This window comes from Leucoraja erinacea, chromosome 23 (genome assembly GCF_028641065.1).
Source record: "Leucoraja erinacea ecotype New England chromosome 23, Leri_hhj_1, whole genome shotgun sequence".
NCBI lineage: Eukaryota > Metazoa > Chordata > Chondrichthyes > Rajiformes > Rajidae > Leucoraja > Leucoraja erinaceus.
In genome coordinates, this window is record NC_073399.1 from 27,632,321 (window position 1) to 27,735,661 (window position 103,341).

General features: G+C 45.1%; 1 protein-coding gene across 1 annotated transcript; it reads right to left on the reverse strand.

The window, feature by feature from the left end:
• Window positions 1-3,697: 3,697 nt before the first annotated feature.
• On the reverse strand, window positions 3,698-92,604 carry fasn (fatty acid synthase). The gene is made up of 43 exons (XM_055654173.1): window positions 92,448-92,604; window positions 80,864-81,006; window positions 78,169-78,321; window positions 76,276-76,449; window positions 74,073-74,273; window positions 73,449-73,571; window positions 71,309-71,424; window positions 69,949-70,083; window positions 68,058-68,517; window positions 64,593-64,780; window positions 64,310-64,499; window positions 61,363-61,457; window positions 59,298-59,432; window positions 57,977-58,180; window positions 56,217-56,332; window positions 54,755-54,930; window positions 54,427-54,618; window positions 53,446-53,526; window positions 50,109-50,294; window positions 49,125-49,307; window positions 47,657-47,860; window positions 45,928-46,241; window positions 41,619-42,002; window positions 39,325-39,489; window positions 37,667-37,785; window positions 35,143-35,297; window positions 33,378-33,581; window positions 30,865-31,015; window positions 29,148-29,326; window positions 27,855-27,974; window positions 26,110-26,232; window positions 25,348-25,571; window positions 20,178-20,379; window positions 19,355-19,506; window positions 19,002-19,093; window positions 18,304-18,455; window positions 15,667-15,912; window positions 12,686-12,874; window positions 11,142-11,366; window positions 9,285-9,505; window positions 7,590-7,688; window positions 5,974-6,225; window positions 3,698-5,288 (listed from the first exon to the last, which is right to left on the reverse strand). Exons 2-43 carry the CDS (start codon window positions 80,988-80,990, stop codon window positions 5,151-5,153), a joined length of 7,545 nt encoding a protein of 2,514 aa, XP_055510148.1. The 5' UTR covers window positions 80,991-81,006; window positions 92,448-92,604; the 3' UTR covers window positions 3,698-5,150.
• Between the last annotated feature and the right edge of the window lie 10,737 nt (window positions 92,605-103,341).

Sequence of the window (103,341 nt, forward strand, 5' to 3'; positions counted from 1 at the left end):
GCCTCAACTACCCTCTGTGGCAGAGAGTTCCAGAGATTCACCACTCTCTGTTGCCTGATCAGCCTCCTGCACTTCCTTGCTACAGCTCTCCAAAATAACCCCCCTCCCCTCCTGGAGAATGGAGGATGTTTCTTGTGAAAGCAGATGTCAATGAAGTATTTAAGAAGGAACTGTTTAAGAAGTTTATTTATTCATGTGTGTGTATATTTATATCATGGTATATGGACACACTTATCTGTTTTGTAGTCAATGCCTCCTATGTTCTGTGCTGAAGCAAAGCAAGAATGTCATTGTCCTATGACAATAAACTCACTTGAAATTGAACTGCAGATGCTGGAAAATCGAAGGTAGACAAAAATGCCGGAGAAACTCAGCAGGTGCAGCAGCATCTATGGAGCGAAGGAAATAGGCAATGTTTCGGGCCCGAAACGTTGCCTATTCCTATTTCCTTCGCTGCTGCACACGCTCAATGGTACTTGATGGTCCATTGTTTCTCCAACAATTTTTATCAATGAAGTACATAGACTGCCAGCCATCACTGACGAAGGGGTGGAAGATTGCAACCTTCACGTGGTCCGCCCTGTTTTGACTAATGCAATCAACTTGATGTGCACAAACTGATGATCAAATAGAACAAGTTATCCAACAACTTTAGGCTGTGCCCGCCACACAAAAGAAGATCACTGATGAACATGGGACAGTACAGACAGGACAGGCCTTTTCGGCCCACAATGTCTGTGCCGACTATGATGCCAAGACCAACTCTGATCTGCCTGCACACAATCCATATCCCTCCATAATCCAAGTGCCTATCCAAAGATCAATTAAGTATGGTTCCACCACCACCACCCCTCTCCTTTTCTCCCTGACAGTCCCTTCTTCTTTGCTCTCGAGCTCACCCCCTTCCCTGCCTCCCTCCTCTCCCACACTCCCCTGGGCACAGCAGGCACCTCTCATGATGGACAGGTCCGTTTCCAAGAGATTGTGATGCAGAATGCAGCATTTACTGTCTTACAACACTGTTTTGCACTTTAAAAATGGGTCATTTTTTGTGTCAATTCCCTTTACACTACAAATTTATAACCCTAATCCCAGATAGTTCCCATTACACTACTTTCCCAGTTAATCCAATTTCCCCATAATAACACTGCAGCACTAATGGAAGGAATGGACAGTTTTCATTCCGAGTCAGAACCCTTCTTCACTCGGAACCCTTCTTCACCCCCCTACACATCAACGGCGAGTGTGTGGAGAGGGTCAACACCTTCCGGTTTCTCGGCGTCCATATCGCTGCTGATATCTCCTGGACAGACAACACGACAGCGGTCATCAAGAAGGCTCAGCAGCGGCTACACTTCCTGAGGGTCCTCAGGAAGCACAACCTGGACTCTAACCTGCTGCTGACCTTCTACCGCTCATCCATCTGCTGACATACTGCATTACAGCATGGTATGGCAGCTGCACCATGGCAGACAGGGAGAGGCTTCAGAGGGTAACTAGGACAGCGCAGAAGATCATTGGTTGCCCTCTCCCCTCCCTGATGGATATCTACACCTCCAGCTGCCTTAGCAGGACAAAGAATATCATCAAAGACAGCTCCCATCCTGCGTTTGGACTGTTCGACCTGCTGCCCTCTGGAAGGCGCTATAGGTGCATCAAATCCAGGACAAATAGACTCAGGAATAGTTGCTTTCCGAAAATTATAACTACTCTTAATTCAAATTCACACATGCACTGACTTCACAGCCCAACACCCAGACTTCCATCTGTATATATGTATATAGCGCCGCAGAATTGTGCACCTATCCCCCCCCCCTTCTCCCTTCTGTTTTTGTTTTTCTGTTTCTTGTTTTTTGTACTAAATTATATGTATGCACTGAGTACGAGCAGCTTTTAATTTCATTGTACATGTATAGTGACAATAAATGGCATATCTATATCTATCTAATTGGCAATCAGTCTGAAGAAGGGTCCCGAACCGAAACGTTTGTCCATTCCATCCACAGATGCTGTCTGACCCATTGAGTTCCTCCAGCACTTTGTGTTTAGTTCTTTGGTTGTTTCCAGAGTTTACTGTTCCCAGGTGCCATCCTGTGAGAACTTTGAATTTGTCATTGCAACTACCTTTCCATTCTAGATTGGAGTTTCCCATTGTACACAAAGAGTAAATCCATTATTCTCACTTTGCCAGAAGCGAAGAAATCAGAACTAAAGTCACCAGGGGATGTGTTAGAGCTGTGGACTGACAAGACTTCAGGTCCTCATGGACCCAGTTGTAGGGTGGCTCAGGAGTTGAGTCTACGTTTAGTTTATTGTCTCATGTACCAAGGTACAGTGAAAAGCTTTTGTTTCGAGCTAACCAGTCAGCAGAAAGACAATACATGATTACAATTGAGTCATCCACATAGTACAGATAGGACATCGGAGATGATTGATGTATTGGGTTACTATTGTGCAAGCTTCCCCATCTTTGGAGAAGGTTGCAAAATAATAAATGAGGGATTGATGCAGGAACCTCAACTTTTCATAGTTTATAATAAATTTAAAAAATGGACAAAGGAACAAACCTTTTTTTGATGCTGCAGACAGGTAAGAGAGCAAGTTGTCAAGATATAAAGAAACGCCAAAGGGATTATGGAAATACAAGAAACTGCAGAAGCTGGAATCTTGAGCAAGACGCAAAGTGCTGGCGGAACTCGTCAGGTCAGCCAGCATATGCGGAGGGGATGAACCGATGACGTTTTTTGGGTCAGGACCCTTCTTTAGACTCTAGAATCTCAGTCTCAGAGTCTTAAGATGGGTCCTAGCCAAAAACGTCATCTGTCCATTTTCTTCACAGATGCTACCTGACCCGCACCGTCCCTCCAGCACTACTTGTTTTTCTGCTGCTTCAGTTTGCAGACTGAGCTGCTGAGTATTTCTGTCTTTACTTCAGACTTCCAAAACTAAAGTATTTTCCCCTTGGAATTCTGTTTTATTTAATCATCATCAAGTTGTGGGAGCCTGTTTATATATTTTAAATTGTCACTTTCCCTGGCTGTACTAAATGTAACAATCTCAAGTAGTTTTGAAAGTGATGCAAGTTTGTTCCATCTCCAACTTCTAGGCATAAAGTCGTTGAAAAAAAGTCAAGTCAAGTCAAGTTTATTTATCACATACACATACGAGATGTGCAGTGAAATGAAAGTGGCAAAAAGTTCCATTCTATACACTTTGGAGTTCAACTTCCTGAAGGCTTAAGTTAGCCTTGTACATGGCTTTATGTACATGGGTAAGAACTCTCACAAGTTGAGTCTAAATTTCAGGCTGGTGACATGGTTATTTTACAAATTGCAGTAAATCTGACCAATGTTGGGACATGGTGTTGTTCAGAAAATCATTACAAAAAATACAATTAAATCTGATCAAAAGGAAGAAACATAGATGGCTGGCTAAAATCTGCAACAGTAGTTTAAATTGAAGTGAACTGGTTTTATTTGATGGTTGATAATACAAATTGCAACGCCTTACCTAGAATACTTGTTAAAACTACAGTATTCTTTGCTTGAATAAAAATTAATAATTAGTCAAATTTAATTTACATTCATTTCAGTAGTCAATGGTAGTTAACCTATAGGCAGAGGCTGAATACTCTGATTTAGCTAACTAAGATACTCCTACAACCCACCTCTGTTCTAGAAAAATAAAATGTACGCAATTTTCAGATATTGATTTTTATTAAAACATAAAATACAAGACATGAACATGGCCCAGAATAGCTGTTTCACAAAACAAAGAAAAAATATAGTAAGCCACAAGATACAAGAAACAAATTCAATGACTTTTGCACATGACTGTTCGAACAGCAGGACTGGCCAATGTCCATAAATGCACAGAAAGTTTTGTCCCCTCCATGTCACACTAATTGTCACATTAGCTGAGAAAGCATGATCCATAGAGTCGCTCTATATGTTTGACCTTTTTAAGAATTATCTCAACTATGTTCTGCGGGGAGAAAATTGGCCCTGACAACACATGCACCCAATGCATGCCAAATAGCTCCATTTATAACGGACGTACTATTGGGATTCAGTCACTGTCCATGTGAAATGCTCCGTTCCTGGTCTAGAATTAGAGGCACCTTTGTGCAAGCTTACTTTGGCAGAGGGGTTTACTGCACAATCAGTGGGTTAGACAGACAGCGCTTCATAAATATCCGCTAATCACCCAATGAGTTGTGGAGCAGTCAGAAAATAACTTGCAGGGGCAGGGTGCTAAATGAGGAGTTTGAGAGGGTAAGTGTGTGAAAATAGGAGGAAGTGTTTTCTGCTTTCTTCCTTATAGCTGTGGTCGTTCTGCTTTGCACAGGCTAATTGTTTCATGGCAGCAGCACTTGTTTCAGTGAAACATTTTTGGCTGGCTTACATGGTTTGCAATTTCCAGCCTTTAAAACCTCCCTTGGCCTACAGTGCTGTTGAGTCGGAGAAATGGGATTTGCTACAGATGCCAGTTTCTGTTGTAAAGGGACAGCATTGGCAACTTCCGTTTGATCAGAATGAATAGCCTCAGTTACCGCTTGTTCCGAACAGAAGCTTTCTCCAATCCAGACAAGCAAGACGAACGGATGAGAAGTCCCAAGTCCTGCACTCATTACATTCACATTTGCAATCATGGACAACTAATTATTCCAGATCATTCTGGTTTGTAGCCTTACTGTATTTTAATGCCAACCTTCACACTGAAAAAAAACTCAACCTTTATTTTATTCCACAGACAAAACACAATTTATAATTTTTCCCCCAAACTGTAAACATTACTTCCATAAAAAATACAGAGGAATGGGTCATGCTTGTGACAGTTTCCACGTTACATTATTGTTTAACGAGCTATCCCACTGGACAAATTGAAACCTGAAGCATCATTGGTTTCCATTTCCTCACAGATAAAGAACATCTCAGAAATAGGTCAGTCAGAGTTTCGTCTTTGTCCATTTTGGTCCAGCCACGTTCCAGTGTTTCTATTAAGCACTATATTTACTGCTTGGAGTTTCAACTAAGCCACACAAAATTACAGCTTTTGCAGAAATTTGTGAAAGGAATCGGCAGCTGTACAGTCTATTCAGGCAGGCAGCGGAAGCCACTGTTGGGCTGACAGGGGGTCGGTCCCGTCGCTCAGCCTTCCCGTGCAGCCACGCGAGGCTCGGTCAGGGTATTGTGGATGATGCTGACAACAGAATCCACCGACGCTCCCTTCAGGAAAGTCCAGTGGTCTCCTTCGATGACGTGAATTAGGACCTTCCCATCACAGACCTGTGCAAGAGTGGAACAATCGATCACATTCATCTCGTTTCCCCACAGAGATACGGGAGAGGAAACGGCGGTGGGGTGAGAGGAAGAGTCAGACTGGCGGGAACTTGCAACTGACCCATTGTAAGGGTGCAGAGAAGATTCATGAGGACGTTGCCAGGACTGAGCTACAGGGAGAGGCTCAGCAAGCTCGGACGCAGGAGGATAGGATGGAGCGAGAGAGAGCGAGAGAGAGAAAGGAAGGAAGCGGCTGTTTCGGGACCTCCAAGCGTCCACCCGTCCCGATGTCGGAATTTCGTGCATCACGACGAGAGGGCCTGTACATCGGGCCGTCCGCAGCGGTGACTGCGGAGGGTTCATGGCCCCGACCACGGATGAACAAAGGAGGAGGACTGACTGAACGTTATTGCCTTCCACCACAGTGAAGAATGTTGATACCACTGTGGTGGATGTTCATGTTACATTCTATCGTGTATTGTGCTCTTTTTGATAGTGTGGCTGCATGGCAAATCAAATTCCACTGTTACCTTAATTGGTGCATGTGGCAATAAATGTGAACTTGAACTTGAAGACAGAAAGAAATAGGAAAAAAGTAAAGAAAGGAAATAAAGAAAAAGAGAAAAGAAAGGCAGGGAGAAAGAAAGGGAGACAGATAGAAAATGGTGTCCAACAGTTGCCATTGTCTCACCTGTGAAAGCTGGTAATCTCCACCCAGACCCTCCTGCAACTCATGGGTCATCTTTGCTCGCAGCAGGGTGATATTACCACCAAACTTTGATGCAGGGACATACTCATCTGCTGCTTTAAGCTTGTAGTAGAAGGCAGTAGCTGCAAAGCTGAGTGTGTTACGGTTAATGCCCTTGTGGTTTGTGGTGATCATATCGACCACCGCATCGACTCTTGCTTGCAAGTTCTCCAGGGGCAGCAACTTCTCGAAGAGCTGTGGAAAGCCAAATGTCAAACAGTTAATGCTCCACCAACTGCATCACACATAGTTGCACAGAAACTCCCATGTGGGAGTGATTCAGTAGTTCAATGAGAAGCAGGTTGGAATCTTTCTTTGGTCTGAAGGGTCCCACCCAAAACGCTTTACCTCCCCCCTCAACTCCATTCAAGGACCCAAGCAGTCGTTCCAGGTGCGACAGAGGTTCACCTGCATCTCCTCCAACCTCATCTATTGCATCCGCTGCTCTAGATGTCAGCTGATCTACATCGGTGAGACCAAGCGTAGGCTTGGCGATCGTTTCGCCGAACACCTCAGCTCGGTCCGCATTAACCAACCTGACCTCCCAGTGGCTCAGTACTTCAACTCCCCCTCCCATTCTGTATCCGACCTCTCTGTTCTGGGCCTCCTCCATGGCCAGAGTGAGCAACACCGAACCTCATATTCCGCTTGGGGAGTCTGCATCCTGGTGGCATGAACATTGAATTCTCACAATTCTGTTAGCCTTGCTGTCCTCTTTCTAGCTTTCCCTCAGCCCTCGGGCTCCTCCTCCTCCTCCTTTTTCCTTTCTTCTCCCCACCCCCCCCCCACCCCCCATCAGTCTGAAGAAGGGTTTCGGCCCAAAATGTTGCCTAGTTCCCTCGCTCCATAAATGCTGCTGCACCCGCTGAGTTTCTCCAGCATTTTTGTGTACCACCCGAAACATCGTCTGTCCATTCTCTCCACAGATGCTGCCTGATCCACCGAGTTCTTCCTCCAGCATTGTGTGTTTTAACCCAACAATTTTGAATGTTTCAGTGTCACCATGGACAGGGTACAATCAGTTACGCCGAGGGATCCCTTTCCTAGGACCTCCACACAACTTCTACCTACTTCCACTGTTCTTCAACCCTGCAGATAGCAGGAGCATCCCTGCCATACATACAACTTCTAAACATATGGTGCTTAGTTCATGGCCAAATTTATTACAATAAAACCATTGCTGAAAATTTGATCCACTTTGTTTATGGCACCAATTTAAAAACAAAATGTCAGGCATTAGGGGGAGAAGGCAGGAGAATGGGGTTGAGAGGGAAAGATAGATCAGCCATGATAAAATGGGCAAGTAAACATAATGGGCTAATTCTTCTCCTAGAACTTAAGAAAATGCTAGCCAAACTCGAGGGAATATCGTAATTAAGTTGTAATCATTTCCGCATCTTTAATAGGAGGCCTTTTCTCCCCTTGTTTAGATACCAATGACCAGATGTAACCAGATGGCCTTCATGCTGGAATCGCGGTGAAGATGTTTTTTGTCCTCATGGTTGAATTCATGAACGATTTATTAATCTTATTTTCCTGGCCGGTTTCACTGAGCTTACCTTGTTGTGCTCTGCATTGGTGAACTGTCCGACAAATGCACACATTGCTTTGGTTTCTGCTTCAGCATCATTGCCAGTGGTCAGCTTTGCTTTGTAACTCTGGAAGTACACGGAAAGAGGAATGTTAGCGCTGATTTTGGAGCAGTCAGCAGGGTCAAAATTTCTAGGAGTCGATATTTCTTTGTAAGATTTCATTGGAGGGGGTCAAATAATAAGTAGTTTTTAAATTATGGAAACTTTTTTTGACCTGGCCGGTGAAGCTACTTCCATTCATGAAGTGGGCTAAGACCTTGTTAGTTTTTACAATTCTAATACTGAAAGAAGGTATTTTCATGAGAAATGAGCAGAGCATTCTCCATCATTAGTTAAGAGGCTCAAATGACCCCCTTCAATTAGGATCTGTGAAGAAGCAGCACGACAGATAAACAATGGGGTAAAGAACAGATCTACACCAAAAGAAAAGTGAAGTGGGACGTACTGCAGAAGATGGGGATATACAGCAGGCCGCTCAGCTAAGGAAAGACGGGGAATATAACTCAGTCGATGAATCAGGGAACACTATTTGTATGACACGGACCAAAGTGGTTATAATGTAATTTAGGTGGGGAACTGGGGAACCATTTAAAAGTTACTTTGGAAATTTACTAGCAGCAACATAAAAGGCCATCTTGGGGTGGGAAAAAAGAGAAAATAAATAAATGAGTCTAGGAAAGAGACACGGGTTTTCCTTATAGTACCACTGTCTGTCGCTCACTAACCCAGGTTGTCAGTTTGACTGCGAGTTGTCATTGAAAGTGACAAACAACCTCTTGAATTAACACGTGCAATGAAAATATTTAAAACTGTAACTTACAGCCTTTTGTATTTTTAGCTTGCAGTAACAAACATAAACATGGCTATTTAAACGATTAAAAACGATATTTTTAAACCATTTAAAAAATAAATCTGCCAGGAATATTGCGGGTCTAAAACGCTCTAGCCCTAATCACCTTTTTTTAAAAACAATTGCCAGGTGGTTTTTAATAACACAAATATCGTGCTCCAGCTGAAGTGGGGCAGGAACAATGCAGCTCACGGAAACCCAGGTTGGATCCTGACATTGGGTGTGGTCTGTGTGGAGTTTGCACGTTCTTCCTGTGACCATGTGGGCTTCCTATGGTTTCCTCCCACATCCCAAAGACGTGCGGGGGTTGTAGGTTAATTGCCTCTAGTGTGTAGGGGGGAGTGGATGAGAAAGTGGAATAACATTGAACTACTGTGACTGGGTGATCGATGGTTGCTGTGGACTCTGAGACAAAGGGCCTGTTTCCATGCTGCATCTTTCAATTCAATCAAAAGAAAAATGACCTCCATTTGTCCTTTATCAAAATCTTAAGCTGGCAGATGGGGAGGATTTCTGGAAATGTTAAAAAGGGTAAAGAGCAAGAGATGGGTATGAGAGAGAGCCAATCTGCTGAGATTCAAGCTCTGAAGCTGCAACTACCACCCAGGGTGGTGCTGGAGGCAGGCACGAAAGTGGCATTTAAGAGACTTTTGGATGGGTATATGGGGAAAGAGGAACATGGATCTCATGCAGGCAGATCAGAGATGGGCTTGGCATCATGATTGGCACAGACATTTTGGCCGACGGGCCTGTACCCGCGTTGTACTGTTCTACGTTCCACAGAGTAGCTTCCTAGCTGGAGAGTTTGTTACCTGTGTGTACGCTGCCACGTACGAGTGGGAGCCATCCAGCAGGATGAGGCAGTCTACAGGCCGTGGCATGCTGGCCGCTGCTTGGAGCTGGTTGCAAATTTCAAACGCTACGCAGGCGCCGAAGGAGTAACCAGCGATTCTGTACGGCCCCTCGGGCTGAACCTGCTTAATGCAGCCAAGATAATAGGAAGCCAGGCTGGGAATACTGTCCAGGGGGGCAGCTGCAAACAAACACAGACATCTATCATCCATCCACATAAACATCAATGGGCACATATTAATCTGTCTTGCCCCCACAAATTGCCAGCACAATGTCCAATTTCCCAAAACAATCAGGAAGAGCTGGAAAGATTGAGAAGATTTACCAGGATGTTGCCAGATGTTGCTCGGGGCCCAAGCTGTATAAAATCATGAGGAATAGGTATTGGTGAATACAGTCTTTTCCCCCCAGGGTTGGGGTATTCGAGAACTAGGGGGCATAGGTTTAAGGTCAGAGGGGAAAATTGTAATAGAAACCAGAGTAACATGGTAAATGGAATGAGCTGCCAGAAGAAATAGTTGAGGCAGGTACTATAACAATGTTTAAAAGATGTTTGGACACGTAAATGGATAGGAAAGGTGTATAAGGGATAGGAGCCAGGCGTGGGCAAATGGGACTCGCTTGGATGTGGCATCTTGGTGGGCATGAATGAGTTGGGTCGAAGGGCCTGATTCCATCATGTACACCTGATTAATCCTCTACTCTATTCTTTTTGAATGAGGGCAGGATTGGAGAATTTGACAGAGATAGTCTGCTGCAACAAAGGAAGATACATCTGTTAGACCAGAGTGATCTCCAGGGAAGTGGGGCAGCTGTATCATCATCACACTGCTATCGGAAATACAATGTATTTAAGCGACAAAAGCTCCCATGTAACTTTTTTTATGTACGCTCAAAATGCAACTGGTTGCAGTGTGATCAGTGTGGACAGTTCGGCCCACACGAGTGACAATTTACAGAAGCCAAGTACCCTGGAAACCGCCACGTCTTTGGAATATGGAAGGAAACCGGAGCACCTGGAGAAAACCCACACGGTCACGTGGAGGATGTACAAACTCCGTATAGGTAGCACCCATAGTTAGGCCAAATCCGGGTCTCTGGCGCTGTAAGGCAGCCGCTCTACCGCTGCGCCACTGTGCTGCCCTAATAGTTAGCAGTGTGACACGGCTCAGTATTTCCGCCAGATTCAGCAGAGGTTTGGAGCCTTCTGCAAGTGTGCTTACCATTAGTCATTGCTACTTTTGTATTCGGATCTTGTTTAAAATTATCATAAATAATGGTGTGAAAGGAATAACAAACAAGATATATATACAACAACAAAGTGCTGGAGTAATCAACCGGCCAGGCAAAATTCAGGAAGAAAGCTGGAAAAGGGGACTTTTTCTCCACTACTCCGTCAATCTGAAGAAGGGTCCAACCCAAAATATTTCCCTCCATACACGCTGCCTGACCCGCTGAGTTCCTCCAGCAGTAATGTTCTATGCTCAACATTCCAGTGTCTGTAGCTCCTTTATGAATGGGGATTTAGTTCCCCTTTCTTCGAGGATCGACTGGAGGTTCCGCTGTCACCTCTGCGGGTCGCCCTCGGTGAACGTTTTCAAGGACCTTTCTTCAAGGACCGAAAAAATGGCCGCTATCCGGTGCTTTTCGTTATTTGGAGACACAAGGAGCTCCTTGTGTCTCCAATATATTTTACTGTAGCTATAGGTGTAGAAACACTTGTTAGAATCAGGACATTTTGATAATATATTTAGCGGAATATTCCCAAGGAAGTTTGGAAGTTTAAAACAAAACGCAAGGCCTGTTCACGTCTTCACCTTGTGTGCACTGTAGACCGTAGCAGGGAATGCTGACTTTGGACGCGAGACTCTTAAACGCTTCAACCGACCCCTCGATCGGATGGACAAAGAAGAGAGGCCTCTCGTTGCTCTGCACGTTATTCAGGTGGGCGATGGTTGAACCTTCGGGATTGACAAGTAGAACGTCGAGGTCCAGCTCTTTCAGCTGTGAGTCTATGGGTGTCAGGGGAGCGGGCTTTGTCTCTGCACAAAATATAAGAACATATTCATTACCCGGAGCAAGGGTACGTGCATTTTAAATGGCACTTTAATTTATGACAGAAGATAATAGCATTTTCAAATATTACAACTGGAATAAAATTAGACTTGTCGTGGAATAATCAGTCGATTCGGTGGTACTTTGGGATGGGGAACTGCAAGATGGAGATTTGCGAGACCACCCATCAAACAGCCCCTTTGGATTTCAAAACCAATAACTTGAAAAATGTATGGAGTGCATATGTTAATTCTGGTTTTAAAAAAGGAGGAAAGAAAGCGCCCTAGATTCATGGCCGGCATCGGCAAGGCGGGCCGAAGGGCCTGCTTCTGTGCTGTATGGTTCTATGACCTTTAATGCGTTCATAATAAAGGGGTAGGCCAATGTGCAAATGAGAGATTTCTCTCTCTTCCTTCCCCCCACCCCACCCCCATCTTTCACATGCAACCATTCAGATGTCAGGCCGGTTTCAAGCTTTGGTTGCACCAGGCATGTTGGGAAAATAACAAATATGCACAGAATGGAAAGAGCTAGGGATAATGCTAATCTGAAATGCTCTCTCCAGGAAAAAGGTGTGAAGTCGAGGTCAAAAAGCAAAAATCTAAGTGCAGGAGGAACTCAGCGGGTCAGGCCGCTTCTGTGGAAGGAGCAGATAGATGAGGTTTCAGGTTGAGACCCGAAACGTTAACTCTGCATGTCCTCCAAAGATGCTGCCTGACCCGCTGAGTTCCTCGAGCACTTTGTGTTTTGTTTGAGAATCTAGCAAAATGCAAGTTAGTGTGTCCCAATTCTAACACAACTGACTCTTTGAAGGACATACAAGGAGTTACTCCGTCACTGTGACTTTTTTTTACTGTGTGAAGACTGGGATTAACAAAATGCTTGATGGTAAGTGTTAAAGGATTTGTAGACAAAGCAGGTAAACAGAGCTGAGGTTACAGATCAAGGATAGACATAAAATGCTGGAGTATCTCAGCGGGGCAGGCAGCATCTCTGGAGAAACATCACCTATTCCTTTTTTCCCCAGAAATGCTGCTGGTCCCACAGAGTTACTCTAGCATTTTGTGTCTATCCACAGTGTAAATCAGCATCTGCAGTTCATTCGTACATTGATGTACAGATCAGATATCCATCTTAGATTCTGGCTGATGTTATTGTGTGACTGTCCATGGGTTTGGACATCTGCAAACCTGTCCAAACTGATTTAACGTCTAATTCTGGCAACACCTACGCTTCAGGTAAAATCACAACCACACCTTGGGTGTGAAGTCTTATTAAAACAGCAGAGAGAAATTCAAGTTCCCACCTCCTGTGCTGCTCGATTTATCCACCAGTTCACGCAGTTTGTTGATGGTGAGTTGCCGGATCTCTCTCATCGTCATGACGATTTCATAGTCTCTCTCAAGCGTTTGCCGTACTTCCACAGCCATCAGGGAGTCAAGGCCCAGGTCAGCGAGAGTTGAGTCCGGGTTCAAACCGTTAACATCACGTGCACCTAGGGGGGGGGGGGGGGGGGGCAAAGGAGGAGAATCATCACTCGACAGATCAAGACCAACAACTGTGGTTACACGTTGCAAAATCATTGGCTGTGTAACACGGCAGGCTTTCAGGTACGGTTATGTCCATGTGAACAGCGAGTAGATACGTGCATGAGAAAACTTGTCGAGCTTGTACCACGCCTGGACTGTCAGTTATTATTAACCTACAATGACCTCGTGAGAGGAATGTGTATAAAATGATGAGCGGAATAGATCGGGTAGACACACTGAGTCTCCTGCCCAGAGTGGGGGAAATCAAGAATCAGAGGCATAGGTTTAAGGTGAAGCGGGAGAAAAGATGTCATAGGAATCAAAGGGGTAACATTTTCAAGCAAAATGGGCAGTAGGTGTATGGAACGAGCTGCCGGAGGAGGTTGTTGAGGCAGAGACTATCGCAACGTTTAAGAGGCAATTAGACAGGTATATGGATAGGACAGGTTTAGAGGGATATGGGCCAAATGCAGGCAGGTGTGATGTGTAGATGGGACATGTTGGTCGGTGTGGGCAAGTTGGGCCGAAAGGTCTGTTTCCACGCGATACATCTCGAATACCCAAGTTTAGGTTGTAATAAATTCTTTATAACCAAGTTACTGCATTAGGTCACGACATTTGTAACAACGTTGGACTTGAATCATACAAAAAAGCGCTGGAAACATCTCTTGTATTGCGCAGTATAGTCTACTATTCTTACACTCGTGTACTTTAGTATGATTGTGGCTATGTAGTTTTACTGAACTGTATGCAAAAGAGGAATTTCACTGGACCCAGGTACATGCGACAAGGCACCATTAAACATTCATACCAAGGCTTTAATAAAAGTAATAAATAACTTGCTTATTGTTTAATCTTTTCATTAAAAGCTTGGTTCTACGTGTTTGTTTAGCTTGTTTACTGTTGTCAGGTGTCACGAGGTACAGTGAAAAGCTTTGTTTTGCAATGGTATCCAGTCAAATTAGAATCAAAATTAGATCAGACTGTGTACTTAAACATTGCCTCTGATTATCCAGATTCCTGAACAGCATCTTCCCCTCGGTTAATCCAACCCATCTGAACAGTCCCCTCATAAACTAGGGTGCAGTCCAAATCTTCCAATCTACCTCATGGCCGATGTCATAAGGTCATAAGGAATAGTAGAATTTGGTCATAGACACAAGATGCTGGAGTAACTCAGCGGGACAGGCAGCATCTCTGGAGAGAAGGAATGGGTGATGCTTCGGGTCGAGCTGATAAGTCATGCATTCCTTCTCTCCAGAGATGCTGCCTGTCCAGCTGAGTTACTCCACCATTTTGTGTCTACCTTCAATTTAAACCAGCATCTAAAATTCTTTCCTACACAGTAGAATTAGGCGATTCGGCCTATTAAGTCTATTCCGCCATTCAATCATGCCTGATCTAACTCTACCTCCTAACCCCATTCTCCTGCCTTCTCTCCATAACCTCTAGCACCTGTATTAATCACAAATCTATCTATCTTTGCCTTAAAAATATCCGACAGCCTCCACAGCCTTCTATGGCAAAGAATTCCACACATTCACCACCCTCTGACTAAAGAAATTTCTCCTCATCTCATTCCTAAAAGAACATCCTTTAATTCTTAGGCTATGACCTCTAGTCCTAGACTCTCCCACTAGTGGAAACATCCTCTCTACATCCACCCTATCCAAGCCTTTCACTGTTCTGTTTGTTTCAATGCCGGCCCCCCTCATTCTTCTAAACTCCAGCGAGTACAAGCGGAGTGCCGGCAAACGCTCACCATAGGTTAACCCACTCATTCCTGGAATCATCATTATTGTAAACCTCCTCTGGACCCTCTCCAGAGCCAGCACATCCTTCTTCAGATAGGGTGCCCAAAATTGCTCACAAATGTAGCCCTTAGTAGCACATTATGGAGCCTCTACATTACATCCCTGTTTTTGTTTACGATGTCTGATGTTGTCTCTGTGACAATAAATTCTGCACTCTGGTATTTTTCCCTTTGTGTGACCGGTCTATGGGATTGTTGTAGACATGTATCGTATGATTTGACTGGATAGCATGTAAATAAAAGCTTTCCCCCCACTTCAGTCTTGGTACGCCAGTGCTCAATGATGCATTTAATCTAGAGTATCTGAGCCAACAGACCCAGGACTCAATCCCAGTCTGTGTTGGACAGGTCCCTCCATACTCCTGCTGTATTATTCAGACACAACTCTAGATGTGAATGCACCAGCGATTTATTTCAGAAACCATCATCAGCTGCCTTGTAGAGTAAGCTTCCAGGGTTAGGATTCATTGTTTTGCAAAGCAACACAACTACATTCACGGCATGAATATCTTTATTTTAAAAACACACCAAGTTAAAGTAACCTGATAATATTGGACCAGTGTAATAGGCAGCACAGTGGAGCAACTGATAGAGCTGCTACCACACAGAGCTAGAGACCCAGGTTTGAACCTAACCCTAGAAGCTCTCTATGTGGATTTTGTACATTGCCTCTGTGACCACATGGGCTACCCCTGGATGCTCCGCTTTCCTCCCACATCCCAAAGACATGTGGGTTTGTAAGTTAATTGGCCTCTATAAATTGCCCCTCGTGTATAGAGAGTGGATGCGAAACTGGAATAACATAGAATTAGTGTGAATAGGTGATAGAATGTCAGCATGACTCAGATTCTCCATTAATTAAACAAACATTAAAATGACCAACATCATTGATCAGAGCAATAAGATCCGTGAAAACCGTTCCGTGACCCGACTTGCACAACTTACCGAGTATGTGAGCGACAGCCTCAATGAGGTCCCGCTGCCCGCTACCATCGGCCTTCAGGACCACTGTCTTCTGCGCAAGGACAAAGCTGCTCATGACTGGATGAGACTGATTCAGGAACTGGTCCAGAACTTCTAAACACGAGCCGATCTTCTGCGGCAATGTCCCACTGATTACCGTGTCATTGTCACCCATCATTTCCAAGATGATGCCCACGTCTCCAATGGCACCCCACTGTATGGCTAGACCTAAGACACAAATAGAAAGACTACAGTGAACTGTACTCCAATATCCTCAGATAACTCGCAATGTTTTGTTTTTCTACCTTTTAATTACTGCACTAATTTCTCATTTTAGTGTCTTCAGTTTTGAGTGGCACGGCGGTAGAATTGCTGCCTTACAGCGCCAGTGACCTGGATTCGATCCTGACTATTGGTGCTGTCTGTGTGGAGTTTATACATTCTCCTTGTGAGCACGTGGGCTTTCTCCAGCTTTCCTCCCACACTCTAAAGAATTACAGCTTTGCAGATGAATTGACTTCTGCAAATTGTAAATTGTCCCCAGTGTGTAAGATCGTGGTAGTGTACGGCAGGCACGTGCCGTGAGTAAAAACTCAAGATAGGCAGTCAGTTGGCTTTTTAAAAACAACTTAAACCGCGCATGCGCAGGTTGTTCTCTCCGTAGAAATAAAAAATAAATGTAAAGACAGTAACAATTCAAGAGTTCCGTTCACAGCGTGTGGAGAGTAAAGTTGGGGTAAAGTTGCGGGGAGGGCAGGAATGTTGAGAAGGAGGGGGTCGGGGATAATGCCAGTAACTCACTCACTCACTCACCGCTGCTGCGGCGCTCCAGGCGCGAAGCCACCGCATTGTGGCCGGGGATAGAAGCAGCTCGGGTAGTTGCGAGTGGCTGCCGGGACCCGGCAGCAGAACTGGCCGCCACTTCAGGGCCTTCTGCCGGCCCGCTCACCTCTGGCAGTGCTCTCCGTCTGAACACCTCTCACCTGCTCACCTGCCGCTCGCCGACTTCGCTCATGTCAGCCGCTTCCCGGGCGGCAGGAGAGAGGTTTTTAAACGGAGAGCTGCCAGAGGTGAGCGGGGGCCGGCAGAAGGCGCTGAGGTGGCGGCCGGTTCTGCTGTCCGGCCCAGCGGCCACTCACAGCCACCCGAGCTACTTCTCCCCCTGGCCTCAATATGGTGGCATTGCACGCCTCCATTCAAGGAGCGTCGCAAATGGCATGATCCCGACCCCCTCCTTCACAACACTCCTGCCCTCCCCGCAACTTTACCCCGGGCCAGACTCCCCAAACGCTGTGAAAGGAACTCCCTCACCCTGGAAAATACGTTATTTAAAAACGTATACCACCAAGAAATGTACTTCCCACATTATCGGTACACAAACTCCATTCTTCTCTCTTTGTTTCCCAAGATACACTTCAGAGAATGGCAATCCATATTTGAATAAACCGGCAAGAAGCCAGCGCTGCGCATGCGCAGTACAGCAAAGGCAGAATTTCAGCTGCCTTCAGCCCCGCTTGAAATTGACGGCTTGAAGTAGCGCTGACGCCACGTGGGCTGCAGACCTTCAAGGGTTACAAGCGCTGCGGTTGAAAGGACGGAGAATTATGCCTAGCGATGAGATCGATCTCTTAGATAGGCATAATTCTCCCATGCTTTTACTATTTATATTTAGTAATTACCATGTTATAATTTTAGTCAGGGTAGGCAGTGCCCACCCTGACGGCACGTGCCTGGTGTACGGGATGATCACTGGTTGGCGAGGACTCAGTGGTCCGAAGGGCCTATTTCCACACTGTAACTCCAAAGTCTAAAAGTTAAATGCACAAAATTCACTTGGATATATCGCTTGTCCCTTTGTTCCTAACCTCTGATGTTATAAAAGGAGAAATAAAAATGCATCTGACATGTTGTGGTGTTATTGGATAAATATGTTTTTGTAAATGTTGCCATATTGTAAAGATATTTAAAGAAAAGTGACCAAGTCACTCAATCCATTCACCAAACGTTACGGAACTGTAGTCTGTATAATTATGTTTAGAACTTAAGTGTAGATATATAATCAGAATTTGATTCAGCAGGAATAGTTTTGGATGTTTTCCCCAACCTGGGGAACATGGACAGCATGGATAAGTTGGGCCGAAGAGCCTGTTTCCATGCAGTGCAACTCTACGAATTTGCAGGTTTTGCTGTTTCACGATACACAGGGCACCTCTCTTCACCACAATCTGTTCACCAATAATGTTTAACCCATGCCATTAAACGCTTCTTATTTCAGCTAAAATTCCAATATATATATCTAACGCATCAGAAGAGTGTTAATTTAAAACTTTCAGTTGGGGACATTAGAAACAAGGAACGACAGATGCTGGTTTATACCAAAGATAGACACAAAGTGCTGGAATAACTCAGCGGGTCAAGGCAGCAACTCTGGAGAAAAAGGATGGGTGACATTTCGGGTCGGGACCCTTTGTCAGACTTGACCCGACTAGAAACAGCACTCATTCTTTATCTCCAAAGACGCTGCCTGACCTGCTGAGTTACTCCAGCACTTTGTGTCGATCAGCTGGGGAATTCTCTCCCGACTAGAGGCCAATGACTTGCTTGCAACGAGACACGTACCTGCTAGCCCGTCGCGACACCGCTGCTCACAGATACGCTCCATGGCAGAATTGGCAAAGCCGTAGTTACTCTGGCCAGCAACTCCGTAACCACAGCTCACAGAGGAGAAGACAACAAAATAATCCAGGGCCGAGCACTTCTCCCGACTGACCCTGAAAGAAATAAACGCAACTCAATGTTACCGACTGCAACAAAGGTCAGGTTCACCGAGGTTAAAGCAGGACAACATTTAGTGCAGCTTTGACCAAGCCCACTGTGTGTTTAAAATCAAACAATCTTATCTTTCGACTTTAGAGATACAGCGCAGAAACAGGCTCTTCAGCCCACCAAGTCCACACTGATCAGCGATCGCCCCATACTAACACTACCCTACACACTAGGGACAATTTAGAATTTTACCAAATCCAATTAGCCTGCTAACCCGTAGGACTGTGGGAACAAACCAGAGCACCCGGAGAAACCCCACATGGTTACGGGGAGAACACACCAACCCTGCACAGACAACGCCCATAGTCAGGATCCAACCCGGGTCTCTGGCGCTGTAAAGCAGCAATTCTACTGCTGCGCCACTGCGCCAACCTTAACTAAAAACTGCTGGAGGAACTCAACAGATTAGGCAGCATCTGTGGAAGGAAATCGACAGACAACATTGCTGGGCAGGATCCTTCTTCAGACATTTTCAGCAGGTACGAACTAACCTGTCCAGGTGAATGGTGCCGTCGTACTTTGGCCGATTGACAGCCTGGAAGAGGTCAGGGGTCAAGTTTTCCAACAGGCCATCTTTTAAAACCTGCAGCAAAAACATAATTTCCAAATTAGAATTCTTCAGATAAGACAAGTGTTGAGCAAAATGCCTCCATTGCAAACTCTCGGTTCGGCAGATGTTACAGAACGTAGACCAGTACAGCACAAGGACAGGCCCTTCAGCCCACAATGTCTGTGCTAAACGTGATGCCAAGAATGTCACTTATCGACCTGCAAATAATCCGTATCCCTCCATTCCCTGCATATCCAGAAGTGGTTTAAATGCCACCATCGTATCTGAACTCACCATGGCCAGATGGAAGATGCCTCCAACAGGGGCAAGAGCAGAGGCCTCGGCAATGAGATCCTGTGTCCCCTCCATGGAGCAAACATCGCTGGTGGAAACAAGGACATCCACACCCATTTCCTTCCACTCACGCACCCGCTTAGCTTGGTACCCTGTAACGGAGAGGGGAATGTCAACAGAGGAAGGAGCGGTGCCGTGCAACATGCGTTTACACAACTGGGCACAATTGCACTGAAAATCCTCTAATTCCCCCAAAGTTATTATGTCCCCCACGGACAAATGATGGAGAGCAGCAAATTTAATTTCCCATAACTGACCACGAATAGTCCAATGCTAATTCAGAAGAAACTTCACTGTGTCACTGGGGCCACACAGTGGTGCAGCAGGTGGAACTGCTGCCTCACAACAGCAGAGAGCAGAATTCAATCCTGACCTCGAGTGTGGGCAGGTGGGACTCGTGGACAGGGGGCATCTGGTCAACACAGACGAGTTGGGTCGAAGGGAGATACAAAATGCTGGAGTAACTCAGCGGGACAGACAGCATCTCTGGAGAGAAGGAATGGGTGACATTTCGGGTGGAGACCCTTCTTCAGGGTCTGTTTCCGTGTTGTTTGAATAGGACTTTTGATTTAACAAGCAAATTGGAATATTACACCTCCCTCTTTCTCCATCGCCAGGGATGTATATGTTAGTAGTCGCGAGAACAGATTTCATTAAATTAACTGCTAGCTACTTGGAAATCACTGACTTGCCCTACACCTCCGGCATAGTTGGATCCTCAGGGTTCAGTCGGACCAGGCAAACAGCAGGTTAAATGATTTACCATTGCGTATGCCAGAGCGGGAGGTCAGCACCAGTTTCTGTGCACCCCTCTCAATCAGCCAGTTTGCCAGCTCCAGACCAAAGCCGCCCAGACCTCCAGTGATGATGTACGACTTAGTGGCCGGACATGAGGTACGTGGCACTGCGGCGATGGACAGCTGATCGGAGCACTCAGTGGGAGACTTGCCTTCCTCTTCACGAACCTGTTTGGAAAGACATAGTGGCATTTGTCAAATCAATTATTCCAAACTGAAAAGCTTTTTCATTTAAGAGACAACCACATTTCTATTTATCTTTAATCTCACGGGGTCACAACCTGAAACGTTATCGATCTGTTCCCTCCCCAGACTCTGTCTGACCTGCTGAGTTCCTCCAGCATTTTGTTTTTGCTCAAGTCTCCAGCATCCACAGTTCCTGGATGGTACAGGCAAGGATGGTACATTTCCTTCCTTGGAGGAAAGTAGTGTACAAAGTGGGTCTGTATTATAACCCAGTTATATCACCGTCACTCGGACTGGTACTAGCTTGAATTTAAATACCCCACTAGTGATAAGATTCATGTCAGGTACCTCAATCAGGAGGCAGCTGTTCACTCCAACTCAGCCAGATAGATAGCAAAAAACAAAGACGCAAGAAACTGCAGATGCTAGAATCTAGAGTTAAAAAAAAGCAAAATCAGCTGCATCAATGCTGCCTCACAGCACCAGAGACCCAGGTTCAATCCTGACCTCGGGTGCTGTTTGTATGGAATTTGCACATTCTCCGTGACAGCATTGGTTTTGTCCGGGTGCTCCGGTTTCCTCCCAGATCCCAAAGATTTGCGGGTTTGTAGGTTAATTGGTGCCTGTAAATTGCCCCTTAGTGTATAGGGAGTGGATGAAAAGGTGGGATAACATAGAACTAGTGTGGATGGGTGATCGACGGTCAGAGTGGACTCGGTGGGCCGAAGGGCCTGTTTCCATGCTGTATCTCTAAACTAAACTAAAGGCAGCAATTCAAGTTGAGACCAAACAAATGCTGCACTGATATTGTGGAACTGTGGAAGATTCCCACAAGGCACAAGTTAGTTCACTATGTATGTGCCACATTTTTGAGAGAAATCCAAATCCAACCCCCCACACTCTGCCTGTTCTTGCTCAGGTTTAAATATTTACTCTGCTTTTCCCTGCAAACTACAATGGGTTATCTCAGCCACACCCTAGGCAAAGCCACTCCACTACATGCCCAGGTGAAAACTCTCACCGTACTCCGTTTAAAATGAATGATTCCTCACCCAGAATTCCAGCTGGAAAATATACCATCAATGTGAAACACTGTCTGCTTGCTTCCCACTCCCTCTCAGATGCTGCCCAAACTGAGGAACATTTCCAGCATCCATCTTTTTCTAAGGTTTTCAAATAGTTTCCTTGTTTACCCGTACCAAAATCTTATTTCTTTCAAATGTCAGAGAGTCCTAGAGCTGTACGACACGGAAACAGGCCCTTCGGACAGCTACTCCAAGTTGGCAAACCGAGCTCGGACCATTTGTCCCACAATCCTCTAAACCCTTCCTATCCACATATCTGTTTCCAATCTATATTACTAAAAGTCAGTTCTTGACCGGTTTTGGTGATCTGTGCTGCGATTTCCGAGAGAATGCCGCCACCTACTGCCGTCATTTTTGGCCACCTCGCTCAGAACCCCCCTCCGCCGTATGTGTGCCAAGGATTTTTCCAGTCGATGAAAAATGAAAGAGATATTAATGATTTTACAAAATTCCCCATTCTCTCTGCTGCCCCCGCTGGCGGCAGGGGGGAGGGGTGGTGTGCCTCATTCAGTATCTTCAAGATGGAGGAAGGCAGAGGGTCACGTTTCTCTGAGTTGTGAATAACACTGAACACATGTATACTCAAATGTAAGTGTCCTTAGTGGTTCTAAAACACTTGCAGAATATGTCTATTGGTTCAAAAATGTTTGCAAAAAGTGTCTCTTTTGGTTCTACAATGCTTGCAGAATGTGCTTCTAAAATGTTTTTAGGTTCTCCCCCCCCCCCTCCTCTCCTCTCCCCCCCCCCCCCCCCTCCTTCCCCCCCCCCCCCCCCCCCATCCCCCCCCCTCTCACCCCTCCCCCCCCCCCCCCCCCCCCCCCCCCCCTCCTTTCCCCCCCCCCCCCTCCTCCTCCCCCCTCTTTCTTCTCCCCCCCTCCTATAGGCCAGTTCATTGGCTATATATAAGAGGGAGTTAGATGTGGCCCTTGTGGCTAAGGGGATCAGAGGGTATGGAGACAAGGCAGGTACGGGATACTGAGTTGGATGATCAGCCCTGATCATATTGAATGGCGGTGCAGGCTCGAAGGGCCGAATGGCCTACTCCTGCACCTAATTTCTATGTTTACATCCCCTCCCCCACCATTCCTCCCCTAAACCACCCTCCCCTCCACCCCCCTCCCCCTCTCTCTCATCCTCCTCCATCTCCATCTAAACCCCCTCCCTCCCTGCCTCCCCTCCTTCCCCCCTCACCCCCCTCACCCCACCATCCCTCTTCTCCTCCTCTCCACCCCTCATCCCTCTTGCCCCTCTCTGTGTCTCTGTCTCTCTCTCTGCCCCTTCTCTCTCTGCCCTCATTCTCTACCCCCACCCCGCCTCTCTAGGTGTGACTGCAAGTTGGGGGCTATACGTCAGTAGATAAGTAGATAGGGTGTTTATGGGGTAAAAGGAGCAAATTAATAATATTAATATAATATCAAGGGGGGTAATTAGCGTGAGTGCGGGGCGGGGGGGGGGTCCCCCAACCGCACGTTGGGGGAACAGACCCAACGGGTCTGCACTTGGTCTAGTATCTTTTAAAAACCATAATTGTATCTGCTTCCATAACTTCCCCTGGCAGCTCGTTCCAGATATGGACTATCCCTAGAGTGAAAAAGTTGCCCCTGAGGCCCCTCTTAAATCTCTCACCTTTCACCTTTAACTGATGCTCTCAAATATCCTCTCCACTGGGAATCAGAGTGTGGGAATCATTCACTGTGTGCATGCATTTCCTGATCTCGTACATCGCTGTAAGATCACCTCAGCCTCCTATTCCCCCATTCTGTTTGAAGTTTGGTGCTTTCAGCCCTCAATTCTTAGTCCTTCCCCAATATGTGTGGAGCTTAATAATTCAGCATCAACAGAGAGGTGAAGTCCAGAAGTACTCGGTGTCTGACAGACCTACCTGGTTCAGATGTTTCCCATGTAGATTTCACTACAACTTACAAATGTCTGTGACTATCGTCCAACTAAATCTACCACAAAAAAGCAACAAAATACTAGAGGAACTCAGCGGGTCAGGCAGCACCTCTGGAGAATAAGGCGAGGTGACATTTCGGGTTGGGACCCCTCTTCAGACTATCAATCTTAAAACTACCTCAAGATTGAGATGGATTTAGCAACCAGCGCTCTCAATAAATGAGATTACTATCTATGGGTAAAATGCATTCAGGTTAACTTAACCTATACACATTTATGAGTGGATTTTGTCTGTTGCACCACTGCTCTTTTGGTTCTTCATCAAAATAAAGATTCACCACTAATGTGATGCATTTTCTTATTTTGCACCAATTGAAATTTAGTTCCTGGATTAATCTAAAGTTTCTGCTAGATGCATGTCAAAAGGCAGTTACTATACGCTGCTGGAGAAAGCTGCAAAGAATATTGGCAAACAGTCCTCAATTCACTTGCTTCACAAACTCATTTATCTGAATTTGGGCATAGTTTTAGTTCACACCTTATACTTCATCACATAACTAGTTTGGTCAGTTCTTATGTGGAATCAAGGAGTTGCAGATATTGGTTAACCAAACAAAGACACAAGGTGCTGGAGTATCTCAGCGGGTTAGGCAGCATCTCTGGAGAAGATGGATTGGTGACTTTGCTGATCGGGACCCCTTCTTCACCCACCGTGAAGCCAGTTCTTGACTGTAAAGCTACAATTCAACTATAATTGTAATATATTATGTGACAACTGGTGTGTGGGGGCACGACGAGCCAGCTGCCCTGCCAGCAGCGTGTTAGTTTTTTCTACTTTTTTGGGTTTTTCTTTTTACTGTCCCAATGTGTGTTTTTAATGTTTCTCTGTGTGTCTTGTGTGGGGGGTGGTGTGGGGAGGTAAGGGGGAAACCGCTTTGGTCACCTCCTCCACGGAGAGGCGACTTTTTGCATGTCGCCTCCCTCGCGGCCTAACACAAAGGATCAGTGCGGCCTTTCCCGGAGACGCGCCCAGGGCTTCAGCAGCAGGCGCAGCGTAGACTTTTTCATCGCCGAGCGGGCGAGCTCTCGCCGGGGGTCGCCAGAAGGGAGTGCTCCGATCGCTGGCCCGCGGCAGCCTGAAGCCGCGGTCTGTGGAGCTTCCAGCAGGAGCTGCGTCCGGAGCCTGGGATCCCTGGAGAAGAGCTCCGACCGCCGGCCCTGCGGTCTGCCATGCTTATAACTGTGGCGCGGCAGAGACTTTAGATCTTCGACCACCAGCCTACACCATCTTGAAGCCGGCAAGGTCTCCGGTATGGAAACACCGATTGAGGACTTACCTTGCCTGCTCATCTGGCCGGCGGCAGCAGCGACTGCGGAGGGTTGTGGGCCCGACCACGGGGGAGGACTGACTAAACTTTGTGCCTTCCACCATTGTGATGAATGCTGTGGTGGATGTGTGTGTCAAACTCCCATTGTACATTGTGTGTTCTTTTTCATTGTACCGCTGCTGGCAAATTCATTTCACTGCACTTCATTGTGTATGTGATGAATAAATCTGACGACTTGATAATGGAGACACAAGAGGCTGCAGATGCTGGACTCTTGAACAAAAGGTGAGAGGAGACGAGAAGGGCAAGTTTTTACCCACACACACTGTTGTGGGTTATTTGAACGTGCTGCCAGGGGTGGTGGCAGATAGGAGGCAGTGGCATTCAAGAGGCTTTTGGACAGGCACATGGGTATGCAGGGAATGGAGGGATATGGATTACGTGCAGCAGAAGAAACTAGTTTATCATGGGATTATGTCTAGCACAGACCCTGTGGACCGAAGGGCTTGTTCCTGTTCTGTACTGTGCCATGTTCTAAACTGCTGGAGGACATCAGTGGGTCAGGCAGCATCTACCCGACCCTCGAGTTCCTCCAGCACTTTGTTTTTTTGTGTTGTGACAAACTGTTTCTACAACCTCACCTTCAAAACTACTTTCCCGATGTGTTTGCCCTGAGCCATGAACCTGAACGCGGATTCCACGTCATCGCGTTCAAACCAGGTGATCTTCAGCGGTTTCACCACCCCGCTGTGAATACCATCCTTCAGGAGCTGGGACACTTCCTCCCACTCACTGTTCCCTTCTTCAAACAGGGCATCGAGCAGGATCCCGTGGAATGTGATGTTCTTCAGGAAGACAGCCATCCCTGAAAACAATGCAGGTGCAGCTTGAGTGCATGTTTCATGCTAAAACCTCACGCACAGAAAAGTGTTTTGGAAATCACTTTCATCATGCATTAAAATAATATGAATTTACACAGAGAAAACGGGTAACTTTTTGTTACAGATGAAAACAATCTGGAGACACAAGGAACTGCAGATGCTGGAATTATGCCAAACACAAAGTGCTGGTGGAACTTAGAGGGTCAAGCAGCATCTTTGGAGGGAATAGACATGCGGCGTTACAGTCGGGACTGATGGAGCAGGGGGGAGAAAGCTGGAACAGAGAGAGATGGGGGGGGGCAAACAAAGACTGTGAGTGATAGGTGGACAACGGTGGGGTGATGGGCAGATTGGTGGAGTTAGCAGCAAAGGTTAGAGATGAAAAGGAGACAAAAGGGTGCAAGATAAGGAGAGGAGGAGTTGAATGTAATGCTGGAGGGAGGGTGATGGGTGGAAGAGGACAGGGACAGGAATCAAAATAATCCACTGATCCCCAGTTCCATTTGACCCCGGCGTGCTTACCAAGTGGATTGTTATTGGAAAGGTCGTATTTGCCGATCTCCAGGAAGCGGCCATGCCGGGCCAAGCAGCGTATGCTGGCCTGTAGCTTCTCTTCAGCCAACGAGTTCAGCACCAGGTCCACTCCTGCAGGCAATTGCATCACACGGGGTTAAATGAGCCAGATAGGCCCTGGAAACTATTAGTTCTATTCAGTCAATACTTTGGTAAGGATGCCCAGGAACTCCCTACAGCACATATTATTGTATAACATGCAAGGCCACCTCAAACCAGTCATGGCACATGGTAGCGCTAAACAGTAGATCAGAAGTTAGAGGTGTAGCCATTGACCTTTCTTGTGTATAATTCTCATCACCCAAGTGTGGCATCAAGAAGTGGAAGGGGTTGATATGACATACAAACGGAAGAGATTGCAGTTACATTTTGAGCAAAAAAACAAGCTCCAGTACAGGCAAATGATGTTCAACATTGTAGAACAAAGGCTTTAGATCCTGTGCTTTGGGAGGAGTTTAAGGGATACAAGCAAAAATGCTTATTCTGATTACTGATCCACTTCAGACCCTCATCTGGACTGTAAAATGATGAGGAAAACATAATTAATTCCTGAAACTTAAATAAGGTTTCTCCAAGCAGCCATCTGCATCCAAGAGAATAAATGAGGATAGATTAGGGATATTGAGGAACCTCCTCTCTTTTCATCTTTCCCCTTTCAGTGCAGGAGAGACAGACTAAATGATGAGGTACTTACTACCCAGTGGAATTAAGCATTACTCTGTCTGGATCCAAGAAGCAGGCTAAATTATAAACTACTGTAGAATATAATTAAACACATCTATTACAACAGATTATAGACACTCATAGTCTCGATCCAAAATATTCTAAATGTAAATGTTAGATTTTTCCATTTCTTCTTGGCCATTCAAAAAGGTATTTGAATGGCCCAAAGCAGCCCACTAAGCACTGTGTAGGCTAATACGCTGAACAATCCTTCCTCAATTGAGAGATGCTGATGAGCTTTCTGACCAGTGATACCTGAACCATGTCCATAACTCTGTGAAAGTGGTAACACGAGTAGAAAGAGTGGTAGAGAAGGCACATGGTGTGCTTGTCATCAAAGGTCAGGGCATTGAGTATGAGAGTCAGGACGTCACGATGCAGCTTTATAGGACTTTGGTCATAAAAGGTCCTTGCACCATGAGTATTGTGTGCAGTCTGGTCACCTCGTGATAGGATGGGGGAGGTTTTGGAACGGGTGTACAGGAGGTTTACCAGAATGATGCCTGATTACAGGGGCACTTGCTGCAGGGAGAGGGACAGACTTGGATCGCTTTCTCTGAAATGCCAGAGGTTGAGGAGAGACCCAATAAAAGTATATACAATGATGTGAGGCATAGATAGGGTAGATAGTCAGAACCTTTTTTATAAGGATGGAAATATCCAGTTTTAGATGGCATAGGTTTAAGCTGAGAGGGGCTGTTTAAAAGGAGGTGTGTGGGGCAAGTATTCTTTACATAGAGAGTGGTGGGTGTCTGGAACATGCTGCCACGGGTACTGATGGAGGCAGGTATGATAGTGGATATGCAGGGAATGGAGGGATATGGATTATGTTGCAGGCCATTAAGTGTTGGTTTTGGCAACATGTTCGGCACAGACATTGCGGGCTGAAGGGACTGTCCTTGTGCTGCACCATTCTACGATGGACAACTTGTCTCTCGGTTCCTGGATGTTAAACCATGGAAAGAACGCACCTTTGCCACCAGTTACCCGCAGTATATGCTGCTCAAAGGTCGTGTCCCGAGAGTTTGCAAACGACTCCTCGTTCAGCTGTGGAAATCTCTGCTGTAGGTAGATCCGCTTCTCCGTGGACCCTGAGGGGGAACAATGGGCAAATTAGCAACAACATCCAGAGCCAACACTCCTCACATAATTAAAGCCCTTGGAATTATTTTTTAACCGATTCTATTCATCAGCAAATTCCACAATCAGAAAAAGGTGCGTCTCCATATTTAATGTAGATATCCATTTAATTAATGTACACAAATCCATTTATTACAATGCGTTCTTTGGCAGCCAAGCGTAAACACTGGAAACATTACATTTTGTTCCCACCTGCAAAGCTGACGAACAACAAATGCAGCAAGCCAACACATTATAATCACACATCCAGACATTATTAAATTGCAATTCATAAGATCTCTCTCAAAATGTGTTGTTATGGATGCACTAAGCCAAGGATTCACTTTAAGTAGCGAATAGGGAAGCTAATTTAATTGAGATGCAGATTGAGCACAAATGGAAAGGATTCATTAAATTAGCAGAGTGGTTAAATGCTACATGACAAAAATAAGTTAATTGAAAGCAGGCTTATGAGTTGAGGGAAAATTGAAGAGCAGTGGGTCTGGAACTTAATTGTTAGAGGGGAGAGGCAGGAAAGCAGAAACCTTTACACTTTAACGAGAATGTTGCCAGGACTCAAGGACTTGGGCTATAAGGACAGGCCGAGCAGGTTAGGGCTTTATTCCTTGCAGCGCTTACAGAGGTGTGCACAATCACGAGGGGAATAGGTAAGATGAATGCACAAAGTCTCTTTCCCAGGTCAAGTTTAAGGTGGGTCCATACAAGAGGGGATAGATTTAATAGGAACCTGAGGGGCAACTCTTTCACACAGAGGCTGGTGGGTTATGGAACAAGTTGCCAGAGGAGGTAGTTGAGGCTGGTACTATCACAACATTTAGAAGACATTTCCCATCTAAGCTAGTCCCATTTGGTCCATATCCCATGGATAGGTAGATGGATAGGAAAGGCTTAGAGGGCCAAATGGGACTATCTTAGAAGGGGAATTCTGCCTTATCAAGTCTACTATCAAATCTCTTGACCCTGTAAGAGTATGGATGTTGGGCTGAAGGGCCTGTTGCCGTGCTGTGTGACAAGATGTGAAGAACCATTGGGAGTGGAGTTCTAATTTGGGATGGCATGGATACAATGGGCCGAATTGCTTCTCCGATCCATAATAACAAATAGTTTATCAAAATGTCACTTACCGACTGTGGCAAACACACGACATCCCATGCTGAGGGCGATAGAAATGGCAGCCTGGCCCACACCCCCTGACCCCGAGTGGATAAGCACACTGTCGTTCTTCTTCATTCTGCCTCGCACCACCAGAGCGTAGTATGCGGTCGAATAAACCACTGGGACTGAAGCAGCCTCCTCCAACGTCCTGAATAAAGAGCAAAACGTTAACCAGCTAGCCATCTAACTTTAAATACTCTAAAAACCAACTACCCCAATCTTGGAGCACTTCTGGTTAACATTCAGCCCTGCAACTGCATGTACAGCACCAATAAAACTCAGCTAGAATTCACACATTTAGTGCAACTTTCAGTCTAATTTAGAGATTTGCCAACATAGAAACCGGCCCTTTGGCCCACCAACACCAACTCCACACCGACCATCGATCACCCGTTCACACTCGTTCTTTGTTATCCCACTTTTGCAACCACTCCCGACGAACTAAGGGCAAATTTATACAGGGCCAATTAACTTACAAACCTGTAGGTCTTTGGGATGTGGGAGGAAACCCACATGGTCACAAAGAGAACGTGCAAACTCCACAAAGACAGCACCCAACGTCGGGATCAAACCTGGGTCTCTGGTGCTGCGAGGCAGTGGCTTTACCAGCTGTGCCACCCATACAATTACGAATTGACAGTTATGAATTACTTGCAGGACTTGCCCATCAAGTCAAGTTTCAAGTCAAGTCAAGTTTATCGTCACATACACATACGAGATGTGCAGTGAAATGAAAATCTCGCCTTAAAAGTGAGACTATTTTCGTTACCACTTTGCTCTGCACTGATGCACTAAGTTAGCCTCAGTGGCTCTGACCGAGTCTCAGGGTCCAAAGCTGACACTGAATGCAGGGAGATGCTCAGCATGGCCATGTGATCAGTTCAGCACAACCCTGGCAAAGCACAGCCACCTTGTCCTGCTGTTTCAACTCACACACACTAATCCTGGCGATAACAGTCATGGTGGACAGATATACACTTTAATAATCAGAGGTATAAAAGGAGCAGGAGAGAGATCTACATTGTAGACTAATCCAAGAACATAAGGGGACACAAAGTGCTGGAGTAACTCAGCAGGTCAGACAGGATCTCTGGTGACATTTCAGGTCGGGACCTGAAGACGGGGCTGCCTGCCCAGCCGAGTTACACCAGCATTCTGTGTCCTTTAGTGCATTCACCAGCATTTGCTGTTCTTTGGTTCAACTAATCCAAACACATTGTGCTTTGTCACCAATCACTGCACAATTAAAATAATTCATGCAATTTGTGCACCTTAAGCACTCAATAAATAAATCTCAAATGGTTTATCTGTGTAAATTGCTGGAGGAACTCAGCAGGTCGGGCAGCATCTGTGGAGGGAAATGGGCAGGCGACGTCACAAGTTAGGATCCTTATCTAAAGAATGGTCGTGACCCAACATGTTTTCTGTCCATTCCCCTCCCAGATGCTGCCTGACCCACGTGTTCCTCCAGCACTTTGCATTTTTATTCTTGTTTGACTTTCTTGTATACAATTTAGACATTCACCTACTTGACTCAATCTACCTCACTAACTAGCACGAATAAAAAGGACTTGAGAGTTTCTGATCTTCCTTTCCAACACGGAGCCGAAACATTGTGTTATTAAACCAACAAAAACTCTGACCGCGCCAGCAAGCTTAACATTGCGAAATGGAACCTAGTCATACCAGTTTTCTGGGACTTCCCACAAAAATCGGGTGTCACAGTTCACAAAGGTGGACAGTCCATTGGCAGGGAGCAGTCCCATCACCCGCCTGTCACTGGGGTCCCGCCCTGAAAACTCCATCCCCAACATGCAGTGTTGGAGAGCCATGTCACCTGGGAAACAAGACAAAGAGATTAATCGCAGGAACCGTACAGTACAGAACAGGCCCTTCGGCCCACCTTACCTGTGCCAGCCATGATGGCAAATTAAACTAATCCCACCTGTCTGTTCGTGTACCCGTCCAAATACTTTTTGTTTTAACTGTGCAATCATATTTACTTTCCCACCTTCCCTGGCAGCATGCTCCATTCTGTGTGGAAAACGTGTTTCGTCGACATAGTACAGCACAGCGCAGCAACAGGCCCTTCGGCCCATAATGTCTGTGCTGAACATTGTGCCAAATTAAACTCATCTCCTCTGCCTGCACGTGATCCAGATTCCTCTTTTGGTTGCATATCAATGTGCCAGTCTAATCCAGTCCATGGATAAATCAGACCAATTCATAACGAGTTGGTCTCCATTCGTCGTTTTTTTGGAATCATATGGTGCAACACAATTGTAAAAAATAACTGTTTCAGGACTGGACGAGGGTTGGTCAAGATTATAAATAATGATCTCCTTTTCTTTTCACTATTTTCTCTCTCAACTTTCTTCATTTTCTTTCTTCACACACTATATATTTCACATCTTTCTATCCTTTACTATCTAACTTCTTTTTCTTATTCTCATCTTTTTTAAATGAAAAAAAAAATTAAAAAAATTAAAATAAAAAAAATCAATGTGCCAGTCTAAAAACCTCTTAAATCGCACTTGTCCCCGCCACCACCTCTGGCAACACGTTCCAGGCACGCACCATCTCTGGGTGGACAACATGCCCAGTGAATTCACGTTAAAATTCCTCCTCTCACCTTTAAACCTATCACCTCAATGTGCGACATTTCCACCCTGGGAAAGAGGCTGACTCTCTATCCTATCTCTGTCGGTCATCATTTTATACAATTCCATCAGGTTGCCCCTCATCCCCTGAAGTCCAAGAGAAAACGATCCAAGTTTGTCCAAGGTTTCCTTGCAGCCAATACTCACGTCCCGAAAACTGTAATGTGGTGACTGAACTGCACACAATTCACCAAATATGGCCCAACCAATTTTCTTTTAATAAAGCTACAACATGAATAACTTTCCACAAGTTATTGTGGAAAAACATTTGCATTACAATGTGGCATTCCCTTCCACAGAGGGCAGTGGAGGCCAAGTCACTGGATGGATTTAAGAGAGAGTTAGATAGAGCTCTAGGGGCTAGTGGAATCAAGGGATATGGGGAGAAGGCGGGCACGGGTTATTGATTGGGGACGATCAGCCATGATCATAATGAATGGCGGTGCTGGCTCGAAGGGCCGAGTGGCCTCCTCCTGCACCTGTTTTCTATGTTTCTATTCCTCTCCCTGCGGTTACATTAAGCATTATATTCTCTAGCTCAACCACATGATTTATTTTCATCATTGGCACCACCAAGGTTTGGAATTTGAGGTGGAAAGGATCATTAATGTACACGGGTCACTGACGTCATAGTGGTTTGCCGAGTTACTCCAGCATTTTGTGTCCTTTGTTGCTGCTATCATTTACTCAGTGGTACTTAGTACTTCTCCGTGGATTGTCACCTTGTCATGGTGGAGAAGCTTGTGTGGACCCGAGATCCTGAGTGCGATGGCTTCTGGAGCTAATCTCCTGGTAGGGCCACCCATGGCGGTACGGTCGAGGGGGGGCGGGGGTCTCTGTCAAAGAGCAATCCAACCAAGACCTCAACGTTGGAACAGGCGGAGGATGATGGGTGACCTTAGTGGAGCATCACAACGGCTAGGAAAGCGGATGAAGGCTGCAGCAGAAAAGGGTCTCCGGTCATCTTGGACTCCATGCCATTGGATCCTGACCCAGATCTGTCAAGGACCATGGGGTGGCTGTCTGTGCACCAGTCTCCCCACGTTAAACAAAGTCACGCACAGGCGTCCTCCATATAGGGAATAGCATTATGGTCAGCTATGACCGAAGGGGGCCTAAGAATTTACTCAGTAAGGTAGCTGATGGGCAGGATGGAGCCACTGAGGGTGAAGGAACACTGACCAGTAACCTTCAATTTGTTTTCCTCTCCATAGATGCTACTTGACCTGCTGAATATTTTTAAGATGGAGATTGATAGATTTTTGATTAGTGTGATTAGTGTGGGCATCAGAGACAACGAAATGCATCAGTGGTTATATGGAGAAGGCAGGAGAATGGGGTTGAGGAAAAGATAGATCATCCATGATTGAATGACAGAGTAGACTTGATGGACCAAACGACCCGATTCTGCTCCTACAGCTTCTGAACATTGTTGGTATTTTATGCTTTATTTCTATAACCCCCCCATGGGCACATTGTGGACATACTCTTGCGTCCACAATGTGAGACAAACACATCTCATTATACCAGACGGCCTACCAGGAATGGCATCAGGCGGGAGCTTGCCAGTGGCCAGCATGATGTCGCGGAAGTTGAGGGAAGCGTAGTAGACTTTGCACAGCTGTAGATGCGGCTCCCCGCCACTGAAGTGCTGCAGAGGTGACAGGATCCAGCAGAGCGAGGACAGGTCCCCTCGGGTCAGCACATTCACATAGGCAAACTCCGTCTGCTCCTTGTTTTGGTCTGCAAACGGCAAAGCACCACGTTTCACACCACTAGGCACAAGCAAGATGCTGCAATCTCCAGCAAAAAACACCAAGCAATGGAATATTTGACAACATATTTTACACTCATTTCTAATTAATCTTACACTACAAGTACAATAATGTATAATTAAATTGTTATTGACTGTTACTGTAGAACTGTATGCAAAACAAGAATATCACTGTACCTAGGTACATGTGACAATAAAATACAATTGAACACGTGTAGCACAGAGGGACTGGTGCAAGAACTTGCCATATCATTCATACAGATCAACAGAAACAGGCCCTTCTACCCAACTCGTCCATGCCAATCAAGATGCCCCACCTACGCTAGTCCCGATTGCCCACGTTTGACCTATATCCATCTAAACCTTTCCCATGCACGTACTTGTACAAATGTCTTTTAAATGTACAGTGGTGCAGCTGGTAGAGCCGTTGCCTCACAGCGTCAGAGACCTGGGTTCGATCCTGACCTCGGGTGCTGCCCGTGTGGAGTTTGCATATTCTCCCCTTGACCCTGTGGGTTTCCTTTGCGTGCTCTGGTTTCTTCCCACACCCCAAAAACGTGTGGGTTTCTAGATTTATTTGTCTCTGTAGTGTGCCCCAAGTGTGTAGGGAGTGGATGCCAAAGTGAGGCAATCCGCATGAACTTGGTGGACCAAAGGGCCTGTTTCCATGCTGTATCTGTAAACTAAACAAAACACCCAATATCACTGCTGATATTCAGAATTTCCTCTTTTATTTCTCATAATTATGCAGCCTTTGGCGTGGTAGACCACAGCATGACTTCTGCTCTCCACCATTACTTACAGAGCCAGTTTCTTTCCATACCATGGTTGGACCCGAATGGAAACACATGAAGACCATTGTGAACAAAGACCTAGTTCAGTTGCAGCCCGAGGATTACATAGAAACATAGAAATTAGGTGCAGGAGTAGGCCATTCGGCCCTTCGAGCCTGCACCGCCATTCAATATGATCATGGCTGATCATCCAACTCAGTATCCCGTACCTGCCTTCTCTCCATACCCTCTGGTCCCCTTAGCCACAAGGGCCACATCCAACTCCTTCTTAAATATAGCCAATGAACTGGCCTCAACTACCCTCTGTGGCAGAGAGTTCCAGAGACTCACCACAAGTTTTTCTCATCTTGGTTTTAAAGGATTTCCCCCATTATCCTTAAGCTGTGACCCCTTGTCCTGGACTTCCCCAACATCGGGAACAATCTTCCTGCATCTAGCCTGTCCAACCCCTTAAGAATTGTGTAAGTTTCTATAAGATCCCCTCTCAATCTCCTAAATTCTAGAGAGTATAAACCAAGTCTATCCAGTCTTTCTTCATTACCTGCAGCAACCACTCTTCCCACACAAGCTCCAGTATCTCTCCAATGTAGGTTTGATCTTTTCTGCCAGCTGCCCTCTGCAACATGACCCGAGAATGGTTTTGATATCCTTGCTAATCACACCCAGTTGTAACTCACAAATACATCTCGACCCTTGTATATGACCGTGATAACAGCATCAATACCATGAGCAATACCTTGTGGTACGGAGGTGTGCCGGAAGCTGCCCCAGCGACCGTCTCGATAAACGTTCATCATCAGGTCTTGATCCACAATGGTCTTCATCTCCTTTCCATTCGGGTCCAGCGATGGTACAGATGAGGAGGAGATGAGATTGGTTACAAACGCACACCTGAAAAAAATAAATGGCAACATCTTTTAAACTATCCATCCCTGGAGCCTCAGACAAGTGTAACGTTAAACATGAAATAGACAAGTTGCTGGTAATTAAAACCACAGGTTAGATAAACCCAAATTCCAGAAAATATCTCAAATATTTGCCTCTGATAAATTGTTGTTTTTTGTACCGTTCAATTTATTGGAGAAAAGGATAATGATAAGGGACAGGCAGCATCTCTGGAGAGAAGGTCTCCCCTTCTGAATGCCAAGGACTTTCATCCATCACTTCACTGTCTATAGATGTTTATAAATGTACCGTGCGTTTATAATATTAATACCGCCCCATCGTAACTCCATTTGTTGAAGCATGTACCCAGATTCTTCTTATTGGACGTTATTGGCACTTTTGCATAGTAGCCTCTTACTTTTCCCTCTGGTGGTATAGACTCGTTATAATTCTCCTTTTATTCCAACATTTTGTGTCTCTGTCATAAGTCCAAAAAGAAAGCAGCAACTTCCAGCTCTAGCAGGATAGGATTGCCTTCATCTGGGTTTGATCCTTTGCTACTCAGTTTAAATTACACACTTCCTCACTACCTCATGGAAAGAATCACAGAGCTACCGACACCACCAGCTTTCTAATAAACCCAACCGATGCCACGAAGCAGCATAGCCTGCCTTTCAGAGGGACTGAGAGCTGCTATGTAAATGTTAATTTCATTTTAAATAGTGACCTTATTTACGAAACATGTTTCTCTAGGTGCTAAGTATAGGCAAATGTCCCAGTCATTCCTTCCTAGGATACAGCCCAAAACCTCATGCCTTTCCAGCAACACTGGCCTCTTTTAGCCTAAATAAACCAACTGTTTAGATTTTTAGTTGTATAGAAGCTGAATGATTCTTCTGACAAACAGCCGTGCAAAGCACAGAACAGTGGTGTCATTGTACCCATGTCACATGTAATGAAGAGAGCGTACACTCCCACTGCGGTTATACCTCACCTCGCTCCAGAACACGGCTCATCTATTCTCAGAAACATTCTGGAACACACCAACTAAACATTCTGGCAAATAATTTGCCAAAAGAGCATTGACATTTTGTTTTTTTAAATGTCAATGTTATTTTGAAGAGCATAATCAAAATGTATCGAATGTATAACCAATCCAAGTCCGAGAGTTTTATGAAGGTAGACAAGTGCTGGAGAAACTCAGCGGGTACAGCAGCATCTATGGAGCGAAGGAAATAGGCAACGTTTCAGGCCGACACCCTTCTTCAGACTTCTTCAGGGTTTCGGCCCGAAACGTTGCCCATTTCCTTCGCTCCATAGATGCTGCTGCACCCGCTGAGTTTCTCCAGCACTTTTGTCTACCTTCGATTTTCGAGCATCTGCAGTTCCTTCTTAAACTCCAAGAGTTTTACTATGAGGGATAGAATTAGGATTTACAAGGAGGGATTAGAATTTCTATTAGCAGAGAATAAAACATCACAGAATCGTGTTGCATATCACTTATTGTTGAAAGTCTGACTAGTGGACGAACCCTTCCAGTTTATTTCACTTCACTTTGGCGAGTTTGTTGTGATGGATTGATCACAGTTGGAAACAAACCATGGTTATTCTCTATTGCAGGCAGAAACATACATGTAGAACATGCCAAGGATTATATGGAAGTTGGCACAGGTGGGCATCAGTGGAACAGTATCAGACCAGGGACACAAGGAAGTGCAGCTGCTGGAATATTGAGCAAAACACAAAATGTGTTTCACAGCATCTGTGAAAGGAATGGACAGACAACATTTGATTCGGAGGTAGACAAAAATGCTGGAGAAACTCAGCGGGTGCAGCAGCATCTATGGAGCGAAGGAAATGGGCAACGTTTCGGGCCGAAACCCTTCTTCAGACTTATGGAGGGTGGGGGAGTGCGGGGAGAAGAAAGGAAAAAGGAGGAGGAGCCCGAGGGCTGAGGGAGAGCTTGGATGGGGAGGAGACAGCAAGGGCTAACGGAATTGGGAGAATTCAATGTTTATACCAGCAGGGTGCAGACTGCCCAAGCGGAATATGAGGTGCTGTTCCTCCAATTTACGGTGTTGCTCACTTTGGCCATGGAGGAGGCCCAGGACAGAGAGGTCGGATACGGAATGGGAGGGGGAGTTGAAGTGCTGAGCCACCGGGAGGTCAGGTTGGTTAATGCGGAGGTGTTCGGCAAAAAGATCGCCAAGCCTACGCTTGGTCTCACCGATGAAGATCAGCTGACATCTCGATTTTCCAGCATCTGCAGTTCATTCTTAAACATTTGAGTCGGGACCTTTCTTCAGACTGAAGAAGGGCCCCAATCAGGATTCGATACCAGTTTCCCTGCCCTTTGATAATGGATAACAGCTCACCTTATTCTGTGCCCTCGAGGCTCTTGACGAAGACAATTTACCATCCCAACAATCCCAGAATTGCCGCAGTTGGAGACAGCGAGCCAGACTGGTTCCTCTGAAGAGTTCGCCAAGATATTCTGGAAGTAAAGAAAAGAAAGTGAAGGGTAACCTTTTCCACATGGTGGGTGGTGGGGCTAAAGTTGCCAAAAGAGGTAGTTGAGGTCAGCACAATAATAACATTCAAAAGACATTTGGATAGGTACATGAATAGAAAAGATTTAGAGGGATATGGGCCAAAAGGGTCTAGCTAAGATGGAGCAACTTGGTTGACGTGGACCAGTCGGGGTGAAAGGCCCATTTCCATGCTATATGATTCTAATTTAGTTTACCAATACAGTGTGGAAACAGTCTCTTTGGCCCACCAAGTCCGTGCCGACCAGCAATCACCCACACACTAACTACTTCTGTAAATTGCCCCTTCATACTATTTACAGAAGCCAATTAACCGACAAACCCACATATGTTTAGAATGTGACAATGAACATGACAACAATTTACAAGATTGAGAGGGGAATAGAAACTTCTGCTTAAGGGTTGGAAGGCTAGATGCAGGAAGATTGTTCCCGAGTTAGGGGAATACAGGACCCTCACAGCTTAAGGATAAGGCAGAAATCTTTAGCTTGAGAAGAACTTTTTTCACACAAAGAGTGGTGAATCTCTGGAACTCTCTGCCACAGAGGGTAGTTGAGGCCAGTTCATTGGCTATATTTAAGAGGCAGTTAGATGTGGCCCTTGTGGCTAAGGGGATCAGGGGGTATTACGGGGATACTGAATGATCAGCCATATCATATTGAATGGCGGTGCAGGCTCGAAGGGCCGAATTACTCCTGAATAATTTCTATGTTTCAATGTTAATGTCAAGGAAAATGATCTTCTGCAGAGAAAGGGACATACAGCAGGGAATACAACCCTCACCACTATGGCAGAATATCTAGCTTGAGCCACACAAACGTGGTGAATTGCCGTGTTAGAGTTGGTATGGTTTACCGGCACCTCCAAAAAGTTAAAAACTAGATTTCAAAAATTTTAGAATATTTATTACAATAAGATCATTAAAGTATTAAAAAAAAAATGAATGTAGTCAGACCCTTAAGACGCTTATCGAGCAACAATGCATTATAGACACCAATAGCAAGGAACAAAATGCGTACTGACAGATTCTTGTCTACAAAAACCCCCCACAAGTACTGGATACAATATCTATGAAAGTTTGTGGAGACTGGGGCGAGGGAAAAGAGAACCAGTTTGTGACAGGAGGGAGATCAGGAGGAACTGTGTGACACAAGCAGTGATGATGGAACCAGCGAAAAGATGGTAAAAGTGAGGTAGTATTAAACTAGCGTAGTATTAAAGAGAGAAAATGCTTGAAACCCGATACAAGCCAAGAAAGATTAATTATCTGAATACATTGTGGGGGTTTGGAAAGCCTTAAAGCATCTAGTCAGAGGATGGTAAACAAAAATGCTGGAGAAACTCAGCGGGTGAGGCAACATTATGGAGCGAAGGAATAGGTGACGTTTCGGGTCAAGACATCACCTTCTTCAGCCAGAGGATGGGGTGCTGTGTCCCTCTCTTGCGATCGCCAGTCACAAAATACTGAGAGGTATTTTACTCACTTTCAGAGGCTCAATCCAGCTGAAGTCTGTTGAATGGGCAGTGAGGAACACAGGATTCTTTGGTTCAGACTTTTTGCGACCCAAAAGCATGATGGAGCCATAGAAAGACTTCTTGCTGCTGACTATGTCCAGCGATGCTTGGTGAAATATCTCTTCCCACTCACTCTGAAAGGGAAAGCAAAGACACCTTAAATGACAACGATGATGTGATCACCCAAATCAACTGCAGGAAACAAGGGCTGCATAGGACTGCAGGAAACAAGGGCCAGGCATTTCATTCCAAGTTTTCAAACTCAGTGACCAAGCATGGAAATCTGGTTTAGAAAAACCCTTAACTTCAACCTTTTTAAATATCTAGTTTACATTCTACATTGGAGTTCCAGTTAACTCTACAAGTTCCTTTTTTTGAGTGGACTGGGCTCGATTTACTGTGTTCATCTTGGAAGCGACCAAGCCATCGCTTGCCCATGTTTCCTGCCGTTTTAGGGTCATAAGGAATAGGAGTATAATTAGGCCGTTCGATCCCATCAAGTCTACTCTGCCAGTCAATCATGGCTGATCTATCTCTCCCTCCTAACAGCATTCCTATGCCTTCTCCCCATAACCTGACACCTGTACTAATCAAGAATCTATCTCTGCCTTAAAAATATCCACTAACTTTGTCTCTACAACTTTCTGTGGCAAAGAATTCCACAGATTCACCACCCTCTGACTAAAGAAATTTCACCTCATCTCCTTCCTAAAAGAACATCCTTTAATTCGGAGGCTTTGACCTCTAGACTCTCCCACTAATGGAAACATCCTCTCCACATCCACTATCCAAGCCTTTCACTATTCTGTATGTTTCAATCAGGCCTCCCCTCATTCTTCTAAACTCCAGCAAGAACAGGCCCAGTGCTGACAAACGCTCATCATAGGTTAACCAACTTAATTTAGCAATGTAATATACAAAAACACCTGCTTGTAGTCACTGACCAAGGATACTCTCATAACTTTGCTAAGCTGGTCATGATATCTCAAACTGCAAGCAGTTTAGCATTCCCCCACCGTATCAGAAAGTATTAAACTGTGTAGCAATGCAACAAAGCCTATTATCAGTTCATATTAGTGAATGTGAAGAGCAAATCAGTGCATGTTGTAAATTAAAATTAAATACATCAAATGGAAAAGAAATGCCCAAATTATCATGCAGTCTTTTCAATTAAACTAACCATACTGTAGAGAACACCGTTCATAAAGAGTTTTATTTGTAGAAACAAAAATCCCGAGCAGTTGCTTTGCTAGGGACACATTTCTAGACATTACACAGACTTTCAAACCTTGAGGATATTTCTCTACATTTTTAAAAAAAGCATAGAATTACAAGCACAAAATGTAAACAGAAATATAAATAAGCATCCTTTCATACTCAGAATATATTGTTAATATTTCATGTAATTCTTCACATGATATTGGCAAAAGTGCTCAATAACAGATCTGCGGGGGGGAAATAACATTATCTAGTAGATACGAGGAACTGCAGATGCTAGTTTGCCAAAAAAAAGACAAAGTACTGGTGTAACTCCGCAGGTCAGATTGCATGTGCAGGAAGGAACTGCAGATGCTGGTTTACACTGAAAATGCTGGAGTAACTCAGCGGGTCAGGCAGCATCACTGGAGAAAAGGAGTAGGTGACATTTCAGGTCGCAGCCCTTCTTCAGAAAGCATATCTGGAGAATTATGTATAGTTGACATTTCAGGTCATTTTAGTCTGAAGAAGGGTTCCGACCTCAAATGTCACCTAGCCACGTTCTACAGAGAAGCTGCCCGACCCACCGAGTTACTCCAGCACTTTGTGTCCTTTTTAGTCACCATTATGTATTTGGTAAGGTAGCTGATGAGGAGGATGGAGCCTCTGAATAAATTGTTCTTCAAGTGTTTTATTTAAACAAGTTGATTAAAGCACAAGAATTGGTGTAAATAACTCGCATTTCCACTATGGAACTGTGTGAAGAAAATCGTGTGATGGTTTTAAATGGAGCATAAAGTAGCAGGAAACTTGGGCAACATGTTCACCCACAGTAACATTCAATTTGTTTTGCTGTCCGTAGATGCTACCTGACCTGCTGAATGTTTTGGGCATTTTCCGATTGATTTCAATGACCTCCATGTGCAGTATTTAGCTCTGCATCCGTGTGTGTGTGTGTGTGTGTGTGTGTGTGTGTGTGTGTGTGTGTGTGTGTGTGTGTGTGTGTGTGTGTGTGTGTGTGTGTGTGTGTGTGTGCGCGCGTGGTTCTCACAAGACACAAGCTCACCTGCATCAGGAGCCCTCGCGATTGTTTGGGGTCCTTGCCCGTCAGGAACGCGATCGTCTCTCCGAGAACATCCCCCCTCAGGAGTGTGTGCAGCAGCAGGAAGCCACCACCTTTGACGGCGGCTGCCATGTTGGAGACGACAGTCTGGGGGTCGTCAAAGAGGAAGGAGGAGCTGTTGCAGGCGACTAACTGGGCATTGGTCAGGCTCGCCGGGGCCGGATTGGCGGGATCCCACTGCTCAACGGACATGCCCATGTCCTGGAGCTGGCTGGCTGACACGAAGTCAGGGTTCATATCCGTGGAGATGTAATCCAGGTTGATCACTGGCTGATTGTTCATCAATGGAACAATGCGAGAGTACAGGTTCCCATCGGCTGCTGAAACCTAAAAGATGGCCCAGAGAACAAAATAAAAGTCAGAATAGCACTAATTAAATATTAACATAGTGACAAGTAAAAACATTAATGACAATGCAGATCTCAGAGAAAGAGAGCAAGGTGATCTCTTGGGACAAGCATAAAGCACACGAGATCAAAGCCCAGACCAACGAGGAGAGAAGGCGTTTAAGAAGGAACTGCAGATGCTGGAAAATCGAAGGTAGACAAAAATGCTGGAGAAACTCAGCGGGTGCAGCAGCATCTATGGAGCAAAGGAAATAGGCAACGTTTCGGGCCAAAACCCTTCTTCTCTCCTGTACCGAGGAGAGAAGGCACCTGGAAATGACTCTCTCCCACCGTGCAGCCACAGAGCAGCCGGCAAAGCCATCCTCATCTATCCTGGGCCTCTGGTCAGCATCCTTTCTGCTCAGCCTGATAGAATCCCACTGTTCAGGTTTACATGCAATGAATGGGGATAGGAGCAAACCTCCAGGAAGGGGATAATTCTCCTGCTTTGCTTTTTAATTGGATCTGATCCTTGCACCCCATTTATTGCAATGCTTGAGCTGTGCAGATCCCAAAAATGACCCCTATTTGTAGGAAGAATGGTCTTTAATTTCAAATATCAAAATCGAAGGCAAGCTGGAGAAGCACGTGACCCAACACATCGGGAACATGGACCCTGCACCGTGTGAAGCAGGCCTGGATTTGATTCAATGAGCATTCTATGACTCAGATAACTCTGTTTGATCAAGCTGCTTGTGTTTGTAGAGCTGGGTTGAAGTGGCACAACTCAGCAAAAGGCACTGATAACCACTCGCAACACAACTGTATTAGTTTGTCATGGGACTGTGAATAAAAAGGGCCTTCGGACATCAATAAAATCTAAGCATGTGGGACGAGTGTACATGTACACATACACATGGAGGGGGCACATTCAAAGTGACATTTGCATGAAATGCATGTGCAGGGAATGGAGTGATATGGATCACGTGCAGGAAGTGGAGATTAGTTTGTCTTGGCATCATGTTCAGCCCTGGCATGGCGGGCTGAAGGACCCGTTCCTGCGCTGTATTGTTCTATGTTCTATGTTCCTACCTTTGTTCTGTACTTGAGGTTTTACCTGGTGGAAAAGGGGGAAGGAGGCTAGTAAAATTCAGTTGATTTGATCAGCTTCCCAATCTCCCGTCCACACAGCCCCTAGTATCATGGTGTATGTGGATTGAACCTGCAAAACTCCTGTATTGCTTTAAATTCATTAAAATCAATGTAGGACTTTTGGTCGATTGGTCCAAACTCTTTGAAGCTTTGATCTGGCCTTGTGTCGTGGATTCCACTGCCTTCCCGATCTCGGCCTGTCCTCACAACCCTGCCACTCACAAATCTTGGCAGACGGCAGCATCTTGTGCTACTCAAACTTTCCAAACCCCAACGGCCCAGCAACAGTGTACTGAGCATTACTGTCAGGTGCCTCGTGGTGTTGGCGGAGGCCACACAGCAGCCGGGCGAGCGAGCGAGCACAGCCTGTAGCAGCTGCACGGAGTGGCGGTGGAAGGTGCCGACGGTATTGGGCTGGGCCAGGCCGAGCCCTACTTCATCGGTACAGTGCTGCCAGGACACTGGCCCTTAGAGTAAGAAAATAAGAAATAGCACATCGCCTTGGGTCAAAGTTGGCATTTTCGGAGACTTGGAAGTTGCAAGATGGCACCGGAACGTGGTGACCCTCTGCGTGCAGTTCCAGAAGAGGAGCTATTGTAATCATGTATGGTGCAATTTGATTTGATAGTATGCAGAACAAGCTTTTCACCATGTCTCTGTACATACCACTGTAATAAACCAAAACCTTCAAAATCCAAAACCTAAGTAGGCGACACTTTGCCTGCCTGTCCAAAAAGGGGATGTGCCATCATCCAATACAATTGTTCCACTCAACTCTATTCCAACTGTGAAGTCATCAGGATATACAAGTGATACAAACAATGTTCTCTTTAATCTTCTTTATTATAATCTGCATTCTGGTATTTTTCTCTTTGCACTACCTGTTGTCTGGCTTGGTTGTACTCATGTATAGTATGATCGGATTTAATTTCTGCAGCTCATTCCATCACACAGACCAGACTCTCCATGATTGACCCCATCTAATTTCACGCTGCCTCGAGAAAGCAGCCAACATAATCTAGGATCTTTTCCGCAATGGCCATTCCTTCTTCTCTCCGCTCCCGTCTGGCAGAAGGTACAGAAGCTTGAATGCACGCACCACCAGACTGGATCAGCATGTTCCCCACTGTTATCAGACCACTGCAGAGGGTGGTGAAAACTGCCCAACGCATCACCAGTTCCTCACTCCCCTCCACTGAGTCTGTCCAAAGCAAGCGATGTCTGCATCGTCAAGGACTGCTCTCACCCCTGCCAGACTGTTTACCCTCCTCCCATCTGGGAGGCGCTACAGTTCTCTCCGTTGCAGGACCAGCAGGTCCCGGAGCAGCTTCTTCCTTGCGGCTGCTACACTACTTAATTCTGCACCCCCCCCCCCCCCCCCCCCCCCCCCCCCAGAAAAAAAAATGCACTACCACTACTACTGAACATATATATATATTTTACTGTTCATTATTCTATGTTCGCTCTTCTGGGTGAGATGCTAACTGCATTTTGTTGTCTCTGTACTGTACACTGCACAATGACAATAAAGATTGAATCTCAATCCGAATGATCCTTCCATAAGTGCCTCTATTCTCCAACCTACCTCATTACAGACATTGGATTTTCTCTCTGGAATTGTGACAATACAATGCCTAGAAATATATTCTCCACTGGAATCTTTCTCTTTCCTCTAACTGTTGTACTTGTGCTTGGTTTGAATACAATATTTGGCAGAAAAACACACAAACAAAGCTTTTCACTGAATCTCAGTATACGGTGACAATAAAGGGCCTGTCCCACTTAGGCAATATTTTCGGCGACTGCCACAGTCGTAGCAGGTCGCCGATAAAATGGTGACTGGACTCCCCCTACGACAATGTCTAGGCCAACCTAGACCTAGTCAACATCCAGCTGTGACAAGCTACCGACAACCGGCGACCCAAATGTCGCGACTTAGGACGTCCACCTACGACAACCGGTCAACCTACGTCCACCCGCGACGAGCAACGACCCTGTCGGCGACAACTGAAGACAATTCAGTCACCGGTTGACTAAGGTTGTCGCCAATGGAATTCACCGAGGTCATCACCCGGCGACAACCTATGACATCATCTTCAACAGGAGAAGAGACAACGTCAGGCCCACTGTCGCCAAAAGGTTTTGAACATTTTAAATTCCAGTGGCGACAAGTAAAAAGTTACGGTAGTCGAGGAGACAACTCACGACAATACAGGAGTCACCCGGCGACCATGTGGTGACAGCTTATTTCCCGGCTGTTACCGAATAAATTCCCCTAAATGGGACAGGTCCTTAACAAACCAATTCCATTATTGTCCACTAGATACAATACGCAAGTCAATTGGTCTGGTACATCCAACTCATTCTAGGCCCAACCACTTTCTTCAAGTCTATTCCAAATCCTTGGGAACATGTGGCCATAAAAAGAGCAATTTGAGCAAAATCCTTTTGGAGACACAAGTAACCACAGATGCTGGTTTACAGGAAAAAAAATCCAAAGTGCTGGAGGCACTCAGCTGTGCATGGTTAGGCAACGCTTCGGATCGGGAACCTTCAGATTGATGTAGTAGTGGGGAGAAAGCTGGAAAAGATGCGGGGCAAGGCATAGCCTGGCAAACAATAGGTGGATACAGGTGAGAGAGGAGATTGGCAGATGGGTGGAATAAGTGACAAAGACTAGAGATGAAATGGAGACAAAAGAGTGTCAGATAAGGTGAGAAGAGGTGCGAAATGTGAATGCATTTAGTTAGCTTGAGCAGGGAGATCACCAATACCTCTACAATCTTCATCTTCTTGTTGATGGTGTTTTCCAGGGAGATATCCAGGCAAGCTTTCAATGCCGCACTCTCCAGTAGCCCATTCAACAATTCATCTTCAAGGAGACAAGTTTTCTCCCTCTCCACTGTCTGCTGCAGCTCAGACCACAGGTTCCCGTTCAGGTCGAGTCCGCACAGCACACTGAGCATGTGATTAAGTCCTTTCTCCGAGCCTGTGGGGGCAGCAGAGGTGGGAGTAGTGGCTGGGAGTCCCGAGAAAGAGAGCTTGAGACCGTGATGGGACAACTTATCCTGCAGTGTCTGCACGAAACCTGAGGTAGAGAGAAGGGAACAAAAATACCACAGGCTTAGAAGAGGTGGAGAAATCGATTTATAGTACACTGCAGCAATTATTATATTATTGAAGATGGCACCCAAGCTGGGCAGTTCTCTACATCCTGGTCCCAGAAGTCGATCTGCAATCATTAATTACAATCGCTCCACTCTTTTAATCGTCAACTCCAAAAAAAAAAATCCCCTTTGTCCTGTATCTGTGCACTGTGGATGGCTCGACTGTGATCATGTATTGTCTTTCCGCTGACTGGTTAGCACCCAACAATAAAAGCTTTTCACTGTACCTCGGTACACGTGACAATAAACCAAACTGTAATGCAATGATACAGCACACAACGAGTTCCCAGAGAGTTAACTCATGAAGTGTTCATCAGAAGAAGCATCAAGTGATGGTCTAGCACATGGACGGGAAACAGCCCCAGAGCAAAACAAAGGCGGAAGAAGGGTCTCGACCCAAAGCATCATCTGTCCATATCTTCCACAGATGCCGCCTGACCCGCGATACCCGCCAGAAAACTGCTTCATGTACATTGTTCCTTGTGCTGAGAGATCAGTCACACAGGAGCATTTTATTTTCACAGAGTAATGCAGAGTCCAAGTGGCAAGTTGGATGAGAAGTATTAACGAGCAAAGAAGTGTGTGAAGAATTGTAAATAGTGGAACATTACAGCTCTTCCCCACGTCAGGATAAAGCCCTGCCCCAAGTACCATTTCTAACCCCAACAGTCCAGAGAGTTAGATAGAGCTCTAGGGGCTAGTGGAATCAAGGGATATGGGGAGAAGGCAGGCACGGCTTATTGATAGGGGACGATCAGCCATGATCACAATGAATGGCGGTGCTGGCTCGAAGGGCCGAATGGCCTCCTCCTGCACCTATTTTCTATGCTTCTAAACATTGGAAATGTGGCCACCCAACAATACATTTAAACAAAAAAAAGTAGGCCAACCAAAGGCAACATGGGGTTAAACCAGAGTTCAACAACTATCTGTACACTGTGGACGGATTGATTGTAATCATGTCTAGTTTTTCCTGCTGACTGGTTAACATGTAACAAAAAAATGGCACCGTACTGTGATACACATGATGATAAACTAAACCAAACCGGACAGGGCTTTTTGTTTTAGACAAAAAGGTGCTAGAATGCATATCACAATTCACACAGCTTGATTGTAATCATGCAATGTCTTTCCACTGACTGGCTAGCATGCAACAAAAGCTTTTCGCTGGAACTCAGTACACGTGACAATAATAAACTAAACTAAACCAAGTCATGTTCATAACCGGAAGGTCTTGTAGAGTTAATGTAGCACCGAATGACAATGCCGATGAAATTTCTACACAGAAACTAGACTAGAAACCAAGTTGAAAAAAAAAAAATCAAAAAAATCTCACCTTTGCAGTGGGCCAGGCAGGAGCGTAGTTTCTCACTGCCGCCCAGACAGTCGCTCTCGGTGTACGGGCTGAAGCGGAACTCGTGCAGAAGCGGCAGGCCCTGCTGTTGCTGCCGGCGTGGGGCGATGGTGGCGTGCAGCCCACTGATCCGCACCCCTCCCGCCACTACATCGTCTAGGCAGCGACTCACAACCACATCCGCAGCTGCAGGGGAACACGCACAAGGACGGGATCAGCAACACAAACATTTCACCTGGTGTGTAGCGAGCCGATCTCCACACTGGCTGCAAAGTGATGACTTAGCACAATTATTGAATAAGTGCAAGTTATATATGTGATCTCAAAAGTAGACATGTGATGAATACACTTGTATTCAAGGCAATAATTTTACAGACCAAGTTGAAAAGTGTTAGTTGCTTGGCATCAATCTGTCAGATGCAAATTTAAAGTTTTAAAAGCAATTAATTAAATCGCAGCACAGTGGCGCCGCTGGTAGAGCCGCCATCTCACAGCACCAGAAACCCAAGTTAGATCCTGACCTCAGGTGCCATCTGTGTGCTGTTATCCTGTGACTGCTTGGGTTCCCTCCGGATGTTCCGGTTTCCTCCCACATCCCAAAGATGTGCAGGTTTGTAAGTTAATTGACCCTCTGTAAATTGCCCCTAGTGTGTAGGGAGTGGACACAAAAGTAGGGGTACTGTAGAACTAGTGTGAATGGGCGATCTATGGTCAGCGTGGACTCGGTGAGCCGAAGGGCCTGTTTCCATGCTGTATCTCTGAGCTGAATTAAACCTTTGTAAATCTTGCAATTTTACTCAGAATATCCAAAAGTTGCATTTATGTTTACATACAAAGAAAAAGCACAAAGATAATCACTGATTTTGCTTTGCAAACATAAACTAATTGGGCACTCTCATCAATTATCTGTAAACTGAAGACAAAGCATCCTGAAATGAGTATTTAGGAGCAAAGAAATACGCTCATAACTTGCCGGTGATAATTCGAGATGAAATGAGGACTGTTTGATAAATTATAGCATAAGTGCTCCAGCATATCGAATACTTTTAGAAGACGATGCCATTATATTGCATTTCTTCCATTGCTACCAATGACAAAAGTAGCGTTGGTTCCATTCAACTCCCCATATGGAATCTTGGGTTTTGGAAAGTCAGTCAAACTGAATAGTCCCCCCTAGGATGCAGTCCCAATCCTCCAACCTACCTCATCGTGAACTCTGGACTTTTTGCTCAGTAACAGTAAAACTCTAGCACTGTAACACTACATTCTCCACTTTGGTATTTATTTTTTTCTCTTTGCACTACGTGTCGTACTTGTGTCTGGTTGATTGCACCCACATATGGGATGATGCATAGTGGATAGTGCACACAGTTTTACACTGTATCTTGGTACACATGACAACAATAAACCAATGCCAAATATCAAGATTTATCACAGGAACCATTGTCACCTTTCCTCTCGCTGTCCTTGTATAGTTGGACCGTCTCCTCGTGAAGCTGTGGGTCAATGCAGATGGAACGGATGCGAGTTGGCACCCTCAGGCTCCGCCCAGATAGTCCAACCACAACCATCTGTAACATGGTATCCAAAAACGTCACCCAGTTTCCAGACCACAGCAACTTTCCTTTGTCCCCTGCAAATAGAATCCAACAAAATGATGTGCTTACGTCAAAGAGGTTTCCTCACTTAGAAGCGTTCAGAGAGTGGTAGACATTTCCAAGTCCATCAGAGTGGTAGACATTGCCTGGTCCATTACAGGTACTGACCTCCCTGCCATCAATGGTGCTGCCTCAAAGAGGCAGTCAATGTCAAAGACCCACACCACCCTGCCCACGCTCTCATCTCGCTCCTGCCACTGGGAAGGTTATACAGGAGCGTGGAAACTGTGACCACGAGGTTCAAGAACGGTTTCTTACCAGAAATTGTCAGGCTCTTGAACGTTGCAAAACACTATGGTTCAATGGTGCTATATTTCCCACATATGCAACTGCGCAGTGAAATTCCCTTTGCATTTATTAGACATGCAGGAGCTGCCATTTTTGGCACTATTATTTAAAGACCGGTCGGCCACATGCTTGATGTACTGGAACAGTTCCCACATACCGATGTCCCTCTCCTCTCCCCAACCGGCCATCTCTCGTGCCCCGGCGCACCTCCTGCAGCTCTTGAACGAGCCGGAGGCATCATCGCAGCTTCTATGATCTTCTTTGGACTGTGTCTTTGGTTGCATGATGTGTTGCGATTTGCACTATAATGGGTATCGAGTACTACCGATTATTATATTATTGTGTATATATATCGGTGTGTTATTGTATTTATGGGCCTTAAGCTGCAACAAGTAAGAATTTCATTGCTCTGTTGCCTGCACATGATAATTAAACACTTTCAACTCATTTTAGTACTTTCAAAACTAAAGGCTTAATTTAGCATTTACCAGCATTATTAGATTCCAAGATTCCTTGGAAGTTTTTTCCATATTCATATCCTCGTAGACGCAGTTCTTTGTAAATGTCTTTGGCAGACAGGCGGAACTCGGTCTCGGTATCTGCAAGCTTGGAGCTGGTGTTTATCTGCTTCTTAAACTCATCCAGGGCAGTTTCTTCCAAAATGGACACTTTTCCTGCAATTAGTATTACATGCAAATAAAATTAGCCTCCTATGAAAATTGAGTAATACTGAATAACATGCAAATATTTTTCAATGGCATAACCACTTGTTAAAGAGATCCATGATGATCAGTGACAACTCTATAAAAGGTCTTTTCTTATTACAGAAAAAATATACACATGAACAAATGCATCGTTTCACAGACAACAATTTATCTTGCAAAATGAGGCATGAAGTGTAATTGTTTTTTCCATGATACCCATTCCAGTTTTTGGAGTCATCGGTAATTTTAAAATGTTGCTCAATCACACCATTTCCTGTTTTTAAAGCCTAAATAAACACCTCAATGAGTAGTGAAGGAGGCATCAGTACACTTGCCTTCATTGGGAAGGGGTTTGGTACAAAAGTTGGGACATCATGATGCAGTTGTACAAGTCGTCAGTGAGGCCACACTAATGCCCCTGTCCCACTTAGGAAACCTGAACGGAAACCTCTGGAGACTTTGCGCCCCACCCGAGATTTCCGTGCGGTTCCCGGAGGTCGCAGGTAGTGGAAGCAGGTAGGGAGACTGACAAAAACCTCCGGGAACCGCACGGAAACCTTGGGTGGGGCACAACGTCTCCAGAGGTTTCTGTTCAGGTTTCCTAAGTGGGACATGGGCATTAGAGTACTGTGTGCAGTTCCGGTTGCCCAGCTATGGGAAGGATGGCATTAAGATAAAAAGGTTGCAGAAGAGATTCACCATGATGTTACCTGGGCTTGAGTTACAGGGAGAGTTGGATAGGCTGGGACTTTTCTCTTTGGTGTGTTAAGGTGCACAAGATCACAAGGGGCATAGAAACATAGAAAATAGGTGCAGGAGGAGGCCATTTGGCCCTTCGAGCCAGCACCGCCATTCATTGTGATCATGGCTGATCGTTCCCAATCAATAACCCGTGCCTGCCTTCTCCCCATATCCCTTGATTCCACTAGCCCCTAGAGCTCTATCTAACTTTCTCTTAAATCCATCCAGTGATTTGGCCTCCACTGCCCTCTGTGGCAGGGAATTCCACTAATTCACAACTCTCTGGGTGAAAATGTTTTTTCTCACCTCAGTCTTAAATGTCCTCCCCTTTATTCTCAGACTGTGGCCCCTGGTTCTGGACTCGCCCAACATTGGGAACATTTGTCCAGTCCTTTTATAAGTTTCTATAAGATCCTCCTCATCCTTCTAAACTCCAGTGAAAACAAGCCTAGTCTTTTCAATCTTTCCTCGTATGACAGTCCCGCCATCCCAGGGATCAATCTCGTGAACCTACGCTGCACTGCCTCAACCACAAGGATGTCCTTCCTCAAATTAGGAGACCAAAACTGTACACAATACTCCAGATGTGGTCTTACCAGAGCCCTATACAACTGCAGAAGAACCTCTCTACTCCTATACTGAAATCCTCTTGTTATGAAGGCCAACATTCCATTAGCTTTCTTCACTGCCTGCTGTACCTGCACGCCAACTTTCAGTGACCGGTGTACAAGGACGCCCAGGTCTCACTGTACCTCCCCCTTACCTAACCTAACCCCATTGAGATAATAATCTGTCTCCATGTTTTTGCCACCAAAGTGGACAACCTCACATTTATCTATATTATACTGCATCTGCCACGCATCTGCCCACTCACTCAACCTGCCCAGGTCACCCTGCAACCTCCTAACATCCTCTTCACAGTTCACACTGCCACCCAGCTTTGTGTCATCCGCAAACTTGCTAATGTTGCTTCTAATTCCCTCTTCCAAATCATTAATACATATGGTAAACAGCTGCGGCCCCAACACCGAGCCTTGTGGCACTCCACTCGCCACTGCCTGCCATTCTGAAAAGGACCCGTTCACCCCTACTCTTTGCTTCCTGTCTGCCAACCAATTTTCTATCCACGTCAACACCCTACCGCCAATACCATGTGCTCTAATTTTAGTCACCAGTCTCCCGTGCAGGTCCTTATCAAAGGACTAATCCTTTTACTGCTATCCAAATGCCTCATTATTACCTCTTTAATAATTGACTCCAGCATCTTTCCCACCACCAAAGTCAGGCTTACTGGTCTGTAATTCCCCGTTTTTTCGCTCGCTCCTTTCTTGAAAATTGGGATAACATTAGCTATCCTCCAAACCACAGGAACTGATCCTGAATCTATTGAACATTGGAAAATGATCACCAATGCATCCACTATTTTTAGAGCCACCTCCCTGAGGACCCTGGGATGCAGACCATCAGGCCCAGGGGATTTATCATCCTTCAGTCCCATTAGCCTACCCAATACTATTTCTCGCCTAATGAAAATTTATTTCAGTTCCTCGACTCCCTTAGATCCTCCAGTACTTCTGGGAGATTGTTTGTGCCTTCCTTAGTGAAGACTTTTTTCCAGGGTAGAGGATTCGAAAACTATTGCCTTTTTTTAGGCAATTTTTTAAAAATTATATATATATATATATGGGCAAAACTACTTTTTCCACTCAGAGACAAGTCCATAGTGGAATGCTGCCAGTGGGAACTATAGAAGCTGATATAATGAAGAATTACATCGGACATTTGGACAGATATAAGGATAGGAAGGCTTTTGAGGGGAAATGGGTCAAATGCAGGGAGATTGGACCACTCTAGTAGGTCAGCATGGACAAGGTGGGCCGAAGGGCTTGTTTCTATATAGGTCTACGGCTTTATGAAAATAAGCAGTTATCACACCATAAAAGAAGATCCAAAACAACCTGGCACCAAGAACGTCTAGAGTGGTAAAGTCTCTGCTATAGACTTAAGAGATATGTTTGAGACTGGAAAAGTGTTTCACCGAATGAGTGAATGCATGTTGCCCTTTCAAAATGCACACACCTAGGATCAGTGCTGATTTAGAAGACAAACGCACATTAATAAATATACGTGTCACAAAACTGGAATATGAAATTGTGACGTTTAACTTCAGTGAGGTGCGGGTATGTCATACTGTAAAATAAAAGCACTGCCCCAAATGGAGCAAAGCAGATATGCTCATATTAGCAGGAGTCTACATTTTCATAGAAAATTTGCTGACAATGTTTGTATTTACTGGAAGTATTTGTACTTCAATATGAACTTTGCAGTTATGATAAAAAAAATCAAATTCAAAGAAAGCTTCAAGATTAATGTGGCTTACCGCTAACAGCCAGGTTGCTGTTCTCCGAAATTTCGAATCTATTTGATGCTGGCATCAGCCGAACTTCAAGCTGTACAGAACCTTAATTAACAGGAGTAACAGGTTTCAAGAGATATGGTCAACAGAATAACAACATGATAATTCTAGCAGTTCACAAAACAAAAATATAAAATACATGGCATTTGAGCAGAACAAATACAAGATATTCTTCTGCTCTAAATTGTAAGAAATCCCCTCCAGTTTTGATGTTAGAAATCAGATATCTTTCCAACAATTGGTGTGTACTTAGTAACAAGTGTTACCAAAATGAGATAATACAACCCAGAAGCATCTCTCCTCTCAATGACTTTACTTTCGCTGCTAATATAAAAATAGATTTTTTTCCCCCCCAATTACAAATAAGGATGTCATTAAGTTGGTACTGAAGAGATTCACCAGGATTTTGCCTGGGCTTGTGTTCTAGGGAGAGGCTGAATAGACTGGACTTTTCTATTTGGAGCATGGGAGGCTGAGTGGTGACCTATTTTGTGCAATGCAAGGATTAGAACAGTCTTTACAGCTGGAGCAGAGTTGTCTATGTTGAGCAGGTGGCTCGCTTGGAAAGACAATTACCCTTCGGGAAATAAATCCGCACTCTTGGAAGAACCAGTAAACCAAGCGACCTCAGATCACACGGCCTCAATGAACATTGCCGCTTCACCTTAAACCTATGTCCTCTGGTTCTCGATTCCCCTACTCTGGGAAAGAGTGTGCGTCTACCCGAACTATTCCTCTCATGATTTTGTACACCTCTGTAAGCTCACCGCTCCTCCTGTGCTCCAGGGATTAGGGCCCTGGCCTGCTCAATCTCCCTACAGCTCAGGCACTCGAGTTCTTTGTGTGAAGGGTTTCCATGCCAATGTCTTGGGGAAACTGAGCAGGCCAGTCAGCACCTGAGGCAGAGACGGACAGATGTTTCGGGTTGCTACTCTTCTTCGGTACCTGTTTTTGGCAGAATTGTTGCTCTGTGTAGGACAACATCTTCAAACATCACTGGCGTCTGATGCATTACAGCGCCGCTTGTCCTTAGCAAAGCTCGCCAGGCCAGGAGCAGGTAACCGGTAGCTGGATACAGCACTCTCCCATCGATACAGTGATCAGCAATGTAGCTGTCAGCAGACTCGGGGTTCATATCTGTGGGACACAAATCTAAAGGTCAAAAGACTATCCAATTTTTAAAGATTCATTTCCCAAATTCCCAAAACGTTGAGTTGCCTCTAGTGCAGTACATGCGTTTGCCCCGTAGACTTCTAACAATGCAGCGACTCACCAACGTTAAACACAATGGCCGATCCCGAACCTCCTGAACCGGACGAGTAGTCCTCGGTCTTGGGTACGTCCCAGATTTGGCTGTGGTCCCACACGATGCTCGGAGAAATTAAGGAAGTTCCAGCGGGGATGGGGTACTCCACTGGTGGGTACAACTTGTTGGAGTCCAGGTTCACTCTGTCATTACCAGATAGCAAATGAATATTTCGTTATTTTGTGTTTCTTCGTTCAAGTTTGCATTTATTGTCACATACACCAATTAAGGTGCAGTGATATTTGAGTTAACATACAGCCATACTGTGAAATGCAACAATACACACAGCCACATCAAATAACATTTAACATAAACATCCACCACAGTGGAATCCACATTCCTCACTGTGATGGAAGGTAATAAAGTTCAACCATCCTCCACCTTTGTTCCCCCGTGGTCGGGGCTGTGGAACCCTCCACAGTCGCTGCTGCCAACGGTCCAATGACCGAAGCCCTCGCGTCAGGATGATGTCAACTCTGGTGTCGGGTCGGATCGGAACATGGAACTCACGAGTCGGTCTCTTCTTACCGGAGACCGCGGGCTTCACTATTGCTATATTACCTCATTAATTTCTTGCTCTAGCAACACAATAGAGCAGGGACCAAACTGGACCGGATTTACATGGCCGGTTCGCTATTAGAGCCACACAACACAGACTCTTCGGCCAAATTCACCTATGAAGACCAAGAAGTCCCATCTACGCTAGTCCCACCCGTCTGTGTTGAACCCATGTACTTCTCAAGCTTTCCATAGATCCAAGATGGCACTAAATCCAATCACATATTACAATCACTCCACACTTTAAAATCTCCACTCCTACAGCAACACTTCTTACTTTATCGGTACACTGCGAATGGCTCGATTGCAAACATGTATTTGTCCTTCCACTGACTGGTTAGCACGCAACAAAGGCTTTTCACTGTACCTCGGTACATGTGACAATAAACAAAACTAAAACATCCATGTGTGGGAAAGGACTGCAGATGCTGGTTTAACAAAATGCTGGAGTAACTCAACGGGACAGGCAGCATCCCTGGAGAGAAGGGAAGGGTGATGTTTGGGGTCGAGACCGCTCTTCAGACGGATGTCAAGGGAGGGGACGGGACAGAGATACAATGTAGTCAGAGACAGTAAGACTGGTGGGAGAACTGAGAATGGGGAGGGGATGGAGAAAGAGGGAAGGCAAGGGCTTTCATGTACCTGTCCAAATGTTGGATAGAGATACGTAGGCCTCAAGAAAGTATCGCCATCAACACCAGAATAAATCAGTTGGACCACTTGGACTGTTTATGGGTGGCAGGTTCTGAAAGTACTTGTGATCAGCTTGGACGCTAGCCCATAGGACCATTTCTTGTATCTCTCTACGACTCCTCCGTATTGGATCACGAGCAAGATTCAAATCCCATTCCCCTGAAGTTCTACCACTTACCCACTTGCATAGATCTTGCCGATGTGCGAGAGGAAATATTCGATGTTGTTGCTGTGGCCGCGCTTCATCAGCGGCAGGATCAGGCACGACTGCTTCAGACTGCGTTTCAGAATAGCCTGAAATAAGCACAAACTATTCAGCGGGTGGCACAGGGTTGAATGGGTAGAACATTATGTTGGAGCCGATGAGCTATCAGGCAAAGCCCCCCCTAATACCTTGCCCCATAAGCAAGCATAGTTCAAAAATATCAAGTCTTGCTTTTGTGTTTGTGAATTGTCAAAATAACGATTCATGTGTGTTTTAAGGAGAATATCGCAGATCAGGTGGCAATATGTTTTTAGTGTTACTAAGCCACGTCCTCAGAAAAACAAGAATATGCGGTAAGCAGGGTTGCCAAGTTTTGTCAGAGCATTTCAGTATTCTAGTACCTGAAAAATCAGTATTTTGCTGAGGAAATCAGTATTTTTACATGGTGCCATTTTGCTGGAAAAAAAATGTTACCATGTAAGAGTACAAGAATGCATAACTTTGCTACCAATTGACATGTCTTCTACGCACCTTACTTGACAGTGCATTCATTGCCATGTATACTGCTGTTTGAACGGCTGCTTCCTGCTTTTAGCACCAGATGATGTAGAAGCCATTTTGGAAGCCTCCCTCTCCCTCACTCCCTCTCCTCTCCCCCTCCCTCTTTCTCCCCCTCCCTCTCTTCTCCCCCTCCCTCCCCCTTTCCCTCCCAGCCTCACTCTCTCTTCATTCCCTTTTTTTCTCCCTCCCTTATTCCCTTCCTCTCTCCCACGTTTCCTATCCTCTCCATCTCTCCACCCCTCCCCCCTTGAGCCCACCCACCGTACTGTAAAATCAAGGCCAATCCCAATGTAACTGCAATCCCACTGGTAACCTTTCACCACTAGGCTTATCCAGAATTCTACCACTGCCTGAAAAATAATCAAAGGCTCAAGGAGAATTCCAAAGACATTGTTATACGAGAATTTTCCTGAACAGTCTGTGACCCATAGCGCTGTGGCCATAGCGCTATGTTTTAAAGCCCATGGCGCTCCAGCCGGTAGTGCAATTTTTAGAACCCATAGCGCTGTAGCCGACAGCTCTTCATTTAAATTCCCACGCGTTAAACTGACAGCGCTCTGTTTAAACCTGGAGCGGGACAGACAGCAACTCTGGAGAGAAGGAATGGGTGACGTTTCTGGTCGTCGAGACCCTTCTTCAGACTGAACTGAACTCCGTATTTAAAATCCGTATTTAACAACACAAAATTGAACATCCAGATTCCAATTGCATTTTCGTACAAAATACGGAAAATCTGTACTACTTGGCAGCTCTGGGTAAGGGATCAACTATCAGTAGATATTAAAATGGGCCGCCGAGACCAAAGAGGGACCCTCGGGACTCTGAGTACTTTTGTAACTTTGTCAGCACCAGGTACGTGGCGACTCTTTGTGTAATTTGTGCATTGCATGCAAAAATAAAGAATTTCACTTTACCTAGGAGAATAAAGTATCATTGAAGACAACAAATAAAGCTTTAACAACACAAAGCTACGGTAAATTCATCATAAATTCATCAAACACCACAACAGCCATTTTTGAGACAGATGTGTACAATACAGGGAAAAGGAGAACATTACTCCTGACAAGATGTAGATGGATTCACCAAGCAAACTTATTTTTGTCTCAGCCATAACACAGTGGGAGCTTTCACAAAGTCAATTGTACATGGAGTCTGCAACGAAAGGTGGGTACCTGAAGCAGGGCATGAGCCGAAATCTCGATCACAACAGCATTACTTGGGATGTGTTGCAGTCCTTCCTGAAACAGAACTGGGCTGACCAGATTGTTGACGTGGTACTCTGCAGACGAGTGCTTGGCGAGCTCACTGTCCCATTTGGCCTGTGGGATCGATGTACTGATCCAGCGTGCACTACGAGCTTTGGGCACTTTTATAACCTGACAAGCAAAATGTGGATACGGAGAGGTGGCAAAGGAAGGCATGCAGAGGAAGAGGAGGCACATAATCAGTACATATTATAATGGACACTCATTATCCAAAACACTTGCTGCAAAATAAAGCCCAAAGGATAATTAAGGACACATCCGATAAACACAAAGTGCTAGAGTACCTCTGTGGCTCAGACAGCAGATGTCTGAAGAAGGGTCCCAACCAGAAACTTCACCTATGCATGTTCTCCAGAGATATTGCCAAACCCTATGAGTTACTCCAGCACTGTGTGTTTTTTTTTTTTTAAACTGGTATCTGTGGTTTCTTTTCACGTTTTCACGAGATGCAGCGCTGAAACAGGCCCTTCGGCCCAACGAATCCACACTGATCAGCGATCACCCTGTCCACTAGATCCATCCTACATGCTAGAAAATATTTACAATTTTTACTGAAGCCAATTAACCTACAAACCTGTATGTCTTTGGAATGTGGAAGGAAATGGGAGAATCCCGAGAAAACCCATGGAGGTCACAGGGCGAACAAATGGCATTGGCCATGATTGAAATGCGAATAGACGTGATGGGCCGAATGGCCTAATTCTACTCCTATCACTGATGAAGATACACACAGCACCCGTAATCAGGATCGAACCCAGGTCTCTGGCACTCTGGCAAGTCTACCGTCGCTCCACTGCATTCTTGTTTCTACATCTTAAATCATCTGATTGAAAAACAACATTGTTTTATTAACAATTATTGTAGCTCCTCGACTCTTTTCAACTCTGTTTAGTTCATCGTCACCGATTCTGGCTCTAACCCAAACCTAAAGGAAATAACAACCATGGATTTATACGCCAATATTGACACATACTCCTCTATTCATTCTGCTCCCCCGATCCAACATGCCAACGCATACCGTACCGTCTTGCATGGAATTCAAGGGTTTCCTGGAGTCATAGATACATAGAAAATAGGTGCAGGAGTAGGCCATTCGGCCCTTTTGAGCCTGCACCGCCATTCAATATGATCATGGCTGATCATCCAAGTCTGTCCACCACTTACTGCATAGCATTCAACTCTTGAGGAAAAACCCTCAGAGATTTAGCTTACAAGATACTGCCCATACCTGCTGCAGAGCATTAAGAAGAGTCGGTGCAATGGAAGCCATGTAGTAAGAATGGAAAGCAACTCCTGCGCTCCGAACCTCTTTGGCGAAGACTCCTTCCACCTTCAACGTAGCCACAAACTTACTGACAGCTTCCTGACATGGGAACAATGATCACAAGTTAGGACCTTCACCTCTATACACATCCTAGCATCAATAACATTCATTTCATATTCTCGCTTTTCAAATATTTTGCCAATTTTATTTTTAACTTACACTTTTGACCAGGAATAAATTGATAGCAATCTCCATTTAATTTCTAAGAAGGAACTGCCGATGCTGGTTTAAACCAAAGAAAGACTGTTGCCCCTATTAAAAATCAATATATTTTCAGTCAAATTCTTGAGAGATTAAATGGGCTCAAAAAGCAGGAGCAACTCAGTTGGTCAGACAGCATCTCTGGAGAAAAGGAATAGGTGACGTTTTGGGTTGAGACCCTTCTTCAGACTGAAGAAGTCTCTCGACCCGAAGTGTTACCTATCCCTTTTCTACATAGAAGTAGTCCGACCCACTGAGTTGCTCCTGCTTTTTGAGCCCATTTAATCTCTCAAGAATTTGACTGAAAATATATTGATTTTTAATAGGGGCAACATGTGCCCTTGTCTATGTAAATATAACCGGATCTTCAGAACCAACTAAATTTACATGAGATTGATCAAACTCTTCAGGAAAGTATTTAGATTAGAACTGAACTGAAACGTGCAAAACAAAGTGATTTCATGGAAAGAGCGATGCTCCTCAATCTGTAGCAAGTTTCTAAAATGGCACCATCTATATAATTAATGTCATCTTGACCACTTCCTGCCTGCGCTGTATATTGATTTTAGAAAAAACACTACCATATATCGCTATAAAAATTTGGCCATCTTACTCACAGTCCTCTGCTGAGCAGGCCCCAAGAATTTTTCCCATCGATGAAAAATAAAAAAGTTATGAGTGTTTAAAAAAAACCTGGAGATCCTCTCGCCTGTCAATCACTGCAATGAAGGTAACGCCCCTTCCGGGTGGGAGGCAGGACTATAAAACCCCGGATGCCTGGACGTGACTCAGTGTGGGTGTGGCACTGTGGGTGTGGCACTGTGTGTGTGTGTGTGTGTGTGTGTGTGTGTGTGTGTGTGTGTGTGTGTGTGTGTGTGTGTGTGTGTGTGTGTGTGTGTGTGTGTGTGTGTGTGTGTAGCTGCCAGCCCAATAATCCATTCATCCCACAATATCCATACTTACCCTCTGGAAACCAATCCCTTCAGCCCGCAACACCATGCTAGCACTCCAGAAAGCTCCCCCCTCCCCACTGGCCAGCAATATTGGAATTGGTGAAGAGGTGGAATATTGCATTGGAGGACCAGCCCTCCCGTGTGAAGCTGGGACCCAACAGGTCCCACTTAGTCTAGTCACAAATAATTGTGTAGAATGTTCTCCACATTCTCGCTTTATTATAACTTTTATATGATTAAATCAGACAACTCATTAAAAACATTAAGATAGACACAAAGTCCGGAGTAACAGCGGGTTATGCAGCATCCCTGGAGAAAAAGAATGGTTGACATTTGTATAGTCTGAAGAAGGGTCATGACCCAAAAAGTCATCCAGCCATTTTCTTCAGAGATGCTGCCTGACCCGCTGAGTTACTCCAGCAATGTGTCTATCTTTGGTATAAACCAGCACCTGCATTAAAATAATTAACTTTTCGTGCATTTATTCATCCATGGAATCTCGTCATTTGCATATTTTAATTCTTGCCCAAATATTTGCTTAAGCAGTTTGATCAATCTAATTTAAAACCAGTCAGTATTGAAGATCAACATCAATTTACCAGAACAAGGGGCCATTTTTGCTCCCATTACAAATAAGACAATTTTCCAAAGTTCCTTAGTTTTTGTTTTGCTTTAATATTTAATGCAAACCTAACGATGTTATTTTACACTGCTCCCTCAACTTGACATTTGAGCCAAATCCAGAGATTGATTGAGCCCGACACATGTGCACAGGACATTTCTAGGTTGTTGCGGGGTCTTGTCTCGTTTCCTACCTGTGGCCCAGAGATGGTGACTGTATCTTCGGCATTGTGACAGGCAGGAACTACTCCTTCAGGACACTGCGCCTTGCACTCCTCCCATGTTAATCCTGTCACACAACAAAACTTTGCAGTGACGTTTAAAAAACAAAACAAAAAAACCCCCACATCCCTAACACAAGTTTACGGCCCTTTAGGGCAGCACCGTGGCGCAGTGCTAGAGCTGCTGCCTAACGGCGCCAGAGACCCGGTTAGATTCCGACTACTGTTACTGTCTGTACAGCGTTGTACCTTCTCCCTGTGACTGCGTGGGTTTTCTCTAGGTGCTCCGGTTTCCTCCCACACTCCATAGGCATATACGTTAAGTGGCTTCGGTTAAAAGCAAAAAAAGTAAATTGTCCCTAGTGTATCGGATAGTGCTCGTGTATGGGGCGATTGCTGGTCGACGTGGACTCGGTGGGCTGAGGGACCGGTGTCTGTCCTGTATCTCTCACGTCTTACACCTTAGTTATTGTAGAGATACAGATGTCACACCATCGATCACCCGTTCACACTAGTTCTATGTTATTCCACTTTCACATCCACTCCCTGCACACTGTTTAGGGGGCTGTTTACGGAGGCCAATTAACCTGCAAACCTGCACAGCTTTGCAATGCGGAACCCACACTGTCACAGGGAAAACGTCTAAAATCCACAGGCAGCACCCGATGTCAGGGTCAAACCTGGGTCTCTGGCGCTGTGAGGTCTGACTTTGTTAATTTACAATAAGATGGGGCATTTCCGATGTGATTTACAATCATTTAATTTCTGTTAAATGATGACCAGTTGTCCCACTTTGGGCTTTATTTAATTAGAGTCAAGAGTCATCCATGACCAAATGTTTGTCAAAAACAGCACGCGGTCAATTAAATCATCAAATACTGTGAACCCTTTAGTAATCCCTACACATTCAGCCTAGGTTGCAATTGTGACTGGACCACTGTCAATAGGAATTGAGCAAGAGCCAGCCTTGGCAGTAAATGGAGCCATTGACCTTGCAGCTGTTGTTGCAGTATCCCCTGATCAAGGCATATTCCCACTGGGAACCTATCCTTGTATAGTTCCTTCGAGGTACTAAATCTGCTTTGCGCAATTTTGCTTGTGCCCGTATCAGATAGCACTAATGAACACATCAGTCCCACCAGGGAGGTCCAGTATCGACAACCACTGATGGACAGAGATAAGGGAATGATCCCATCCAGATTAAACTCACCTCAAAGCTGACACAGTCACCCCATTTAAAGTTTAAGAATAAGGAGTAAGCCATTTAGAACGTAGACGAGGAAACACTTTTTCTCACAGAGAGTGGTGACTCTGCCTCAGAGGGCAGTGGAGGCAGGTTCTCTGGATGCTTTCAAGAGAGAGCTAGATAGGGCTCTTAAAAATAGCACAGTCAGGGGATATGGGGAAAAGGCAGGAACGGGGTACTGATTGGGGATGATCAGCCATGATCACATTGAATGGCGGTGCTGGCTCGAAGGTTCTTGGTTTCTTGGTCCTTGGTCCAAAATATTCCCAATGGAATTTAAACTGGAGATGGTGAAGGGAGGGCTTAAGCCAGAAAGGGTTATTGGGAAGAAAGAGCTGAATGGCCTACTCCTGCACCTATAGTCTGTCTATCGTCTACTGTCTAAAGTAATAATTTAATTTATGCTCTGAGCAGTTAAGTGGTGGGTGCCTGGATCACACTTGCTGGGCGTGGTGGTCGAGGCAGATACATTTGGATATGCAAGGAGTGGAGGGATATGGGTTATGTGCAGATGGTCTTGGCATCATGTTCAGCACCGACATTGTGGGCTGAAGGGCCTGTTCTTGTGTTCGATGTTCACTCTTGTGCGAGCAGCCGAGAGGAGGAACAGTGCGGGATATCTTTTTTATAAAATCACACTGGAATCACTATACCACTCAGAGTCCCTCTCACACCCCTCTCCAGGCCACTGTTGCCCGCTGGTCGATACAACTATATCACTGAGGTTTACCCACACAGTCAACACAAGGAACTGCAGATGCTGGGGTCTTGAGAAAAACACAAAGCGCTGGAGTAACTCAGGCAACACCTGTGGACAGTCAATGCTTCAGGTTGGGAACCTTCTTCAAACTCAAGTCTGAAGGGTCCCAACTCAAAATGTTGTCTGTACATTTCCTCCACAGATACTGCCTGACCCACTAAGTTGCTCCAGCACCTTGTGCTTTGGCCACGCAGTCACTGAGATTGCCTTAACAATAGTAACAGGAGGCGTTTAACATTAATAGGAGTCATAGCAAATCTCATCTAACCTTAAACCAACATCTCCGATTCCTCTGCTCCTTGGTGTCCACTGGACAATACTCAGGACCAAACTGCTTACAGGCACTTCTCTGTTTGATGGAATACAAAGCCTCCTGTGCCAATCCCCAGCCAAGATCAGTGACTGGACCATGGCTGTTCCATCTATGCTTCACACTGCCTCAGCAAGGCCAGCCGCATAATCAAGGACGAGTCTCATCCCGGCCACTCCCTCTTCTCCCCACTCCCATCAGGCAAGAGGCACAGAAGCATGAAAATGCACACCTCCAGATTCAGGGACAGTTTCTTCCCAGCTGTTATCAGGCAACTGAACCCCCCTATCACCAACTAGAGAGCGGTCCTGACCTCCCATCTACCTCATTGGAGACCCTCAGACCATCTTTAATCGGACTGGACTGGACTTTATGTTGGACTAAATGTCATTCCCTTTATCCTGCATCTGTACACTGTGGATGACTTGATTCTAATCATGTATAGTCTTTCCGCTATGGCACGCAACAGAAAACTTTTCACTGTACCTCGGTACACATGACGGTAATAAACTAAATCAAACAAGAGACGCTCCTGATCTCCACCTTCAGTGTGGATAAACTTGTACAGATTTTAAACAGCTTTGTGGTGCAATCAGTCACTCACCAACAGCAGCCATGGCCCCTGGGGGTAGCTTGGCTTCCTTGATACATCGCCCTCTCCAATACGCAGCTAATAGGGCTTCTTCATGTGTCAGTGATTCATCAGCATACCCACAGGCCAGCTCACCCACAGAGTGCCCGACAATACCATCTGGTCGTAGACCCATAGCGTTCAACATGTCGATCTGAGCCACCTGCAGATAAAACCATGAGAACGTGAAGCCAACCTAGTGATTTTGTTTTGTTTTGAAGGCTTGCTTCCTTCAGACCATTAGAGAGTTCCTTACTTGAATGGCGGTGAGGGCTACAAAGGCGTGCACCGTGTCATCAAACGTTTTCTCGTCTGTGTTCATGAGGAGTTCGGACACTTTCAATCCCGTCTTTTCCAGTGCTTTGTCGGAACGGAGAATGGATTCACGGAATATATCCAGTTTCATAAGGGTGCGACCCATGCCAATCCACTGAGCTCCCATACCTGAGGGAACAGTAGAATCATCAGCCAGCAGTAATCGGCACATGTGAAATGCGATCCTTTATGGTTCCTTATTAAAGTTATAAGCTCATACAGCATGGATCAGGCCCTTTGGCCCAATTCATCCATACTGTCCCATCTAAGCTAGTCTCATTTATCCATGTTTGCCCAATATCCTTCTAAACCTTCCCCATCCATGTACCCATACAAATGCTTTTAAAAAATGTTATCCTTGTACTTGCCTCCATTACTTTAAAGTTCAGAAATTATACAGTATGGAGACAGGCCCTTCGGCCCACTGGCCCGTTCCAACCAAGATCCCCATCCAATCTAGTCCCATTTGTCTGTTTAGTCCAAATCCATTAATGTACCTGTCCAAATGTCTTTTAAATGTTGTTATAGTACCTGCCTCAACCACCTCCTCTGGCAGCTTAGTTCCATACTTCCACCACCCTCTGTGCAAACATTTCCCCTCGAGTTCCTATTTAATCGCTCCCCCCTAGGCTTCAATCTATGTCCTCTGGTTCTGGATTTCCCTATTCTGGGGAAAAGACACTGCATTCACCTCATCTATTTCCCTCATGTTACATTATCACGCTAGATTCTGGTCGAATCTGGGAGAGGGTCTGGGGAGGTGAAGGTTGAGGTAAAAGGTTTCACTAATCAAAGAATAGTCAGTAGAATAGAACCCAGTAAAGATCCCTATCCAGGAAGATTCAGATTCAGATTCAGATTCAATTTTAATTGTCATTGTCAGTGTACAGTACAGAGACAACGAAATGCATTTAGCATCTCCCTTGAAGAGCGACATAGCAAACGATTTGAATTAAAAAAAAATAATAAGTGTCCGGGGGGGGGGGTGGGCAGTTTGGCAGTCCCCGAGGTACGTTGTTGAGTAGAGGGACAGCCGCCGGAAAGAAGCTGTTCCTCGACCTGGGGATTGGCAGTCACCGAGGTACCAGCCGCCGGAAAGAATGGTAGGAGGGTAGGAGGGTAAACAGTCCATGGTTGGGGTGAGAGCAGTCCTTGGCGATGCTGAGCGCCCTCCGCAGACAGCGCTTGCTTTGGACAGACTCAATGGAGGGGAGCGTGGAACCGGTGATGCGTTGGGCAATTTTCACCACCCTCTGCAATGCCTTCCGGTCGGAGACAGAGCAGTTGCCATACCATACTGTGATGCAGTTGGTAAGGATGCTCTCGATGGTGCAGCGGTAGAAGTTCACCAGGATCTGAGGAGACAGATGGACCTTCTTCAGTCTCCTCAGGAAGAAGAGACGCTGATGAGCCTTCTTGATCAGAGTAGAGGTATTGTGGGTCCAAGAGAGGTCATCGGAGATGTTGACTCCCAGGAACCTGAAGCTAGAAACACGTTCCACCTCCGTCCCGTTAATGTGGATGGGGGTGTGCGTGCCGCCTCTGGACTTCCTGAAGTCTACAATGAGCTCCTTGGTCTTCTTGGAGTTAAGGGCCAGGTTGTTGTCAGCGCACCATGCTGCTAAGTGCTGGACCTCCTCCCTGTAGGCCAGCTCATCGTTGTTGCTGATGAGGCCAATCACCGTTGTATCATCTGCATACTTAATGATGGTGTTAGTACCATGTACAGGTGTGCAGTCATAGGTGAAGAGGGAGTAGAGGAGGGGGCTCAGCACACAGCCCTGAGGAACGCCGGTGTTCAGGGTGAGGGTTGAAGAGGTGTGCTTGTCTAACCTCACAGACTGGGGTCTGTTGGTTAGAAAGTCCAGTATCCAGTTGCAGAGGGAGGGGTCGATGCCCAGGTTACCGAGTTTGGTGATCAGTTTTGATGGTATAATGGTGTTGAATGCTGAGCTGTAATCGATGAACAGCATTCTTACATAAGTGTCTCTGTTGTCAAGGTGGGAGAGGGCGGAGTGAAGTGCCGTTGAGATGGCATCCTCCGTACTCCTGTTCTTGTGGTAGGCAAACTGATAGGGATCCAGTGTGGGGGGTAGGCAGCTTTTGAGGTGTGCCAGGACCAGCCTCTCGAAGCACTTGGTGATGATGGGGGTAAGTGCAACTGGGCGGAAGTCGTTGAGGCTTGCCGCAGTGGAGTGTTTTGGCACTGGCACGATGGAGGTGGCTTTAAGGCAAGTGGGGACAACTGCTTGGGCAAGTGACAGGTTGAAGATGTCAGTCCAGACGTCTGTCAGCTGCGCAGCACAGGCACTGAGCACGCGCCCGGGGATGCCGTCAGGGCCAGCAGCCTTACGTGCATTAGTCCTACTCAGTGCCACGTACACGTCGTAGGGGGTGAGTGTGAGGGGTTGGTGATCGGCAGGTAGCACAGCCTTGATGGCTGTCTCTAGATTGTCCCTGTCGCTCCTTCAGGAAGCAACCATAACCCACTCTTTTGCCTCCTGTATAAAGTTACATAATTTCTGGAGGGGAATTTTTGACATTTTTTCTAAAATACTTAAAATAAAATTGGATCCCAACACAGAATTGATTACTCTAGGTACGTCAGAAGCCTGTTCTGAGCCAACATTATTTCAAAGACGTTTCCATAACTATGGCCTGATAACGGTGAAAAAACTAATACTTAAATTTTGGAAACACACATCAGTCCCTACTGTGAAGATGTGGATTACAAACATGTCCGAGACACTACATTTGGAAAATATTAGGCTTGTCTTGGCAGAAAAACCAGAGCAATTTTACCGAATTCTTATAAGGATAGTACGGTGCAACACAATTTCGGATGTAAATCTGATTCTGGGTTGGGTGAGGAGGGCGGGCGGGGGGGGGGGGGTGGGACGAGGGGCAGGTATATCTTCACTTTTTTCCTTTTTTCTTTTTTTCCTTTTTCTTTTTCTCTCTTATATCTTTATTCACACTTTGGCCACACTACTTTGGTAGTCTAGGGGTCTTATCTTTTCACTTTTTCCCTCTTGTTCTTTCTGTCATTTTTAGGTTAAAAGGTTAAAATTGAAGCGGTACAATAATTGTATAATTTTACATGCCGAATGTTTTATTCTTGTACAAATGCTTCTAAAAAATTTTTTTTTTAATTATTTTTATTAAATCCTTATCCATGTACATGGACAGGAAAGGCTTAGAAGGATATGGGCCAAACACAGCAGGTGGGACTAGCGTAGATGGGGGTGCCTTGGTGGGCCAGCACGAGTTGGGGCGAAGGTCCAGCGGCTGCACTGAGTGATTGTATGAAACCTACACTTTGTGGAATGTGCTGGTGATCCTTATCAATGTCAGTACTGTGATCATCAGTGTCGACTTTATTCTCTGGAGTTTTAAAGGCACCCACCTGAGCAGATGTACCACACTGGCCGTCCAGCAGACTGGACTTGCTGGACCTCTTTGACATCACTCTCAGTGCCCACCAGCCTGTAACCTCTGTAAGGCATTGCGGCGGGCGGCATGGTGGAGATATCGTTGATCATACTCAGCAAGTTGACGTCGTGGCCGTGCCGCCGGGTCTGGTCAAGCAGAGCTTCCACCGCTTCAGGCGAGCGGCCGCAGGCTTGCGCCAAGCGCGGCAGGGCCAAGGGAACCGGAGGGCGGGCTCTCTTCGCATTGGGACGCAAGATGACGTGGACGTTGGAACCGCCAAACCCAAAGGAATTCATGCCCACGATTCCGCCGGTCACGGGGATGGGTTCGGTCACGACGCGGATGCACCCATTCTGCAGAGCAGGGACGTCGGGGTTGGGAGTTTTGTAGTGAATGTTGGGAGCCCATAAACCATGCTCCAGAGAGAGCACAACCTGTCGGAAGAATGGAAAATTAAAATTAACCTCAGCATCTAAGAGTCTGCAAAGTGGTTCAGTGGGAATGGTCCATCTTTTCACCCAGGGTAGAGGATTCTAAAACTAGAGGGCACAATCTTACAGTGAGAGATTAAAAATTTAAGAGCGACCTCAAAGATATCTCATAAAATAAGGCACTGCTCATCCATACAAACCAACTTTTTTTAAACGCTCTGATTTTCCACATGCTGCGCTATAGTATGGTCCATGCCACCCATAAGGGCAGCACAGTGGCACAGTGGGCAGAGCCACTGCCTCACAGCACCAGAGACCCAGGTTCAATCCCGTCCTCGGGTGCACTCTGGGACCACGTGGGTTTCCTCCGGGTGCTCTGGTTTCCTACCACATCCCAGAGATGTGCGGGTTTGTAGGTTAATTGGCTCTGTAAACTGCCCCCTAGTGTGCAGAGAGTGGATGAGAAGTGGGATAATGTAGAACTAGTACGAACTGGTGATTCATGGACAACATGGACTCAGTGGGCTGAAGGGCCTGTTTCGATGCTGCACTTTCAATCAAATCTCAATTAAAATTTAAGCTCCATTTCTCAACAAAATTTTACCATCAATACACTCAATGATGGAAACACTTTAACTTGAAATATAACCAAACTCTAAATAAAGTCTAAATAATTAAATGTTTAAAATCATTCCCTAATGCTGTCCATTTAAGAAACAATTGCAGATGCTGGAAAAATCGCAGGTAGACAAAAAATGCTGGAGAAACTCAGCGGGTGAGGCAGCATCTATGGGGAGAAGGAAAAGGCGACGTTTCGGATCGAGTCCCTTCTTTAGACTGATGTCGGGGTGTAGGGGGAGCGGGGTGGAAAATGAAAGGAAGAGGCGGAGATGGTAGGCTTATTCCTTCTCTCCATAGATGCTGCCTCACCCGCTGAGTATCTCCAGCATGTTTCTTATGCTATCCAATAGCTAAGCATGTTTAGTAAACAAACATGTCGCATTACAAGTGCGTACCATCACATAAAGCACTGCTTGTCCAGACAGCCCATGACATTCTACAAGTTGTGTGGCAGAGTTGCTGCCTTACAGCGCCGGTGATCCGGAGTGCTATATATACACACAGAGTTTGTACCTTCTCCCCGTGACCCGTGTAGGTTTTCTCCGAGATCTTCGGTTTCCTCCCACACTCCAAAGACGTACAGGTTTGTAGGTTAATTAGCTTGGTATAAGTGTAAATTGTCTAGTGTGTGTGTGTGTGTGGAGGATAGTGTTAGTGTGCGGGGATCGCTGGTCGGTGCAGACGCAGTGGGGGCGATGGGCCTGTTCCCGGGCTGTATCTCTAACCTAAAGTTCTCATTTACCGCACGTTTTAGCATCATAAACCCAATTCCCCCATCACAAACACTGCAAAGAGAGAAGACCAGACACTTGCCTTTGCTAACGCGGCTAATCCCGATGCAGGCTCCGGGTGGCCCATGTTGGACTTTGTTGATCCCAGCAGCAAAGGCTTGCGGTCAAATTGACAGAAGACATTCGCAATTCCGTTCAGTTCCTGCGGGTCTCCGACCTGTACACACAACATGCAGAGAGGATTCACTACAACATTGCCAGGATTCGAGAGTGAGCTATAGAGAAAGGTTGGGCAGGCTAGAACTTTATTCCTTGGAGCACAAGAGGATGTGGGATGATCTCATAGAGGCGTATAAAATCATGAAGGGCAATAGATGGGCAGAATGCACAAAGTCTTTTACCCAGAGTGGGGGAATCAAGAATCAGAGGACATAGGTTTATGGTGAGGGGCGAAAGATTTGATCGGAACCCAAGGAGCAACTTTTTTTATATTAAGGGTAGTAGGTATATGGACCGAGCTGCCAGTGGAGATAGTTGAGGCAGGTACAATCACAGCATTTAAAAAACATTGGGACATGTACATGGATTGGATAGGTTAGAGGGATCTTGGCTAAACGCAGGCGGGACCAGTGTAGATGGGGCATGCAAGTCGGGGTAAGCAAGTTGGACTGAAGGGCCCGTTTCTGTTCTGCATGTGTGCATAACATTGGATGATCAACCATCAATATTGGTATATCTTCTGCCTTCCTTTATTAGTCCGCCTTCCATAGAGTTCACAGGAAGGATGTCACTCAGTTGGAAAGGGTACAGAAGAGATTCACCAGAATGTAACTTGGGCTTGCGTTACAGGGGAAGGTTGGGTAGTCCATGCCAGGAATGAGCTGCCAGAGGAAGCTGTAGGAGCAGATACAATTACAACTTTTAAAAGACATTCGGACAGGAAGGATTTGAAGGGCAATGGGCCAACTTGGAACAGCATGGACAAGTGGGCCAAAGGTCCTGCGTCCATGCTGTACAGTCTTAAGTGATGGTACACCTAGGAAATTGGCTTCTTACAATGCCTGCAAGTAGTGGAGTGTGGCTATCCAGCATCCACTGAGGCAGACGCTTCTCTGGTCACTCCTGGAGCCTTTGCTGCCGTTGCATTTAGACGCATCTCCGTTTTACTATATTTGCTACGCATGCCCTGCCATTGTCTGAAATGCTTTAGGTTCAACTGAAACATTCCTCAGGCATGGCATTGTTCCATAACCTATCCAACCTTACCCCAGGCGGGGCCTCCAGAAACCTGTGCAAATTGCATGAGAAACAGTGTCACTTTGAATATTGCTTGCATATGCAGGAGCCAAGGAGACATTTGCTGCATGGTGTGGTGCGGTGTGGGGTGTGGTGTGGTGCGGTGTGGTGTGGTGCGGCGTGGAGCAGACAGCGCACTGACAGACCTTGGTTCCCGTGCCATGTGCCTCGAGGTACTCCACGGCAGCTGGAGAGATGCCCGCTTCCTCGTACACCGCGTTCATTAACCTCTGCTGCATTTCTCCCGAGGGGAATGTGATACCTGGAGGTGGAAACCATAGGAACAGGGTTAAACCGGTCGACAACAAGGTGTTATTGTGGGTGAATGCCTCACGGTCTGTACCAGGTCTCGTCAACTCAACGCTCAACAACATGCCCTATAAATAGAACGCACACCTGTGTGCCGTGGCTTGTAACGATTGCCTCCCGAACTTCTCTGCTGAATAATAACAAAATCCCAGGTGAATCTTAGCTGAAGAAAGCGGGATGTAAAGGCTGCCCCACCATGACACGGAACCGATGGGACCAAACGCTGCCCCTCACTGTCCTCACATGGAGCTGGCCAGACGCACAGTGGCTGGTCACACTGGCTCATCCGCTGCCTCTCGCAAATGATGTTAGATCGAAGCAGACAAACATTTAGACATTTAATGGACTCTGATAGACAGAATGGGCTGGAGTAACTCAGCGGGTCAGGCACCATCTCTGGGGGAAATGAATAGGCGACATTTTGGGTCAAGACCCTTCTCAGACTGGGAACTCAGCAGGATCGTTCAACGCCCCTCATTTCAACCTGAGATTGCTAGTTTAGTTTAGTTTATTATTGTCATGTGTATATGGGTGCAGTGAATAGCTAACCCCTATCAAGGATTTATATCCCTCCTAATTCAGCAAAGGCACATTAGTGTGCCTAGGTTAAATAAGTACATTTTTGTAGCCCCTGACTTTGTTAAACCATTCCCAATTTCCAGTTTTACTGTAACCTCGTCTATTTATTTATTTATTTAAAAAAAGAAAAGAAGAAAAAAGAAAAGAAAAAAAGATTTATTTGAAGCAGTGTACAAAACTGCAGCATACGACATAATACATTTATTGTACAGCTTCAATTTTAATTTTTAGCTAAGATGAAATAGAAGAGAGAAAAAGCAAGAGAGAAAATGAAAGAGAAAGCAAATGTGTAAGAATAGAATCCCTAGACTAGCAAATAAATGTAGTCGAAGAGTGGGTGAGTAAAACTAAAGAGAAAAACGTAAAGAAATAAAAAGACAAAAACAGAAAGAAAAACACAAAGTGTTGATATACCTGCTTCATATCTCCCCACCCATCCACCCAACCCGTAAATCGGTTTAATTCCAAAGTTGTGTTGCACCAGACTATCCTTGTAATGAATCAAATCCAACTTTACTGTAACTTAACAATAAAAGACCTGACCAATTATGTGCAAACCCAAGTTAATTTTACTTGGGCCACAAAATTAAACAATGAAACTGCCCAAACTATTTATTTTCTGTGAATGTTTCATTGTTTAAACATTCTGCATCTCCAGGAAAGAAACTAAGACAGTCTAATAGAATTCCCTACATGGTTCAGAGGCCTTTGAGATTCAATATTAAAGACACATTGGGTTATTTGCATTGTGTAGCTCAACAACAAAGGCACATGAACACCAGCTTATGGGCATGTGAGGGTATATATTACCAGCGGGTTACATGAGCTGTTGTTAAACATAGAAATCAATCCAGTGAAAATGGGTCAAGAAGTATTCTAGGAGGGATATCTCGAACAGATTAAGAGATATTTTAGTCGGGCTTTCCTGAACGTGTTTATGTAATGCACATTTACCTGTTGCGTTACAGCGTGACCAGGTTTCAGACGATTGCAACTCATTACGAATTATTTTTCTATTACTGCATCAGGAGCTTTGTCATGAAAATCATCTTCTCAGCACCAGCCTACATTTATTTACAAAATGCACCCAGACTTTGCTGGCTGCACCACAGTTTATTTTGCATCAGGAATGTTATGGTGTCTTTTGCTGTCGCAAGTATTAAATTTAAAATGTTGTTTTTAAATTGAGTGTAGAACTGAGGCATGAAAACCAAACTAACAATTCCGGACTTTGAATTGGAGTCTGGGCTGTCACATGCACTCATTACAACATTTTTAACCTACCTGAAATTTTGCTCTCTCTCTCTTCCCCCCCCCCCCCCCCCCCCAACAAAATTATATAATGAAAAGGATTTAAGGAATGAAATAATTAACGAAAAGGAATGAAAATAAAAATACCTTGTTCTTTGTAACCATCAGTATTGCTTCCTGCATTAACTACCGATGCATAAAGTCGTTTGGCTGCTGATTTCTTCATCAACAGAACAACCACAGATGCTTCAGATCGACAGTAACCGTTACCTGAGAATACAAGACAATGCCACGCATTTTGTCATGGATGCTTTTCAGAAAAAAAAAAAAAAAAAAAAAAAAAATCAGTGAAAATAAATTAGGTGGTTTGCCAAAATAATGACTTTGTTGCCCAGGTTTGCTTAATAATGCAGAATGTTAAACAGATTTGGCAAATGCAAGGCAATTAACTAGATAAATAAACTAGCTTGTTGGGAAGGTCATCCCTTCTTGGCAGGTGGCAAGATCACTTGGCTCAAAGCCAACGATCTAAAGATGTGAGGCATCTTCTACAGTGCCATCTCAGGTCACCCTTGCTGTATAGAAAGCAAGTGTAAATATTAAATACTATAGACAAAAATAATTTAAATAGTTACAGACTTGTACAGCATGAAATAGGCCCTTTGACCAACCTGAGCAAGATGGCATACTGAGCTGGTGAAGAGCTTTAAACATACATTTCATGTCTTTGCCCCAAAGATAAAATCATACAGAAACAAGGTGGTTTCTTACCCGAGGCATCGAAGGACTTGCAGGATCCATCAGGGCTGAGCATGCCCAGCTTCATGAACTGTACCGATGTGTGGGGTTTCAGCAGCAGGTTGACTCCACCAACGATGGCGGAATCGCACTGACCGTGGCGTATTGCCTGGAAGGCGTTTTCCAGCGCCAGCAGGCTGGACGAGCAGGCAGTGTCGATGGAAGAGCTGGGACCTAACATCCAGAGGAGAAGCAAGTCATTGATGGAACTCCTGTGTGGTGGACAAGAGGGAACAGACTGCCTGACATAGCCACAGGCGGGCCACTCTTTCATCACCCCTGGCACCACCTTCCAGGCACCCACCAAGCAGAGTAAAAAAATAAAAATAAAAACTTGCCCTGCAAATCTCCTTTGAACTTTGTCCCTTTCACCTTAAAGCTATATCCTCTAGTCGACGGCATTTCAATCCGGGGAGGAAGGGTTCCGCCTGTCTACCCTAACTATGGCTTGAAATCGCTGCTGTTCTTATCTGCCTTTCATGTATCCCTGTCACCTCTCTCAAACTGTGAAACTGGAGCAAACCAACTCAGTAGAAAAGATTATAAAAACAGAGGATGACTAATGGGAAATGATGCATCGGATTACAGGGAGATCGATAATCTCATTGCATGGTGCCAGAACTATAATCGTGGTCTCAATGTCAGCAAGACAAAGGAGCTAATTGTTGACTTCAGGAGGGGAAAGCTGAGTATCCACAAACCCATTTTCATCAACAGGATGGCAGTGTAGACTCAACAACTTCAAGCTCCAGGGCCTGCATATCTGTTGTGGGCCAAACCCATTGATGCAATCACGAAAAAAGCGCATCAACGTCACTACTTCCTCCGAAGATGGAGGACATTTGATAAGTCACCGAATACTCCATTAAACTTCTACATGTGCACAGTACAGCGCATACTGATTGGTTGCATCACAGTCTGGTTTGGCTACATGAATACCCAGGAATGAAGAGAGTGGTGGGCTCCATCACTGATACTGGCCTCCCCACTACCAAAGGGAGTCACAGAAGGAGCTGCCTCAAAAAGGCAGCCCGCAACATCAAAGACCCACACCACCCTGGCCACGCTCTCATCTCACTGCTACCATCGGGAAGAAGGTACGGGAGCCTGGGAACTGTGACCCACAGGTCCAGGAACAGCTTCTTCCCAGCAACCATCAGGCTCGAACCTCAACACTAACCTCAGCAACCATGATCTTCTATGGATGGTGTCTTTGGTTGGACTGTGCTTGGGTTTTTCAGTATTATGGTTACGTGGTATTATTTATTAATTTATTATAGTACATTTATCTGTGAGATATTTGAAGGCCTTATTAAATACCTGTGGGATATTAAAGGGGATATTAAAGGCCTGTTAATGCTGCAGCAAGTAAGAACTGCGTTGTTCTATTGCCGGTGCATATGACAATGAAACACTCTGGACTCAAGTGTGGTTCGCTTTGCTGGAAACCTTTCATACCTTAGTTATCTACCTCATAAAACTGAGCACATCAAACAGAATTGAATGAATGATAAGCAATGATGGAAGAAATTCTGGAAATAAGAAAAATGAATAGTTATCCCAAGAACATATACATTGGGGAAGCAAGGTGGGAAAAGAGGCCAACATAGTGAAGGAAACTTAAGGATGCCAGGAGAGTCAATAAATAGATTTATCATATTTTCAGATCCCACAGCATAATTAAAGTTGAAATAAACATTGCAGGTTGTAAATCAGGCTAAGGGCAATGAAGCTAATCCTGAGAAAATATATATTTTCAAACAAATAAGAGGAATATTTTAAAATTAATTAAGAGGAAAGTTAAAGGTTACTCAGAGAGAGTGAGCAAGGATGAATGATTGAAAGAAACATTGATAACTGATCAATTATTTCAAGAATGTAATACCACGAGTAACCATTGAAACACAGAATATAAGAGACAGGATGCTGCGAATCTCTGAAACACTCTGGTTTCTATCAGAGCGTTTCACACGGTGTAATGTTAAGGCCTTGAATAAACTAACTTGCGAATTTCACCACTGCTCTATAAAATGTCTGTTCCTATGAGCCATAATTAAGAGGACAACTGGGCCTCACGTGAAAGGGTACAGGTTAAACACAAAATTCCCCCCCAACAGACACAGTTTAATTTCCCCTGAAATAATTCAATCAAACTTTTAATTTGAAGTTTCCTCACCTTTTAAATCGAAGAAGTAGGAGATCCTGTTTGCAAACATGGCGTGCTGGCACCCGGTCATGCTGTACCCCAGCAGCTCCTCCGGGTCTCTGCTGAAGGCTTCCGCCGCTTCAGAGCCACTCACTCCAATCCATACTCCAGTGTTGCTCCCCCGCAGTGAGCTGGGGTTTATCCCTGTGGGACAGATGCAAACAATCCAGCTCACCTGGACATGCTCCAAACAAAGGAAGGACACGCAGAGACGCACACAGACAGACAGAGGCAGACACACATACGCACACAGACATACACACAGACCAGCCAAACTCGTTCATGCCACATCTAACCTAGCTCCATTTGCGCATAACCCTTTAAACCTTTCCTATCCATGTACCCGTCCAAATCTACATAATTAAAAGTCTCATCTTGACCACTTCCTGTCTGCGCTGTATATTGATTTTAGAAAAAACCTTACCCTGTATCGTTGTAAATTTTGTCCATCTTACTCACAGTCCTCCTCCGCTGAGCCAGCCCCGAGGATTCTACCCATCGATGAAAAACGCTCCGGGTTTCCAGAGAGTCGGACCTGTACTCTCTCTCTCTCTCTCTATTCCAGGGCTATCTCCGCTTTTTGCAGCCCACTCACTCGCCTGGCTCACCACCACCTCTCCCCTCCCCCTCCTATCTCCCCACCTTGTCTCTCCCCTACCCCTCCTCCTCTCTCCCCTCTATCTCTCTTCCCTCTACTCTCTCCTCCTACCCCCCTACCCCTATTTGCCCCCTCCTCTCTCCCCCGTTCCCCTCCCCCCCCCCCCCCCCCCAACCCCTCCCTCCCACAGCCCCCCCCCCAACCCCTCCCCTCAGTTTCCTGTGTGTGTGTGGGGCTGCAGCCCCCACCCCCACCCCCCACATGGTTAGTGTGTGTGGGATGCTGCAGCCCCCACCCCCCACCCCCGCCCATCCACGCGTTAAGGGGACGGGACCTAACAGGTCCCCCTTGGTCTAGTGTCTTTGAAATCTTGCTATTGGACCTGCCTCAACTACCTCCTCTGGCAGCTCACTCCATATACCCACCACCCGATGTGACAATGTTGCTCCACAGGTTACTATTAAATATTTCCCTTCGCATCTTAAAGCTAGGCCCTCTAGTTCTCGATTCCCCTACCATGGGTAAAAAAAAAAAACGTGCATTCACCCTATCCATCTACTTTGTGATTTAGTACACATCTGTAAGATCACCCCACAGCCTCCTGCTCTGAGGAATGAAGTCAAATGAACATTTTCATTGCACCAGTGTGGAATGCATAAATGCCAGTAATGCAACGGAATCGCAACAGGACAAATGCTACATCTTGCTGCAAGTTGGTTTCAAGGTATAAATCAGTCTCTCACTGCAAAGCACGAGTTCTAGATGTTCCCGATGTTGGGGGGAGTCCAGAACCAGGGGCCACAGTTTAAGAAGGGGTCAGCCATTGTGAAAGGAGATGAGGAAAAACGTTTTCACCCAGAGAGTTGTGAATCTGTGGAATTCGCTGCCTCAGAAGGCAGTGGAGGCCAATTCTTTGGATGCTTTCAAGAGAGAGTTAGATAGAGCTCATAAAGATAGTGGTGTCAGGGGATATGGTGAGAAGGCAGGAACGGGGTACTGAATATGGATGATCAGCCATGATCACTGTGAATGGCGGTGTTATCTCGAAGGGCCGAATGGCCTACTCCTACACCTATTGTCTGCCCTACTTCGGGCTTAGCAACAGGATGAGATCAGTTTCTGATGACTGTCACTATAAAAGTGACAAACCACGTGTGTTGATGGGTGCTGTTTAAGTGTTGTTATTGTATCTGCCTCAACTCCCTCCTCTGGTACATATGCAGCCACCGAAGACATTCTTCATCGAACATTACAGGGATACCTACCTCCATCTACAATTGCCTCATAGGTGGTCTCCAGTAGGACCCGGAGCTGGGGGTCCATGGTGTGCGCTTGCTTGGGGTGGACACCAAAGAAGGAAGCATCAAACTTGCTGATATCCTTCAGTTTGCCATTTCTGTGAGGGAGCCCATATAATCCTGGTGAGAAAAGTCACGTTAAAATCATTTGCTGATAACTGCACAGTGTAGTGTTGGCAAGGTCGCTGGGATAGACATTAAACCCGTCAGCTGGCAGTTGCTTGTAATAAAATCCATGCCATGCCTCAACGAAATGCAGGGAGTTATCACAGCTCTCGTCAGTCTATCCCACAAACAATGCAATTATTTTTTAATGGGTTCTTATCATTGACTTATTGCTGTTCATGGAAATGATGGGATCAGAGTTATACAGCAAAGAAACTGACCCTCTCGCCCACCATATCAATGAAAGGAATGAATACCCATCACGGCCATGCTGGCTCTTGTACACCAAGAATGGAATGGCTCGTGCAGAACTGGTGTAGAAAGGCCAGCATGGCCTTGATGGGCCAAAGGCCCACTGACTACACCAACAACAATCTACACCAACTGCATTTGACCTGTATTTTTTGATGCTGTGCCTATTTAAAATGTGTTCAAATAAGTTTTAAACATAGTAATTATCAACTCCGTTGCTATTACACACTTCAGAATACTCTGATAGTTATGAAGTACTTTGAGACGATTTTGACAACAAAAAATTTAATTAGTGCCTTTCCAGCCAAACAATTTTTTTTTTTTTTTAATTGAACATTAGAGCAAGAGCAGTATGACATAGGAACAAGCCCTATGGCCCACAATGTCCAAGCCGAACATAACACCACATAAATTAATCTAATTTGCCAACACAAGATCGATATCCCTCCATATCCTTAGCACCACCATCATCTCTGCACCACCACCACAGGCAGCATATTCCAGGCACTCACCACTGAGTGGAAAAACTTTTAAAACTTTGGTCAGTCATGTCCTTAAAATATACCATCTCTCCTGCCAATTGGGCCGTGGGAACTTAAAGCATCTACATGAACCTTTGTCAAGAAACCTTTGGCTGGATATTGATTAAATGCCTCATTCAAGAGGCATCACCTTCAACAATGCACTCAAAGTCTTGGCAAAGTTTACAACTCCAAAGAGTGCTGGCCTGCATGAAAGTGTGTTACAAAAGTTGCCAAACAGACATGCATTGTTATAATAACTAGAAAGTCAATTGTTTCTTCAAAATAGAGGAATATTTTGAGACCTCTAAGGCTCCATTCAGACTATAATTTAAATTATTGGGAAGGCACAAATATTTCACCGCTGCAGTTCAGAATGTGTCTGTGATTTGATTCTTGAACATAAATATATATTCAAAAAGATTTGCGAAAGGACATAGCGAAAGGATTTGAGTATAGGAGCAGGGAGGTTCTGCTGCAGTTGTACAGGGGCTTGGTGAGACCACACCTGGAGTATTGTGCACAGTTTTGGTCTCCTAATCTGAGGAAATCCATTCTTGCCATAGAGGGAGTACAGAGAAGGTTCACCAGACTGATTCCTGGGATGGCAGGAATTTCATATGAACACAGACTGGATAGACTTGGTTTGTACTCTCTAGAATTTAGAAGATTGAGGGGGGATCTAATAGAAACTTACAAAATTCTTAAGGGGTTGGACACGCTAGATGCAGGAAGATTGTTCCCGATGTTAGGGAAGTCCAGGACAAGGGGTCACAGCTTAAGGATAAGGGGGAAGTCTTTTAGGACAGAGATGAGGAAAAAAAAATTCACACAGAGAGTGGTGAATCTCTGGAACTCTCTGCCACAGAAGGTAGTTGAGGCCAGTTCATTGGCTATATTTAAGAGTGAGTTAGATGTGGCCCTTGTGGCTAAAGGGATCATGGGGTATGGAGAGAAGGCAGGTACAGGATACAGAGTTGGATGATCAGCCATGATCATATTGAATGGCGGTGCAGGCTCGAAGGGCCGAATGGCCTACTCCTGCACCTATTTTCTATGTTTCAATGTTTCTATTCCTGCTCACGGCTTATACTGCAATTTAAAGGTGTGGATCTAAACAATTTATACTGCTGTTACAAGAACTTTCCCCTCTCTGACTGCAGAACCCATTATTCAAAAATTGCTGGAACAAGAATCAATATTTTATTTTAAAGCAAATTATTCTGCAGCTTAAGGATAAACAGCCTTCTCAACCATCAAAAATCATTATTTATATTAATCTCTGACATTCTGCTCCCTTATTTATGTTTTAATATTATTAATACAATATTGGACGAGTATAACATCCCACCAAAGCACACGGTTGAACAAAATTCACCAAGAGGCACTGAACCAGGAATTACACAGTTGCTGTGTAAGAAGGAACAGCAGATGCTGGTTTAAAGATAGACACAAAAAGCTGGAGTAACTCAGCCCGACAGGCAGCATCCCTGGAGAGAAGGAATGGGTGACATTTCTGAAGAAGAAGGGTCTCCACCCGAAACTTCACCCATTCCTTCTCTCCAGAGATGCTTCCCTGTCCCACTGAGTGACTCCAGCTTTAGTATGTCTATTACACAGCAGCGGTCTGCCCTGAGAACATGCTTCCTGCATCTTCTACAACAGCCATTACACACATGAGTGAGAGGGATGAAGATCACAGTTTCCATTCCCTCATTACCCACCTGGTTTCCACCGCCTGTCATCATCTGTCACCATGTCAATGCCGTTGACGAGGTTATTCCAAAACTCCTGCAGGTTGTCAGACTCCGGCAGCCTCCCGGCGATGCCTGCTATCACTATTTCCTCCATTCTGCTTCTTCTCAACCTGCAACCAAAGACATTAAGAAAGAATGAACAAGATGGGGGCACTTGGGTCAGCATGGAAGAGTTGGGCCAAAGAGTCTGCTTCCATGCTGCATGGCTCTCTGCCTAACCAGGCACTTGTGCAAGAACATGAGGAACTGTACTTCACATTCCACAGAACAACGGCAAGAACATTGCATTCCCCAATTCAAGATAACTGCTAACTCATTCTCATATACACTATGGTGTGTACATACACACACACACATATTTCCCCCCTTACCCTCCATCACACTTGTTTCTTCTCCACCAGTCCTCCCACTCGATCCCCTTCCTTCTCTCTTTCCCCCCCCCACCCCCAAAACCACAGGATACACCTTAAAAGATGTTATCACGGATAAAGCATTCATGGGCACCAGTTTCTGAAACATCTAAATTTGTACGTCTATCTTTGCAAATGTAAATGATATATGCTAAACATAAAAGAAAAATGATTATATAACATTAAAACATACACCCCGACTGCTAAATATCCTCAAGTGTATCCAATCCTTTAGAGGATTGAAATTATTTATTGAGAAACTCAAAATCTCGCTGTTTGTGTATAATTTACTGTATTTGCCATTTGTAATTATGAATGAAAATAGCATCTGAAATGATGAATTACACGTCAGTTCTTAATCATCTACCAAAGTACACAGCAACATTTAGCTGCAGTGGTTTTCAATTTCCAACATTGCATCAGGCAGAATCAGGTGCACATGTGCCAAAGACTGATTTGCAAAGCAGTTTGCCGACCAGCAATCCCTGTGCACTAACATTATCCTACACACTAGGGACAATTTACAATTTTTACTGAAGCCAATTAACCTACAAACCTGTACTTCTGTGGCGTGTCGGAGGAAACCGGAGCACCCGGAGAAAACCCACACTTCATGGGAGAATGTTACAGACGGCACCCATAGTTAGGATCAAATCCGGGTCTCTGGCTATAAAGGCAGCAACTTTACCGCTGCGACAATGTGCCGCCCACTATTTAAACCCCTAGTAGATTCTGAACCAACTTTAAATAACCTAACTTATCTTTTATGTCCATTAATGATCTAAGATTGAATTTTGGCATACTTATAAACTGCTTTGCAAATCATTCTTTGGCATATGTGCACCTGATTCTGACTGATGCAACATTGGAAATTGAGATGAAACAAATGGAGCACCAGTCCCTTCTGCAAGATAACATCCTTGGATTGAAAAAGCTGGATACATTTATTCCTCTTCATGGCATGGCTCCTCTGAACCTCCCTGTGTCTCAATAATACCTTGATACCAACAGTTTCTTTAACAAACCAACATCAAACTCTGGGACACAAAATACTGGAGTAACTCAGCGGGCCAGGCAGCATCTCTGGAGAACATGGATGGGTGACATTTTGGGTCTGGACCCTTCTTCATGTGGATAAATGTGAGGTTATCCACTTTGGTACCAAAAACAGGAAGGCACGATATTATCTAAATGGCGTCAAGTTGGGAAAAGTGGAAGTACAACAGGATCTGGGGGTCCTTGTTCATCAATGAAAGTAAGCATGCAGGTACAGCAGGCAGTGTAGAAAGCAAATGGCATATTGGCTTTCATGATAAGAGTAGAGGAGCAGAGATCCTTCTGCAGTTGTATAGGGCCCTAGTGAGACCACACCTGGAGCATTGTATGCAGTCTTGGTCCCCTAATTTGAGGAAGGACATTATTGCTATTGAGGGAGTGCAGCATAGGTTTACAAGGTTAATTCCCGGGATGGCGGGACTGCCATATGCTGAGAGAATGGAGCGGCTGGGCTTGTACACTCTGGAGTTTAGAAGGATGAGAGGGAATCTTATTGAAACATATAAGGTTATTAAGGGCTTGGACAGGCTAGAGGCAGGAAACATACTCCTGATGTTGGGGGAGTCCAGGACCAGGGGTCACTGGTTTGAGAATAAGGGGTAAGCCATTTAGAATGGAGATGAGGAAACACTTTTTCGCACAGAGAGTTGTGAGTCTGTGGCATTCTCTGCTTCAGAGGGCGGTGGAGGCCGGTTCTTTGGATACTTTCAAGAGAGAGCTAGATAGGGCTCTTAATAATAGCAGAGTCAGGAGATATGGGAAGAAGGCAGGAATGGGGTACTGATTGTGGATGATCAGCCATGATCGTATTGAATGGCGGTGCTGGCTCGAAGGGCCAAATGGCCTACTCCAGCACCTATTGTCTATTATCTATTCAGTTCAGATCCAAAATGTCACATATCCACGCTCGCCAGAGATGCTGCACTTAATGTTTCCAAGAAGAATGTGTGAAGAAGAGTTTCGGCCCAAAACGTTGCCTATCTCCATCGCTCCATAGATGCTGCTGCACCCGCTGAGTTTCTCCAGCATTTTTGTGTACCTGCACTTAATGTTCTAGTTTGTAAACCAGCATCTGCAGTGTCTTGTTTCTACAGCCAAACTCAGGGAGCTGGGTCACTGCTCCTCACTACGCAACTGGAGCCTAGATCTCTTCATCAGTAGACCTCCATCAATGGAGATTGCCAACAACACCTCCTCGAGAATTGAACTGGTTTGCATGTAGGAGCCCTTGGCTACTTCCGCCTTCCATGTCCCAGCCCCTATTGTTGCCCACCTGACTACATTCACCCTGCCTCACCTGCATCCACCCATCACAGATCAACTCTCACCCCAGCCTCCTCACCTCTTTATACGAGCTATCTCCTCCTCACTCCAGCAGTTCAGAGAAACGGTCTCAACCCAAAACATTGTCTGTTTGTTTCCATCCAGAGGCGCTGTCTAACCCACTGAGTTCCTCCAGCCGTTGGCTTTTTGCTCCAGATTCCAGCATCAGCAGTTTTTTTTGTGTCTCATTGGTAAAAATTAGCAGCAAGGGTAACATCAACTAACTCGGCACGGACAAGGGACTGAACCTTTCATTATGCGGACTCCAATACATCAGTGAGATATTATCCCAAGTCATAGTCATGGAGTTGTACAGCACAGAACATGCCCTTCAACCAACTTGTCCACATTCTGGGCTAGTCCCTTTCGCCTGTATTTGGCCCACAGCATTCCTTCCTATCCAGAACCTGTCCAAGTACAGACAGTGATTTGTTATTGTTAACTGCAAAATAACTTCCATGTTCCATTTAGCTCAAAGTTTCCTTAACAGAGGTAGATCTAAAATAAAGTCTCATCACCTCTACCCGCCCCACAAAATGCTACGATTCATAAAACTAGACTAAAAGAAAGAAAAATTGCAAGATTGAGAATGAAACAGAGGAGAGCGGGCGACTCGAAGCTTCCCTTCAGTCTTGCTCTGAAGACTTGCATCAGATACTGTCGCAGACATACCACAGCATCCGTATCTCTGTGGGGACCAACTGTAGCACTACCTTCTTAAATGTTACACATTAGGGTCACAGACGATACAAAACCAGCATTAACCAGGAGACACGCTCAGAAACACCTTGCATTTTCATTGCCCCGCTCCATACCGTTTACATTCTGTTTCAGTGACACCATACAGAAAATCATAATGATTAGCAAAACTTTTCTAATAGAGAATAAACGCCATCCAGCTTGTTATTTTTGCCCATCTCCAAGGGGCGATCCATGGCCATTTTAACTATTTCCTTTTGGTGATTAGTATTTCATCTGTTCTCTTCCCCACTCAGACAATACATTCAGAGTCATAACAACGAACAGCATCGACATGAGGTTTCTCATCATCTTGCTTCTGGTTGTTTAGACAATGTGTTAGATTAATATGTATCAGTTTAAAAGGCCTGCATAATATGATCAATATTGGAGATTTATGGTGAAGTTATTTCACTTTTGTCTTTTCAACTCTGGCCTTTGCTCAACCATCTACCAATCAAACCTCTCTCACCAGTATCCATCCATCACTTGCCTGGTTTTGTCCCACCCCCACCTCTTCCAGTTTTCTCTTCCCACCACAATCAGCCTGAAGATGTGTCCTGGCCCAAAACCTCATGCCCTCCACAGATAACTCCTTCATGTCATTCCAGCAGTTTGTGTTCTTTTTCTAAAAGATAAGATAATTCTTTGTTGTCTCCCTACTGAAATCCCACTCTATTTTTTGGTCCTCTCTCTCTCTGCTCAAAGTTGGGCTGAGGTTCTACAGCACCGGCAACCTGCTCTGCTCAGAAAACAAGTTGTTGTTAGATTTGGTCGGCCATTCGTAACATCAACAGAGGCACAGCGTAAGAATTTATCTATTACCATTCCAGTCACATCCAACACCTCCTGTTGTTAGCCGACTGTCCCAGGTGTGCTCTCTCTGCTGAGACAGTTGGATTAGTTTAATCTACTGCTTTATCACTGATTACTTGCTGGCAGAATGCCAAGAGCACCCTGAGACAGCATCTTCACAGAATGTTCCCAGCATGTCCATGATCATCGACCTTCACTACCCACAGGCCAGCGACTCGAGACAGGAACTACAGAGCACCATCCATGAAGAAGAATGGTCTCGACCCAGAAACGCCACCGCCTGTCCCGCTGAGTTACTCCACCTTTTTGTGTCTAGCCTCCGTTATGGCTTGGTTGACAAACTTCACGTTAAGTGTAGCTTAATAAAATTACGAATAGGTTTAATGAGGATTATTGAACAATGGATTTATCTTAAACAGGCCAATGCATTGTTACTTTGTACCTATTTTAAATCCTCTATCTGCAAAATAACACTACTGAGATTTTCTTTTTAAATATAGGAAAATCATAAAAGGTAAATTAATAAGACATTGCAAATCAAAGAATGAAATGCCACCCAGACCCTGATATTATGGGTCTGCCTCTAAGGTACTTTCGGCAATTTTAGATCATAGAACGGTACAGCATAGAAGCAGGCCCTTCGGCCCACAATGTCCGTGCTAGACTCCTCGACCTGTACATGACCCATATCCCTCCATATCTTGCATATCGTTTTTTTTTTAAAGTTTAGATTAGAAATACAGCGCTCACCGAGTCCGAGCTAACCAGTGACCCCCTTATGCGAGCACTATCCGACACACTAAGGACAATTTACAATTTTTTAACCAAAGCCAAATTAACCTACAAACCTATACGTCTTTGTAGGAAACCCGAGCACCCGGAGAAAACCCACTCAGTCTCAGGGAGAGGGTACAAGCTTCATACAAACACCACCCGTAGTTAGGATCAATCCCAGTCTGTGGCACAGCAAAGCAGCAACTCTACCGCTGCACCACTGTGCCGCCCTTCAATATCTATGCGTCTATCTAAATGCTCCATAGCCCCTGGCAGCACATTCCACTAACCACTGTCTGCAACAAAAAAACATGCCACACATCCTCTTTGAACTTTGCCCCTCTCACCTTAAAGCTCAGCCCTCTAGATTGTAACATTTTACCCAGGGGAAAAGGGTTCTGACAGTCCACCCTATCTATGCCCATCATCATTTTATACCCATCTTTTGCATCTCCCCTCAACCTTGGACTTCTCTTGCCCATTAAGTCATTACCACAAATGAAAAACAAAATATGATTTCCCATCATGTAGACGGCACAGTGCACTTGCAGCGCCAGAGACCCTGGTTCAATCCTGACCTCCGTCGCTGTCTGTGGGGAGTTTGCATGTTCTCCCTTTGACAGTGCGGGTTTCCTCCGGGTGCACCGCTTTCCTCTCACTTCCCAAAGACATGCGGGTTTGTAGATTAATTGGGCTCTGTAAATTGCCTCTAGTGTGCGGGGAATGGATGAGAAAGTGGGATAGCATAGAGCTAGTGTAAGCATAGAAACATAGAAATTAGGTGCAGGAGTAGGCCATTCGGCCCTTCGAGCCTGCACCGCCATTCAATATGATCATGGCTGATCATCCATCTCAGTATCCCGTACCTGCCTCCTTCCATACCCCCCTGATCCCCTTAGCCACAAGGGCCACATCTAACTCCCTCTTAAATATAGCCAATGGGCCTCAACTACCCTCTGTGGCAGAGAGTTCCAGAGATTCACCACTTTGTCTCAGGCTGACCCCTTGTCCTGGAACGGGCGATCGATGGTCAGCATGGATTTGTGGGCTGAAGGGCCTGTTTCCACGCTGTATCTTTCAATCAATCATTTTGCCATTGGCTCCTTCGACAAAGAATTAAATGAAAATGGATCCATTTAAAAGACCTGTGTTACATGATCAATACATGTTGTGCATATTGCTTGTAAAAACTCTCTTCTAAAGAGAGCAAACATTGCAAGAATATTAACAACTCTCTTTGAAGCGACTGCTCTGGAAGTCAGAGCTGAGCAGTGACATAAATGAAGCAATGGTCGATGGAGAGAAAGCTTGGCTTTCACCTTCCCTGTACTCCCATTACTGACTGCATCAGTAACAAATCGTGCAATGTCCTTCACTGCGGCCCCAGCTCCTGCTGCATTCTAATGTCATTGCATTCTACATAATTAGACTGAATTGTGCTTTGATTCCAGACTCACTGAAACCATTCAGAGGAACTTTTCCTGGCTCTTACTAACTGTCTGTTGTGTGTGGAGAGAGATCACCAGTGTTCACAAAACCCTGAGCTGAGCATTTCTATTGTATTGCAAATGCAGTCTGTCACCCTCATATTTAAAGGTTCTCAAAGCTTTTCTTACTGCAAATGCAACACAATGAACGTTCAGTATTATGTTGCAGTTCTTTACTACACATTCAGTTTTATGCTGGGCTTTTTTAGGTAAAGCAGAAAGCTTTGCTCTAAATCATTGAAGAGCTGCTATTTAAAATCCACATCCTGATCAAGATTCCTCTGCTAAGTGTTGATACTGCAGATACAATGCAAAACTGTAAATCATTGTGTAACCAATACAATCCCAACATTCTTTGCTCAAAAGGATTATGCAAGACTGAAGGGAATGTCATCCACAGTGGATTACATATAAATTCCCATTCCCTGAAGGAATGGGAAGAGTTTCCTGCACTGCTCTTATTGCTGTAACAATTTTGATATTCTTTGACTTCTTATCTCTGTGGTATCGCATGGATCCAAGTTCATTTTGGCCCCAGCCTGAAATGTGCCGGTAAATGTATCTATTAAAGAACACTTCTTAATGACACCGATTTAAATATTGTGACTTTCACAGCCGAAACCAATTTTAGATTTTACTGCCAAGTACATATCAGAACACAGAACAATGAAGCCCATGAACAGGCCATTCGGCCCACAATGTCTGTGCTGGACAGGATGCCAAGATCAATTCTTATCTGCGTGCACATGTTCCCTCCATATCCATGTCTCTACCCAAATGCCATGGCAGCATAGGGGTACAGTGGTAGAGTTGCTGCCTTACAGCACCAGAGACCCAGGTTCGATCCTGACTACGTCTGTACGGAGTTTGTACGTTCTCCCCGTGATCTCCGTTGGTTTTCTCCGAGATCTTCGGTTTCCTCCCACATTCCAAAGACGTATAGGTTTGTAGGTTAATTGGCTTGCTATAAATGTAAAATTATCCCTTAACGTGCGGGTATCACTGGTCGGTGCCAAAGAGCCTGTTTCCGTGCTGTATCTCTAAAACTAAAAAAAACTAAAATCACTATCGTATCAACCTCCACCACAAGCCCAGCAACTCCATCCAGGCATCCGCTACTCTCTGTGTAAAGAACTTGCCCCGTACATTTCCTTTAAACTTTACCCATCTCACCTTAAAGTTAATTCCTTTAGCATTCAATATTTCCTTGCTGGGAAAAAACTTCTGACCGACAACCATTTCTATGCCTCTCATAATTTTATGTACTTCTATCCGGTCTCCCAGCGATCGCTGGCATTCTTTCCGTTAACCTTGGTCTCTCTAGATACTGGTTCTGAATCTATGATCTCAAAGTGCCCTATGTATCTCTCTCTCCATGGCACATTACAGCACCTCGCTCCACCTTACATTCCACACATATACAATGGAGTTCCAGGAGTCAGGCACAGTGGCACAGCTGGTTGAGTCGCTGCCACACAGCACCAGAGGGCCAGGTTTGATCCCAACCTCGGGTGCTGTCTGCGCCCAAGATGCGGTGTTCCATACTAGGACATCCGAGATGTCTTCATTCTTTAGGGAACGGGGGTTCCCCTCTCCCATCATAGATGATCCCTTCACTCCTGCCTCCTTGGTACCCCACAGCTCTGCTCTTGCTGCAGCTCGTCGCAACAGAGACACTTGCAGCCCAGTGGTATGAATATTAATTCCTCTCACTTCAGGTAGCCCCATATAGAGCATTCTCTCTCTCTCTATATATATATATATATATCCCTCCCCCATCCAAGTCACACTGGCTTCTCATTTTCACCCTATAAAGCTAACAATGACCTGTTACCTTCATCATCTTTGCCATTATGCATACCTTTCATTCAGCGTCACCAATTCCTTCTCTCCAGCTGCCTGTCCCACCGAGTTACTCCAGCTTTTTGTGTCTATGTTCGGTTTAAACCTGCATCTACAGTTCCTTCTTACACGTTTCTCTCACTACATTCCTGGAAACAGCAGATCAAAAATGATCACCAATCCCCCTTCCTCTCCAGACTGCGCACGTTAAGTTGTAAACACCACAGCCTCATGTTCATGTTGACTTCTTGCTTCTAACCAAAATAGCCTGTAGCATGAAGCATTTACTCATTCCCCTAGCTCTGTTAATCCTAGCTCCTCTGTCCATTTCTGGACTATACATTGTCCCTGTCACATACATTGCATTTTCAATGGTCTTGCTCAACTGCTCCCTTGTATCTACATCATGGTTGTGGTAGAACGATGACTTCCTTACTCACCCCATTTGCTTCTAGGGTACAATCCAAAACATTTCTCATTCATGGCACTTCTCTCCAGAGTGTAGCTCACACATTGGGCTTTGACCACGTCAAGATCTACCCTACCCTAGCAGCCAATTCTTTCCAATCATCGCAAAGGTAAAAGGAAGCTCCTGACTCCTAAACACATCTACAAACCACACTCCACCAACAACACGTTTTCATCTCCAGGGTAGTGATCATCAACTGAAGAAGTTCAGATACTGCTCCCTCCGTCTCTACATCAGAACTCCCTGGATCACCTCCTTTCCAGCTTCCTCTGCCCAAGTTGAACTAATTCACAACATCACTGCAGCCTTGACACCAGTCTCACTTAAACTCACATTGTGGAGGAGCCATCTTGGGGAATGTCTACTAACCAGCACCGTCCGTTTAATTCATTTTTAAAAAAAAAGTTTTTAGTAAGTCTTGTTCTTCGTCTGTTGGAGAAATGGACTTTTTAATCTGGGGGGTAGTGGATAATTATACTTCTAGGTCCCTACCTGGTCGGTGAGACAGCTTTTTCTCCGGGCTGCCACGTCGACCCGTCCTCGTGGCCTACCAGCGGGCGTGGAGCGCCATTTCGTGGCGGGGACCGCCCAGCACCTCGGCTTCAGTGGCGGCACAGCGCTGGAGCGCTATCGCGGAGCGGGCGATGCCTTGCCTGAGTCGCCGCGCTGGAGCTCCGGTGAGCTGTGACCGCCGAGATCAACACCTCCAGGCTGCGGAGCGGAGCGGGCGGCGCCGACTCAAACATCGGGAACCTGGGAGCTCCAACCCGGCGCGGCCTTGTCGGCTTTGGAAGCCGCGGTCCCCAGCTAGGAAGCGGCCGTTCCAGGTGGCCCAGCCGCTGAGAGGACTCTCCCGACGCCGGGGCAACACCACCCGGCCAGAACGGCCAGGAACATCGGGCCTCCATACAGGCAATAGCGGTGGCCTCAATAGGCCTGACTTTGGGTGTACTGGGGATGGGGACTGGACATTGTGCCTTCCCCCACAGTGGTATCCACTGTGCGGGGATGATTTTTTTGTGTGTAAGTAAACATGTTAGTCTGTGTCCAAGATGGCTGTCGGAAGGGAGAGTGGACGCTGGCGTGCTTTAGCTGCCGCTGCTCTCTCTTCACATTGTGTGTTTTGATTTTTTGTCTTTGGAGCGATTTCTGTCTTTAATTTGTGTATTGGTGATGTCCTTATTATTCTTTTTACTCCGACTATATGTTTTTTTCTCTTCTGTTAATTTCTGTAAGGTGTCCTTGAGACTTTGAAAGGCGCCCGAAAATAAAATTTATTATTATATATACATGTAGGATTGAACTGCCGACACTGTGGGTTTTTTTTTCTAAACAGAAGATAGACACAAAATGCTGGAGTAACTCAGCAGGTCAGGCAGCATCTCTGGAGACAAATAGGTGACGTTTCGGGTCTGAAGAAGGGTTCCGACCTATTCTTCTTTACTCCAGAGATGCTGCCTGACCCACTGAGTTACTTCAGCACTTTTTTGTTTTGTAAATTCACTTAAATTCCTTCCCAGCTGTCCAGATGACACATATAATATTTTCCTCGCTGAGGGTCAACATAATGCCACATTGTTTGCGACACACAACTAACCCGCTAATGTTTACACCTGGCCAGTGAAACTTCTTCGCACATGTACTCCTGTACTCACCAATTGCCATCCTCAAATGATCAAAGATGGAACTTTATGGACTGTAGGCAGAAGGGGGATACAGCAAGTGGCGGGTTTCTTATGTTCCCGAGGAATCTGCAATTGGGTTTGAATTAAGAGCTCCATCGATTGAATCTTACCCCGCAACATTGAGGCGAGGATCACGCAACAATGACGGCATGCTGCACACTTCCTGTTTAATGGCAGTATCGGATTAAATCTGCGGAATTCAGATCGAGCACGGAACATTTTTTAATCTTCCTGTGTCGAGAGTGTTTATGTCGGGACCTGGGAGCGACAGACTTTGCATATATACCCCTGCCCGAGCTAGTTGGGTCAGAAACCCGCAAACACAGCATATTGTAATTCATGCCACCACCTTGCCAGGGAATTACAACATGTCGCCCATCCTAATATCCGCAACGTGGATCCACCTCGTAGCCTGGTACGTGGACTCCCTCTCTCCCTCACACACACAATACACGCGCCACCACTCCAGGATTCATCACCCACCCCTGGCTGATTGTTCCACAATAAACCCCAGCGTTTAAAAAGCAGGTTTCTTTCATTTGGTGTGCGCCAATGACAAAATGCACCAGGGTTGCTGGGAAAATGGCAGCTCTATTAGGCTGTAACATCATCGCCTCTGCAACACAGCCAGGCTCGCCAGAGATAGCAGCTGGCCGGCAGAATTTACAAGACATCCAAATAACCCTGTGAATTAAAGTGCATGGTGCTGGATTTTTTTGCGGCCGGGGGGGGGGGGGCAAGACTAAAGCATCTGCGGTTTATTCTGCCTGCAATGCTGTGAATTTTAACTCATTTAGAAAGAAGCTTTCATGCCGGCTGCCCAGGATTAGTGCGGACTCTCGCCGCGCCGAGCTTTATTACATGTGGCGTTTCTAATGGGATCCTTTCCTCGGGTGAACAACAATGGTGCAACCCAGTACTCGCTCACAAAACAGAAAAGAGCAGTCATACCTGTGCTGCGGTTTCCTCCGATTCCTCGCCTATTCTCTGCCTTGGCACCGTATTCACTGATGTTGGATAATATATGTAATAAATGTATTATCTTTGCAGTGCGCCGCTTCGGCTACCGCTTCTGTAGCTGGGCGGTGCTTCACTAGATTATTTAAATGACTAATTCGCCGGCGCGACACGCCACATGGTCTGACAGATTGGGTTTGCAGGCAGTCCAATGAGAAGCGAGGCAGGGCTGGACCAAAGCCTCATGAGATGATGCACAGACCTCTCCCAACCCCCGACAAGGCGCAGGCTCCGCGAGGTTACTAAAGTTCACGGCTCTGTTGGTAGAGTCGCCAGGCCGCCACCTCAAACCCTCCCCCTTCCTCAAACCTCGGGTGCAAATACAAATTAAGCCATTGCAAGTATACTTTGCAAAGTAATTATCCATTCATATCCCCTCATGTTTATTTCCAAAATAAATATATTACAAGAATATGCGTGATGTTACAAGAATCACACAAAGGGCGGTAAGCATTTGGAGCGAGCTGCCGGAGGAGGTAGTTGAGGCAGGCACTATCACAACGTTTAATAAATATTTAGACAGGTACATGGATGGGACAGGTTTAGAGGGTCAAACGCAGGCAGGTGGGACTAGTGCAGATGGGACATGTTGGTTGGTGGGCAAGTTGGGCCGAAGGGCCTGTTTCCAGCTGTATTTGACTAAATATAACAATTTAAAAAGTGTTTCATTGTCTAATGAACCTTCAGGTGAATAGTGAAATTCTCTTTGAAGTGGGGTCCCGACCTGAAACGCCACCTATCCATGTTCTCCAGAGATGCTGCCTGACCCGCTGAGTTAATCCAGCACTTTGTGTCTTTTTTTTTGTAAACAGGCAGCTGCAGCTCCTTGCATCTACAATGTAATCCTTACTTGCTGCAGCTTTAGAGGACCCTTAATGCAAATAACACATAGATAATGTATAATAATTAAAAATACAATAAATTCATGAATCTGTCAGATAATATATCTTTATGATCTACAAAGATTCATCAATTTTACTTGTCATTGTCAGTGTACAGTCCAGAGACAACGAAATGCATTTAGCATCTCCCTTGAAGAGCGACATAGCAAACGATTTGAATAAAAAAAAAAATAATAAGTGTCCGGTTGGCATCACCGAGGTAATTGTTTAAGAGTGACAGCCGCCGGAAAGAAGCTGTTCCTCGACCTGCTGGTTCGGCAACGGAGAGACCTGTAGCGCCTCCCGGATGGTAGGAGGGTAAACAGTCCATGGTTGGGGTGAGAGCAGTCCTTGGCGATGCTGAGCGCCCTCCGCAGACAGCGCTTGCTTTGGACAGACTCAATGGAGGGGAGCGTGGAACCGGTGATGCGTTGGGCAAATTTCACCACCCTCTGCAAAACAAGGGACTGCGGATGCTGGAATCTGCCCTGGATTGCCTGTGAAGTGTGTACGTGTATGTTGGTGGGTATACCCAAAATGTTGGAGTAACTCAGCAGGTCAGGAAGCATCTCTGGAGAGAAGGAATAGATGACATTTCGGGTCGAAACTCTTCTTTAGATTGAGAGTCAGGGGAGGGGGAAACAAGAGATATGAAAAGATACAAAGAACAAATGAATGAAACGTATGAAAATAACAAATCAAAGCCTCCACTGATGCTGGCTTTTTTTATACCTTTCATTCATTAGTTCTTTGTACCGTTTCATACCTCTAGTTTACCTCTCCCCTGATTCTCAACCTGAAGAAGGGTCTCGACCTGAAAAGGCACCTATACATGTTCTCCAGAGATGCTGCATGACCCGCTGAGTTACTCCAGCACTTTGTGTAATAAAAAAAAACCATGCAGTTGATACATTGTTACAACACATTTGATACATTGTTACCTCTTCAATCATCACTCTCCTAGCATTTGGTAATGACCATTGTGCATAATATTCACAAATCTTTACAATAATCGGCAAGATGTAGTCATGTTTAATTTGCTTCCATTTGCAGAGTTACTGTAGATATAGCACTTAGGGCTAACGGAATCAAGGGATATGGGGATAAAGCAGGAACGAGGTACTGATTTTAGATGATCAGCCATGATCATATTGAATGGCAGTGCTGGCTCGAATGGCCTACTCCTGCACCTATTTTCTATGTTTCTAACTCAACGGGTCAGGCAGCATCTGAAGGGTCCCAACCCCAAAAATCTGCCCATTGCCTGCACAGATGCCGAGTTCCTCCGGCACATAGTTTAAATTATGCTCCAGAATCCGGCATCTGTAGTCTCTCGTGCCACCATGTCAGCCTTAATTAAATTATGTTGTGTCTTTTAAACTTAATTACAAGTTGTAAATGTTATAATAAAATGTACTTACAATTGAACTTCAAAGCAAGAATGTTAACTCGTGCACAACAATGCAAACCTTCCCCCACAACAATAGTTTATATTTTGCTAGCTGTATATATTTAATTATTGGTCTTGTCTCTAAATGAAGAACCAAAAGAGAGATTCCATCTGTTTGCTGTTTGAACAGTATAATCTTGTCCTCATTGCAACACTGTGAATGCATGGAGCTCGGAGATTCATCAGCATCAGGAGCTACTGGGGGTTACCCAGCTAAACCTGCAGTGCAAAATTGTTGCAGTTCCTACACATTGCTTCTAGCCATGTCCAATATTTCTAGTAGGAAGATCAATGTCAAATCTAGATCCATAGTTATACAGGCCTGGAGCTGTACAACACCGAAGGCCCTTCGCTCTATCCTGTCCATGCTAACCAAGTTGGCCTAATGTGCTAGTCCAATTTGCCTGCATTTGGCACATAGCCCTCCAAACCCATCCTATTTGCACATCTGTCCAAATGTCCTTTGAAAGTCGCTTCTATAGCTTCCTCCGGCAGCTCGTTCCAGAGATGGACTACCCTCTGAATGAGAAAGATTTCCCCTGAGATCCCTCTTAAATCCCTTCCCTCTCACCTTAAGCCTCTGCACTCTAGTTTGAGAATCCTCTAGCCTGGGTTAGATTTGTGAGTGTTCACTTTATCCATGTCTTGTACATCTCAATAAGGTCACTCCTCAGTCTCCAACAGTCCAAAGGAAAAAGGTCACAGCCCATCCAAACTCTCCCCATAACTCAAACCCACAAGCCCTGGTAAGATCCTGATGAATCTCCTCTGGACCCCATCCAACTTAATGACATCTTTCCCATAGCTTGATGACCAGAATTGCCCACAAAGTGTGGTCTCACCAATGACTTGTACAGCTGCATCATAATGTCCTAGTTTATTCTCCCCAATATCCATCAACAAAGCCCAGATTCTATCACTCACCTGCAGTGTCCAATTAACCCACCATCCAGTAAGTTTGTGGTCTGTGGGAGGAAGCAAAAGCAGGTGAAGGAAAGCCACAAGCCCATGGGGAGAGTGTGCAAGCCCCGTACAGACAGGGTTACTGTTGGTGCCAGGCAGCAGCTCGACATGCTGCACCAACCCGTTTCCATTAGTGAGACATTATTCAAATGTAACAGTACTGAAACAACTTGCATTTAATACAGTAAAATACTTAAAGATAGTTTGCAGAACATTTTTTAAATTAAGCGGTGGGTTAACTGGAAGCAAAAGGAGATTAGGATGATGGGGAAATCAAACTTGGGTTTGAGTTTGAGTTTGGACATCCAGCAGAGGAGATTTCCTGGAGTGTACAGAGCTTTGATTATAGAAGGCCAGTGTATTTCAATAGTCAAATCTTGAATAGTCAAACATGGAGATGATCACATGGGACATAAAAACATTACAGAACCAGAACAGGACCTTCAGCTCACAATGTCTGGTCCAAATATGCTGGCAAGTTAAACTAATCTCCTGTCTGCACGTGATCCATATCCCTCCATTCCCTGCATATCCATCTGATATCTAAAAGCCTCTTACTGTATATGTCTCTATTGGCAACGTGATCCAGGCACCCACCACCCTCTTGTCCTGCACATTTCCCTTCACATTTTGCCCCCTCTCACCTTGAACTATGCCTTCCAGTCTTTGACGTTTCCATCCTGGGGAAATGGTTCTGACTATCTACCCTCTCTACACCTCTCATCATTTTATAAACTACTATCAGGTTCTCCCCTCATCCACCGATGTTCCAGAGAAAGTTTGTCCAACCTCCCCTTACAACTAATACCATCTAATCCAGGCATGAGTGATTGTTAGCGGATGGGATGAAATAGGAGTTGATCAAGGCATCTGACCTTGGTGGAAATAACCGTTTAAGTGATGGGTTAGATTTGTGTTCTAAACTCTGCTCAAAGCTAAATATGACATCAATGTTGCAAACATTCTGGTTCAGCTTCTTGCATTATAATGAAAGAGTGTCTTGGTATTGCATGTAGGTATGCTTTCAGGATTAATGGCCCACTTGCCATATACTTCTATAATATATTTGCCAATTTTATTTAACTCTCTTCTAAAGAATTGTCTTGTATACGGTGTCTAACATTCCCCTTATAAAAAGCAGTATTAAGGACTGTGCTCTTTCACATTCTGCTTTATGGGTTTGTCTTGCACAATAAAGGGCCTGTCCCACTTGGGCGCCATTTGCACGTCACGCAGATGGCGTGCAAAGATTTTGTACATCCCAAAATCCTGGGACGCCGCGCGCAACCGCCCATGTCACCACGCACCAGGCGCGCATAATGCGCATCACGTGCGTTGTGACGTGTAAATGATGTCGCGTACATTATGCGCAAATGACGCCCAAGTGGGACAGGCCCTTAAGTAATTACCTCGTTAATATCTTTAACCCAGGACAGTGCGGTGGCGCAGCGGTAGTGTTGCTGCCTTATAGCTCCAGAGACCCAGGTTCCACTCTGACTACGTGCGCCGTCTGTACAGAGTTTGTACCTTCTCCCCATGACCGTGTGGGTTTTCTCCAGATGCTCCAGTTTCCACTCACACTCCAAAGATGTATAGGTTTGTAGGTTAATTTGGCTTCGGTAAAAATTGCAAATTCTCCTTAGTCAGTGGGATAATAATAGTGTAAGAGGATCGTTGGGCAGCGCAGTCTCAGTGGGCCGTGCTATATCTCTAAACAAAACAAAACCCTATTCATGTTCCTCTTGAGATTAATTGCACATCTAATTTTTTTTGTATTTAATATTTGGATCTTTTCAGTAGGAAGTGCTGCTGATCCGCTTTACACCCAAATGGGTACTGCTCCTCACAAGAAAATGCTTGCATCTGTTTAAATTCCTCTCATCAGCTCTGCACCGGCACCTGACACCCACCCTAGTTTGCAATTGTAATAGTGTGAGATTTGCACCTTGTCCATAATTTGTGTGAGTTATGATACTGGATCATCTTAAAGCAGACTGATTATTTTCATTAATGTATTCTTTTGTATGCAGAAGACTTAATGGTATGAATGTGTTGCAAACGGACCAGGTAAACCTGTGTTCAAGAAGGAACTGCAGATGCTGGAAGATCGAAGGGACACAAAATTGCTGGAGAAACTCAGCGGGTGCAGCAGCATCTATGGAGCGAAGGAAATAGGCGACGTTTCGGGCCGAAACCCTTCTTCAGACTGATGGGGGGTGGGGGGGGAGAAGGAAGGAAAAGGGGAGGAGGAGGAGCCCGAGGGCGGGTGGATAGGAGGGTGGGAGGAGACAGCTAGAGGGTTAAGGAAGGGGAGGAGACAGCAAGGGCTAGCAAAATTGGGAGAATTCAATGATAATGCCATCCGGACGCAAGGTCCCCAGGCGGAATATGAGGTGCTGTTCCTCCAATTTCCGCTGTTGCTCACTCTGGCAATGTGGTAAACATGTGGTAAACCTGCTTAGTTGTAGATGAAATGTAGCTTTAAAACTACCTGTGTTGAGCAATGGAGAATTTTGGTCAGTGTCTGACTATGAATTGGTGATAGTCACACCAGGATACTTGCTGGATGATGTGTAATACACACTGAAGTGGAAGTCTGATTTGAATGTAGTATATTTAATATATTTTTATATATAAGAGGCGCATTGCAGTATAGTCAATGCCACTTTAAAAGTAAATTTGCAGTGTCATGGTGATGACAATTAGGAAAAGGTACATTCAATGACAAAATATTTCACCTATGTTTGGCATATGAGTTTTATATTTAATATTTCCCAATTTACAGCATTCCTTCGATGGCAACGACCGTATGTTATATTAACATGTGATTTTTCTGCAAAGTCGGCTTGTAATTTAACAGAGCAGTAGCACTTTGAGCAGGTAATATTGGCAGAATAAAGAAGGTGGGCAAAATTGGGTTTGTGGTTGCATCTAGCCTTCACACCAGCAGCTACACTGGGTGGAGGTTCGATTCCTTCCTGCTGTCTTGCTCCCTTTGCCATCTTTGGAAAAGAAATCTCCAGAAATCTGATTACATAGGGACGTCTTTCTGCATGCCTCAAAACCATCTCTACGCATATCGGAATGTAATGGTGTAAAGTGCATGAAACCCTTGATTTCAAAGTATTTTTGGTTAATACTGGGTATATTTGCCACACTAACAGAATGCAGTGCTGCCCGCACGTGCACAGTGCATCCTGTGGTCTCAACGCAACTTCCATGTGTTTTATGCCCGTGGGGAAAAGGACCTCCAGAGGTTAATTTAACAAAAACAAACTGTCACAGCACCATCATGGGGTCTGGCTTCTGCCCACAGCTTCACAGAGATTGGAACCTGACTTGGATGAGTCATCTTTTAGTTGGGTATGTCATTAACGCTCTGTGTCCTATCCTCTGTCATAATTGTCTGATGCACATTGTTGGGCGAGCTTGGACTTTATTCCTTGGAGCGCAGGAAACTGTTGGATGATCTTACAGAGGTGTGTAAAATCATGAGGGGATCAGATAGGATGAATGCAGCAAATTTTTTTGCAGGCTAAGGGAATTAAGAAAAACTAGATGGCAAAGGTTTAAGGTAAGAGGGCTAAGATTTAATAGGAACCTAAAGGGCAACTTTTCCCACACAGACGGTGGTGGCTATATTGAACGAGCTGCCTGAGGAGGTAGTTGAGGCAGGTACTATAACACTAAATGACATATGGGCAGGTACATGGACAGAAAGTTGAAAGAGATATGGGCCATATGTGGGCAGATGGGACTAATTTAGAGATGGGCATCCCTGTCGGCATGTATGAGTTTGGTTGCTGGGCCTGTCTCCATGCTCCATGCAGTATGACAATCTGTCCTCTTTCTCCCCCCCCCCCCCCCCCCCCCCCCAATTTGCAGGCAGCCTCCCTAAACTACAGGTTCATGTCCCCTGCACAAGCACACAATCTATGTTCACTGGCTCACAATGAACCAAATGGTTAATGTGCCTTCAAGACAAAAGGAACAGCAGATGCTAGAATCTTGGTAAATTAGGCTAACTCAGCAGAAAATAAACACCTACACAGCTGGGACCTCCAGCAGGACAAAGAATATCAGCTGCAAAATTCCCCTCCAAAGAGCCCTCTTTCACCTTGTATTTGAACTACTTAAGGAGAAGAAATTATTTTAGCAGTAGAAATTAGGATTTTAAAATTTGAGGTACGAAGGCCTAAACATTTTTTTTAAACTAAATGCTGCTGGCACATGCACTAAGCTGTTCATCGTGGGGAAGGAAGGCAAAGTCAATTATGTAACAGAGAGCCACAGAGAGCAGGAAGGAGTGGAGATGTGAGCAGTCGATCCAATCGCAACCGGCGAGCGGTTGCATTGCAACCATGGGCTGATGTGGTGTTATTGTTTCAAGGGGTGGGCCTTGGATTAAAGGGACAAGTGCAAGAATCGCCCACCAGTCATTCACCCCAGATCTCTCCGCCCCACGATCCAAACACTGAAGTGTCACCACAACTAGCCACTCCCACCACTGGTTAATCACTCGTGTGTCAAGCTGCACTAGAAAACACTGACTTTAAAACCTTTCCCAGCCCAGACACCTGGAAGAACACTATATTTAAACCTTCAAAGGTAGACAAAAATGCTGGAGAAACTCAGTGGGTGAGGCAGCATCTACGGAGAGAAGGAATAGGAGACCCTTCTTCAGACCTTTGATTTTTCCAGTACCTGCAGTTCTTTTTAAAATATTTGAACCTTCATGTATTTTCTGTAAATTGTTCATTTTACAAAATGACGTTGTTTGTTAAGGCCCTGTTTTATTTTGAAAACATTAGTTTTCAAAATAAAACAGGTCTTTAACATACATCATATTTTTTCACAGGAAATAAACTTGAACCAGACCAATCAGCTGCAGTGTGATAATTGAAATTATTAAAGTTTTTTCCATTTAAATGTCATAGTCATACAGCACGGAAACAGGCCTTTTGGCCCAATTCCCCAAAACATTGCCTAGTCATGTTCTTCAGAGATGAACACTGAGTTATTCCAGCACTTTGTGTTTTTTGCTCAAAATTCAGCACCTGCAGTTTGTCGTGTCTACCTCACACTGGCTATGTTGCTGCTTCATAGGCTTTGCTCGACATTTTAGCTCAGTGCCTGTGCAACCCCACATGGTACCGTTACATTGGGATTCCTGTTCCTTTCGCTTCTAAGTAAGGTGGTTGTGCATTCAGGTTTGGCAGAATTAAAAATAGACTGCATTGAAGCCTAGGAAGACTCATCATGCAATATTGAGGAATTGCTGCATTACTTGGAGTTGCTTTTGATACAAGGCCCCATCTGAGCTCACAGGTGAGTGTAAAAGACCCAACGTTACTATTTTAGGAAACACTAGGTGAGCTATCCTTCAAAGCATGCATAGCAGATGTGGACTGACCAAAGCCTGCCTGACCCGCTGTTTGACGATCATTTGGAGGCAGATACGACAGTGATGTTGAGAAGTTTTTAGAAAGACACTTGGATATGCAGGGGATGGAGGAACATGGATCACGTGCAGGCAGAGATTAGTTTAACTTGGCATCATGTTTCGCACAGACATTATGGCTGAGGGGCCTGTCCCATTGCTATACTGTTCTCTGTTTATTCTTGTTCTATTTGTGTTTTGCAGTAATAATTCTGGAGTTATCCTCACTATGGATATTGTCATCAGGACTGTCTCCCAGATTTCCTGCTGCACTTATTAAAATTAATACAATTGGTATCATAATCTGTCATTTAAATATATGTTTATTTTCAAGCATATTATAGGCACCCTACTTATATTGGCTCTATGTGTCACTACTGTTTCAGTGTTTTATTCTGTCACCAATTTAAATGTTACAGTATTTATATTTCACTTTTGCTGTAGTGGCAGACGTTAACACATAGAGTCAATGAGCTGAAACACATGGAAAAAGGCCTTTCATCCCACTTTGTCCAGGCTGACCAAATTGGCAGATTGGGCTAGTCCCATTTGCCTGTGTTTAGCCAATAGCCCAATAAACCTTTTGTATCCATGTACCTGTCCTAATGTATTTTAAATGTTGTTATTGTACAGTACCTGCCTCAAGTACTTCCTCTGGCAGCACACTCCGTATACTCACCACCCTCTGTGTTTAAAAGAAAAAAAATGCCCCTTAGGTTTGTATTACATCTTTCCCTTCCACCTATGCCTTTTAGTTCTTGATTCCCCTAGCCTGGGAAAAATACTCTGGATTCACCCATCTATCTCTCCCATACACTACTAAAAGATCACCACTCAGCCTCCTGCACTCCAAGGAATAAAGACCTAGCCAGCTCAAACTCTCACTATAGCTCAGGCCTTCAAATTCCTGCACCATCCTCGTAAATCTTCTCTGCACTCTTTCCAGCTTAATGCCATTTTTCCTATAGCAGGGTGACCAAACTTGAACACAATACTCCAATGCGACATTAACCTTTTGCTTTATCTGCATGCAAATGGCAATTAAGCTTAGACACAATGAATGGCAGATATTGGTTTACTAATAAAAATGTTTTGAAGACCCAACCATCTCTCTAATGTAAACACAAAATGCTCGAGTAACTCAACGGGTCATGCGGCATCTCTGGAGGACATGGATAGGTAACGTTTCAGTTCGGTACCCTTCTTCAGACAAGAAGGGTCTGAAGATGGGTCACGACCCGAATCATCACCTATCCAGGTTCTCCAGAGTTGCTGCCAGAACCGCCGAGTTACTCCAGCAATTTGTGTCTTTTTTTCAAATACGATTAACCTTGAGAGCTTTTTTGGGGAGTGCAGAACTGAATATCATTAACTGTAAGCTTTGTTTTTCCATGCCTGGCTGTGAGATTTTCTTACTGTTAATTGATGTAAACACAAGGCTATCTTGTTACACAATGTTCTTCAAACATTATTGCTGGGAAAAAATGTACATACTTTAGATGGTGCAGAGAATGGCGAGTTCTGAGGGGCCTTTTTAAAACCAAGGTCAATGATAGAAAGTTCTCGATTAGTTTGTATGAATACATTGTTATGTCTTAGTTTCTTTTGTACATTTTAGAGGTCAGTAGCTTAGATAATCACATTCAATTCATACAGCATTGTAAAATTACGTTAGTTTTCATATTTAATACATTTTGATTGGCATGGGAGTTAATGACCTATTTCTACTTTGCTTATAACTTAAGCAAATACTCCACATGTTTATAATTAATATCGAAGGGGAATTGTTGTGTCAGATGAGTTCCTTTTAAGGGACAATAGCAGTGCTGTTACTACTAAGAAACTAAGTAATAAATAGAACTGTCGTGTTACTAACGTGAATTTGGTTCTAACTTTGTGGAATTCTTTTCCTTCCTCCCTTTCTCTTAGCTCCTGACACAAAGCTTTTGGTCACCTGTCTTAATATCTCCTCTAATGCAATAAGGATTGCATTAAAATTTAATTGAAGATAATATTTCAAAGTACTACCTTGGGGTGTTCTGCTTTGTTGATGGAGACAGACAAATCCATCATGCATTTTATCTGAATCTTGAA

Bases quoted from the DNA above. Each gene is read 5' to 3' on its own strand.
- fasn (XM_055654173.1), bottom strand. From the start codon at position 80,990: ATGGAGGAAATAGTGATAGCAGGCATCGCCGGGAGGCTGCCGGAGTCT. The intron at 47,861-49,124 runs GTGACAATGGTT...GTTCCCCTGCAG, and splicing joins CAAGGACAGCGAGAGGAAAG to CTGCGGATGTGGTTGTGAGT. The intron at 19,507-20,177 runs GTAAATCATTTA...TCTCCGTTACAG, and splicing joins CCGCTCTGGCATACGCAATG to GGTACCAAGCTAAGCGGGTG.